We start from the raw sequence: 144,179 nt of genomic DNA on the forward strand, positions 1-144,179 counted from the left end.
GCATCGTGGGCGTTACAGTATATATAGGCCGGAGCCTCCGCGCTTGCTTGCTAGGGTTGCTCTATTCACACACTCTCATCCTCTCCAGATCTAAACAAGATAACGGTGGTAACACTGTCTTTCTCCCTTCAAAAAACACTGTCTTTCTATCCTCACCGCTGGTTACAGATCCGGGCGTATCCCCCTCCGCCGGTGAAGGGGAGGAGGGGCAGCGTTTAGGCCGTCGTCGACAGCGAGGGAGGAGACCCACTGCTGGCCGCACCGTTATCTCTGGCCGAGCGCCGGCACGGGAGGTCCTCCGATCCCTTCGTCGTTGCCCTAGTGTGGGCGGATCCGGCCTCCCGCCGCCCACCTATCCACATCCCGACGACCTTCGAAACCGCCTTAGCTCTACTTCCCCAGCTCGCTACGTCGCTGCGTGTGCATCATTTTCTGCCTCTCAGCCCCTCTCGATCGGATGGTCCAACGTCACCTATTTTTTTTCTTCTACTGTTAGAGGTAAAGCTACTTCATGGAGTCGAATCTTGTACTTGGTTGAAACAAGAAATAAAGTGGGGGTGGGGGAATTTAGTATGTACATCGGACTTGGTACAAACAGGAAGGAAAAGGGGTGAAAGTAGTACAGACTGGTCATCCAACCGGTCTCTTGGTCGAAAAGGGAAATATCGGGGTAACGCTGTACACAATGGTATGACCAGGACTAGATTTGCTATCCACACATAGGAGTAGGTGGCTAGAGCGAACAAAAATGGGACCAACCCAGATATGTTTCTTGGATGTTTGTTTCTCGGGGCAACAAACTCTGAATCACCACTTTATGCCCCTGTTTAGGTACATGGTGCTGGACTGCTGGTGCACCCACTATCCCATGCCCTTATACCAAATATTTAGTTGTTCTTAATCTAATGCCCCTGGTAAAATGAAGCCATGCCACTGTTATAAGCCATGACAACTTTAGCCAAATGTTTTTGCCTGTAATTGTTTGAGACTCTGACTGTTTCCATTGTAGCTTTTTGTGCAAACAGGGATATCCATTTCACCGGGTTGCTGTTGTGACCTTTTGGTGCACTTCACAAAACACTTCTTAAAAGAAGTGACTTTTGTGTTGTTTAACTGGAATGTCAGAATGGAACAGTTGATTCATTTCGGTGGAACTGCACAAAGGGAGAGATGTGTTCCAATCCTTATCATCCATATTGGCGCCATAACCTTCCTTTAGGTAAGAATGATATTTAATGCATGTGTTCATCTCTATTTTGCGACTCCCATGAGAAAATAATGCTATTGTTTACTAGTAAACTTGTACTCCCTCACTGACAAAACCAATTCAGAAATAGAAGGCCAATCATGTACTTGGTTTCACCAACTGGTGAGGAGAAAGAGAAACAGAGCATGAAGAGGAAGAAGAAGAAGAATAAACAGTGCCAAGGTGATCTTGTTGAAGCCAGAGGCCTCAGTCGAGGCCATTCAAGGGCTCCGGCAACGTCTACCTTACATGTGAGATGATCCTCCAGGGAGCCCTTCCACTTCTGCTGTCTCTCCTGCAAGGTCACTTAATTAATTAGGAGTACTTAAGTACCACTAATTTATTGCTGCCTAATTTTCCTATCGGAGTTAAACAAATCTTTAGTAGCACCTTATGCTGAATCATGTACGTGTGTATGCTTGTCTATGGAGGTGAATCATGTGGTGGAGCAGGCAGGGAATATTATTAGTGTCATGACATAATAGTGCTATTGTTTTGCATGTCAATTTATTGCCATTGGTTTAATGAGGCAATGTTTTGCGTATTGTCCATCATGAATTGGATGCTACTGTTAGAGTAATATGCTAATGTCTTTCTATCCTTTCTCACCAAGCTAATGAAGGTTTCACCTTGTTCCTACTTGTGCAAACAGGGATCATGTTGTGCCAATCATACATTTTAGTGGAACTACACAAGACAATACAATGAACTGTATCCCAGCCAGTGCTTTAACTCTGCTGGAAGTTCTTGATAATCTTTCGATATAATCTCAGCACTTGTAAATAAGAGTGATTTCAACCATACATTTGAAGTGCACAAAAATATACACTATTGAGTGATTCCAGTGAGTGATTTATCATCTCTTATGGGACTACATGAATAAGCTTTTTTCCTCAGGTTTGTACCGGCCTAAGGCCTTCATCCATATTAGTTTGCTGTCATCTCTATTTGTATCATGCTGCTGTCATGAGAAACTCCGTTATCTTTGCACGTTAAAGTTTTGCAACCTATGATACATGGCAATGCTTTGAGTGTTGAGCTAATTGGCACTGATTAAATAAACAAATACCTCTCTTTAAGCAAGACTACTATGTTGCTAACTTTACCCATTAAGATAATGAGGGTGATTCTATTTGTTAGTGTATGTTTCATCAACTAGTCCCACTATTACAGTAATATCACTCTCTCAATATATGTGCCAACAGGGATGCTCGATTTTGGTGGAACTGCACAAAAACTTTGGGTGCTTCATTGCCTCGACAGCTTCCTTCCTTTCCTGTCAGTCGCTAATCTGGGCTTGCACTCTTCCTTTGCTGTCAGTCGCTTGGCTTATCTTGGCTTCCAGTCAAAGGAAATAGTAATTGATATGCTACCTCACACAGGTTGGTACTGGTCTTTATCCTGATTATTGTGCTTGTCATATGTATTGGTAATTTGGTATTGTGCTACTGTTTGCCGATTTCATAAAGGAGTAACTTGGAGCCTGAACTCGCAGGTAAATCATTACATTGGGTGCTTTCAGTAGAACTGCACAAAAAGATCAGATGGACAGGTACTTATGCTGCTGCTATGTACTCCAAAGTTCAATCAGACAAGCATCGATGTTGACAAGAAAAAGTGCCTATATTCATTCGAGTATCAACCAGCGTCAACCAGTTGTCAAACTCCAAGTATTAGGAGAGTGAACGCCAAAAATATTGCTTGGCGCATAGCCCAGAAAAACGCAGTCCAGTCTTTGGTCCCAACTTGTGCCTTTTGGTTATCGGCACATATGGTAGCGAACTGTATGGCATGGAGTCTAAAGATTCCAGACAAGTTGGTTGACGCGTATATTCATCTGGCACTTAATTAGTCTGCACGCCAGGGATGCTCCATTTTAGTTGAACTGCACAAAAAATTGGGTGGTTCATTTTCTCAACCGCCTCCTTTCTTGTCTGCAATGTAGAATTTTGGCGAGCTACAGGACCAAGATGAGCCAGTAAACTAGTTGGGTGAAAGTAGTGGCCAAGTTGCTCAAACCTCCCACGGCACGGGGCCACTATTTGAGGATAAACCTACAAGCAAAGTTCAGATTGTCTGTGCTGCATCTTATGTACTCGAAAGTTTACTCGTACAAGCATTAATTTTAGCAAGAAGTACCTCCGACTGAACACCATTTACCAGTCTGTACCCTAGGTAATTAAAGTTTGTCCATGGATGATATTGGTTGTGATCTCAATCATTTGGATGCATAAACATACTGAACATGTGTATATCGGAATCTTTTTGTGAATTATCTATGAATATTGTCGTGTGATCTATCAATCATTTGGATGCATAGACATGCTGAACTTGTGTATATATTAATCTTTTGAGTTGTTGATTGTGTATGTTCGCTATGAATATGAACGTGTCCTGTGAACCTGAGTTTGATACGAATGTTTACCTTTTCTGTTGTACTTGTGTGTGAACTTGTTAGTATGCCTACTGTGGGATTTGTGACGTGTGGGTGTCAACGGCACACCTTCTTCCCGAGAAGAATTGCACCTGCGTTGTTAGGGTAGCAACGGCGCATCAGCTCTTTTTAATCTTTTTGCTCTGTCTTCCCCCCTCCCCCGCTCAACCCCTGCCGTAATGTTTTTGGCCTCAAAACAAACATAGTACTGCCTTGTTTTTGGGGCTTGATGAAAAATCGAGTGCTGGTTTCTATAGGTTGGCCCGCCCAGCAAATGGCTGCTGGTCCACCATGGACTAGGAGGCTAAAAATACAAGTTGTATGGTGCAGAGGCAAGTAAAAAAATGCCATCGAGAGCCATCCACTGAAGAAAAAAAATCGCTCCTGATGTGCTTCTTCAGTCACGCCGCCGGCCCCCTCTTTAATCTAGTTCGCTCGGGGATATAGCTGGTATCATTTTTTTCCAGACGGCGAACAAGTATCAGCTAGGCCTAGGTTTTGTTTTTTAACATGCGTAGCCCACGACATACGGAGACAGTGGTTTCAACTTATTTTTTGAGGTCCATACCGGCCTATGGGCTTTTTCTTAAAGATCGGCAGCCCAATGTATTTTTATTAATAAAACGTAGATCTCTGTTCTATTTATCTATATATAAGAATAATAATGATGTCTCCAATTTATGTTTTCCCTTCTAACCACATTATATGTATTTATATTATTACTATTATCGTATATTTTATAGAGACTTATATATACATTATAAAAACATCCCACGTGTTATTAACTTATAAAAGTAAATGTTTAACAGAAGTTGGGAAGGAAAATCCTGGTTGTTTTTTACTCACAGGCAAGGAAAATCCTGGTGATTACGTACAAAAGCTTGCAAAGATTTTAAGGACCAATGTAATAATAACGCGCTCATTTTTATTTTGAGCAATAACTCGCTAATTTGTTTAATTTTATATATAAAAAATGTGTCGCTCTGGTTTATTTTTTGATATTAATTGCTCCTTCTAACCTAACATTATATATAGAACGAGCCCAGCTAATTCGTGTATTTCAAGAAAGTGCAAATGGGCTGGGATTTCATAGAAAATATAAATGGGCCGCATTGACGCGAAATTATTTGTTCACCCAGCCCAGCAAATGGACAAAACATGGGTTAAATATATGCCACATTTTTGCAGGCTGACGTGTGGGCCAATACGTCAAAGCCTACGCAGGGCGTTGTCAACTTGGTCAAGAAATGATTATGACATCCACAGCCATTGGATTTATATCCAACGGCCGGCATGCACCTTCAATCTCTCGTCTTCTTCCTCCAGCATCGCCGGGACCGCCTGGTCCGGCCTCCAGCTGCTAGCGGCTCTGCTTAGAACGCATCGCTGCGAAGCGCTACCCCACCGCCGGCCAGGCTATCCCTCCACCCCTCCACACATCCTGTTATTCTCCACCGACTGCAGCCCCACGCCACACCAGAACTAGTTATAACCCTTCTCCTCGTCTCAATCTGTGACTCCACTGTCGCGTCTTCCCATCTTCGGGTTGTTCCCGTTCGGGGCCTCGCCGTCGTTCGCCGCCTCGCTGTGCTTGGTGTGGCATGGTCAACAAACGAGAGTCATCGGAAGAGGACTGTACGTGGAGAGCCTGACGGGTGGAACCCACGAGGTCCATGGTCGCACGCAAGGAAAGTTCCTCCTTATTAAGCTGAAAAAAATGTTTCTTCCCCCTGACAGCTGGGACCCACCGGCTGTATCTTCGCACGGAAGGAAGTGCCTCCTTGTTATGCGAAAAAAATTATTCCTCCCGTTGACAGCTGGGACCCGTCAGATTTGGTGGCTGACTTGTGGGCCTACTAAGCGGACGTGTACGCGGGGCTTTGTCAACTTAATCAACAAATGATTCTAGCAGCTGGACCGTTGGATGTTAATCCAACAGCCGTGCTCCTTCTTCAACCTCTGTTCTTGCTCCTGTCTCCCGTGGGCGGCACCGCGGCAGTGCTGCCGCGCACCCGAACCAGTCAAGTTTCCCACTCCTCTCCATCTGCGACTCCACTGCCGCTTCTTCCCCATCTCCGGGTCGTTCCAGTCTAGGGCCTCGCCGTCGTCCACCGGCCTTGGTGCGCTCGGCACGGTGTGGTCAACGTGGTCAACAACCGAGAGTCATCGGAAGATGACTGTACGTGAGAGGCTGACAGTGGGGAAGCACCACGCCCATGGACGCATGCATGCAACTGCATCCTTTTTACCCTGAAAAATAATGTTTTCTCCCCCTGACTGTTGGGACCCACCAGCTACATCTTCGCACGCAAGGAAGTGCGTCCATATTACGGGCAAAAAAATGATTCGCCCCCTGACTGCTGGGACCCATCAGCTACATGTTCGCACGCAAGGAAGTGCGTCCATATTACGGGCAAAAAAAATGATTCGCCCCCTGACTGCTGGGACCCACCAGCTACATCTTCGCACGCAAGGAAGTGCCTGACAGTCGGGACCCACAAGAGAACAGCACAAGATCGGCTAACACCTGGGACGTAGCTGCTCGAGCAGTATTTTTTCTTTTTGTTATTGTTGAGACGGAGCAGGGTTTCAACTGGGCTGTGGCCCGTCTAGCCCAGGCTTATATTTTATGTTCACCATATGACCAGCCCAGCTATTTTTTCTTTGTGAAAATGAGCCCAGTTTATTTTTTCTGAAGAATACCCAATCCAGGCCTACTTATTTTTCTACGCCCTGATGGGCTGCAACTCTTTCAAGACGCCTGCAAATCTTGAAAGTAATATGAAATGGGTTGTAAATATAAAAATAGATGACAAATTGGTAATTACTTTATAATTTCTGAATTTTTTTCACATTTTCATACTCCTATTTCACTGGGCTTTAACCTAATTTAAATATATCTTCAAAGTACTTTAAATCTGGCTTGACATTTCGGTATTAAAAATAGTTTGGAACCCATAGAAATATGCGAAATTTCGTTTAAATTTTTAACCCTAGCCCTGGCCAACAAAAAAACGGACTGCAATAAATTGCATAAGAAGTTGCAATGAGCTATATATAAATTATTAAAAAAATAGGAAATGGTCTGACTTGTGGGCCTATTAAGTTGACGCGTATGCAAGATTTTTTTACTTATTATATACGTCAACAAACGATTCTAGCTCGAGTGACCGTACGATGTCCATCCAACGGCCGTAGTGCTTCTTCAACCTCTGGTCTTCTTGCTCCAGCCGCCCAAAGCAGCGCCGGTCGTGCCGCGTGCTCCTGCCTCCCGTGGCCGGCTGTGATGCCGCGGAGGCCTCACCGCCCCCTACTACTCCCACCGCTGGCCAGGCCATCCGCCTCTACTCACCCACACCCCCTGTTATTCTGCGGCGACGGCAGCCTCACATCGCAGCTGAACCAGTGAAGCCTCGTACTCCTCTCCGCGTGGGCATCCACTGGCGCGTCTTCCCCAGGTCCACGTCGTCCCCTTCCTAGGCCTCGCCGTCGTCCACCGCCGTGGTGCTCTCGGCGCGGCGTGGTCAACATGGTCAAGGAACGACTTCCATCAGAAGAGTATTGTACGTGGAGAGGCTGACAGCTGGGTCCACGGCCGCAGCAAGGAAGTGCCTCCTTATTACACGGAAAATAATGATTCCTCCACCTGACAGCAGGGACCCACCGAACAGGCCACCGTATTTCGCGAAAAAAACATTTCCCCCCTGACTGTTGGGACCCACCAGCTACATCTTCGCACGCAAGGAAGTGCGTCCATATTACAGGCAAAAAAACGATTCGCCCCCTGACTGCTGAGACCCACCAGCTACATCTTCGCACGCAAGAAAGTGTCTGACAGTCGGGACCCACCTGGTCGAAGGGTACATAGCGTTGTCATTCTGGTCGCGAACGTGTACGCACATACTGGTCGATCGGTCTGTCTGCAGGCTGCAGCGATGAACCATGGCCGTGCAAGGAAGGGCACGTGTCGTAGTAGAGGCGCGCATGTAGCGTGTACACGTACAGCGGCCAGGGTGCAAGAAAGTAAATACGGCCACGTACGTACATACGGGCGGGGTCTCGAACACCTACTCGCGCATACGTACGGCCAGGGCTCGTGTACATGGCTGGGTCAGAACGGAGAAACTGCGTCGTCGTCGTGTTCATGGGGAGGCAACGGAATGCGTCTTGTTCATCAGGAGGCAACGGAACGCGTGTTGTTCATCGGGAGCCAACCGGCTTGGACGGAACAGCCAATGGAAACGAGGCCTGGCGTACCGCAGAATGGAGGAAACGGCCTTGTGTTCGACCGGCCATGGTGGAAACGGGATCCTGTTCATCGGGAGGGGTCTAGCATACCGCAAAACGGAGGAAACAGACTTCTGTTGGACCTCCTACGGTCGAAACGGTGTCCTGTTGATCGGGAGGGGTGCATCGTACCGCAAAACAGAGGAAACGGACTTGTGTTGGAGCGCTACGGTCGAAACGGGGGTCCTGTTCATCGGGAGGGGTGTGGCGTACCACAAAACGGGACTCCATGGGATACTGTTCATCTCCACCGTCGACCTCCTCCAGCCTCCACGGGCTCCTGTTCATCCACCGTTGACCTCCTCCAGCCTCCACCTGCGACTGTTCATCCACGGGCTCCTATTCATCCAGCCTCCACCGCACGCTCCTCCACCGGCTACTGTTCAACCAGCGCTCTCCATGGGGTCCTGTTCAACCACCCCTCCACGGGTTACTGTTCATCCAGCCCTCCACTGGCTACTGTTCAACCAGCCCTCCACGGGGTCATCCTGCTCATCCAGCCCTCCACGGGGTCCTGTTCATCCACCCACACCCAGCGGCAACAGCCTCTACTACCACGGGGTCATGTTCATCCAACCCCCCACCGGGAACTGTTCATCCAAACCCCCCAACAATGCTCACTGTTCATCCAGAGGCAGCATCGATCGGCTCCAGTTAGCAGCAGTAGTGAAGGAATCACTCGGGTTCAATTCACAGCAAGGGATCGATCGATCGCTCGGGTTCAGTGACGCGTAGCCTGCAGTGCAATCACTCGGGTTCAGTTAGAGCCCAACGCCTCACACACACGCGCGTACGTACGAGAGAAATGCACATCGCTCGGCCCCGACCACCCACCGTAACCGGGAACTCCCCGATATTTTCCTCGCCCTCGCTTCTACCATGGTTTTTTCCGTCATGGACGGCCCAAAGAATGTCATGCAGCTGCGTCTCCGGCCCGCCCAGGATGAAAAGCCCATTTTTGTCATGATTTTTTGTCATAGAAGTAGGACCCCACCACATCTATGATGATACCAGGTTTTGTCACAATTATCATCATAGAAGTGTCATAAGTATGACAGAAAAAAAAATCGTTCGGCCCAAAAGTCACAGATGTGTCTTTTTTTTGTAGTGATGATATCATCCACATAAATTTGGCACACAAATAATTCACCATTAACTCTTTTAGTAAAAAGTGTAGAATCAATTTTTCCAATCGCAAAGCCTTTTTCAATAAGGAACTTGGTCAAGCATTTATACCACGCTCTAGGAGCTTGTTTTAGACCATAAAGAGCTTTGTGGAGTTTGTAAGCATGGTCCGATTTCTTAGGATTAACAAAGCCGGGAGGTTGTTTAACATAAACTTCCTCCTCAATTTCACCATTTAGAAAAGCACTTTTAATGTCCATTTGATACAAAGTAATGCCATGATGATTGGCATAAGCAAGTAATATGCGTATGGACTCAAGTATAGCAACGGGGGCATATGTCTCACCATAGTCCATACGTACGACTTGAGTGTAGCCTTGAGCGAGGAGACGGCCCTTGTTCCGTACAACTTGTCCATCTTCATCTTGCTTATTCCGAAACACCCATTTGGTTCCAATGACATTTTGATTGTTGTCCGACTTTTCTACCAATGTCCACACTTGGTTCCTCTTGAAGTTGTGTAGCTCTTCGTGCATGGCGTTCACCCAATCCGGATCATCAAGCGCTTCTTCAACCTTCATAGGTTCAATACTAGAGATGAACAAATAATGTTCACAAAAATTAGCCAAACGAGTTTTAGAGCGAGTAATTCTCCCGGTTTGGATATCGTCAAAGATTTGTTCGACGGATGGTCTCTTGAGACTCTTGCTCTAACTCGTGGGAGCTTTTGTTGGGGTCATGAAACATTCTCTTCATCATCTTGTTCTTCCTCTTGGCCTTCTTAATTGTCGTTGGCGTTTATGTTCTTTTGTGGAGGTGGAGAAGGAGGTCGATGAGGTTCATCTTGTTGTACTTCCTCGTTTCCCTCGTCTTGATGTGTTCCACTCGTGGATGCCTTCATGTCGACTCGTGGTTCACCTTGTCGTGAGGTAGAAGCTTCCACTTGGACGGACGAGGTACTCTCCTTCACCTCCGTTGGATGAATCTTGCCGATAGACAAGTCTTGGATTGCTTCCGAAGGGTCTTTCTCTCCTACATCAATTGGCAATTGCTCTACTTGCGAGCCGTTAGATTCATCAAACTTCACATCTACTGTCTCTTCAACCTTTTGGGTGAAATTGTTGTAGACAAGGTAAGTGTGAGAGTTTGACCCATAACCGAGTAGGAAACCTTCATGAGATTTAGGAGCAAATTTTGAACGCCGATGCTTATCAAGAATATAGCACTTTGAGCTGAATACTCGAAAGTATCCAACTTGGGGTTTGTTACCGGTGAGGAGCTCGTATGCCGTCTTGCCGAGTAGCTTGTGAAGATATAGACGATTTGTTGCATGACAAGTTGTCTCAACCGCTTCCGCCCAAAAGTGTTTTGGCGTCTTGTACTCATCAAGCATCGTTCTCGCCATCTCAATAAGAGTCCGATTCTTCCTCTCAACAACTCCATTTTGTTGAGGCGTGTACGTAGCCGATAACTCATGTGAAATCCCTTCTTCGTCAAGAAAGGTGTCCACATTTGCGTTCTTGAACTCCGTTCCGTTGTCGCTGCGAACCTTCTTGATCTTCACTTCAAATTGATTTTGGGCCTTCCTAGCGAAGTTCTTGAAGATCTTTTGGACCTGCGATTTATCATCAAGAAAGAACACCCACGTAAATCTTGAAAAATCATCGACTATGACTAAACCAAACGAATTTCCACCGAGACTTTTATAGGCGTTTGGACCAAAAAGATCCATATGAAGCAGCTCTAGCGGTCTTCTTGTGGTCATGATGTTTTTCATGGGGTGGCTTCCTCCAACCTGTTTTCCTGCTTGACAAGCACTACACAATCTATCCTTGTCAAATATAACGTCTTTCACTGCAAGGATATGATCACCTTTAATAAGCTTATCAAGATTCCGCATGCCCACATGACCTAACCTTCTATGCCACAACCAACCTTTAGAAGATTTAGCAATTAAGCAAGTTCTTGGTTGAGCCTTTTTAGTGAAATCAACAATGTATAGATCACCTCTACGTATACCGGTAAAGACCATATTATGGTTATCTCTTCGAAACACTTGGTAATCTACTTCAGTAAATAGTACATTGAATCCAAAGTCAGCTAATCTAGATATGGAAAGTAAATTATAGCCAAGAGATTCAACGAGCATAACATTTTGGATGGAGCTATCATGTGAGATGGCCACCTTACCAAGGCCAACCACCTTACCCTTTGAGTTATCACCAAAAGTGACATATTTTCGAGGCCGTTGTTTTCATCAAGCTCACAAAACATATCCTTGTCTCCAGTCATGTGATCGATACATCCACTATCAAGAACCCATTCCTTTCCTCCAGCCATGTAGACGCGAAGATTTGCCATAAGACCAAAGTGTCTCATAGACTCATCGAGATCAAAGTCACTATCATCATCCTCATCATAGTATCCATGTTCAACATCGTCTTGTGATTGATCATCACCTAGAGAGAGTGATTCATTAGATTTATGATCATGACAGTGTTCATCTTTATGAATTCTAATGACCTTCGAGATGATGTTACTAATGATTCCAACATCTCCTTTGGCACACATGAGGTCACGAAGCTCAAATAAACAATCACCAAACTTAGGATCATTGGGATTCATCTTATTTAAAGCAATTGACTTTTGAAGAATCACATCCAGATTTTTCAAGGAATAGTTTGGAAATCGTTCCTCAAGAAATCTCCATATGGTGTAGGCACATTCAAGAGTAGGCAAGCGAACAATCAAATTTCTAGGCAATCCTCTAATGACAAGGTTGATAGTTCTAAGATTGTGAATCATGTCAAGAGACTCATCGGGGGTAGGATGCAAAGGATCAACAAGGGGCGCACAAGGGCTAGTAATGTACTTGTTCAAGTGATATTCATTGAAAATATCAAGCATCTCAGTTTTCCAAGCATTAAAGAACTCCCCATCAAGCATAGGCACTATACGTCTAAAACTCCCCATCGTGGACTCATCCATCTTCCTCCAATGGTGATTAAACCAAAGACATAGAGACCAATACTCTGATACCAATTGAAAGGATCGATAAGAGGTGTCTAGAGGGGGGGTGATTAGACCCTCAACAAAGAAAAGTAGCAGTTTTTAAGTTCTTCAAGTTAAGGTGGAGTTTTAGCACAAGTTTAAGCATTCACAATACATTTCAAGCAAGCATGGCAAGAGTATATGAGCAGAGGAAAGTAAAGCATGCAAGTTGTAAGAAAGTAAAGGGATGGGATTGGAGCATGCAAATGCAATTGGAGACACGGAGATTTTTGGCATGGTTCCGATAGGTGGTGCTATCGTATATCCACGTTGATGGAGACTTCAACCCACGAAGGGTAACGGTTGTGCGAGTCCACGGAGGGCTCCACCACGAAAGGTCCACGAAGAAGCAACCTTGTCTATCCCACCATGGTCATCGCCCACGAAGGACTTGCCTCACTTGGGTAGATCTTCATGAAGTAGGCGATCTCCTTGCCCTTACAAACTCCTTGGTCCAACTCCACAATCTTGACGGAGGCTCCTAAGTGACACCTAACAAATCTAGGAGACACCACTCTCCAAAAGGTAATAGATGGTGTGTTGATGATGAACTCCTTGCTCTTGTGCTTCAAATGATAGTCTCCCCAACACTCAACTCTCTCTCACAGATTTGACTATGGTGGAAAGATGATTTGAGTGGAAAGCAACTTGGGGAAGGCTAGAGATCAAGATTCTTGTGGTTGGATTGGAATGTCTTGGTCTCAACACATGAGTAGGTGGTTCTCTCTCAGAAAATGAATGCTGGAAGTGTAGGCACATTCTGATGGATCTCTCACCTATGGAGAGGAGGGTGGAGGGGTATATATAGCCTCCACACGAAAGTGTTGGAAATATGTCCTAGAGGCAATAATAAAATGGTTATTATTGTATTTCCTTGTTCATGATAATTGTCTATTGTTCATGCTATAATTGTATTAACTGGAAACCGTAATACATGTGTGAATACATAGACCACAACGTGTCCCTAGTAAGCCTCTAGTTGACTAGCTCGTTGATCAATAGATGGTTATGGTTTCCTGACCATGGACATTGGATGTCATTGATAACGGGATCACATCATTAGGAGAATGATGTGATGGACAATACCCAATCCTAAGCATAGCACAAGATCGTGTAGTTCGTTTGCTAGAGCTTTTCTAATGTCAAGTATCATTTCCTTAGACCATGAGATTGTGCAACTCCCGGATACCGTAGGAGTGCTTTGGGTGTATCAAACGTCACAACGTAACTGGGTGACTATAAAGGTGCACTACAGGTATCTCCGAAAGTGTCTGTTGGGTTGGCACGAATCGAGACTGGGATTTGTCACTCCGTATGACGGAGAGGTATCTCTGGGCCCACTCGGTAATGCATCATCATAATGAGCTCAATGTTACCAAGTGTTTGGTCACGGGATCATGCATTACGGTACGAGTAAAGTGACTTGCCGGTAACGAGATTGAACAAGGTATTGGGATACCGACGATCGAATCTCGGGCAAGTAACGTACCGATTGACAAAGGGAATTTTATACGGGATTGATTGAATCCCCGACATCGTGGTTCATCCGATGAGATCATCGTGGAACATGTGGGAGCCAATATGGGTATCCAGATCCCGCTATTGGTTATTGGCCGGAGAGGTGTCTCGGTCATGTCTGCATGGTTCCCGAACCCGTAGGGTCTACACACTTAAGGTTCAGTGACGCTAGAGTTGTTATGGGAAATAGTATGTGGTTACCAAAGGTTGTTCGGAGTCCCGGATGAGATCCCGGACATGACGAGGAGCTCCGGAATGGTCCGGAGGTGAAGATCGGTATATTGGACGAAGGGTATTGGAGTCCGGAATTGTTCCGGGGGTACCAGGCTATGGCCAGCATGTCCGAAAGGGGTTTCGGAGGCCCCGGCAAGCGTTGGGTGGCCTTATGGGCCAAGGGGAAGGGGCAAACTAGCCCACTAAGGGGCTGTGCGCCCCTCCCAGCCCCTCTCACGTAATGTGGAGAGGTGGGGGCGCCTCCCCTAGGGCAGCCACCCCTCCCGGCTTGGGGGGCAAGTTTCCTAGGGGTGGGGGCGCCCAAACCCATCTAGGGTTTCCCCTGTGGCCGCCGCCCCTCCCCTAGGGAACCCTAGGGCGCCTCCTCCACCCCCCTTCCCCCTATATATAGTGAGGGAGAGAGAGGGCAGCCGTACCCCCTTGCCTGGCGCAGCCCTCTCCTCCTCCAACTCATCCTGCTCCTCCGTAGTGCTTAGCGAAGCTCTGCCGGAGAACCACGAGCTCCATCGCCACCATGCCGTCGTGCTGCTGGAGTTCTCCCTCAACTTCTCCTCTCCCCTTGCTGGATCAAGAAGGAGGAGACGTCCCCGGGCTGTACGTGTGTTGAACGCGGAGGTGCCGTCCGTTCAGCGCTAGATCGGATCTTCCGTGATTTGAATCGCCGCGAGTACGACTCCATCAACCGCGCTTCCGCTTAGCGATCTTCAAGGGTATGAAGATGCACTCCCTCTCTCTCGTTGCTAGCATCTCCTAGATTGATCTTGGTGACACGTAGGAAAATTTTGAATTATTGCTACGTTACCCAACAGAAAGAGCCAACTCGGTCAGACCGAATAGGCGAACTCGGTGAGACCAATTCAGTTCAAAATGTGAACGTTAGGATTTTCGATGGGACCGATGTGCTAGGGTTAGGGTACAAACTCAACTCGGTTTGACCTATTACACAAACTCGGTGAGACCGATTTTGGTAATAAGCAAACAGAGAGTTGGTCAAGCAAATTCGATGGGGCCGAATGCATATCTCGGTAAGACCAAAATAATTGCAATAGGCAACAGAGAGTTTGCAAGCCCATCTCGGTGAGACCGAGATCCCATCGGTGAGACCGAACTGATTAGGGTTTCTGGCTATGGCTATGTCAAGTGAACTCAGTGGCGCCGGATGAATCAAATTGGTGGGGCCGAGTTTGACTTTAGGTTTAGGACATATTTGGAATTGAGAAAGTGGTTGAGGGCTTTGGAGCATATCACTAAGCACTTTGAGCAAGTAGACCATTAAGCCACACCTCATCCCCTTTTAATAGTATTGGCTTTCCTATGGACTCAATGTGATCTTGGATCACTAAAATAGAAATGAAGAGTCTTGAGATTTTGCCAATATTTGTCCTTAGCATTTAGAAGGGGTACCACATCCTCTTGTCCATGCCACGCCTTTGCTGAACTTTCTGAAATATACTAGATGAAACTATTAGTCCAACAAGAGATATGTTGACATTAATTACCAAAATCACCCAGGGAGCACTTGTGCTTTCAGTACCTCATGTTTTTGCACATTTGAAACATACAAGACCATGAGGAGGTTTGAACTAAACGGGAAATAAGAAGCTAAGAGTATTTCTCCATCATCATAGGAGCAAATCCCAGCCTCAAGCTATCTAGTCCTTTGTCATGTTTTTCCAATGCACTTGAAAGTTGTCGTTATGATCTCCCTGTTACGGTTGACGTTTGACGAACCGCGCACCGTATGACATAAAGGTATTCGATACTTTCATGGTCTAAGAAACTATGCAAATGTTGACATCTTGAGAGATATGCTCATAACTAAATAACAAATGTGATCTCGAAGTATATCAATTTGTTGAGTATGTTCAACTCATGTGTTCTTTCAACAATGTGTCATCGAAGTTGTCGACATCATGGTTATCTATGCCCATGATAAGAAAATAGAATCATCATGTAACACTTGAGCTAACCTTAGAGACGGGACTAGGAATATATTTACCGTTTATTATTCCACACATGTACATGGGTTTTCTATGAGCCTAGTGGTTATTATAGACTCAAGAACCATTGAAATTATAACACATAAAATAAATTTTAATAATGAACATGAAAAATAAATAATAACATTTATGTCTGTCTCTGGGCATACTTCCTTCACATTCTTCTTCTTGAAGCTAGTAGTCTCGGAGACTTTGTTCTTTCCCTTGAACATGTGGGCATTTTTCTTCACAACATTGACAACAGAATGACCCTCTGCTCCTTTAGCTCGTGTGTCATCTGCCCCCGCCTTCTCTTCAACATCCAGAGATCTAATGAGACTCTCAACGCATCTATTGTCTTTGGTGTTTTGAAGAAGTGGCAAAGATCCTCCATGAACGAGGAAGCTTAGCACCGCTCCTGTTAACAAACATGTTGGGCAACACACACTTGAGGAGCTCGAGTTCCTTTGTCATTGACTGCAGCTCATGAGCTTGTTCGACCATGGAACGGTTTTCAACCATTTTATAGTCATTGAAGTGCTCCATAGCACACAGTTCACCATCGGCATCGATGGTGCCGAATTTTGATTCAAATGCATCCCACAATTCTTTGGCATTTTGCATATGTAAATATGCATCAACGAGCCTGTCACCAAGCACACTTATGACGACACCCACAAACATTATGATGTCCTCTGAGAATGTTTTCTCTTGTTCAGGAGTAAGCGGTCCAGTTGGAGTGCCAGCCGAAACTCATTACACGTTCATAGCGGCGAGCCACAAAATGGTTTTGGTCCGCCATATCTTAAAGTGACTCATAAACGGGTTCAGTTTTAGCGTAACAGCAAATCCAGTCAACAAAAAATTGCCTAAACACATAAGGTTTTTGAATTGTTAGGTTTGAGCAGATTTTGTTTAAGCTTAATCCAAATTAGCGTCATCGTAAGATTACAGACATGGCAAATCTCATAAGATAGACTAGAAACATCCAGCACATACATGTATGGATCAATGGCACATGTCAAAAGAGAGTGGTAGTACATACGAGGGGACCAGAAACTTACCCACTTACCATGTAATTTAAATGGGCTTTTGAGATTTCAGATTTTTAACTGGGTCGAGGTACAGGATTTAGTGGACCAAAGCCCATAAAATCTAACATCCTCTTCTGCGCTCATGTCAACTTCTGTGAACCAAGTTTGCATTATCGTTGGGTCCGGGATGCCACTTTTGGTTTGGCTAATCCCATTACCAAATTGTATCCCACATAATGTGGTTTTTGATGAATAAAACTTGCCCCCCCCCCCTAAAAAAAGCTGATTCGCCTTGCTTCTCTCGTAGGATTTGCAAAGTGATGTTGGTGTGTTTGGTGCTGGTGGTGATTAGGTGCTGTTTTTTCTTCGAAATGGCAGTTATCCTCATTCATTAAGAAGAAAAGAGGTTCTCAGTTAATTAGGGAAAACCGAGCGAAAACCAAATTGCCAAGTTAATTATGGAGAATTGGACGAAAACCATCACAACTGCTTAGCGGCACACATAAGAAATTACACGCACACCACTCCAAAGAGGGCCCCGGCGAGACACAAGCGTCATCGTCATCACTCCTCCCCTAGAGGCATCATCGTCATGCCTAAACTCTTAGCAAGTGACTCCGACTTCGTTGTCGGAGACCGTTGACTCAACCCACCCCGCACCGGACGCGTGAAGCTGCATGGAGATTTGCGTCAAAACTCAACCACGTGTGGCCAGTCAACACAGCTTCGACTCTGGCGGAGAACTCCGAATTACAAATCCAGTCCGCGGAAGATCACCGAACGGGCCACCTGCAGCCAATCATCATATACCACACGGCCCCGCCGCCGCAGCTTCGACTCCACAGTAACAAACAAATCGAGGCAATACCACATACATGTTGGAGAAGAGCCGACTACCGCAACCACTGTCGCGTCGCCGACATCGCTCCCACCATCATCGTTGCCACAGAAGCTTGGACGCCACCACCGCCACAAACCACCGGTCCTGCTTGTCGATGTCGAGCTCCGAGACGAGCCCCCCAAGAGGGAAAACAACACACCAAAGTGCCTCCATCGCCCGATCACAAGATCAAGGGTTTCCCATGGAAAGGCCGCGATGGCAGGAGGGTTGTGGCAGCAAATCCACAACGCCTCCAGGGAGGTCTACGATGGCCATAGCCGCCGCCAACACTGGTCACCGCACAAGACCGAGACAGTGTCTTCACCCCAGCTCCCACACCACATCGGCCGCACATCATCCCCCACTCGGCGCCGGCAAGCCCACCAACCGCCACCACGGTTTTAGTGTGTGTTTTTGTGTCCCCTGATATGGTATGGTCAAAGATGTTAATTGATGCTGCTCTCCATTTCCAAAATGTTGCGAACAATTCCCTTAGAGAAAGTGTTGTAAACAATTGAACTAAAATAATGTACTGTATCAAAACAATTTATCTACACGCTTGCCGCACAGCGCTTGTGCCATCACTTTCCAGGTCTCGAAGTGGACAGCTCACAGCTCCATCCAGAACGCAATATGCTAACAACGCAAGGTGTTGCTAGCATAGTGAAGCTTTGCTGTTTCTGCCGTGCCGCGGCGACTTGGATGCTCACAGTACTCCCTCCGTCCCGAAATTCTCGTCTTAGCTTAGTCTAAATATCACGGTTCTCTTTAAGCCGGTCTGAGTTCTGATCTGAAGCGTGCCGTTAACGGTCGTCGTCAGGCCAGGTACGTTCTGGGCCAGCTCCTTGCTGCTTCTAGCAATTCAGTTCTGAATGTGAGCGTGCCGTTTACAGTTACAGCAGATACCTTGCTGCCTCTGCACTCTTCTTGTGAATTTAATCATCATGTTATCTTAGAAGAAGAGAAAAAGACTGCCTGCTCGCTGTGCAGACCCGACAAGGACCTGCATGCTGATTTATTTTCTAACCAGGGACTGGCATGGAAAAACAGTTCGTATGCAAGCCAGGGACCAAGATTTAATTTGAAGAATTGGCAGGGGCCGCGCGAACGCGTACCCCCTCTACCACAAATTATGACGTTCACTCTCCCACTTGGGGAGATGATGGGCCAACGCGCCCACCAAGTGCAATGTGGGCCATTGACCCAGGCCACGGGCCTTGTTGATCGCCCGTCGACCCCGTCCAGGTAAGTATGGAACAACGTCGCACCTCGCGTTCCTCTTATAGCAAGCTCTCCCTCTGGACGCTCCTCGGCTGGGCGAGGTGGGACTAAAAACTGAAGCGCACAGCAGCTGCAGCGCAACAGCGTGACGGGAGCCGGTCACGCGAGGTGCGCGGTTTAGCTTCAGTGGGCTCGCGTTTGCTCTATTGAGGAAGGACGAGAGATGGACCCTGAGCCGAAAGAGCCGTAGCAGCTTTGTGCCCTTGCTGTGCCATCGTGTTGGCCTCTCTAAAAAAAAACAATGAACCATGTCAATTCTTTATTCACTAAGAAAAAAGAAACGGGGTCATGACAGATTGATAATTCAACACAAATACTCAGGGGAAATATAAATAAATTCACTGCACCTAAAATGTTCTTCTTTCCTTTCTTTTGGAAGATTTTTCTCTCACTTTTCTGCGTGGAAGAGTTTTAGTTGTTTGGGTAAAAAGGATTTTTGGTTGTTAGTGGTAGTTTAGGTGTGTGCTGGTGTTTTTCTTCATAGAGCTAAAGCTCCCATGTTCAAACAAGATATATGTAGTAAGCACCCCTAAAAAAGGATATATATAGTAAGCCCAAGGTAATTCTATTTTGGGTCAAACATATAATATGACTTACTCAGATGGTGTATTCTTCGTTTTTCTGTGAATCCGCAATTCTTAGATATCCTTTCGTTGATAGAAGAAGTTAGAATAGGTACAAGAGAGGATACAATAACATGGCATGAACGCAAAAAGGCGTGAGCATGATGCCCGGAGCAGAGGACGTGAGATGCTCGGCCCACACAAAGAAAATAACATAACTAAACTCGCCTAGCCCGGACTAAAGCTATGGAAGGCGATGAGCTAGAACTTAGAGAACCTAGATGTCACAACCATCACTAGGCCATCCGCCGCGCGACCATGAATCTGAACCCGAAAGGATCAACGTACCCCACCCAAATGTCTTAAGATCGGCAAGTGGGCCATAGGACCTCATTGGGTCGAAGGTGGAAGCCATGAAGCACTGAATAAGTCGTGTAATGCTCCCCGGATGCCTGCGCCTAGAGAAGCAGCCGAACCAGACACGATGACCAACATCTCCAAATCCAAGACCGGAGACGCCACGATTGAACAAAACAATGCCTTCAACAAGGTGAACGATGCCAAGACATCTTTGTCGTCTGATATGCAGAACCGGATATAGGATTTTCCTCGACGCTCGAAAAGGGTCACATATAAAGGCCATGTCAGCGCCTCCGGGAAGGGGAAGAGACTCGCGGGTGTCGCCACTGCCAACATCGGCAAGTCGAGCAGGGATTTCACCTTGGCCTGAGTTCGAGCAATCCCAAAGCCGCCATATTTGGATCTGAAGAAAATGAGGTCAGATCTCTGGTCGAAAACAACCATAATAGGAAGGGGAGTCACGCTCCCCGTCGAAGGGTGGCATCCAGCACCGTCGGACACGTGAGCAATAAATCTGGCAAAAGGACGGGGTCTGGGAGTGGACGAGGTTGTGGAGGCGATAGGGCAGAGACAGCTGACACAGGAGATGTGACGACGGTCGACAACGCAGACGAGTCAGGATCTCGAGGGGAACACGGATCCGGGGCCAGGATGCTGGCAAGCCAAAGGAGCTGGAGGGACATAACTCCCAGAGCACGCTGGGGCGGAGTCACATCTGCAAAATGACGCGTCGGCCAGCCATGGACAACGGAGGACCTGCCGCCATGAACGCCGCCTGTCGCTTTCAGCACTGCCATGACCACGCCACCAGGCCAGTCGTCTTTCAACTATTTATGCTTTATTTGTTCATGCCCTTTATCTCAAGAACCATATATCATATCTTTGATCTTCATGTTTGAACTTTCAATCGATTACCAGATATTGTTCTGTTCAAATTTGACTATGAACGTTGAGTCAAAATGTCAAATTGCATAAGTTGTGGTTTTGAAATTAGTATCAAGTATGTATATCGGAAATAATATTGTTTGCATTTTTCTGTTGATGGTACATACATTTGTTATCCATTTCTATGCTTGTTTATGAGATAATAGAAGAAGAAAACAGAATTCACAGGAAGAGTTTAGGAGAATTGAGAAAAGTAAAGTTGCACTAAATGAAAAACACTTATTCCAGAACGGAGGGAGTAGGTGTCAGTTAACTTCCCTTAAATTTTATGGTCATCCGTAAAAGTGGTTTTACAAGAAGTTTTTTTAGGGGAGCTCTTGAAGTTGCTCTAACGACATACCCAGCGATAACTTGGCCGATGATCAACTGGTACCGAACGGCGCATTTGCCTTGGAGAGGCAAAGCGATGAGGGAGGAACAAGGAAGTAAAATGGATCAGAACAGATTCAGAGTGTAAGCTTACGTGACAGGCCTTATGGCAATGCTTACAAGCTAACGGAGAACCTAATAATATGTATCCCAATTCTTCCAGATGTCTGTTGGAGATCTGGGCTCACAAGATGGCAGAGACAATGAAAAAGAAATCAGGCTCCTGGCACAATTTATTTGGGTACATGCACATGTTATGTATCCAAAATGTTTCGACAGTTGGTCTCAATACCAGTGTCAAAGTATGTTTCTGTCAGTGTCCTGTTTTTGTTATGTAACTGGACACACAATTCAGGATCCTTACAACAACAAACAAAAAAACTGCCGCTAAACTCTATTGGATCAGTAGCTATACATGCTGAAACAACTTGGACATATGCTCAACACCTTTTCATTTAAACAGTTGGAGTTGGTTGGGTAGAGGTCCCTGAGGGTATTGGTGGTAGGTTCTGCTACGACGAACACCCATCTATGCCCTTGGGTGGCAACTGATCCAAGAAGCAACTGGGGCGAGCGAGTAAACTGATATGTGCACATGTTTTCTCCTCAACCATCAAATGTACACCTGGTCACTCAAGTGTACAATAAATACACCTATAAACTATGGAATTGGCAGATGTTCAGGCCAGCAACAAAGCCATCCTTCTGCCCATCTGATCAATATTATTGTGGTGTTTTAGCCAATCACCTGCGAATTGGATATGAAAAAAGTTAAGGCCTAGTCTGGTGAGTGCAACGTGCATTTAGCAATCCAGGTTTGAGCTCTCACCTGCTTCACCAAAGGAAGTGCATTAGTTTCCCATTCTGTTGACCATTTGGAAGATGACCCTGTACTCAAGGCACCACCGTTCAGAGATTTCAAGGTGTCACATTCCTCTGGAAATCCCTTAAAGAGCATCTGCATGATTTTTCAGTTGCAGTACAAGTTAATGTCTCTTATAATGTTTAAAACAAAGACATGATGAAAAGTACTCATACTAACTTTTAAAATGCACTGAGACAATGACCCAAGTAGTCATATAATGAGATGAAATAGTAATAAAAGATAAAGACTAAAAGTGGTCCTCACCATAAGTTCGTCTGCAAGCTCCGAAGATGTTGAGAAAAGAAGTCCATTTCTGTTTACTTTCACAAGCTCCTCGATGCTGCACAAAGAAAAAGAAAGCCAGAGGCTTATAATATAGAGCAACCAAAAGGCCAATGCCAAAACATGACAATTCAAACATCTAGAAACATGGGTTACCAGGAGAATGAAGCAGCACAAACTGGTAATCCACATCCAAACATATCAACCACCTATAAACAACCATTCAAGTTACAATGCAGAAAATAAAAAATTTCCTACATCCTTGAAGCAAGCAGATGATGTGACTAACCTTCATAGGTAGATCAAGCCCCGACGAGGATGTATGCAACGATACGCCTAGATCAGCTGATCCTGTATTTTCTCAAACACTCAGCATCTATGCTACAGTATCAAATTATTTTGGCAAGTGACTAGCATACCTAGCAATAGAGGATAGTCCTCCGATGCAAGCCACATAGTCCGGAAGGCAACACGTCTCAGTTTTAACCTTTTTATCTGTTCCTCATATTTCTTTCTATCAGGCCCTTTACCTTCAGCGTCAACATTTATTAACATCAGAGCAATGATTAAAAATTAGTGATTCAAGCAGATATAGCAGAAGGCATGATACCTGTGATAATGAAAAGCAATCTCGGGTAATCAAATTGCTTCCCGCTCTTGATATCAATCCAAAGCTGCCCCTCATCCATTGAATCCTCTTCACCTAATGTTGCAGCAACACGTCTATCATACATCAGTGCTGCTTCCAGAAGTATACTGAAATCTTCATCTGGTGTCCTGGGATGCAGGTGGCAAAGATTTATAAGTTTATCCGCATTGTTAACTGTCTGCTCAATAATCACGTGAGATGAACATAAAGAGTTCCGCAACAGAGACCACTCAGTCCAAGAGAACGTACCAGCTTGTGCTGCTCATAACAAGTGCAGGTCTATTAGGCTTAAAAAAAACTCCACCATCAATCTTGCTAGTAAGCACAGTAGTGCTCTTGTCTTCCACTTCTTTTTCTTTGTTGTAACAGAAAACCAAATAAAATAAATCAAACTGGAATATGCTTATACCATGAAAAGTTGAAAACTATTCCAGTTGATTGGAAAATAGCATTACCAACAGAGATGCAATCAGCACTGCCCATAGCACTACAAATGGAAGTACCCAACCTGCAGAACAACTACTTCATGTGTTAAGGTCACATATACTGATATGCAGTACTGCAAGTAGCTAGGGAAGAACTGACAACGGATGTTCACCTCATATTTCTCCGTCAAGGAAGCAGGATGAAAAAATTCAGGAGAATGATCATAAAGAACTGTTGCTCTGAAAATTGTGGTTAGGTTAGTACAAACTGCAGCATGCGAAACAGCCTTTTTACAAAAAGAAGTTGAAGTTCAATCTAATTACTTGATTCCCCAATTTTGAGAAAGCTCGTGTTGCATTGCTTTTGTAACACAAAAGGCACCATCAGCCATCCGCCCAAAGTGCTTCTCGAACCTAGAATACAGGAAAACATCACTAATTAAAATACATGACCAGTAAGATATAGAATCAGTCTAGCAGTTACGCAAACATGGTTGGAGGGGTTACCAGAAATAAATTTTGACTATTACGTTACTTCTGCCATGAGACAATCCAAGCAAAGTATATCCAAAGTTATGCCAATCCACAATAAATTTAGCACCTCTTAGCCAGCTAACCACTTTTACAGCAGCCAATGCTGGAACGGAGGGTGGATTCTGTTGGACAAAAGATGGTCAAATGACACGAATCAGGTCTCCCATCGTTACTGTGATTAGGTTGCAAAAAGCGCTAGGCGTAAGCGAGGTGGTTGGCCATCGCCTAATGCCTAGGCGAATCTTAAGCGTGGCCTAGGCGGTCATGCAGTTTTTACTACCATGGACGTACTTTGGGTATTATATGTGCATAGACATTTTTTGTATAACATGTAAATGAGTAAAATATCAGATACTGCCATTGGAATATGGCCCATTTGGTCCGTCAATGTAATATGGTATGATTTTGCACTGGAATAAACATCTCCTTGCTTTCACTGCCTACACTACTGCTTATGCCCTAGGCGAGGCGTTTGGCCGTCGACTAGCGCTTAAGCGTGCCTAAGCGCCTCCTAGGCGCCGCCTTTTCCAATCTGTGAAACACGATAACTAAATCTTGACATTTTTTATTACCAAAAAAAATTTAAAAATATCAATCAAAAGGGACTCAAGGTGATTAAAAACTTAACAGAATGAGACTAAAGCATACCCTTCATGTAATTCTGAACCACATATGCAAATAAGAAAGCTGTATGTAATATTACCTGAACAATGAAGACATCAGGGCGAGGAATCTTAAAGCAGAGAAACCAAATCAGCATGATAAACTGGATGGCAGCTTTAAGTAGCAGTGCCAGGGCCCCAGATATCTTTGAAACTCCTGATAACTGCACTGATTTCTGAAGATACAACCTTGAAGTCAACTGTAGCATGAGAAAATATATGGAGTATAATAGAATGGCTCAAATAACCAATACCATCTCATGGATGTGAATCGACGGATTCTCTCTCAGTGATAAATGGGGATCACTTCCTGCTCATAGACATAAAATAGGACACAAGGTCAGATCTCGAAAAAAGTAACACTGAAATCTGATGCAATTTTGGCTTGTATGCCGTCCCTTAAGCTGTAGGAGTAGTGGTATTTAGGGTATAAATAGCCTCATACTACAGTTCGGGAGTAAAATTCAACAGCACGATGAAAGTGTAAGGAACAGAATACCTCCGTTTGCAACAATGTCCACTTCCATACCAGCCTGTTGAGAAAAATAACGAACAACTAAGTGCGAGATACTATAACACAATGCTCTCAACAGCAAGGAACATGTGCCAGCCTAAAGCCTTCCTAAAGGTACCAACCAGCTTCCAAAGATTGCTTCCCCTTGTTGAAAAGGGAAAAATACACGGACATGGTAGATAGTACGCCCCTCTAATCCAACCCAATCAATCAAAACTAACACGGGACTGTGGATTTGGGAGAGAAGTGCCTTACCTGGCTGGCGAGGGAGAGGGAGTGGTACTGCATCCGGGGACTGCGGCCGATGTCGCCCAGCACAACCACCGCCGCGCGTTTCCTCCTTTCTGCCTCCCCCGCCATCGTCGTCGATCCTGCGCACGCGCAGAGGGAGGGAGAAATAGCGGCTCTAGGTATGCAGGTGGAGGGGGTGAGGGAGCGGCGGCCGGCGGCGATGGGGACGGAGCGGCGCTGCTCTGTTAACCCAGGGGGCGGAGCCGAAGAACGGCGCAAGCCCTGAACTACGGCTGAGTCCAACACTCATCTTTATGAACACACATGCAGACCCTATTTCTATGAGCGTTTTAGAAAAACGGAGCCGGCATATCATTTTGAGATCGATGAAGTCACCATAGACGCCTCGTAGTCGACGGGAAAGTCTCCTTCCACTGAATGTCCATCGCTGAAAATCCTAAAATAAATCCAGAAATAATGCGAGCACCAGGACTTAAACCCTGATGGCATGGGATATTGTACTTTTAACCATCCAATCACATGTTCGTTCGCGCGAGTCTTGCTTTTTTTAAGGGTAACGATAAGTCTTGCTTTTTTTAGAACTAAACACACTTTTTATTCAACAATGTTCACGGGATACAATGAAGATATGTTGGGTTTAACAGCCATACATGACGCCCATAATCGGGACCGAAAGCATGCTTATCGAGGCTATGGGCCTTGAGATTGGTAGCTCCCTCGAAGATGAAGGTACAATGGTTAAAAGATTTAGATGTCGCTGTTATCTCCATAACGGTGCTCGCATACACACCACCAGTTTACCGATTGATATCATGGACCACACCTTGACAGTCAGAAGCGATGATCACATGCGATAATGATAAGTCCAAAGCAAGTGCTAGTGCCTCTCAGCATTGCCAATGCCTTCAATGCCGTGGGGTGTGTAATACCTGGTATCTTGATGACAAAGGAGGTCAAGAATAGACCTGAAAAGTCTCTACAGACCACGCTAAAAAAACCCTCATTATGGTTCCTTGACACGACTTCATCGACTCTGATCTTCGCTACACCAGAAGGCGGTGGGGGAGAAGACCTAGGGACTAGGAAATGAAAAGCAGGCATCTTACGAGGGGCGATGCAAAAATGCCCAACCGGCATGCAAGACCCTGTCGACGTGGTTGTGGTCAAAGCACCACGCAGGCAGGCCAGTCGAATTTAGGACTCGGGTGAATCACTTAAAAGAAATATAACTTGGATGTGCATTTTGAAGAAACAATGGGATAAGTTATTTTCAAGACGGAGAATGGAGAGAGTATTTGGTTGAGAAAGTCCTGCGGAGGGAGTGTTTCTTTAGATGGGAATGGGGATGGGAATGTGTGGCTTACAGTACTAGACGGCAGGAGTGAGAAAAACGAAAATCACCGAAAAGAGGAAGAAAAAGAAACCGCCGCGATCCCCGGCCCTCGCAGCCGCTCGCCACCGCTCGCCACCGCCGCAATGCCGGGCGGCCGCTCCCGCGCAACGCCCCCCCGGGCCGGGGCCCCGCCCTTCAAAGCGTCGCCCTCCTCCCGCGGCCCCTCGCTAGTGTCGCCACCCCTACCCCCCGTCCCCGCACCCCCCTCCCCCCCACCTCGCTGGCCCACATGACCGCCGCCGCGGCGCTCGTTCTGGCCGTGGCCGTGGCCGCCGCGCTCCTCGCGGGCGCGGCGGAGGCGTCCAGGCCCAAGTGGAACTTGACGAAGAAGGGGACGACCGTCACCTACGACAAGTACTCCCTCATGATCGACGGCAGGCGGGAGCTCTTCTTCTCCGGCGCCATCCACTACCCGCGCAGCCCCCCGCAGATGTGGCCCAGGCTGCTCAAGATCGCCAAGGAAGGCGGCCTCAACACCATCGAGACCTACGTCTTCTGGAACGCCCACGAGCCCGAGCCCGGCAAGGTACCTACTCTACGCACGCACACCCTCCGCCGCCGCCGCAAAACAAAACACATGCAGCTCACCCGTTGCATGCACCGCAGTTCAATTTCGAAGGCAGGAACGACATGATCAAGTTCCTCAAGCTGATCCAGAGCTTCGGCATGTACGCCATCGTGCGCATCGGCCCATTCATCCAGGGAGAATGGAATCACGGGTCTGTTAATCTGCCAAAATATGTTTCACTTTCAGTTTTAACTGTAATAATGTGGCCAGTTTTATGGTCTGCAATGCAATGCAATGCAATCCTGGTGTGTATGCTCGTCTCATGTGGCTGCTTCTGTTTGTTTGTTTTCCCTTCAGTGCATTGCCCTATTGGCTCAGGGAGATTCCACACATAATATTCCGCGCCAACAACGAGCCTTACAAGGTAATGGCAATCAATCACTCACACGGTTGCAAGAGCCTGGTAGGTGTATGTGCACTTGTGCCAATAGTTTTAGACAGATGACCGCCGGTGTTTTGTAATGCAGAGAGAAATGGAGAAGTTTGTGAAATTCATAGTGCAAATGTTGAAGGATGAGAATATGTTCGCATCTCAAGGAGGGCACGTTATCCTAGCCCAGGTCAGTTAAATTCTACCTGTATATATGATGATGTTATACCTACATCTGTTTATTGCATGCCCGTGATTATAATCATGCGCCGTGCAAATTTCACAGATCGAGAATGAGTACGGAAATATTAAAAAGGATCATATAACTGAAGGTGACAAGTACCTTGAATGGGCTGGTGAAATGGCCCTTAGCACCAACATTGGAGTCCCATGGATAATGTGCAAGCAATCTACGGCTCCTGGTGTAGTGGTAACTCTTTTACCAAACATGTGGTGAACATCTTAAGGCATGCTATTATAAATGGTAAAAACACATCAATTTTTTTAATCAAGGCCCCATTTGAGAAGGGAACTGAGATCCTGTAAAAGTTGAACCGCTTTTCTGGAAACCCTGCACCCCAAACAGGCTGTAAATTTGAACAACTATCGTAAATGAGAATGTTTGATCCAGAGTGTATTCCCTTGTCTCGATCTCTTAATATGTGCCTCGCTCTCACTAGATTCCTACCTGCAACGGAAGGCACTGTGGGGACACATGGGTAATGAAAGACGAAAATAAACCCCACCTTTGGACTGAGAACTGGACTGCACAGTAAGTTCAAGTTTTTCATACTCAACATTCTACTTGTTTTCCAAAATTGGTATGTCATTGATGCTTATGGAAAGGAAGATGTTGCACCCGTCAACTTTTGATCATCCAAACATATTAACTGCATTTGCGTACACTTTATGTGAAATTACCATTACAGTGATACCACCATACTGAACATGTGGGGACACATGGTTCAGGCAGGCGTAAGCCCGCTGTTGACGCGTCAAAAAAGAAAAAGAAATTACCATTATAATGTTGAGAGTGGATCACGCAAAATATTTTCAACTTATTCCTCTAAAGATGATACTGCCATACTATGATATCTTATGTGTCATTAACCAAATATTTAGAACATATTTCCCTTGCAGTGATACCACCATACTGAACATTTTGGTAGTGGAAATCAGGAGAGACATGCTATCTATCACCAAGTAATTTTTTTACATTAATATTAAGAGCAACTTCTTGGAATACACAGGTTCAGAGCATTCGGTAATGATTTAGCTCAGCGTTCAGCAGAGGACATTGCATATTCCGTGTTACGTTTTTTTGCCAAGGGTGGGACATTGGTAAATTACTACATGGTATGCTTATCCATTTGCATTTTTGCAATGATATGCATTCAAATCGCCACAGAGAAAATACTAGAACTTTTCATGGAGTTGCATGGTAACTTGTTTTGAACAGTATTATGGTGGAACAAATTTTGGAAGGACGGGTGCTTCCTATGTGTTGACTGGATATTACGATGAAGGTCCCGTTGATGAATACGGTTAGATTGGCTCAATTGTACATTTCAAGCTTTCCTGGTTCCATCTGTTGCCTCGATTGTGTCTAACAATCAGTTATTCGGTCAATGTACTGTTTTGACTAAAATTCGGTCAATGTACTCATCCAGGTATGCCGAAGGCGCCCAAATATGGGCATCTCAGGGACCTGCACAATGTAATTAAGTCATACAGCAGAGCTTTCCTTGAGGGGAAACAATCATTCGAGCTATTGGGTCAGGGGTATGAGGTTGGGAACAACTGCTTCCATCATTTCTGCACGAAAAAACTTGAGATGTTTTGTGTGACAGTGTTGTGTTATTGAACAGTCAATTTTCTTCTGGTCTGATTAGTTTCCTGCACGTGCAGGCACGCAACTTCGAGATTCCTGAGGAAAAGCTATGCTTGGCTTTCATCTCCAACAACAATACAGGGGAGGACGGAACTGTGAATTTCCGAGGGGACAAGTACTACATTCCGAGCCGCTCAGTTTCCATCCTTGCAGACTGCAAGCATGTGGTGTACAACACAAAGAGAGTATGTGCACCGTATATATGCACTTGCGTCTAATTAGTAAGGACATTGCTTCAGTGGTAAGTAATAAAGAGCATACATTCCAGCTGACTTGTGTTATGCATATGTTATGCTAGGTGTTTGTTCAACATAGTGAAAGGTCATTCCATAAAGCCGACAAGGCGACCAAGAACAATGTTTGGGAGATGTTCTCAGAGGTGATTCCGAGGTATAAGCAAACTAATATCAGGAACAAGGAACCCTTGGAGCAGTATAACCAGACCAAAGACCAAAGTGACTATTTGTGGTACACCACAAGGTGTTGTTTCTTAATTTCATCACACCTTCATTTCAGCTCAGTATTATGAGCATTTATACTTTATATTTTCCCACAGGTAGCAAAATGGTGAATTCACTATTTGTGTTTGTTTACAACAACCGTGCAGCTTTCGCTTGGAGGCAGATGATTTGCCCATCAGGGGTGACATCCGGCCTGTGCTTGCAGTCAAAAGCAGTTCACATGCATTGGTAGCATTTGTCAATGATGCCTTTGCAGGTAACATGTCCAACTCTGTAATAATCTTGTTTAGCCAAAAGCAGATACCAATTGCAAGCACTAACAATTGTACTAAAAAGAGACCTCATAACCACCATCAATGCAGGGAATGGTCATGGAACCAAGAAAGAGAAGGGTTTCACGTTTGACAGACCCATTAATCTAAGATTAGGTGTCAACCATCTCGCGCTACTGTCATCATCCATGGGAATGAAGGTAATAATATCTAAGTGTTTCAGGCCCTAGCTGGCTAGCTAGGTGGTGGTCAGTTGCACACAATTTATGATGGAATCCTGATCAGTCATAGTTCAATTTGCACATTTTGCTCTTGTTTGCAGGACAGTGGTGGTGAACTCGTTGAACTAAAGGGTGGCATTCAGGATTGCACAATACAGGGACTCAACACGGGAACCTTAGATTTGCAAGTCAATGGCTGGGGCCATAAGGTACATGCTATTGCGCTTGGTATTTGAGAAAAGGATACACTTTCGCTCCTCAAGGGCATAATGCACTGATATACTAAGAAATGTTCACCTCCATGCTTGTTTTAACCAGGCCAAATTGGAGGGTGAGGAGAAGGAGATTTACACGGAGAAAGGCATGGGCGCTGTTAAGTGGGTACCGGCCACGAGTGGACAGGCTGTCACCTGGTACAAGGTACGTAAGCCGGGCCACGAAAAGGATCATCATACATTCAGTCTCTTCAATATAATCTTTGTTTCCAACTCTCAGTGTCACTGTCTGTTTCATGTCATGTCAGAGATACTTTGACGAGCCAGACGGGGATGATCCTGTTGTCCTTGACATGACTTCTATGTGCAAGGGCATGATATTCGTGAACGGCGAAGGCATGGGTCGCTACTGGACGTCATTCATAACTCCTGGCAAAGTCGCTTCCCAGGCAGTGTACGCAAGTTCTGCGCTGCTGAACAACCCATTCCTTTATTGGCCTACAATGTATTTTCACTCTTCAACTTATTAATTTTCCTTTTAGGTACCATATTCCACGGCCATTTTTGAAATCCAAGAACAACCTATTGGTTGTATTTGAGGAGGAGCTTGGCAAGCCGGAAGGCATACTCATCCAGACAGTGAGGAGAGATGACATCTGCGTGTTCATCTCGGAGCACAACCCTGCACAGATAAAGCCATGGGACGAGCATGGAGGCCAGATCAAGCTCATAGCCGAAGACCACAACACTCGGGGATTCTTGAACTGCCCCCCGAAGAAGACCATCCAGGAGGTAGTCTTTGCCAGCTTCGGCAACCCGGTGGGGTCATGCGGCAACTTCACTGTAGGCACCTGTCACGTTCCCAATGCGAAGGATATCGTCGCGAAGGTACATGCATTCCCCCCCTTAACAATGCGCATCATTTGTAATACTGTAGCTTATCCTGGATCACATTTTGTTTTTTCCTGCCTATGGTTGGCGGTTGATCTCTGGAGTATATGCACAGGAATGCCTCGGCAAGAAGGGGTGCGTGCTGCCGGTGCTGCACACGTTTTACGGTGCGGACATCAACTGCCCCACGACGACGGCCACACTGGCGGTGCAAGTGAGGTGCCACAAAAAGGGCGATCCAGAATAAATAGAGAGATCGACACCTTCTCTGGGCTCCTGCACTCACTGTCTCTTCATCCCGTTTGGTTTCGAACTTGCGTCGATGCATTGTGTGTCGCTTGTTGTGATTATAGCTTCGTTGCTTGATCTGGATCATAGGGAATCGATACGTAAATGTGAATGAAACTGCTGGGCGCCGATCGGCTCGAAGATGTATTTTCCTTTCCTCACCTCTTTCTTCTTTTGTTGCTGTTCTGTGCTGTTTCATGTTAACCATCACAGTAGGTGCTGAATAACCACGAGGATAGTTTAGCGAACTCCAAATTTGGTGCAAAAGAACAGTTGTGCTGACCGAGTGGATAGAATAATTCAATGACGATGTCCTGTAAATGTTTTATCATGTTTGTGGGGCATCCTCAAGCCTTCTGCTGCTTGATTTGTACGTACATCTCATCTTGACAAGAGTGACAAGTTTATATTGCCAAATTTCTGATGCAGCTGTATGTAAGTGTTGTATTTGTTAAACAATTTGTAATGCATATCTCTTGTTCCATTATCACAATGATAGTGGTCGCCGATCCTCTTTTGGACCGTATGGACATTTTTTGTAATGCAAATTCGTCTACATTCTATACTCAAGTGAAATTTCAAGCTCAAACTCGATGTATTTGTGAGTTATGAAAACATCAACAGATTCAAACATGGAAAGGGGTTTTTTCTGGTTCTATTGTTTATTTATCTGTTGATTGTTTTTCATGCTCACGAATGTGATTGATTAGCATTTGTAGAAATCAACTTCTCAACATATTGATTTTTTTTATTATCATCTGAAACTTTCTAAACTTGGTTTTTTAGTTTTCAGTTTTTTCGCCATGAGTGTGGTTTTCAACGAATATTTTCCAGCTGATTGAACATTCAAAATTCCCTTCGAAGCCTATAGATTCTAGAACTCCCATTGCATAAACCTTTCTGTTTTGAACTCCCCCTGCTTGATGTAAATATTACGCAGTTGTAAGTCCATGTGGCTCTTCCCAATGGGAGATGAAACTCTAGCTTGTTTTGAAGTAATGGTTTAGGGCATCTCCAAGGCGGACCTACAACTGCCTGCATCCATCCGGACCGCGCTGTCAGGACCACGGAAGCCATCCGACGCAGGCTTGTATCGGTCCGTGGAGCGGCCCGGACATGATTTCTCTCGCAAACCGGAGACAAACATGGGGGGAAGGGGCTCTGCGGGAGTGCGGACGGATCCACGCTCGCTTCTGACCATCATGGCCCACCAAAGACCCCTCCTGAAAGCACAAGTGCTCCCTGGGTGATTTTGGTAATTAATGTCAACATATCTCTTGTTGAACTAATACTTTTATCTAGTATATTTTAGATAAGTCCAACAGTGGAGTGGCATGGACAAGAGGATGTGGAACCCCTTCAAGATGATAAGGACAAAGGATTGGCTCAAGCTCAAAGCTCAGGACTCTACATTTTCTATTTTAGTGATCCAAGATCACATTGAGTCCATAGGAAAAGCCAATACTATTAAAAGGGGATGAGGTGTTGCTTAATGGCTTGCTTGCTCAAAGTGCTTAGTGATATGCTCCAAAGCCCTCAACCACTTTCTCACATCCACATATGTCCCAAACCAAAAGTCAAACTCGGCCCCACCGAAACTTCTCATCCGGCGCCACCGAGTTCATTTGACATAGCCACTGCCAGAAACCCTAATCAATTCGGTCTCACCGATGGGATCTCGGTCTCACCGAGATGGCCTTGCAAACTCTGTTGCCTATTGCATTAATTTCGGCCTCACCAAAATATGAAATCGGTACCACCGAGTTTGCTTGCCAACTCTCTGTTGTGCTTATTACCCAAATCGGTCCCACCGAGTTTTTGTAATCGGTCCAACCGAGATAAGGCTTTACCCTAACCCTAGCACATCGGTCCCACCGAGTTGATCATGTCGGTCCCACCGAAAATCCTAACGTTCACATTTTGAACTAAATCGGTCTGACCGAGTTCTTTGATTCGGTCCCACCGAGTTTGGTGATTTGTGTGTAACGGTTAGATTTTGTGTGGAGGCTATATATACCCCTCCACCCACTCTTCATTCGTGGAGAGAGCCATCAGAACATGCCTACACTTCCAACATACATTTTCTAAGAGAGAACCACCTACACTTGTGTTGAGGTCAAGATATTCCATTCCAACCACATAAATCTTGATTTCTAACCTTCCCCAAGTTGCTTTCCACTCAAATCATCTTTCCACCAAATCCAATCCTATGAGAGTGAGTTGAGTGTTGAGGAGACTATCATTTGAAGCACAAGAGCAAGGAGTTCATCATCAACACACCATCTATTACCTCTTGGAGAGTGGTGTCTCCTAGATTGGTTAGGTGTCACTTGGGAGCCTCCGTCAAGATTGTGGAGTTGAACCAAGGAGTTTGTACGGGCAAGGAGATCGCCTACTTCATGAAGATCTACCCTAGTGAGGCAAGTCCTTCGTGGGCGATGGCCATGGTGGGATAGACAAGGTTGCTTCTTCGTGGACCCTTCGTGGGTGGAGCCCTCCGTGGACTTGCGCAACCGTTAGTCTTCGTGGGTTGAAGTCTCCATCAACGTGGATGTACGATAGCACCACCTATCGGAATCACGTCAAAAATCTGCGTGTCTCCAATTGCGTTTGCACACTTCAATCCCATCCCTTTACATTCTTGCAACTTGCATGATTTACTTTCCGCTACTCATATACTCTTGTCACGCTTGCTTGATATGTATTGTGAATGTTTGAACTTGTGCTAAAACTCCACTTCAACTTAAAGAATTTAAAAACTGCAACTTTTCTTACTAAGAGTCTATTCACCCCCCTCTAGACACCTCTTCTCGATCCTTTCACCTCCCCTCTCCCGTGTGTTTTTGGGCTGCGCCACTCCAGAGTGTCAGCGGCTGCATTCATGCCCGGCCAGAGCGGACGCGACCGCTCACTGGCGACGACATTGAAGCGGCGCGCCGTCCGAGAGTGCCGCCCGCAGCACTTCGCGGTGCAGGCGACTACCGCACACTCAAACGACACGACGGTTGCCCGTCTGTCTGTTTGTCACCCACATTGATGGCACGCGGTTGCCGAGGTGTCTCCTCCGGCGCGAGCCGTCGGTTCCTCTCCCACCCACCATTGCTATAAAAACCGGTGCCCCGGCCATAGCCCCAGTCACCCACCTCTGATCCCTCTCCGCAACACTCCCACCACGGATTCGTCCCCCGCCAAAGCTCTCTGGGACGGGCTTACGTTGGACCAGAAGAAGGACATGGCCGCCATTGCTACCGGCTGACTGGCCGGCAGGCACTCAGAGGACGACGACGTCCCAATGGAGGACGCTACGGTCGACGCACCGGCGCCACCCTCACTGGTGCATTGCACCATGACCATCGGCGAGGCTCGTGCCTATTACATGGACATGGTGCGGGAGAGGAGCGGGATGAGCAGTTTCGGGAGGCACAGGGCGACGCCGCCTACAACACTACCTCCTGCAGGAGCACGTGCAGACGGAGGAGCAGCTCGCCGCTCGCAGGGCTGTCACGCCAGACTTGGACCTGGCGGAGCAGGAGGCGCTGCTCGAGTCCTGCTGTTCCGCCCGTGAGATCCGCCTCGCCTGCTGGCGGTACCGCCAGCGGGTGGCGGAGGTGGCAGCCGCCTACAAGAAGAGTGACGACGCAAGCGAGGCGGTGTTCTGCGAGACCAACGACGAGGCGGAGGACATCGCCGAGTCCACGGCCCGCCACGACGACCACGAAGCCGGCACGTCCATGGGCGCCCCGGCAACGAGGTCGCCGCCGCTCGGGTCCCAGGAAGGCCACCGCTCCTCCCCTCCCGTCGACGCCAAGCTTGGTGGGCTGAACATTGTCAGCCGATTAGCCGCTTGGCGTCGATGGAGAGGCGGACAGCTTCATTTCCCGTGGCTCAGGACGCTGAGGTTACAGAGGCAGAGCCGGAGAGCGCCGAGGCGAAGCTGGAAAAGGCGAAACTTCAGTTCTCTTGGCTCATGGCCGGACATGAGGAGCGGGCGTCGACGACCATTTAGACCTAGCCGGACGAGCTCCGCTTAGTTGATGTAAATGTAATGAAATCCGTTATGTTTATATGAAATCCGCCCGTGTTTATATCAGTTCGCGCGATTTAAACGAATTTCGGCCGGTTGGTTCGAGTTGTTGTCAAAATCTATGCGGCTAGCGTTGAATGGCGTCCTCCCGCACCCGTGTCCGCAGACGGATGCGGGAGCAAATTTGTGGGTTGCTGTTGAAGATGCCCTTAGATGAGCAACTTGTCGCACCGAGAAAGAGAAAAGGAGTTCAAGATTCCTTCCACATATAATTTCTTTTGAGATATTTTGTAACTTATTGACGTTTTTTTTTTTAATTTCCCACCGACGGTCGCGTTGTCAAAATTTGAATTGCAATGCTTTGCTTCTTGTATTCAACCTGACGCAATGGAAGGCAAAGGCAAAAAAAAAAAGGATTCATTATTTTTCAGAAAAATGGGGCGTTGCGAGAATCGAACTCGCGACCTCTCGCACCCAAAGCGAGAATCATACCACTAGACCAAACGCCCTTGTATGACAACTTAGACATAACAAACTATATATTCCTAACAGGCGTTGCCATTTGCTTTTCCCTCCAAAACTACCCCCCAAATTCTTAGGTTTCCCGCCTCCCTCGCCGCCGGTAAATCGCGTTTCTCTCTCTCTCTCTCTGCGGCACACACAGATTCCAATTGTTCCACTCTACGCACCTCGCCGCAGTCATGGCGGACGCCGGCGACGACCTGGACCTGCTCCTGTCGCTGGACGAGGACGGCGACCAGGCCGTCCTCGAGACCCCTCCGTCCTCCCCCTCGCGCCCCGCCGCCGCCGCCGCCACCGGCTACGGCGCCTTCACGCCCCCGAGGGCCGTGGCGCGCCCGGGCGGCACCGACATGTCCGTCTTCCGCGACGCCGTCAAGGACTACATCGAGGCCGTCCCGGCCTCCACCTCCGGCTCGGGCCCCAGCCGCCCCAAGCTCCCCAAATCCAACCAAACCCTCGTCGACACCTACTCCGGCCTCCGCATCAAGCACATGGCCGTCTCGCCGCTCGAGATCGCCAACCGCTTCGCCGACATCCGATTCGTCCGCATCTCCGCGTTCAAGTACGGACCCCCCGCCCTTCTCTCTCGTAGAAATGGACATTTGTACTCGGAAACTCATCGATTTGAGGGGGCAGGAGCCTGGCCGGCGGGGACTTCTTCTCCGGCTGCTGGGCGACCGCCGGCGTGGTGCTGGACAAGGGCACGAAGCGGGTGAGCGCGCAGGGGAAGGACTACAGCATCTGGAAGATGGGCGCGCTGGACGACTCCGAGGTGTCGGTGTTCCTCTTCGGGGACGCCCACACCCACTACTCCGGCGGCGCCGTCGGCGACGTCTTCGCGCTGTTCAACGGCAACGTCCGCATGGACAAGGGGGTACTATGCTTGCTCACATTTTTCTTTCCTATCTTGGGTGGATCAATTGATGCCTTGAGGGTGATGCTGAATTGATTCATTGTTGGTGGACGATGTTCTTGCAGGGGCAAGGGTTCTCGGTGAGCGTTGGCTCGGTGGGGCAGATGATGAAGATGGGCGTCTCGGCGGATTTCAGCATCTGCAAAGGGACGAGGAAAGATGGGATGGCCTGCACCATGGCCACAAACAAGTATGTACCTCTTCCTGAATGATGAGATTGTCTCTGAAAAACTGTCGTTGCACACTGCCAATAATAAGATCCAGGAAGATGTAAAACTAGAAACTACCGAGTACTGTCTGTACTTGGACACTGAGGAAATCCTGCGGTCATCTCCTCTGAGATATTAACACTTGTCTCGAGTGCGATATGTGCTAAGACTGAAAAAAGAAATGAAGCCCATTTAGACACACCGTTGCCTCCTATGGACTGATGCTCAGACCCTGGTCAAGGTGTGACGGTCATGGCAGCCATATCATAGATTAGTGGTGCGCACATTGTCTCTGAAAAACTGTAGTTGCACATTGCCTATAAGATCCAGGAATAAGTAGAAATTAGAAACTACTGAATACCGACTCTACTTGAACACTCAGGAAATTCTGTGGTCATCTTCTCTGAGATATTAACACTTATCTGGAGTGTGATATGTGCTGAGACTGAAAAAAATGAAGCCCATTTAGACACACTGTTGCCTCCTACGGACTATGCTCTGACCCTGGTCAAGGTGTAAGGGTCATGGCAACCATATCATAGATTAGCGGTATTCACATTGTCTTTGCATTTTTAGAGAGCATGGCAACCATACCATAATTTTCAACAGTGGAAGTAAATTGTAATTGAATTCACATGGTGCTATGCATTTTTAGAGAGCCAATTTCACAGCATTTCATTTACACATTGCCAAAAGAACAGATGTACATGTGGTTTAGATAAATGCTGTTTCTCACCCTGAACATGGCCTGTTCCTTTTCAGGCGCAAGGGACCATACTGCAAATATCATTCATCGGTATGAGATATTAATAACTCCCTATTTTGCATCTGAGGCAGATAGGCATGCAATGTTGATTAATTATGTGTGTTTCCTATTGGCAGAACACATCAGCACAGAAATATTCTACTGGCAGAGTGGAGCTTAAGGGTGGGTAAGTGAATCCCAAAAAGAACAATCATAGCTTCTCTTGTGTTCCAGAATGGTTCCTCATCCACCATTCCACATGATTCTTTACATTTTTTTTTATTCTTCAGAAACTTCCAGTTTGCTTCCAAACTTCGTTCCAATGGGATTTACATGGTCAAGCCTCCCTCAGAACGATCCGATCCGAGAAATCCATCACGACCACTGAAAGTAATGTCAGTCGATGGTTTAAAAAGGGCTTTAAGGTATTTGCAGTACTTTCATTTGTTCACCTTTTCAGTTTATATCCTCCGACGAATATAAACTTCTACTGTGAACAAAATGATGGCGTGGACTGTGAAATAAGCAAATAATATTAGTTAGTTCTGTATACCATTGTACTGTCCAAATGTGAGGTCAAGAGGATCCTCTAGCATATGTTGACAGACTAATGACTGAAAGTGTATCAGCCCTTGTAATAGCATGAAGTGAAGGTGCTTGTCATGCTAAACTGGTTATTTCCTAATTTTGACTCTTCTTGCAGTAATGCGGATAAAGTGACCACTAAGAACAACTCTCAGGGTATAAGGTTCCTCTCCCATGTCACAGGTAAAAAAACACATTCCCCACATTTCATTTGTAGCTGTAGTAGTTTGATGCAAGTTTCATCTACACACTGCAACTGCCTTAGATCAACTTTAATAAAAATGATTGTGTTCATCACATTGATGCAGAGGCCGGGGGTTCCGACCTCCCTTTCGATAAAGAAAAAAAACCTACACACTGCAAAATTTGCCGCTGTCACCTCGCAATGGAAACTGATCTACCTTCTGCATTGACCAGGCGGCACGGAACCGAATCTCGTGAGCAACAGTACTTCGACAGTTGTACAGAAGCCGATGTCGACCTGGAGCACCCTCTCGGAGAAGCTGAGCTCGGGCAGAAGGTGAGCCGCAGCATGCCCCTGGGTTTGTAGCCTTCACCGCTCCATGGAGCAATTCTTTTCAACCGAACGACCTTGATTTACGTGCAGGCCGGCATCTTCTGGCACCAAGGTAGGAGCGCCCAAACCGGCCTCGCAGAAGCAGGAACAAGAGGCCAAAAGGAGAAAGGTGAACAACCCTTCGGGGAACACGATCGAGCTGGACCTAGGCAGCTCGGACGACGACGAGATCAACATAGTGCTGCGACGCTAGCTGATGGCCTAGCTTGGCTGTCTCCATGGCCAAGCGGCTTGCTGCTTTCTTTTCAAGAGGCTGTAAATGTACACCAGAAGGAGCACACAAGGAAGGCCTACGGGATTGCCGCCGCGCCCTTCCACAGCGACAGCATAGGGAGTAGTCGAGGCCGAGGCGCCTATGCATGTTCTATACTTGATTCCCTGTTTAAGGTTTGGGAATTCTGAAATACCAGGGGCGAATGTTTTCTGTTGCCTGTAATTGGACGTTGGACGAGATGATATGGATTCAGATTCAGTGCCTTGCGTGACCTTGTCAAAGGCTGACGACTGTACGGTGAGATAACCAAAGCCGTAGACCCAGCCTCGGCAGTTCAGCATGTAAAAGGCAACAGAGTTGCATATTTACTCCTGGAATCAAAATGCAACCCCACAACAACAAAGTATGCCCAGTGTATTATAGCAAATCAGTACTAGGGAGTACAAGCGATGACTTGGAGAAACATAAGACGTTGCAGAAACGCTCTAAACTTGGCGACATCTTTTATGATAAAACGCTCTAAACTTGGCGACATCTTTTGTGATAAAACGCTCTAAACTTGGCGACATCTTTTGTGATATCGTACGTACATCGACGGTGAATCATAAAACAGAAGCAAGCAAGGAAGAAAAAATGCTGACCTGTGAAAGCGACTTGGTGGTCATTGCAAAAAATATTAATAACAAGACGGCTTTGGTGGAGCTGGAAGATAATGCTACCTGCTAATGATGCCCATTAGTCACCAACCCCACTTTCCTCTATATTGAATCCCCAATCAGGAGAACTGGATGAACAGATATTGATAGAAACACTTGAACTTCTCCGTATCTTTTGCAATGTTGTATATATTGTATGCACGATGGGGAGCGAACAATCCGGAGCCGCCATTATTAAAGTTGCAGAGCAACAACCTGCGGCACAAATAGTTAAGACACGACGGTGCTTAGCAGCCGCAGCGTGACCTAACCCCTGACGCCACAGTGCCCTGCTAGCACTATAAATTAAGGTGGAAGGTGTAATCTTCCCCAGTTCACTCAACAATCTAATCCAGTACAGTGGCTGAGCACTCGAGTGCAGAGCCGATTAGCCTTCCGGTTCCGGAACCTGCAATGGCTGCTGCTCCGGCGACGACGGCGGTGGTGGTGCCGCGGATGAAGCTGGGCTCGCAGGGGCTGGAGGTGTCGGCGCTGGGGCTTGGCTGCATGGGCATGTCCGCCTACTACGGGCCGCCCAAGCCCGAGCCCGACATGGTCGCGCTCATCCACCACGCCGTCGCCGCCGGCGTCACCCTCCTCGACACCTCCGACATCTACGGCCCGCACACCAACGAGCTCCTCCTCGGCAAGGCGCTGCAGGGAGGGGTGAGGGGCAAGGTGCAGCTGGCGACCAAGTTCGGCATCCTCGCTGGCGCCGACGGCGCGCGGGCGATCCGCGGCGACCCGGCGTACGTGCGCGCGGCGTGCGAGGGAAGCCTCGAGCGCCTCGGCGTAGAATGCATCGACCTCTACTACCAGCACCGCGTCGACGTCAGCGTGCCCATCGAGGTCACGGTGAGTGAGTCAACCTCAGTTCAACCCTATCCCGTTGAGTAGTCAAACCAACGCGCGTTGACCAAATGCACCAAACTGAGACCCGACGGTGGAAAAGTCAAATCTCGTAAATTTTAATCAAGTTTATGGAGAAAATCATTTACATCTGGAATGTCAAACACATTAGATTCGTCATAAGATGCAGTTTCATATTCCATATATTTAGTATTGTAGATATAAATAGTTTTCTCTACAAATTTGGTTAAACTTTATACTCTTCGAAAAATCTATACACACTACATTATGGAACAGAGGAAGTACAACACTATCCATGAGAGAAATTTACACACTTGCCATCCATAGATGGGTGAACTCAAGAAACTGGTTGAAGAGGGGAAGATAAACTACATTGGGTTGTCCGAAGCATCGGCGTCGACTATCCGAAGAGCGCACGCGGTTCATCCCATAACCGCCGTCCAGCTAGAGTGGTCGTTGTGGTCGAGAGATGTCGAGAAAGACATAATCCCTACTTGCAGGTACGTACATTTTCATGCACAATCATGACATCTCAAGATCATTTTTGGTTTCCCAACCGTATGAATTTTGTTCCTGCTCATAATCTCAGGGAACTTGGCATTGGAATTGTGGCGTACAGCCCGTTGGGCAGAGGGTTCTTCTCTAGTGGGCCAAAGCTGGTCGACACGCTGTCTGAACAAGACTTTCGCAAGGTTTGTTATAAGCATGTCTGCCTACTTCGCTCTCTCGTGTATTTGAGAGACCCTTCTCTTTGTACAAGAAATCTTGATTTTGAGACTATTACTTCTATTCTAAGCTTCTAAGCCAACAATGCTTAACACATTTATTCAGGACTTACCAAGATTCCAAGCTGAAAACCTTGAGAAGAACACCATGGTATTTGAGCGGGTTAGCACGATGGCGGCGAGGAAGGGGTGCACGGCGTCGCAGCTTGCACTTGCCTGGGTTCACCATCAGGGGAATGATGTGTGCCCCATACCAGGAACCACAAAGGTCGACAACTTCAACCAGAATGTGGCGGCGCTGTCCGTGAAGCTCGCCCCAGAGGAGATGGCCGAGCTTGAGTCCTACGCGTCGGCGGATGTTGCGGGTGATCGCTACCATGATTTCCTGAACACTTGGCAGGATTCTGAGACCCCTCCCATGTCATCCTGGAAGGCCGAGTGACAACTTTCCGTGGGAACTGGAATAAAAGAGTTGCTTGTTTCTTAATTTCTCGTGCCAATGGAAGGGGTGTGTGTGTGTGTGTGTGTTGGCTTGATTACTCATGTTGTATCCCGAGAAGTACTGTGATCCGGTGTAGGAATGGACTCTGGAAATAATGTACGGAGTACCATGTGTTGTGGTCGTGAGTAAGTTACGTCCATCTGTTAAAAAGGGCCCAGGGACAACGGCGAGGCAAGTCCGAATGCAAAATAACTCCCAACACATATGGCTCCTTTATCCGAACCATCCAGTTGCTCCGAGATTGTTGAATATATTGGTATTTTTGCTTGTATTCTCTCATCCACTTCACCTTTTTTTCAAGGACACACCATGGAGAGATGTACCAGTAACATAGAAGAAGAGTGAAGATGGTTGATACAACTGATACAATGCCCAAGAGCACGCCACACCCACCGCAATTACAACGACACACAACTCATCTTGTCCAACTCAAGCCATGAAGAGGCATGATGCCAAACACCTCGGAAGCATGAACAAAACTCCATGCCCGACTGACTCAATGCACCCTTCACGCTTGGCGCCTAGGAGATCGACAGATGGACACTAAGAAACAATCGGACTTGAGGAAGATGTCGTCCAAGAGGTACCGGCGACGAGGATGCAGATAACACCCGAAGGCCCCAAGCTACGTGAGCCCGCCAAGTCAACAACACTAGCTTGCACTCCGGTAAACACCACAACCAACCATGCAGTCCTTCCAAGAAGGGTCGCCGCTGCACTGCCACCATCGTCGGCTCCGACGAACCGGTCCTACGATTTCCCCTTGTGCCCGAGGGGACATCCAAGACCAAGACAATGCCTCCAAAGAGGAGAACACCCACAAGCGTCACCATTATCTGCAACTGCTACCGCGTAGGGATTTCTCCCCAACCATGTCGGCCAAGAACCGTTAAAGAAAAGCAGGTTGGGTTGCGGGGAAGCAAGGCGCTGGCTTGGAGCACCACCGAGGAGAGGAGAGCCACACCTGTTGCCGTAGTGATGGTCACCACCAGATCCACCACCGCACATCGGAAGAGGCCGCCCACAGAAGATCTGCATCAGTGGGGTGAGTTTTTGATTTGGGCGTATTGAGAGTACATGATATGTTCTTGGTGTGACCAAGAAGGTTGAGGAAACTGATATCTAACAACGCTATTGCCATATTCTTGTCAGTGGCTAAAACATGAACCATGTGATCATAGTTTTCAAGTGTCAAAGTTTCTCGATAAACCCAAAATGTTTATCTCCTTCTGTCTGAATCAGAATAAAGGTAGATAGCTCGTAGAGTCAAAGCATTTTGTGCTTTCAATGACCGCCTTCACCAAACTAAAAAAACAAGAATCTGTTGGTGAAAACTATAAGCCCTTCAAAATTCAGTTGGAGGAACCCATACACCGATCAAAACACAAGATATTCTTCATGTTCATCTCCGATGAGATGACAAGGAACTTCGTTGTTGTAATTATCATGTTCCTATCAAAGGTTATCATTATCATGGTGCTACCTGCACATTAATATTGTCCTGTGATGGCAAATATAGACCAAGATATTACACTAGCATAGAAGAACGCACCAACAATGTAAATGAGCGTGGTTGATCATGCGGTGCAACATGATTTCTAGCCGGTCTCACGACAATACTACTCTCACCCTCGCAAAAAAAGACAAGACTACTATCAAAATAATTTAGTTGGGTTTTCTGAAACAGAGGGACATAAATTTAAATCAGCCATCAACATAAAAAGATGGGAACATGTAACCATTGGAACATGCAGAAACAAAATTTAAGGGCAACTCCAATGCGAATCACCAAACACCGGAGCGTCCACCATCCAACCGTGGTCATCAAATGTCAGCCGCTAATTTTTTCACTATGCCTAGAGTACTGAATGATAAATAGCACATATCTTCTTTGATAATTGAAAGATAAATATTCCAATGCAACAATAATTCAAATATAAATATTACAATTCAAACATAAAGTTTTGAAATAAAATAGTTTTGATGTGAATTCAACTTATTATTCTTACATATTCTCAACTAGATCATTCTAAAGCTGCTCATGAGTTCCAAGATAGCGAATTTGCTGATGTGTTTGGTGAAAATCCTCAAACGTCGTTGGATTATGCTTCGGAAGTTGGATAGGATCATCTGTCTCTTGAAATTCCAGAGCTTGGCGAACTCCCTCACTCTCATCCCCCACAATCATGTTGTCCAAGATCACGCAAGTTGTCATCATCTCCCACAATGTCTCTAGATCCCATAGTTTAGCAGGTCCGCGAACAACTGCATAACAGATTTGGAGCACTCCAAATGCCCCCACATCCTTTCTAGCACCTTCTTGTTTTGGGGTAAGTGAACCTTTTTGTTACCCGGCTCAGAAATGGTAATGACGAAGGTCGCCCACGGAGGATAGATACCATCACAAAGATAGTACCTCATGTTGTAATCATGACCATTGATGGTATGGTTGCACACATGAGCTTTGCCTGCACACAACTGCAAACAATGGAGACCGCCGCATCACGTTGATGTTATTGTGAGACTCAGGCATGCCAAATAAAGAGTGTCAAATCCAGAAGTCTTGCGACGCAACTGCTTCAGGAATGATGGTGGGCTTTCTGCAATGGCCTTAGTATTGCCCTGTTGGGGAACGTAGTAATTTCAAAAAATGTAACATCCCAAAATTCTAAATTTTGGAATGTTATAATAAACAGATAGATTGGATTGATTGTTTAATTGATTGACTGAAAGTGAGTGGAATTCGAAATCTTTTGAAAGTTAAATGAGAGGGAATAAAAGGACTTTCCCAAACTTTCATTTTGCTTTTATGATCTCCATGAATTCAAATTCTTTTCACCACAAAACCCTGGAGAGAAGATGACATGACTTCTTCCATTTATTTAAATGACAAGGGGTGTTGAAAATATTTGAATTTCATTTGAAAATATTTCCCATTTCAGAAACTTTATGCAACTCAATGATTTTCACGAGAGAAGATAAAATGACTTCTTCAAAAAAATATGAAATATGAGTTGGGAGTTTCAAAGGTCAAATTCAAAGTCCTTTTGGAAATCATTTTAGTTTGGAGTTATTTGAGTCTTATTCAAATTATTTTTCTCCAAAATAACAATATACAGAAAATAGGGTAACATGATTCCCTACATCAGAAAATTGGAGAAAAATAAATTTGAAATCATTTTGGTATTTTTAAAATGATTTTTATTGGATTTTATTAAGGCAGTAGCACTGTTTGATTTATTAAAACTTTGTGTGGACTTTATTTGACTTTACAAAAATGTTCATGCTGTAGGAAATCTTTTTCTGCAAATTGTGATATATAATATGCCTATATAAAGTTTTACTTTTATTTTCTTTATTCAGTTTTCCCTTTCCTGTCTCTATTTATAAAAAAAGACTACATGCGCGTACTCTGTGACTATATGTCGCCCTCATGCGCAGTATAGTAGCTTTTGGCGCCCCATTGTTTTTTTTCTGTTAAATAGGCCAGGCCCAGCCGGCCATATTCCTCCCCATATTTCTTTTCTATAGTTTTTTTTTCTTTCTTTTCTTTCTTTTTCAATTGCTAAAAAAAAAACTGCCGCGCGGCCGGCCGAACCGCTAAGGCCTTTAGGCCCATGCGAGGCGCTCCCTTTATATCTTTTCGTCTATGTTTAGTCCCACATTGCCTAGCCTTTAACCCCTAAACCTCTTTTTCACCTATAAATATAGACCCATAGAGCCTCCAAAAATTATCCATTGCGGGTTAAATCAATATTTTGGTTTGACTAGCTAAAAATATATTTTTCCTCTTCGGCGGGACTTTTGGAAGTTGTCTCCACACTCTGAAGTCGTCTTTTTTATACCTTATAAAGGTATACTTATTCGTTCTCTGTATTTATACGTTAGATCTAGGATTCTTTTATCCGTAGCTATTTTTTTTCTTGTGCAAAACAGCTTGGCCCTGATTTTTCAAATAGCCATAACTTTTTACTCGTTCATCCAAATTAGATGAAACCATCGCCTATAGTTTCGTCTTGTTTTCACCTATCCAGTTAACCTGTCACGTCAACTTTTTGAAATTTTCAAATTTCGAAATTTGTTCAAATTCATATTCAAACTTCTTTTGTTCATAACTTCAGTTCCGTAACTCCGTTTGAGTTGATTCTTTTTGCAAAGCGAAGCTCTTGACCTAAACTTTCTGATAAGGCCAAATTCACATAATTTTGGTACTGTTAGAAATTGTTTTATGTTGCAAGAGTTATTTGCTTGGTTTTGATGTTTTCCGAAGTGTCTTCTTCGTTCTTCTCGATCTTTTGAGTGATTGCTTATGTGTGGTTACTATTGCTTGCTTACGATAGATTGACCGGAGTGTGACGAGTAGATCTATCCAGAGTATTGAGTGCGAATCATCTTCATCAACATTGCAGGCAAGTTCACACTTTGATCATATCCCTTTTATACCCAGTTTTTATGCATTAGATTTCAATCCTCAAACATTGCATGAGTAGGATTGATAACATGTGGGTATTGGGAAGTAGTTGATGAGGTAGGAACCTATTGCCCTGCATTCAAACCTTGGGAATTACTTCTACGTTGCTATTATATTGCCATGCTACGCTCGTAGACGTGGATTGGGTTTGAGTGATATTCATGACAGATGTGAGATTGTTAATAATGGTTTACTTAAGGTGGCAACTAAAATTCACATCTGGGTGGATTGAGGTACCTGGGTATTCCAGGATTGCCTGTTTTTCTTTTGGACCGCCACCCAGGCTCAAAGGGATCATGAGATTATTCATGCTAGAAACTTCCGTGTGCAGCCGCAAGCTATTATGGGCTCTAGCATAGTTGACTAAGTTGTGTGAACTCTTACAGTGGTAGACTAGCAGATGTAGGGGAAAGTAGGTGTAACTGTCTACCCATACGTAAGGTGCAAACACTTCTGAAAGACTGTGTCTCGGTCATACGTTACTCAAACACCATGTAGTGCGAGTAATCCAACGGAGGAGATCGAGTCTTGTGGGGAAAAGTGCGCAAACCTCTGCAGAGTGTACAAACTAATCATGATTAGCCGTGTCCCCGGTTATGGACATCTTGAGTATCTAGTTCTTGGATTATCCCGTTGATCTCATCATGTTATTTTAATTAATATTGTTGGGTTAATGATGATACTTAATTGGGATTGAGATGCTGTCAACCATCTCAATGTTTCACAACCACCATGATAGTTAACTAAAATTTATTCCTTTGTAGTAGGGAAAAATTGGCTTTTCGCAAAAACATTATAACCATAGAGCTTTTCCACCAGCCATATATGCATGTAGTGATAGCCTTTGTTCATCATTTCTCTATGGTGTGAATTTGCCAGCATATTCCATGTGCTGACCCGTTTTCGGGCTGCAACGTTTCATGTTGCAGGATTCTTACAACGAGTAAGTGATACATTAGGGTTACGATTTCTACACTCAACTTTGCCGTTGGTGTTGATGGGAATCCACAACCTTGTTACTTCCGCTATTTGGATTGAGGTAATAGTATTTACGTTACTTTATACATGTGATTTACCTCTGTTATAAATCCTCGAGTACTGTGTGTGTCAGCATACCGATCCAGGGATGACACTTAAGCACAGAGACTTGATCCATTCGGGTCGGGTCGCTACAAAAAATTTCCTACGCACACACAGGATCATGGTGATGCATAGCAACGAGAGGGGAGAGTGTTGTCCATGTACCCTCGTAGACCGAAAGCGGAAGCGTTAGCACAACGCGGTTGATGTAGTCGTACGTCTTCACGATCCGACCGATCAAGTACCGAACGCACGTCACCTCCGAGTTCAGCACACGTTCAGCCTGATGACATCCCTCGAACTCCCATCCAGCCGAGTGTTGAGGGAGAGTTTCGTCAGCACGACGGCGTGGTGACGATGATGATGTTCTACCGACGCAGGGCTTCGCCTAAGCACCGCTACAGTATTATCAAGGTGGACTATGGTGGAGGGGGGCACCGCACACGGCTGAAAGATCAAACGATCAATTGTTGTGTCTATGGGGTGCCCCCTGCCCCCGTATACAAAGGAGCAAGGGGGGAGGTGCGGCCGGCCAGGAGGAGGCGCGCCAGGAGGAGTCCTACTCCCGGACTCCCTCCCTTCCTTGTTGGACTAGGAGAGGAGAGGGAATGAGAGAGGGGGAAAGGAAAGGAAAGGGGGGGGGGCGCCGCCCCCCTCCTTGTCCAATTCGGACTTGGGGGGGGGGATGCCCCTTGGCCGCCTCTCCTCTTCCACCAATTGGGCCCATGAGGCCCAATAGCCTCGGGGGGGGGGGGTCCGGTAACCCCCCGGTACTCCGGTATATATCCAATAACCCCCGGAACCATTCTGGTGTCCGAATATAGTCATCCAATACATCAATCTTCATGTCTCGACCATTTCGAGACTCCTCGTCATGTCCGTGATCACATCCGGGACTCCAAACAACCTTCGGTACATCAAAACATATAAACTCATAATATAACTATCATCGAAACGTTAAGCGTGCGGACCCTACGGGTTCGAGAACTATGTAGACATGACCGAGACACGTCTCCGGTCAATAACCAATACCGGAACCTGGATGCTCATATTGGCTCCCACATATTCTACGAAGATCTTTATCGGTCAGACCGCATAACAACATACGTTGTTTCCTTTGTCATCGGTATGTTACTTGCCCGAGATTCGATCGTCGGTATCTCGATACCTAGTTCAATCTCGTTACCGGCAAGTCTCTTTACTCGTTCCGTAATACATCATCCCACAACTAACTCATTAGTTGCAATGCTTGCAAGGCTTAAGTGATGTGCATTACCGAGAGGGCCCAAAGATACCTCTCCGACAATCGGAGTGACAAATCCTAATCTTGAAATACGCCAACCCAACAAGTACCTTTGGAGACACCTGTAGAGCACCTTTATAATCACCCAGTTACGTTGTGACGTTTGGTAGCACACAAAGTGTTCCTCCGGTAAACGGGAGTTGCATAATCTCATAGTCATAGGAACATGTATAAGTCATGAAGAAAACAATAGCAACATACTAAACGATCGAGTGCTAAGCTAACGGAATGGGTCAAGTCAATCACATCATTCTCCTAATGATGTGATCCCGTTAATCAAATGACAACTCATGTCTATGGCTAGGAAACATAACCATCTTTGATCAACGAGCTAGTCAAGTAGAGGCATACTAGTGACACTCTGTTTGTCTGTGTATTCACACATGTATCATGTTTCCGGTTAATACAATTCTAGCATGAATAAACATTTATCATGATATAAGGAAATAAATAATAACTTTATTATTGCCTCTAGGGCATATTTCCTTCAGTCTCCCACTTGCACTAGAGTCAATAATCTAGTTCACATCGCTATGTGATTTAACATCAATGGTTCACATCTTTATGTGGTTAACACCCATAGTTCACATCGACATGTGACCAACACCCAAAGGGTTTACTAGAGTCAGTAATCTAGTTCACATCGCTATGTGATTAACACCCAAAGAGTACTAAGGTGTGATCATGTTTTGCTTGTGAGATAATTTTAGTCAACGGGTCTGTCACATTCAGATCCGTAAGTATTTTGCAAATTTCTATGTTTACAATCTCTGCACGGAGCTACTTTTGCTAATTGCTCCCACTTTTCAATATGTATCTGGATTGTGACTTAGAGTCATCCAGATCGGTGTCAAAGCTTGCATCGACGTAACTCTTTACGACGAAGTCCTTATCACCTCCATAACCGAGAAATATATCCTTATTCCGCTAAGGATAATTTTGACCGCTGTCCAGTGATCTACTCCTAGATCACTATTGTACTCCCTTGCCAAACTTATGGTGAGGTGCACAATAGGTCTGGTACTCAGCATAGCATACTTGATAGAACCTATGACTGAGGCATATGGAATGACTCTTCATTCTCTTTCTATTTTTCTGCCGTGGTCAGGTTTTGAGTCTTTACTCAACTTCACACCTTGTAACACAGGCAATAACTCTTTCTTTGACTGTTCCATTTTGAACTATTTCAAAATCCTGTCAAGGTATGTACTCATTGAAAAAAAACTCATCAAGCGTCTTGATCTATCTCTATAGATCTTGATGCTCAACATGTAAGCAGCTTCACTGAGGTCTTTCTTTGAAAAACTCCTTTCAAACACTCCTTTATGCTTTGCAGAATAATTCTACATTATTTCTGATCAACAATATGTCATTCACATATACTTATCAGAAATGCTGTAGTGCTCCCACTCACTTTCTTGTAAATACAGGCTTCACAGCCAGTCTGTATAAAACTATATGCTTTGATCAACTTATCAAAGCGTATATTCCAACTCCGAGATGCTTGCACCAGTCCATAGATGGATCGCTGGAGCTTGCATATTTCGTTAGCACTTTTAGGATTGACAAAACCTTCTGGTTGCATCATATACAACTCTTCTTTAATAAATCCATTAAAGAATGCAGTTTTGTTTATCCATTTGCCAGATTTCATAAAATGCAGCAATTGCTAACATGATTCGGACAGACTTAAGCATAGATACGAGTGAGAAACTCTCATCGTAGTCAACACCTTGAACTTGTCGAAAACCTTTTGGGACAATTCTAGCTTTGTAGATAGTAACGCTACTATCAGCGCCCGTCTTCCTCTTGAAGATCCATTTAATCTCAATGGCTCGCGATCATTCGGCAAGTCAATCAAAGTCCATACTTTGTTCTCATACATGGATGCCATCTCAGATTTCATGGCCTCAAGCCATTTTGCGGAATCTGGGCTCATCATCGCTTCCTCATAGTTCGTAGGTTCGTCATGGTCAAGTAACATGACCTCCAGAACAGGATTACCGTACCACTCTGGTGCGGATCTTACTCTGGTTGACCTACGAGGTTCGGTAGTAACTTGATCTGAAGTTCCATGATCATCATCATTAACTTCCTCACTAATTGGTGTAGGCATCGCAGAAACCGGTTTCTGCGATGAACTACTTTCCAATAAGGGAGCAGGTACAATTACCTCATCAAGTTCTACTTTCCTCCCACTCACTTCTTTCGAGAGAAACTCCTTCTCCAGAAAGATTCCGAATTTAGCAACAAAAGTCTTGCCTTCGGATCTGTGATAGAAGGTGTACCCAACAGTCTCCTTTGGGTATCCTATGAAGACACATTTCTCCGATTTGGGTTTGAGCTTATCAGGTTGAAACTTTTTCACATAAGCATTGCAACCTCAAACTTTAAAAAACGACAGCTTAGGTTTCTTTGCCAAACCATAGTTCATACGGTGTCGTCTCAATGGATTTAGATGGTGCCCTATTTAACGTGAATGTAGCTGTCTCTAATGCATAACCCTAAAACGATAGTGGTAGATCGGTAAGAGACATCATTACACTGTGGTGTTCCAGGTGGCGTGAGTAGTGAAACTATTTCACATTTTTTTAACTGAAGGCCAAACTCGTAACTCAAATATTTTACCTCTGCGATGATATCGTAGAAACTTTTATTTTTGTTACGATGATTCTCCACTTCACTCTAAAATTCTTTGAACTTTTCAAATGTTTCAGACTTGTGTTTCATCAAGTAGATATACCCATATCTGCTCAAATCATCTGTGAATGTCAGAAAATAATGATACCCGCCGCAAGCCTTAATATTCATCGGACCACATACATCAGTGTGTATGATTTCCAACAAATCTGTTGCTTGCTCCATTGTTCCGGAGAACGGCGTTTTAGTCATCTTGCCCAAGAGGCATGGTTCACAAGCATCAAGTGATTCATAATCAAGTGATTCCAAAATCCCATTAGCATGGAGTTTCTTCATGCGCTTTACACCAATATGACCTAAACGGCAGTGCCACAAATAAGTTGCACTATCATTATTAACTTTCATCTTTTGGCTTCATTATTATGAATATGTGTATCACTACGATCGAGATTCAACAAATCATTTTATTGGGTGTATGACCATATAAGGTTTTATTCATGTAAACAGAACAACAATTATTCTCTAATTTAAATGAATAACCGTATTGCAACAAACATGATCAAATCATATTCATGCTCAACGCAAACACCAAATAACACTTATTTAGTTTCAACACTAATCCCGAAAGTATAGGGAGTGTGCGATGATGATCATATCAATCTTGGAACCACTTCCAACACACATCGTCACCTCGCCTTTTACTAGTTTCTGTTTATTCTACAACTCCTGTTTCGAGTTACTACTCTTAGCAACTGAACCAGTATCAAATGCCGAGGGGTTGCTATAAACACTAATAAAGTACACATCAACAACATGTATATCCAATATACCTTTGTTCACTTTGCCATCCTTCTTATCCACCAAATACTTGGGCTAGTTCCGCTTCCAGTGACCAGTCCCTTTGCAGTAGAAGCACTTAGTCTCAGGCTTAGGACCAGACTTGGGCTTCTTCACTTGAGCAGCAACTTGCTTGCCGTTCTTCTTGAAGTTCCCCTTCTTCCCTTTGCCCTTTTCTTGAAACTAGTGGTCTCGTCAACCATCAACACTTGATTTCTACCTTCGTCGATCTCAGCATCACGAAGAGCTTGGGAATTGTTTCTGTTATCCCTTGCATATTATAGTTCACCACGAAGTTCTACTAACTTGGTGATGGTGACTAGAGAATTCTGTCAATCACTATCTTATCTGGAAGATTAACTCCCACTTTATTCAAGCGATTGTAGTACCCGGACAATCTGAGCACATGCTCACTGCTTGAGCTATTCTCCTCCATCTTTTAGCTGTAGAACTTGTTGGAGACTTCATATCTCTCAACTTGGGTATTTGCTTGAAATATTAACTTCAACTCCTGGAACATCTCATATGGTCCATGACGTTCAAAACATCTTTGAAGTCCCGATTCTAAGACGTTAACTATGGTGCACTAAACTATCAAGTAGTCATCATATTGAGCTAGCCAAACGTTCATAACGTCTGCATCTGCTCCTGCAATAGGTCTGTCACCTAGCGGTGCATCAAGGACATAATTCTTTTGTGCAGCAATGAGGATAAACCTCAGATCACGGACCCAGTCCGCATCATTGCTACTATCATCTTTCAACTTAGTTTTCTCTAGGAACATATATAAAACATAGGGAAGCAACAACGCGAGCTATTGATCTACAACATAGATATGCTAATACTACCAGGACTAAGTTCATGATAAATTAAAGTTCAATTAATCATATTACTTAAATACTCCCACTTATATAGACATCCCTCTAATCCTCTAAGTGATCACGTGATCCATATCAACTAAACCATGTCCGATCATCACGTGAGATGGAGTAGTTTCAACGGTGAACATCACTATGTTGATCATATCTACTATATGATTCACGCTCGACCTTTCAGTCTCCGTGTTCTGAGGCCATATCTGTTATATGCTAGGCTCGTCGAGCTTAACCTGAGTATTCCGCGTGTGCAACTGTTTTGCACCCGTTGTATTTGAACGTAGAGCCTATCACACCCGATCATCACGTGGTGTCTCAGCACGAAGAACTTTCGCAACGGTGCATACTCAGGGAGAACACTTATACTTTGATAACTTAGTGAGGGATCATCTTATAATGCTACCGTCAATCAAAGCAAGATAATATGCATAAAAGATAAACATCACATGCAATCAATATAAGTGATATGATATGGCCATCATCATCTTGTGCTTGTGATCTCCATCTCCGAAGCACCGTCATGATCACCATCATCACCGGCGCGACACGTTGATCTTCATCGTAGCATCGTTGTCGTCTCGCCAATCTTATGCTTCTACGACTATCGCTACCGCTTAGTGATAAAGTAAAGCATTACAGGGCGATTGCATTGCATACAATAAAGCGACAACCATATGGCTCCTGCCAGTTGCCGATAACTCGGTTACAAAACATGATCATCTCATACAATAAAATTTAGCATCATGTCTTGACCATATCACATCACAACATGCCCTGCAAAAACAAGTTAGACGTCCTCTACTTTGTTGTTGCAAATTTTACGTGGCTGCTACGGGCTTAGCAAGAACCGTTCTTACCTACGCATCAAAACCACAACGATAGTTTGTCAAGTTGGTGCTGTTTTAACCTTCGCAAGGACCGGGCGTAGCCACACTCGGTTCAACTAAAGTTGGAGAAACTGACACCCATCAGCCACCTGTGTGCAAAGCACGTCGGTAGAACCAGTCTCGCGTAAGCGTATGCGTAATGTCGGTCCGGGCCGCTTCATCCAACAATATCGCCGAACTGAAGTATGACATGCTGGTAAGCAGTATGACTTATATCGTTCACAACTCACTTGTGTTCTACTCGTGCATATAACATCAACGCATAAAACCAGGCTCGGATGCCACTGTTGGGGAACGTAGTAATTTCAAAAAAATTCCTACGCACACACAGGATCATGGTGATGCATAGCAACGAGAGGGGAGAGTGTTGTCCACGTACCTTCGTAAACCGAAAGCGGAAGCGTTAGCACAACGCGGTTGATGTAGTCATACGTCTTCACGATCCGACCGATCAAGTACCGAACGCACGTCACCTCCGAGTTCAGCACACGTTCAGCCCGATGACGTCCCTCGAACTCCGATCCAGCCAAGTGTTGAGGGAGAGTTTCGTCAGCACGACGGCGTGGTGACAATGATGATGTTCTATCGACGCAGGGCTTCGCCTAAGCACCGCTACAGTATTACCGAGGTGGACTATGGTGGAGGGGGCACCGCACACGGCTAAAAGATCAAACGATCAATTGTTGTGTCTATGGGGTGCCCCCTGCCCCCGTATATAAAGGAGCAAGGGGGGGAGGTGCGGCCGGTCAGGAGGAGGCGCGCCAGGAGGAGTCCTACTCCCACCGGGAGTAGGACTCCCTCCCTTCCTTGTTGGACTAGGAGAGGAGAGGGAAGGAGAGAGGGGGAAAGGAAAGGGGGGGCGCCGCCCCCCTCCTTGTCCAATTCGGACTTTGGGGGGGGGGGGGAGGGGCGCGCGGCTGCCCCTTGGCTGCCTCTCCTCTTCCACCAATTGGGCCCATGAGGCCCAATAGCCTCCGGGGGGGTTCCGGTAACCCCCGGTACTCCGGTATATATATCCGATAACCCCCGGAACCATTCCGGTGTCCGAATATAGTCATCCAATACATCAATCTTCATGTCTCGACCATTTCGAGACTCCTCGTCATGTCCGTGATCACATCCAGGACTCCGAACAACCTTCGGTACATCAAAACATATAAACTCATAATATAACTATCATCGAAACGTTAAGCGTGCGGACCCTACGGGTTCGAGAACTATGTAGACATGACCGAGACACGTCTCCGGTCAATAACCAATACCGGAACCTGGATGCTCATATTGGCTCCCACATATTCTACGAAGATCTTTATCGGTCAGACCGCATAACAACATACGTTGTTCCCTTTGTCATCGGTATGTTACTTGCCCGAGATTCGATCGTCGGTATCTCAATACCTAGTTCAATCTCGTTACCGGCAAGTCTCTTTACTCGTTCCGTAATACATCATCCCACAACTAACTCATTAGTTGCAATGCTTGCAAGGCTTAAGTGATGTGCATTACCGAGAGGGCCCAGAGATACCTCTCCGACAATTGGAGTGACAAATCCTAATCTCGAAATACGCCAACCCAACAAGTACCTTTGGATACACCTGTAGAGCACCTTTATAATCACCCAGTTACGTTGTGACATTTGGTAGCACACAAAGTGTTCCTCCGGTAAACGGGAGTTGCATAATCTCATAGTCATAGGAACATGTATAAGTCATGAAGAAAGCAATAGCAACATACTAAACGATCGAGTGCTAAGCTAACGGAATGGGTCAAGTCAATCACATCATTCTCCTAATGATGTGCTCCCGTTAATCAAATGACAACTCATGTCTATGGCTAGGAAACATAACCATCTTTGATCAACGAGCTAGTCAAGTAGAGGCATACTAGTGACACTCTGTTTGTCTATGTATTCACACATGTATCATGTTTCCGGTTAATACAATTCTAGCATGAATAATAAACATTTATCATGATATAAGGAAATAAATAATAACTTTTTTATTGCCTCTAGGGCATATTTCCTTCATTCCCATGTTGAGCATATGGTCGTCTCTTCCATTTTCGGTGTATGCAATACAAGAATCTGAGAATGCCTAGAAACCCTCTTGATTCTCCAAGTGCCATGAGCTTTGTTGTATTTGCGGCATTTGGTTCTGTAAGTACTTTGGTCCAAACATCATGACCACTGTAGTAGCAAATCTTACCATGCATTAGATGTAGGAGATATGCCCTAGAGGCAATAATAAATGATATTATTTATCTCCGAGTTCATAATTATGTTTATGTTCCATGCTATAACTGCTATGGTTCTCGAGTCTGCAATAACCACGAGGCTCGGAGGAAGACTCATATGCACGTGTGGAATAATAAACGGTAAAATGTATTCCTAGTCTGGCCTCTAAGACTAGCTCAAGTGTTGCATGATGGTTATGTTTTCCTGATCATGGGCATGTCTATGTCAGCAACCTTGAGGGCATAATGTTAAGAGAACATTTGTGTTGAATCGACCCGGCATGATGTTATGCTATAAGATTCATTCGTCACAAGTTTATTGGTACATAACACAGAGATGGTTAACGTTTGCATGATTCCTTAGACCATGAGAGTATCGAGTTTCTTCATGCTTGCTTCATGAACTTTGGGGTTTGTTAAACGTCATCCGTAAATGGGTGGCTATTACGGCGGCTTACGGGTTCATGGAAAAGTGTGTCAAGTAACTTGATAGCTCAAGATTGGGATTTGCTCCTCCGACGATGGAGAGATATCTCTGGGCCCTCTCGGTGTTACGGTATCCATCATCGTCTGGCCAGACACTTTGTGATTTGATCACGGGGATGCCGGAACACGATAACGAGAAAAGAGAACAATACTGGTAACGAGGTAACTAGCATAGTGGACAAGTTGTTGATCCACGGGAATGCCAACATGTCTCACCTCGGGTATTTGTAACATATCGCGAAGCAACAGGAATAGCACACGACAACTGGAGGTTCACTCGAATATTTATTCGTGTGGGTATAGGGGTCAATATGGGTGTCCACGGCTCCGATGTTGATCATTGATCGGAAGGGGTTCCGGGTCATGTCTATACTTCACCGAACCTATAGGGTCACACACTTAAGGGTCATCTATCTGCTGAATACTAGACAGGGAGTCTGAGAGAAAATCACCGAAAAAGTTTCGGACACCGAAAAGTTTCGGACAGCGGAATCGTACCGCAGAGAGAGGTCATCGGATAAGTTTCGATGATACCGAAAAGTTGTTTCGGGATACACCATTAAGTCAAATTGGTTTCGGCACATGCCTGATAATTCTTGGAGGATGCCAGAATCATTCTGGAAGCTTTTTGGAATTTTCTGAGATAAAAACCGGAAATGTTCTGGAGCTGCCGGAGCCACTTCATATGCGTTTCGCAGATGAAAATCACTAAAACCGGAATTGTTTCGGAACGCGTTGAAAATCATTTTAGTGGGTACTGGAAATGTTCTTATCCCACATAAATATTTTCAGTTCGATCAGACGCTGAAAAATGTCGTCGTGAATAGTGAAAATCAGCTTTATGGTTACTTTATGGAAAGCCACCTTTTGGGGCTTTGCTCCAAAAGATCTTGGGGATGACATGGATGGATAGGAGCCATTTTTTGGGCCCCTCATGAGGGTGTGGCCGGCCACATGGGGTATCCCCCCTTGGGGACCCTCTTGTTCCTTGGTTTCACTCCTAGGTCCTTGTGGAAGGACTTCATTCATGTGCATTTTGGGTTTTTTGTGAAACTACCCTACCCCCTTGGGATTTCCTATAAATAGAGGTGGAGGGGCAGCCCTCCACACTCATCCCTTGCTCTCATACACATGCCATGCATTATCTGGCTTCTTCTCTCCCTCCCACGAAAAGAGTTTCGTAGGGCCGTAAGGCTGTCTGGGTTCCGGCAGGAACTAGTTCTGGACGGCGAAGCCCTGCCGGATAGATGACACCGTATGTGTGCAACTCTGTAGAGAGATCGTAGTTTCGGTCTTAGTTCGTGAGTGCCTCCCGAAGGGCTGTCCGCGTGACCGTCCGAGTTTCGAAGGTCCTCCCGAAGGGCTGTCCGAGTGACCGTTCGAGTTTCGAAGGTCCTCCCGAAGGGCTGTCCGCGACACCGTCCGGGGGGCTGTTCGACCGCCTCCTGGAGGGCTGTCTGAGGAGCAGATGAGGGTATACATCCTCGCGGTTGGGAGGTTGTAAATCCTAGCTGCGGGGATCTGCACCGCCGATCGTCATCGACTCTACTTCCCGCTGCGCTACGAGTCGGTAACGAAAAAGATCAAACCATGTATGCAGTCTCCATAGTGGTCCTGGGCTGGTGCGTAGGTCGGAAAATTTTTGTTTTCTGCTGCGTTCCCCTACATTAGAGGCATGTGCTTTTAGCCATTCAAAGGTACTCATTCCACGAATCTACGACCGTGCGATAGGCAAGCATCCTCAAATCAGGCGTGCACTTCTGATAACCAGACAACCCAATGTTTCCAACAACACCCCTCTTCAGCTCGATGTAATCAACATAGACCCTCGCACCTTGCTATATGCGTTCAAACACATGTTCTCGCATATAAAATCGGCGGCAGAAATAGGGTTCAAACAACACATCGGTGGCAAAGGAGTCACCGTACAACATAATATGGCCTTGTGCCATCTGTCAATTCAACACTTGATGTCCCTTTGTTGAACCATTGTAGTTGAGAACGTGCTCTGCCACACATTCCGCATCTTCAAGAATCACCCTCATCATCGATATTTCATCATCATCTTCATCCTCGTCTGACGAAGATGAATCCGTGAACTTGACGTAGTACCCCTCATTTGAGTCCATTGTGTTTTCTTCAAAGTAAATAACAAGAACACCAAAAAAATTGGCAATAACATTTGACCGAACACTTGTCGGGCGTAGTATCCACCATGAGTAGTGTTGGCAAGGGCAGAGGATACCTAGGCCGTGGTTGATTTCAGGGTGGAAAGGAGGCGTAGGCAAAGCCGGCGGCGTCTGGATGGAGAGGGAGAGGTCCGACGAGGCTTGGATGGTGTCCTGGTGGTACAACAACGATGCCGGAGTTAGGTAGCATGGATACATAGCATATGAGGATGGACGGAACAAGGAAAAATACAGACTCCCGCGTTATCGGAATCATGTGTTACGAACATCTGGACGCCCACAAACATCACCTCAATTTGGTGTCAGTTTAGGGGATTTCAGACCGGTCCTGACCAATTTGATGACCCTAGTTGGATGACCAAAAGTGAGTTTCCGATCTGGACTTTTGCGAGTGATTAGGTGATCTATGTTAGAGTTTCCCTGAGATGCTAGGGTTGACATATTGAATATGGTGACGTGCAAATTGCACTGCGCACCACCGAACAAGGCAGAAGGAAAGCTTATGAGCACATGGAGAGGTAGCCCCCGAGATGCCAGGGTTGAACACAAACCAATGGTGGCAGCTCACCTAAAGCGTCGCAACATCATAACAACATGAATTCGCTACTCAAACTTGGAGCACATGCAGAGGAAGAATCTCAACGCATCATAGGCATGCAAAACGATATACTAGAACTAGCATTAGTTGCCAAATAACCAACAACCAGCACCAAACTCATAATAACCAAGTTCAAGAGTGTAGCAAAATACACCAACATAAAAATAACGAAGTCAGCCAAATGGTAAACCTCCCAGATCGACTGGAACCAGACCAATGTACTTACGGCTTAATACTAGCATAGTTTTGAAGCACAAACGGTTAACGACTGCTCTCAGGCATCAACAAAGCCGGGTTTCCTTCCTTGCTGGTCATTTGCATTATGAGATAGTTGTTTCTTTAGTTATACCCCCTTGACCTTCATTCGAAGGCCCACTGGTTCTTCCTTCGGAGTTCATCCACTTCCTCTTTGGTGAGGTCGTTCTTGATGTTTAAGGTCTTACGGATCTCCTCTGGAGTCATCTTCTTTATCATGACAGCGACCTTCTGGCAGGTAAGATCCATCAGCCCCTTGATGTCCAGGTAGTTCGCAGCCTATCAAGGCAAATATAAGCATGATGGCCAGGTATCATACTTACACAAAAGAGACTAAACATATAAGAAACAGGAGCAACATAAACAAGATATATTTGCATCACTCACATAGTGAGGGAGCAGAACTTCATACTTAAACAAAATAGTAGCAAAAAATGCAAATGATGAGCTTGAAAAGTTCATATTAAGCAAAACAGTAGCAATACAACATAATGAGGGAGCACAATTTCATACTTAAGCAAGATAATACAATACATATAGTACACTCTCAAGGTGAGTTGTCTTACATGATACTGAAACAATACCATACAAGCTATGCACACAAATGGATTCCAATATTGCCAATACAGTGCAGATGAATTACCCCAACAACATGGATAACCCAAAAGAGCTATGTACAACAACAAACCTACCAGCTAGGAGCAGTAAAGAAATACATATTATATTACTTGCAAAAGCATATAATTAAACAATGAGAAACATATACTATAGAGCTATAAACACCAATAGATCACTAATAGTAGCATTCTCATATGTGCTAAATAAAGACACCACAAAGCATCAAAGAAAGCTCACATGCCCTACAATCTGATGGGATAAAGGTACTGAATAGTTGAACACAGATGCATCCTAGGATAGCATTCTTGACTGATGATGCAACAAGAATCGAATATAGATGAAATCAAAGCAGTCCGATAAACCATCACAAAGCAACAACCAAACCATGTTGATATCTTACAGTCTTGCTGACCATTTCTATAGATAATCTGCCTTTCTAATAATGAAATGCAAGTCAGATAGTTCAGATTTCCAGCAAAGGACGAAATGCAGACGGTCAAATATTATCACAGTACTCTTCTCAAGTAAAGATAAGACTAGAGTAATGCAAATTAACTCAGGAAACAGAAATCAGCAATGCGTAGAAAGCTAGGATGCATTTAACTAAGCACAATACTGAAGTTTTTTTTGCGGAAAAGCACAATACTGAAGTTATATAAATGCAACTTACAGTGGTACAACACTTAAAATATTAGCATATCTAAGTAAACATATTAGCAAATAAGGCAATACACTTTCACCAATATCATCGAATAGCTCTTCATATAATAGTTGTTCCCTCCTATTGAGATTACAAACACTTAGGATCGCACAACCATGTAAATATGATGGCAATTAACCCATAAATTAGAAAACATTAAAAAAATATAAAGGTCGACAACAGTCCCCCTTTTATTTATTAAAAAAATTAATGAACCATTCGAATATTTTCCAGAGTACCTGCAACGAACATACAATACATATCATATATCAGAGTACCTGCAACGAGTCCACACTACTACCCAGTTCCTGACCCAACAATGCCATGAGACCCTAAAATCACAAGCACACGAAGCACAAATCCGGGGTACCAATACCAACTGTTGAAAATCACAACAAAACTGCTTCTAAATAGCAGGAACAAGAACCCTTGACGAGTACTAACTAGAAGGAGCACGGCTGGGAGGGTTGGATGGAAATCTCACCAAGATGAGGTCGAAGAGGACGCGTTGTTCGACTTCGACGAACTCCTTGTCGAAGGTCTTGAGGTCCCACTCGGAGGCCTTGGCGGTGGAGTCTGTGGGTTCAGCTCCGCGCTTCTGGACGTGCTGCTTGCAGTACTTGATGACCATGGTAAGGATCTCGGCTTTGACGTTGGGGAGGGGGATGATGTTGTTGGCGCAGTCATCCTCGACCATGTGCTTGATGGTCTGTGACTCGATAGCCACCGTCTCCTCCACCAAAAACTCCACGCCGTCGGAGCTCCTCAACATGAGCTTCTTCTCCGGTGTCGCCGCCGCCGCGTACGCCATTGATCTGGTCGCGGGGGAGACTAGGGTGGCTAGGTGGTACGAGGCGAGAAACCTTAGGAGAGAAGGCAAAGGGGGAGTTTGGGGGTGGAGGGGAGGGGAGGAACTTTTATTTTTGGATCGCGAAGGGGAAAGGTGGATTTTCTTTTATGGAATGGATAGGGTCTAAAATTATTACCATTATCATTTAGGGAAACACCGAAGATTCGCCCGGTCGCATAGATCCCTCCCATACGCCATGCTACACCCACCAATGCAAGGGCGCCACGCTACACCCACCAATGCCAGGGCGCCACGCATCCTTGCAGGCCCATGCACATCCCTTCTCTCTTGCTTATCTTCTTTTCCCTCTCGTCGGACTCCTCTCCCCGATGCACACTCCGCTCCTCTCCCCCGATGCTCACCGCTAATGTCGTGTTGTCTCTCCTCTTCCCCGATGCTCGCCGCCATGGCCACCTCCTCCTCCACCCCTCCCCCCGCGGGCATGGCCAGTGAGCTTTTTCCCCACCAGTCCACAAATGTTGCAACCGACGTGCTTGTCGCTGGAACTCACGTGGTTGCGCGCAACATTTCACGGTCATGGCTGCGAGCTCTTGTCCGAGGGGGCATAATTTTTGTTGACAAGATGCAACCGCGTGTTTCAATGAACATTCTTTTTCTGGAACCAACAACGCAATTTCCTGGAACGGACTACCCATTTTGCTCGAACGCGAGGTAGACGGCCACGACCAGCATATTTTTTGTTGGAACCAGAGTTGTAGCCAGCAACACCATCATCGTTTGTTTACAACCGTACCTAGCAAAAGCTACATCCGGATTCACGCAGAGCCGCAACCCTTTTCACGTGGGAGTTGCAACCGCCGACGACATAGGCGTCGATGTTACAAATGCAGAGGAGCTTAGGCGATGGTGACCACGAGCTACACGTTTTGCTGAACCCCGCGAATATGGATGTTGTAGTTGGCCATGAATAAAGGTACTATCGACATTTTTTTTTGCTACTGCCAATGAATTAGTTGGTACATCTATTTACAACTTAGCTGCAACCCCCCAGCGGCGAGACGACGGTTTTTGCTACAACCGTGTGGGATTTTGCTAGTACCGTCGACGGTTTTTGCTACATCCATTCTTCACGACGACGAGATGCCGTGGTGGGTTGATGTCAATCCCGGCAATGAGATCCAGCGTGGGCCGGGGGCGGATGCCACAATCAGTCGCCGGTAAGCCCAAACCTCGACTGGCAAGGCGTGATGGCGACCGCACGGTGCCACAATCGTAGAGCCGGTGAGTTGCAACAACGACTCTTTTTTGGCTGGAACCGGTGACCGTGGGGAGCCCGACGGTAGCCATCACGTGAGCTCCTCTGCAATGGCTTCTCCTGCTGCTCCGGCGACGACGGCGGTGGTGGCGGTGCCGCGGATGAAGCTGGGCTCGCAGGGGCTGGAGGTGGCGGCGCTGGGGCTGGGCTGCATGGGTATGTCCGCCTACTACGGGCCGCCCAAGCCCGAGCCCGACATGGTCGCGCTCATCCACCACGCCGTCGCCGCGGGCGTCACCCTCCTCGATACCTCCGACATCTACGGCCCGGACACCAACGAGCTCCTCCTCGGCAAGGCGCTGCAGGGCGAGGTGAGGGGCAAGGTGCAGCTGGCGACCAAATTCGGCATCCTCGTCGGCGCCGACGGCGCGCGGGCGACCCGGCGTACGTGCGCGCAGCGTGCGAGGGCAGCCTCCGGCGCCTCGGCGTGGAATGCATCGACCTCTACTACCAGCACCGCGTCGACGTCAGCGTGCCCATCGAGGTCACGGTGAGCGAGTCAACCTCAGTTCAACCCACTGAAAAAAATAGCGCGCTATAGCGTCGCTAATAGCACGCTATAGCGTATGGAGAATTGCCTCGCTAAATATATCAGTGTACAACGTCTCGCTAATAGCACACTGTAGCGCGATATAGCACGCTAATAGCATATTTTGAGGTCGCCGCTATTTTGCTGTAGCGCGCTATTTTTTTCATTGGTTCAACCCAATCGCGTTGACTAGTCAAACCAACGAGCTGGTGACGTCAATAGAGGAAAATTTACACACTTGGCCTCCACCAGATGGTCGAACTCAAAAAACTGGTTGAAGAGGGGAAGATAAAGTACATCGGGCTATTCGAAGCATCGGTGTCGACCATCCGAAGAGCGCACGTAGTTCATCCCATAACCGCCGTCCAACTAGAGTGGTCGCTGTGGTCAAGAGATGTCGAGAAAGACATAATCCCCCTACCTGCAGGTACGTACATTTTCATGCTCAATCATGACATGTCAAGGTCATTTTTGGTTTCCCAATCGTATATTTTGTCCCTGCTCACAATCTCAGGGAACTTGACATTGGAATTGTGATGTACAGCCCGTTGTGCAAAGGCTTCTTCTCTAGTGGGCCAAAGTTGGTCGACATGCTGTCTGAACAAGACTTCCGCAAGGTTTGTTATAAGCATGTCTGCCTACTTCGCTCTCGTGTATTTGACAAATCCTTCTCTTTGTACAAGAAATCTTGATTTTGAGACTATTACTTCTGTTCTAAGTTTCTAACCCAACAATGCTCAACACATTTATTCAGGACTTACCAAGATTCCAAGCTGAAAACCTTGAGAAGAACACCATGGTGTTTGAGCGGGTTAGTGCGATGGCAGCGAGGAAGGGGTGCACGATGTCGAGCTCGCACTTGCATGGGTTCACCACCAGGGGAACGATGTGTGTCCGATACTAGGAACCACAAAGGTCGACAACTTCAACCAGAATGTGGCGGCGCTATCCGTGAAGCTCGCCCCAGAGGAGATGGCCGAGCTTGAGTCCTACGCGTCGGCGGATGTTGCGGGCGATCGCTACCATGATTTCCTGAACACTTGGAAGGATTCTGAGACCCCTCTCATGTCATCCTGGAAGGCTAAGTGACAACTTTTCATGGGAACCGGAATAAAGAGTTCACTGTTTCTTATTTCTTCTACCACTCGAAGGTGTGTGTGTGTGTGTGTGTTTGCTTGATTAATCATGTTGTATCCCGGGAAGCACTGTGATCCCATGTATGAATGGACTCTGGAAATGATGTACGCAGTACCATCTGTTGTGGTCGTGAGCAAGTTAATTACGTCCATTTGTTAAAAAGGGCCCTGGGACAACGGGGAGGCAAGTCCGAATACAAAATAACTCCCAACTCATATGGCCCCTTTATCCGAACCACCCAGTTGCTCCGAGATTGTTGAAGATATTGGTATTTCTGCTTGTAGTCTCTCATCCACTTCACCTTTTTTTCAAGGATACACCATGGCGAGATGTACCAGTAACATAGAAGAAGAGTGAAGATGGTTGATACAACTGATACTAATGCCCAACATCACAACACACCTACCACAATTACAACTACACACAACTCATCTTGTCCAACTCAAGCCATGAAGAGGCATGATGCCATACACCTCGGAAGCATGAGCAAAACTCTTGGCTCGACTGACTCAATGCACCCTTCACACTCGACACCTTGGAGATCGGCAGATGGACACTTAGAAACAATCGGACTTGAGGAAGATGTCATCCAAGAGGGACCGACGACGAGGATGCACATAGCGCCCCGAAGGCCCATGCCCACATCAGCAACCAACTCATAGCACCATGCCTCCCCAAGCTCCGTGAGCCCACCAAGGCAAAAACACCAGCTTGCACTCCGGTAAACACCACAACCACCCACGCAGTGCTTCCAAGGAGACATCCAAGACCAAGACAATGCCTCCAAAGAGGAGAACACCCACACGCATCACCATTATCTGCAACTGCTATCGCGTAGGGATTTCTCCCCAGCCATGACCGCCAAGAACCGTTAGAGAAAAGCAGGTTGGGTTGCGGGGAAGCAAGGCGCTGGCTTGGAGCACCACCGAGGAGAGGAGAGCCACACCTGTTGCCGTAGTGATGGCTGCCACCAGATCCACCACCGCACATCGGAAGAGGCGGCCCATAGAAGATCCGCATCAGTGGGGTGAGTTTTTGATTTGGGCGTATTGAGAGTACATGACATGTTCTTGGTGTGACCAAGAAGGTTGAGGAAACTGTAACAACGCTATTGCCGTATTGTTGTCAGTGGCTAAAACATGAACCATGTGATCATAGTTTTCAAGTGTCAAAGTTTCTTGATAAACTCAAAATATTTATCTCCTTCCGTCTGAATCGGAATAAAGCTAGGTAGCTCGTAGAGTCAAAGAGTTTTGTGCTTTCAATGACCGCCTTCACAAAACTAAAAAAAACAGGAATCTGTTAGTGAAAACTATAAGCCCAGTTGGAGGAACACATACACCGATCAAAACACAAGATATTCTTCCTGTTCATCTCCGATGAGATGACAAGGGACTTAGTTGCTGTAATTATCATGGTCCTATACTCCTATCAAAGGTTGTCATTATCATGGTGCTACATGTTGTCTTGTGTTGGCAAATATAGACCGAGATATTACACTAGCATAGAAGAACGCACCAACAATGTAAATGAGTGTGGTTGATCATGCGGTGCAACATGGTCTGTAGCCGGTCTCATGACAATACTACTCCCACCCTCGCAAAAAAGGGCAAGACTACTATCAAAATAGTTTAGTTGGGTTTTCTGAAACAGAGGGACATAAATTTAAATCAACCATCAACATAAAAGATGGGAACATGTAACCACTGGAACATGTAGAAACAAAATTTAAGGGCAACTCCAACGCGAATCACCAAACATCGAAGCGTCGACCATCCAACCATGGTCATCAAATGTCAGCCCGCTATTTTTTTCACTATGCCTAGAGTAATGAATGATAAATAGCACAATTCTTCTTTGATAATTGGAAGATAAATATTCCAATGCAATAATAATTCAAATATAAATATTACAATTCAAACATAAAGTTTTGAAATAAAATAGTTTCGATGTGAATTCAACTTATTCTTACATATTCTCAACTAGATCATTCTAAAGCTGCTCATGAGTTCCAAGATAGCGAATCTGCTGATGTGTTTGGGAAAAATCCTCAAACGTCGTTGGATTATGCTTCGGAAGTTGGATAGGACCATCTGTCTCTTCAAATTCCAGAGCTTGGCAAACTCCCTTACTCTCACCCCCGCAATCTTGTTGTCCAAGATCACACAAGTTGTCATCATCTCCCACAATGTCTCTAGATCCCATAGTTTAGCAGGTCCGCGAACAACTGCATAACAGGTTTGGAGCACTCCAAATGCCCTGCCCACATCCTTTCTAGCACCTTCTTGTTTTGGGGTAAGTGAATTTTTTTATTACCCGTCTCAGAAATGGTAATGACGAAGGTCGCCCACGGATGATAGATACTATCACAAAGATAGTACCTCATGTTGTAATCATGACCATTGATGGTATGGTTGCACACAGGAGCTTTTCCCACACACAACTACAAACAATGGAGACCGCCGCATCACGTTGATGTTATTGTGAGACTCAGGCATGCCAAATAAAGAGTGTCAAATCCAGAAGTCTTGCGACACAACTGCTTCAGGAATGATGGTGGGCTTTTTGCAATTGCCTTAGTATTGCCCCTGTTGAGCATATGATGGACTCTTTCATCTTCGGTGCATGCAATACAAGAATCCGAGAATACCTAGAAACCTTCTTGATTCTCCAAGTGCCATGAGCTTTGTTGTATTTGCGGCATTTGATTCTCTCAAGTACTTTGGTCCAAACATCATGACCACTGCAGTAGCAAATCTTACCATGCATTCGAGGCATGTGCTTTCACCCATTCGAAGGTACTCATCCCACGAATCTACGATCGTGCGATAGGCAAGCATCTCATAGCAAGCGTGCACTTCTTATAACCAGAGAACCCAATGTTTCCAATGACATCCCTCTTCAGCTTGATGTAATCAACATGGACCCTGACACCTTGCTATATGCGTTCGAACACATGTTCTCGCATCTAAAATCGGCGGCAGAAATAGGGTTCGAAGAATACATCGGGGGCAAAGGAGTCACCGTACAACATAATACGGCCTCGTGCCATCTGTCAATTCAACACTCGATGTCCCTTTGTTGAACCATTGTAGTTGAGAACCTGCTCTGCCACACATTCCGCATCTTTAGGAATCACCCTCATCATCGATATTTCATCATCATCATCTTCTTCTTCTTCATCCTTGTCTGACAAAGACGAATCAGTGAACTCGACGTAGTACTCCTCATCTGAATCCATTGTGTTTTCTTCAAAGTAAACAACAAGAACGCCAAAAAAGTTGGAAACAACATTTGGCCGAACACTTGTCGGGCGTAGTATCCTCCATGAGTAGAGGGCGGAGGATACCTGGGCCGTGGTTGATTTCAGGGTGGAATGGAGGCGTATGCAAAGCCGGGCAGCATCTGGATGGAGAGGGGGAGGTCCGACGGGGCTTGGATGGTGTCCTCGTGGTACAACAGTGATGCCGGAGTCAGGTAGCATGGATACATAACATATGAGGATGGACGGAACAAGGAAAAATACAGACTCCTGCATTATCGGAGTCATGTGTTACGGACATCTGGATGCCCACAAACATCACCTCAATTTGGTGTCAGTTTGGGGGATTTCAGACCGGTCCTGACCAATTTGATGACCCTAGTTGGATGGCCAAAAGTGAGTGTCTGATCTGGACTTTTGCGGGCAATTTGGTGATCTGTGTTAGAGTTGCCCTGAGATGACAGGGTTGACATATTGAATAGGATGACATGCAAATTGCACTGGATACCACCGAACAAGGCAGAAGGAAAGCCTGTGAGCACATGGAGAGGTAGCTCCCGGGATGCCAGGGTTGAACAGAAACCTATGGTGGCAGCTCACCTGGAGCATCACAACATCATAACAACATGACTTCGCTACTCAAACTTGAAGCACATGCAGAGGAAGAATCTCAACGCATCATAGGCATGCAAAACGATATATTAGAACTAGCATTAGTTGCAGAATAACCAACAACCAGCACCAAACTCATAATAACCAAGTTCAAGAGAGCAACAAAAGACCACCAACATAAAGATAACGGAGTGAGCCATATGGTAAACCTCCCAGATCGACTGGAACCAGACCAATGTACTTCCGACTTACTACTAGCATAGTTTCGAACCACAAACAGTTAACGGCTACTGCGAGGCATTAACAAAGCCGGGTTTCCTTCCTTGCTAGTCATTCGCATTACAAGATAGTTGTTTCTTTAGTTTACCCCTCAATCTTCACTTGAAGGCCCACTGGTTCTTCATCCGGAGTTCATCCACTTCCTCTTTGGTGAGGTCGTTCTTGATGATGAAGGTCTTGCGGATCTCCTCTGGAGTCATCCCCTTTATCATGTCAGCGACCTTCTGGCAGGTCAGATCCAGCAAGCCCTTGATGTCCAGGTAGTTCGCAGCCTATCAAGGCAAATATAAGCATGATGGTCAGGTATCATACTTACACAAAAGAGACTAAACAAATAAGAAACAGTAGCAACATAAACAAGATATAGTTGCATCACCCACATAGTGAGGGAGCAGAACTTCGTACTTAAATAAAATAGTAGCAAAAAATGCAAATGATGAGTGTGCAAAAGTTCATATTAAGCAAAATAGTAGCAATACAACATGATGAGGGAGCGAAATTTCATACTTAAGCAAGATAATATCAATACACATAGTACAATCTGAAGGTGAGTTGTCTTACATGATACTGAAACAATACTATACAAGTTTTGCACATAAATGGATTCCAATATTGCCAATGCAGTGCAGATGAATTACCCCAGCAACATGGATAACCCAAAACAGCTATGTACAACAACATACCTACCAGCTAGGAGCAGTAAAGAAATACATATTATATTACTTGCAAAAGCATATAATTAAAAAATGAGAAACATATACTATAGAGCTATAAACACCAATAGATCACTAACAGTAGCATTCTCATTTGTGCAAAATATTATCCGGAATAAAGACACCACAAAGCATCAAAGAAAGCTCACATGCCTTACATTCTGATGGGATAAAGGTACTGAATAGTTGAACACAGATGCATCCTAGGATAGCATTCTTGACTGATGATGCAACAAGCATCGAATAGATATGACATCAAAGAAGTCCGACAAGCCATCACAAAGCAACAACCAAACCATGTTGATGTCTTACAGTCTTGCTGACCATTTCTATAGATAATCTACCTATCTAATAAGGAAATGCAAGTCAGATAGTTCAGATTTACAGCAAAGGACGAAATGCAGATAGTCAAATGTTATCACAATACTCTTCTCAAGTAAATATAATAGACTAGAGTAATGCAAATTAACTCAGGAGACATAAATCAACAATGTGTAGAAAGCTAGGGTGCATTTAACTAAGCACAATACTGATTTTGTTGTTGTAGAAAAGCACAATATTGAAGTTATATAAATGCAACTTACAGTGGTACAACACTAAAAAGATTAGCATATCTAAGTAAACACATTAGCAAATAAGGCAACACACTTCATCAATATCATCAAATAGCTCTTCATATAATAGTTGTTCCACCCTATTGTGATTACAAACACTTAGGATCGCACAACCATGTAAATATGATGGCAATTAACCCAGAAATTAGAAAATGTAAAAATATATAAAGGTCGACAACATTCCCCCTTTTATTTATTAAACAATTAATGAACCATTCCAATATTTTGCAGAATACCTGTAATGAACATACAATACATCTAATATATCAGAGTACCTGCAACGAGTCTATAGTACTCCCCCATTTACTTATACAAGGACACTATAGAAAATGCACTTTGCATCTATACAAGGCCACCAACAGTAATCGAGACAAAAGTTAATGATAATTTCTTGAACTAGCAACCTATTTAAAACATGCATGCATGCAATCATAAATGATAGTACAATCAGCTTCCTACCCTTTCCTTGCATGTATTTGGTATATTAATGATCCAGTATACGAAGAGAAAAGCTGATTTACAAAGAAGACATTAAATTTTACCTTGGTACTTGTAATATGAGTTTGTGGCCTTGTATATAAAAATGGAGGGAGTACTACCTAGTTCCTAACCCAACAATGCCATGAGACCCTAAAATCATGAGCACACGAAGCACAAATCTGGGGTACCAATACCAACCATTCAAAATCACAACAAAACCGCCTCTAAATAGTAGGAACACGAGCCCTTGACGAGTACTAACTAGAAGGAGCACGACGGGGAGGGTTGGATGGAAATCTCCCCAAGATGAGGTCGAAGAGGATGCGTTGCTCGACGTCGATGAAATCCTTGTCGAAGGTCTTGAGGTCCCGCTCGGAGGCCTTGGCGGTGGAGTCTGTGGCTTCGGCTCTGTGCTTCTGGACGTGCTGCTTGCAGTACTTGATGACCATGGCAATGATCTCGGCTTTGACGTTGGGGAGGGGGATGATGTTGTTGGCGCAGTCATCCTCGACCATGTGCTTGATGGTCTGTGACTCCATCGCCACCGTCTCCTCCACCACAAACTCCTCGCCGTCGGAGCTCCTCAGCGTGAGCTTCTTCTCCGGTGTCACCGCCGCCACGTCCGCCATTGATCCGATCGCCGGGGAGACTGGGGTGGCTAGGTGGTACGAGGCAAGAAACCTTAGGAGAGAAGGCGAAGGGGGAGTTTGGGGGTGGAGGGGAGGGGAGGTGCTTTTATTTTTGGATCGCGAAGGGGAAGGTGGATTTTCTTTTATGGAATGGAAAGGGTCTAAAGTTATTACCATTATCATTTAGGGAAACGCCGAAGCTTCTCCCGATCGCGTAGCTCGCTCCCATGCGCCACGCTACACCCACCAATGCTAGGGCGCCATGCTACACCCGCAAATGCCAGGGTGCCACGCGTCCCTGCAGGCCCATGCACATCCCTTCTCTCCTGCTTATCTTCTTTTTCCCTCTTGTCGGACTCCTCTCCCCGATGCACGCTCTGCTCCTCTCCCTCGATGCTCGCCGCCAATGTCGTGCTCTCTCTCCTCTTCCCCGATGCTCGCAGCCATGGCCACCTCCTCCTCCAGCCTCCCCCGCGGGCACGACCAGCGAGCTTTTTCCCCACCAGTCCACAAATGTTGCAACCAATGTGCTCGTCGCTGGAACTCACGTGGCTGCGTGCAACATTCCACGGCCATGGCTGCGAGCTCTTGTTCAGGGGGCATATTTTTTGTTAACAGGATGCAACCGCGTGTTGCCACGAACATTCTTTTGCTAGAACCAGCAACACAATTTCCTGGAACTGACTACGCATAACGCGAGGTTGACGGCCACGGCCGGCATATTTTTTGTTGAAACCAGAGTTGTAGCCAGCAACACCGTCATACACGCATACCCGGCAAAAGCTATACATCCACGTTCACGCAGAGCTGCAACCCTTTTCACGTGGGAGTTGCAACCACCAACGCCATAGGTGTCGATGTTACAAGTGCAGAGGAGCTTAGGCGACGGTGACCACGAGCTACACATTTTGCTGAAACCAGCGAATATGGATGTTGTAGTTGGCAATGAATAAAGCTACTACCGACAACTTTTCTTGCTACTGCCGATGAATTAGTTGGTACATCTATTTACAACTTAGTTGCAACCCCCGATGGCGAGACGACGGGTTTTGCTGCAACCGTGTGGGTTTTTGGTAGTACCGTTGATGGTTTTTGCTACATCCATTCTTCACGACGACGAGATGCCGGTGGTGGGTTGATGTGAATCCCGAGGACAAGATCCAGCGTGGGCCGGGGTGAATGCTGCAATCGATCGCCGGTGAGCCGAAACCTCGACCGGCAAGGCGTGATGGCGACCACACGGTGCCACAATCATAGAGCTAGTGAGTTGCAACGGCGACTCTTTTTTGGCTGGAACAGGTGACCGCGGGGAGTGCGACGGTCACCATGGCGAGGGCGGCAGAAACCTTGTATCCGTTTGCTACGACCAACAATGAAAATTGTTGCCACGACGTCGGCCATGGTTTTTGCGACCAACATGGGGTTGTTCCTGGTGGGAGACGACAAGCACGACGACTAATGAGCGAGCGGTGGTGGCCGGTAGTAGTAGGACGAGCGCGGGAGTGGTGGCACGGGGTGCGGAGGGAGTGCTGACAAGTTCGCTGCGGGGGAGGGAGGGGCGTGAGGGGGGGGGGGGGGTTCAGCCGTGCGGGAGGAAAAAGAAGAAAGAGATGGTGTGCCCTACTCTCTCAAATCAGATGGCTGCTAGATGACAGACCAAAATTTGGGTGGCCGCCTGGTGCCTAGCACTGCCCTATTATTTAGGGGGGAAGGGGGTTGAGAATTTGGTCACACTAGTTTGGTTCACATCATCAGATAGGGAGACACTTAAAAGATGCTTTCTTCATCCGAATTTATTGTGTCAGTCATTCAAACTAATGGACCAATGCAAAATGTCTAGGCTAAAGACGCGTGATTTAGGTGTATGGTAATAGCCAATGAAATTAACTTGGAGTAATTGCATGCAGCCGATTGCACGCTATGTATTTGCCTCCAACTAGTCAAGCGCACATACAACGCTAGCCCGTAATTATAGCATGCATATGTTTCCATTTTTGTTCTTGTATGCCAATCGAGCGCACATCCAGTGGAGGGTATCAAGGAAAAGTAAAAAAAGGTAGACACATTGTTGGTCACAATCACACAACTTTGTCAAAAAAGTCCCTGGCATTATCTTTGACGGTGTTGTTGGCGAGTCGTTGTGTCCACATGGATACCTTGGTGAGGCCCAAAGTTATTACATACAACTGGTTGTATTGTATGTTTTGTGAATGCGTATGTCCAACACTAGTCTGCAATTATAGTGCAGTTGTTACCATCTTCATTTTTGCATGCCAATCGAGCGCACACCCATCGAAGGGGCTAGAAATAGTAAAGGGATGACCACATTGTGTGTGACACAACTCTGCCCTGTGACTAGTTTGGATTTTTCCAAAAAGGTCCCTAGCAATATTTTGGAGGCGTATGGTTCTGAAGTCATATGCTTACAGCGGCTTTATATGCGCTTTCTGGAATGGACCTATATGGTTTTGAAATAGTATCGCATATGGGGCATTACATGTTCGTATCAGAGCAGGACCAACTGTAGGATTCCTTACTGTGGCACCCCGGCTCAGAGAGACCGAAACACCCTGTATTCCAGACCGGAGATGAAGTCTTCTGGAATACGACACTGCTTGGCCTAGAACAAATCGACTTTTATTACAAATACTAAGGATACAAGGGTTCGAGTAGTACAAAGGATTACATCGGCTTGACGATCCTACGCCTGCTCAGGTAGTCCTATGCTAGCAGCGGAACAACTCGTGGAAGCGGAACAACTTCTAGCAGCGGAACAATGACGACGGTGATGAACTCCACTCCGCAGGGACTCCGGCTGGAACAAATCCTAGCGCACAAACTCGGGGATCCTCGACAGGCAATCAATCACAGCATGACCTGCAATCTGGCATGACATGCTAGGTGAGTACTTTGAATGTACTTGCAAGCTCACAGCAGCCAAAGCAATCAAGACAAACAACAACATGACATTTACAGGTTGATTATCAATGATGAGCATGATATTGCTGATAACCCACAAGTATAGGGGATAGTTTGTAGCCTTTTTCGATAAGTAAGGGTGTCGAACCCAACAGGAGATGAAGGTAGAACAAATATTCCCTCAAGTTCTATCGACCACCGATACAACTCTACGCACACTTAACGTTCGATTTACCTAGAACAAGTGTGAAACTATTTTGTAGGTGATAGGATAAGTTTTGAAAGGATAAAAATAGAAGTACTTAGCAAGAATAAAACTACGAATAATTTGCAAGATAATAAAAGTTAGTTGTTTAGTAGAAAGTTTGTAACACAAGGGAAAGTTATTTGTCCCTGGGCAATCGATAACTAGACAGGTAATCACTATTTCAATTTTACATGAGGGAGAGGCACGAGCTAACATACTTTCCGTACTTGGATCATATGCACTTATGATTGGAACTCTAGCAAGCATTCGCAACTACCAAAGATCATTAAGGTAAAACCCAACCATAGCATTAAGTATCAAGTCTGATAACCCACAAGTATAGGGGATCGCAATAGTTTTCGAGGGTAGTGTATTCAACCCAAATTTATTGATTCGACACAAGGGGAGCCAAAGAATATTTGCAAGTATTAGCAGTTGAGATGTCAATTCAATCACAGCTGGAGATTAAATATCTACAGCAAAGTGATCAGTAGCACAGTAGTATGATAGTTTGATAGCGAGAGGAATGGTAGTAGCAACAATAGTGACAGTAACAACAGTAGCAATAATTTTGTAGCAGTTGTAACAGTGGTAACAACAGTGGTAACTTAGAAAGAACAATAAGTGAAAAGCTCGTAGGCATTGGGTCGGTGATTTCGTTGGATGATATTCATCATATAACAGTTATAACCTAGGGCGACACATGCTAGCTCCCGTTCGTCAATATAGTAGGCATGTATTCCGTAAATATTCATATGTGCTTATGGAAAAGAACTTGCATGACATCTTTGATGTCTACTACGCAACTTCATTCTTGTAGACTCGTGTTGGGCCTCCAAGTGCAGAGTTTTGTAGGACAGTAGCAATTTTCCTTCAAGTGGATGACCTAAGGTTTATCAATCCGTGGGAGGTGTAGGATGAAGATGGTCTCTCTCGAACAACCCTGCAACCAAATACAAGAAATCTCTTGTGTCCCCAACACACCCAATACAATGGCAAATTGTATAGGTGCACTAGTTCGGCGAAGAGATGGTGATAAAAGTGTATTATTGATGGTAGAAATATATTTTTATAATCTGAATAAATAAAAACAGCAAGGTAGCAATTGATAAAAGTGAGCACAAACGGTATTGCAATGCTTGAAAATGAGGCCTAGGGTCTGTACTTTCGCTAGTGCAATCTCCCAACAGTGCTAATATAATTGGATCACATAACCATCCCTCAACGTGCAACGAAGAATCACTCCAAAGTTCTTATCTAGTGGAGAACATAAGAAGAAATTGTTTGTAGGGTACGAAACCACCTCAAAGCTATTCTTCCCGTTCGATCTATTCAAGAGTTCGTACTAAAATAACACAAAGCTATTCTTTCCATTCGATCTATCCTAGAGTTCGTACTAAAATAACACCAAATAATTTCAGATTCATAATACTCAATCCAACACAAAGAACCTCAAAGAGTGCCCCAAGATTTTTACCGGAGAAACAAAAGACGAGAACGTGCATCAACCCATATGCATAGATTACCCATATGTCACCGCGGGAATCCGCGAGTTGAATGCCAAAACACATATCAAGTGAATCTATATGATACCCCATTGTCACCATGAGTACTCATATGCAAAACATATATCAAGTGCTCTCAAATCCATAAAAGTATTCAATCCGATAACAAGGAAATCTCAAAGGGAAAAACTCAATTAATCACAACAAGATAGAGAGGGGAAAACACCATATGATCCGACTATATTAATAAAGCCCGCGATTCATCAAGATCGTGACATCTCAAGAACACGAGAGAGAGAGAGAGAGAGAGAGAGAGAGAGATTAAACACATAGCTACTGGTACAACCCCTCAGCCCCGAGGGTGGAATACTCCCTCCTCATCGTGGTGGCCACCAGGATGATGAAGATGGCCACCGGAGATGATTCCCCCCTCTGGTAGGGTGCCGGAACGGTGTCTAGATTGGTTTTCGGTGGCTACAGAGCCTTGCGGCGGCAGAACTTCTGATCTAGGTTAACCCCGAGGGTTTGGAATATTTGGGAATTTATAGGTCACAGAGGGGGTGTGGGAGGCCACCGAGGTGGGCACAACCCACCTGGGCGCGCTTGGGCCCCCAGGCGTGCCTTGGTGGGTTGTGCCCCCCTCGGGGCACCCCCCCCCCCAGGTGCAGCTCTGGCCCATTGGAAGTGTTCTGGTCCATAAAAAATCCTTAAAAAGTTTCGCGGTGTTTGGACTCAGTTTGATATTGATTTCCTGCGATGTAAAAAACATGCAGAAAACAACAACTGACACTTGGCACTATGTCAATAGGTTAGTACAAAAAATGATATAAAATGACTATAAAATGATTATAAAACATCCAAGAATGATAATAGAACAGCATGGAACAATAAAAAATTATAGATACGTTGGAGACATAGCAGCATCCCTAAGCTTAATTCCTGCTCGTCCTCGAGTAGGTAAATGATAAAAACAGAATTTTTGATGTGGAATGCTGCCTAACATGTCATCTCGTATTCGTTTCTTTATAGCATGGACATTTGGACTTTTATATGGTTCAAAGCAATAGTCTAGTTTTGACATGAGGACTACTCAAGCATACCAACAAGCAACAACGTCTTTCAAAATATCAACGCTGAAATAAGTTATCCCTAACCCATCATGCTCAATCATTGATCTATTCATGAAACACACTCGCATATTAGCTACACCCAATGCTCAAGTATGATCATAGTGCCCCCTAGTTGGTGCTTTATAAGAGAAGATGGAGACTCAGAATAAAAATTGCATAAAGTAAAAGAAAGGCCCTTCGCAGAGGGAAGTAGGGATTTGTAGAGGTGCCAGAGCTCAAAGTGAAAATTGAGAGATAAAAACATTTTGAGAGGCATACTTTTCCCACCAACGAAAACGACTTAGAGCTCCCAACACTTTCCATGCTAGATATATCATAGGCGGTTCCGAAACAGAAAATAAAGTTTATTCCTTTTTCAACCATACTTTCACTTTCCATGGCTAACCGTATCCACGGGTGCCCTCCATACCAACACTTTCCAAGGAATTTATTATTTGACAACATAAAGTAAATTCATTTATCATTTCGGGACTGGGCATCCCTAATACCTTTGCCTTACTCTCGTGCAATGACAAGTGAATAAACACTCATCGTGAGAATAACACATCTAGCATGGAAAATATTAACCACCCCTCACCGCCTCACGAGCGGTACAAGCACACAAAAGAGAAATTTATTTTGAACATTAGAGATGGCACATACAAATTTGCTTAGAATGGCAAAAGAATACCGCATATAGGTAGGTATAGTGGACTCATGTGGCAAAACTAGTTTAAAGGATTTTGGATACACAAGTAGTGATCATACTTAGTGCAAAATGAAGGCTAGCAAAAGATTGAGAAGCGACCAATCAAGAAACGAATAATCTCATAAGCGAGCATTAAGCATAATTAACACCAAATAATGCACCACAAGTAGGATGTAATTTCATTGCATGACTATTGACTTACTACACCACAACACTGATGTGAGGACAGGTAAACTGCCGGGAGAAGTCACTTTAAAGGGCAAATAAACTGCCGAGACAGTGTTTCTCCCGGCAGATAGAACTGCCACGAGAACGGCTGCCGGGGATTACTTGTCCCGACAGATAGACTTCTCCCGGCAGTTTATCTGCCCTGGCTCACGTATTTGCCGGCAGTCTATTTTCTCCCGACAGATTAGTCAAGCACATGAAACTAGAGTTGCCGGCAGTTCAATTGCCTGCACAAGCATGTTTACCCGGCAATTATTATGCCAACACCTTGATTTCACCACCAATTGGTTCTAGGCATCCCTAATGCAACATCCAATCAGTATATACGTTTAGGTAATCAGGACATGTCCCACGATTTGTACATGCACTACAATCAAACTAACATATAGGCCTCATCATAAACAGTAAAGTATATCCAATAAATATAACGACCATATATAAGCCGGTTGTGCCAAAAAAGAAGTACATATATGTTTACAGTGTGTCACACAATCAAAATAAAGTAGTGCCACAAAAGGAGAAGTACATATGTTTTTAGATGTGCCACACAGCCAAAATGAGCTTAACAACCATCAAAATGAGCAGAGCAAGTCTCCAGGTTCAACAAACAAGACATACGACACTATCATTCCACCAACTTAATTGTAGGTCTTCCAAATCTTCAGCAACTTGAAGATCTTCCATACCTCGATCAACTTTTGTACCTCTAGGAAGCCTGCAATAGATCGGCAGATGTTACACACAACAGTTGCACTCAGAACTTAAGAAAGATGTTACAACAATCACATATAACAGCCGCATGCCCACATACAAAAGCGGCATATGTTCTGAAATATAGAGAAACAAGTAACATCTCTAGAGTAATCTCTACTACAGTACGAACATGTCCTGGACATCAACACGTCCATTTTTTATCATCTTGATAGTAGCAAGCTTATCTTACTTCTCATCCTAATATAGTGTGCAAAGTCTCTACAAATATTAACAAAAACTAGTAGGTGTACCTTGTATTTTAAACACTTGCCTACAGCAGAAGTGAGGCTATAGACTCATGGTATGTAATTGGGTGCTTTGGTTGTAATATGGTCATCTATATTTGATCTGATAATGGTAGTGTGTCTGCCGCATAAGGGGCCAAGAACATAATGAATGTTTAGTTTCTCTGCATTTAGCAAGTTAATTAAGAATCTGTATTAAGTCAAAGTGATTGTGAAGTTGTATGCCTGCCAGTAGATGTACCTGATATTGTTGCAAGTACAAGTGTGTGAAATGAAAGCATTAGGTATTTTAAATTAAAGAGAAAAATAGAGACATTTGTTCCAGATCTCAGGTATTTAAAACTGGCCAACTTCATACTGCACATAGCTAATATTACTGTACCAAAGTAAAGCGCGAACAGAATTTATGACCATTTTGATTTTTTTTCTGCATTTTCAAACACAATCACGAGGCCATGATCACACCCTAAACATTACACAAGTGCATTTTCAAGCTACTGTACTGTACAAGTACATATGCAAATTTACAGCTGTAGCTTCAAGTAGGATCAGTAAATTCAGGATACAAGTTACTGTAATAAGCAAAGTGGTATAAGCAGGTTACATACACAAAGTTACTGTACTAGCCAGCGAATCAAGTTAGCGTTATTTGGGCCTACTTTTCTTTCTAAGTCTCTGTATCTACTACGCTGCCCACAATATAAAAAACTGTAATAAGCAAAGTGGTATAAGCAGGTTACATACACAAAGTTACTGTACTAGCCAGCGAATCAAGTTAGCGTTATATGGGCTTACTTTTCCTTCTAATTCTCTGTAACTACTACACTGCCCACAGTATAAAAAATCTAGGACAAGTTTCTATATTGGTTGACTATCCTACATCTCCCACAACAAGTTGAATTAGCCTAAAAAATTAGACCATGGCTTTGTACAAATAAACAAACAAGCTGATTTATGCACCAGTTTAGGACCTGTGATGAATGGAACATGAATCAAATTAAAGTTATGAGCTGCGCCATGTATGGCATGGGTCGCATATACTTGCATGTTTAAGTATGTTATTACACACTAGATTACATATAAATACAAGTGAGTGAGCATGGAATCTAACGAAAATCATTTCTCTACATGGCAGAGTCTTCCGTGTACATGAAAGGAAGTGGATCCAGTTGCAGTTTATATCATATCCTGAAATACTTCATGTGACTTGAAGAAAGAACATATTTTCAGTAGTGAAAAGACAATTATATTTGTAATGGATGAAAATAAGATCAGCTGCCACACCCTTTGCTCCCAAGTCCTACCATCAATCCATAAAAGCATGGTTTTTGAAAATGGAGCTGACATAACTAAGGTAAAGTTCACTTGTGTTCATCTCTCACTTGTGTTAACCAATATGATGACTCAGTGTCTGCAATCCTATTGTTTCTAATTAATAGTGTTTGAAAGTCAGATTATATGTGTGAAGAGAGCATTACCACTCACTGAAAATTTAGTGAACAAGCTGCGGTTTCTTTATTTCCCTTGCAAGATTGTTGTTTCCTTCTCTCTTTTTTCCAGAGTGTTGTTTCAGGTTCTTTGTTAGGACTGCAGATTCTTTCTTTTTTCAAGCAGCATAGCTTCATTCTCATTCTCCTTTTGCAGGCCTTCTACTCCCTTCTTACTTTGCTGTGGCAAAACAGAGAAACATATAAAAATGTTATATGATGAATATTTGCTTAAAAACAATGTGGCCAGAGGTAGGCACAAGATGCAAAGTGTCAGCTCTCCAAGCTCACGAACAGGCAAAAATTCAGAGGGTATCGACGCTCGTTCTCCATGGTAGCAGGAACCAAAAATCCACCCAAAAAGTTGGGGGGAAACTCACATCAGACCAAACAAATCTAACAACCTCATCTCAACATACAAAATTGACAGCATCCAAAGGGATCTGCCCTCTAGGAGACAGGAGGAGGGACAGGGGAGAGGAGGTGTGACGGATCTGAGCAGCATCTTGGTAAGGAAAAACTCGTCTGCATCAGGTTTCCAACATGACGGATCTGAGCAGCATCTTGTGCCAGCGTAGTGAGGAGCATGCACCACACTCACCGTCGGCGTGGAGGGAACCATGGTGGGAAGCCTGCCCGTGCTCGTCAGCGCAGAGGGACGTGGAGATGAGGAGCGCGGCGGCGTGGTTGTGGGGGGACGACCCTGAGATGTAGAGGAGCCAGGAAGAACCGCTTCCTCTCGCCCTTGCCGTCGCCGTGCTCGCAACGCGATGGACGAGACACGGTTTTCGTCGCAAGATCTGGTGCTGGAGATGAAGGCGACATCGACCTGACGCACCGGCGCCGTCGTCCATTCCTGGCGGCGGTGCCGAAGGGAGGGAGGCGACGCCAACCTCGATGCACTGGATCCATCGATCCCAGTGAGGGTCGCATAGGTTGGTGTGGGGGGGGGGGGGGGGGGGGGCGGTGGAAGGAGCGGTCGACGGAGGAGGGGGTCGGCGGCGGCGTTGGTCGGGACGAAGGCTAGAGCCTGGGAGGAGGGTTCGATTTGGGGAAGAACTTTTTTTTAGGATAGGGGAAGAATTTGTGGGGGCGGTAGATATTTTTTGGTCACGCGCGCTTCAGCCTGCCTGCGCGCGTTTGGCCCAATTATGTCGGTCTCGCACCATAGAGAGGCCCGGCAGACAGTGGGCCGAGATTCACTTGTGCCGGCAGTTAGGGAGCCGTGGATGGTAGAAATCACCACCGGCAGTCCATATGCCCTAGCTATTCGTCTTCTCCCGGCAGTTTATCTACCGTCTAGTATTTCTGCCGGCAGTAGCATGATTCCCGGCAGACTATTTGCCCTTGATTAGGTATTTCTCCCGGCAGTTAATTGCCCCCAATATTTCGTGCTTGCATAGGGAATCACAAACCTTAACACCAAGATTCTTACTAAAGCATAGTTACTCATCAACATGACTCACATATCACATCATCATATCTCAAAACTATTACAAGGAATCAAGTTTATTTTGTCCAATGATCTTCATGAAAGCTTTTTTATATCCTTCTTGGATATTTATCACTTTGGAACTAATTTTCATGTGTTGCTTTTGATAAGCTCAAACAAATATGAGTGAAGATCATGAGCATAATATTTCTTTCTCTCAAATTAACTTAAGTGAAGCAAGAGAGAATTTCTTCAAAAATACTAAAGCACACCATGCTCAAAAAGATATAAGTGAAGCACTAGAGCAATTCCATGGAAAAGAGCTTCTTTGACGGGATGTGAGTGCCGCTTACCTAGCCTCCCTGGCAACTATTTAAGGACTCTATTTTATTTAAAACTTTCAGATCTAAGTATTTTATTAAAACAGCAACCAAAACAAAATAAAATGACATTCTAAGAGTAACACACATCATGTGAAGAAGCAAAAATTTAGGCTCAACCGATACTAGCCGATAATTGTTGAAGAAGAAAGGTGGGATGCCTACGGGGGCATCCCTAAGCAATAATAAAGTTATTATTTATTTCCTTATTTCATGATAAATGTTTATTATTCATGCTAGAATTGTATTAACCGGAAACATAATACATGTGTGAGTACATAGACAAACAGAGTGTCACTAGTTTCTTACAAGTGCTATGTAATTGCTTTACTTTTATCGCTATGCGATAGCAATAGTTGCAAAAGCAATAGCTGGTGAGACGACCATGTGACGACACGTTGATAAAAGATCAAGATGATGGAGATCATAGTGTCATGCCCGTAACAATGGAGGTCATGACAGAACTTTGGAGATGGAGATCAAAAGCACAAGATGATGATGGCCATATCATGTCACATATTATGATTGCATGTGATGTTTATCTTTTATACATCTTATTTTGCTTAGTTCGGCGGTAGCTTTATAAGATGATCCCTTACTAAATTTCAAGGTAAAAGTGTTCTCCCCGAGTATGCACCGTTGCCAAAGTTCGTCGTGCCGAGACACCACGTGATGATCGGGTGTGATAAGCTCTACGTTCATCTGCAACAGGTGCAAGCCAGTTTTGCACATGCAGAAATACTCGGGTTAAACTTGACGACCCTAGCATATGCAGATATGGCCTTAGAACACTGGAGACCGAAAGGTCGAGTGTGAATCATATAGTAGATATGATCAACATAGTGATGTTCACCATTGAAAACTACTCCATCTCACGTGATGATCGGACATGGTTTAGTTGATATGGATCACGTGATCACTTAGATGATTAGAGGGATGTCTATCTAAGTGGGAGTTCTGAAGTAATATGATTAATTAAACTTTAATTTATCATGAACTTAGTCCTGATAGTATTTTGCAAATAATGTTGTAGATCAATAGCTCGCGTTGTTGCTTCCATATGTTTTATATATGTTCCTAGAGAAAACTAAGTTGAAAGATGATAGTAGCAATGATGCGGACTGTGTCCGTGATCCGAGGTTTATCCTCATTGCTGCACAGAAGAATTATGTCCTTGATGCACCGCTAGGTGACAGACCTATTGCAGGAGCAGATGCAGACGTTATGAACGTTTGGCTAGCTCAATATGATGACTACTTGATAGTTTAGTGCACCATGCTTAACGGCTTAGAACCGGGACTTCAAAGACGTTTTGAACGTCATGGACCATATGAGATGTTCCAGGAGTTGAAGTTAATATTTCAAGCAAATACCCGAGTTGAGAGATATGAAGTCTCCAACAAGTTCTATAGCTAAAAGATGGAGGAGAATAGCTCAAGCAGTGAGCATGTGCTCAGATTGTCTGGGTACTACAATGACTTGAATCAAGTGGGAGTTAATCTTCCAGATAAAATAGTGTTTGACAGAATTCTCTAGTCACCATCACCAAGTTAGTAGAACTTCGTGATGAACTATAGTATGCAAGGGATGACGAAAACGATTCCCGAGCTTTTCATGATGATGAAATCGATGAAGGTAGAAATCAAGAAAGAGCATCAAGTGTTGATGATTAACAAGACCACTAGTTTCAAGAAAAGGGATAGAAAGGGAACTTCATGTAGAAAGGCAAGCAAGTTTTCACTTTCGTGAAGAAGCCCAAAGCTAGACTAAAGCCTGAAACTGAGTGCTTCTACTGCAAAGGAAATGGTCACTGGAAGCGGAAATGCCCTGAACATTTGGTGGATAAGAAGGATGGCAAAGTGAACAAGGGTATATTTGATATACAGGTTATTTATGTGTACCTTACTAGTGTTTATAGTAGCCCCTGGGTATTTGATACTTGTTTGTTGCTAAAAATTAGTAACTCGAAACAGGAGTTACGGAATAAACAGAGACTAGTTGAGGGTGAAGTGACGATGTGTGTTGGAAGTGGTTCCAAGATTGATATGATCATCATCACACACTCCCTATACTTTCGGGATTAGTGTTAAACCTAAATAAATGTTATTTGACGTTTGCGTTGAGCATGAATATGATTTGATCATGTTTATTGCGATACGGTTATTCATTTAAAGTCAGAGAATAATTGTTGTTCTGTTTACATGAATAAAACCTTCGATGGTCATACACCCAATGATAATAGTTTGTTGGATCTCGATCGTAGTGATACACATATTCATAATATTGAAGCCAAAAGATGTAAAGTTAATAATGATAGTGCAACTTATTTGTGGCACTGCCGTTTAGGTCATATTGGTGTAAAGCGCATGAAGAAAATCCATGCTGATGGGCTTTTGGAATCACTTGATTATGAATCAGTTGATGCTTGCGAACCATGCCTCATGGGCAAGATGACTAAGACTCCGTTCTCCGGAACAATGGAGCGAGCAACAGACTTGTTGGAAATAATACATACTGATGTATGCAGTCCGATGAGTGTTGAGGCCCGCGGCAAGTATCGTTATTTTCTAACCTTCGCACATGATTTGAGCAGATATGGGTATATCTACTTGATGAAACATAAATCTGAAACATTTGAAAAGTTCAAATAATTTCAGAGCGAAGTGGAAAATCATCGTAACAAGAAAATAAAGTTTCTTCGATCTGATCGTGGAGGAGAATATTTGAGTTACGAGTTTGGTCTTCATTTGAAACAATGCGGAATAGTTTCGCAACTCACGCCACCTGGAGCACCACAGCATAATGGTGTGTCCGAATGTCATAACCATACTTTATTGGATATAGTGCAATCTATGATGTTTCTTACCGATTTACCACTATCGTTTTGGGGTTATGCATTAGAGACAACTGCATTCATGATTAAAAAGGGCACCATCTAAATTCGTTGAGACGACACCGTATGAACTGTGGTTTGGCAAGAAACCAAAGTTGTCGTTTCTTAAAGTTTGGGGTTGTGATGCTTATGAGAAAAAGTTTCATCCTGATAAGCTCAAACCCAAATCGGAGAAATGTGTCTTCATAGGATACCCAAAGGAGACAGTTGGGTAGACCTTCTATCACAGATCCGAAGGCAAGATATTCATTGCTAGGAATGGATCCTTTCTAGAGAAGGAGTTTCTCTCGAAAGAAGTGAGTGGGAGGAAAGTAGAACTTGATGAGGTAACTGTACCTGCTCCCTTATTGGAAAGTAGTTCATCACAGAAATTTGTTCCTGTGACTCCTACACCAATTAGTGAGGAAGCTAATGATGATGATCATGTAACTTCAGATCAAGTTACTACCGAACCTCGTAGGTAAACCAAAGTGAGATCCGCACCAGAGTGGTACGGTAATCCTGTTCTGGAGGTCATGTTACTTGACCATGACAAACCTACGAACTATGAGGAAACGATGATGAGCCTAGATTCCGCGAAATGGCTTGAGGCCATGAAATCTGAGATGGGATCCATGTATGAGAACAAAGTGTGGACTTTGGTTGACTTGCCCGATGATCGGCAAGCCATAGAAAATAAATGGATCTTCAAGAGGAAGACGGACGCTGATAGTAGTGTTACTATCTACAAAGCTAGACTTGTTGAAAAAGGTTTTTAACAAAGTTCAAGGTGTTGACTACGATGAGATTTTCTCACTCGTAGCGATGCTTAAGTCTGTCCGAATCATGTTAGCAAATTGCCACATTTTATGAAATCTGGCAAATGGATGTCAAAACTATGTTCCTTAATGGATTTCTTAAAGAAGAGTTGTATATGATGCAACCAGATGGTTATGTCGATCCTAAAGGTGTTAACAAAATGTGCAAGCTCCAGCGATCCATCTATGGACTGGTGCAAGCATCTCGGAGTTGGAATATACGCTTTGATGAGTTGATCAAAGCATATAGTTTTATACAGACTTGCGTGAAGCCTGTATTTACAAGAAAGTGAGTGGGAGCACTACAACATTTCTGATAAATATATGTGAATTGTTGATCGGAAATAATGTAGAATTTTCTGGAAAGCATAAAGGAGTATTTGAAAGGAGTTTTTCAAAGAAAGACCTCGGTGAAGCTCCTTACATATTGAGCATCAAGATCTATAGAGATAGATCAAGACGCTTGATAAGTTTTTTCAATGAGTACATACCTTGACAAGATTTTGAAATAGTTCAAAATGGAACAGTCAAAGAAAGAGTTCTTGCCTGTGTTAGAAGGTGTGAAATTGAGTAAAACTCAAAGCCCGACCACAGCAGAAGATAGAAAGAGAATGAAAGGCATTCCCTATGCCTCAGCCATAGGTTCTATAAAGTATGCCATGCTGTGTTCCAGATATATTGTACACCCTACCACTGAGTTTGGCAAGGGAGTACAATAGTGATCTAGGAGTAGATCACTGGACAGCGGTCAAAATTATCCTTAGTGGAATAAGGATATGTTTCTCGATTATTGAGGTGACAAAAGGTTCGTCGTAAAGTGTTACGTCGATGCAAGTTTTTGACACTGATCCAGATGACTCTAAGTCTCAATCTGGATACATATTGAAAGTGGGAGCTATTAGCTAGAGTAGCTCCGTGCAGAGCATTGTAGACATAGAAATTTGCAAAATACTTACGGATCTGAATTTCGGCAGACCTGTTGACTAAACTTCTCTCACAAGCAAAACATGATCACACCTTAGTATTCTTTGGGTGTTAATCACATAGCGATGTGAACTAGATTATTGACTCTAGTAAACCCTTTGGGTGTTGGTCACATGACGATGTGAACTACGGGTGTTAATCACATGGTGATGTGAACTATTGATGTTAAATCACATGGCGATGTGATCTAGATTATTGACTCTAGTGCAAGTGGGAGACTGAAGGAAATATGCCCTAGAGGCAATAATAAAGTTATTATTTATTTCCTTATTTCATGGTAAATGTTTATTATTCATGCTAGAATTGTATTAACCGGAAACATAATGAAGGAAATATGCCCTAGAGGCAATAATAAAATATTATTTATTTCCTTATATCATGATAAATGTTTATTATTCATGCTAGAATTGTATTAACCGGAAACATAATACATGTGTGAATACATAGACAATCAGAGTGTCACTAGTATGCCTCTACTTGACTAGCTCGTTAATCAAAGATGGTTATGTTTCCTAGCCATAGACATGAGTTGTCATTTGATTAACGGGATCACCTCATTAGGAGAATGACGTGATTGACTTGACCCATTCCGTTAGCTTAGCACTCGATCGTTTAGTATGTTGCTATTGCTTTCTTCATGACTTATACATGTTCCTATGACTATGAGATTATGCAACTCCTGTTTACCGGAGGAACACTTTGTGTGCTACCAAACGTCACAACGTAAATGGGTGATTATAAAGGTGCTCTACAGGTGTATCCAAAGGTACTTGTTGGGTTGGCGTATTTCGAGATTAGGATTTGTCACTCCAATTGTCGGAGAGGTATCTCTGGGCCCACTCGGTAATGCACATCACTATAAGCCTTGCAAGCATTGTGACTAATGAGTTAGTTGCGGGATGATGTGTTACGGAACGAGTAAAGAGACTTGCCGGTAACGAGATTGAACTAGGTATCGAGATACCGACGATCAAATCTCGGGCAAGTAACATACCGGTGACAAAGGGAACAACGTATGTTGTTATGCTGTCTGACCGATAAAGATCTTCGTAGAATATGTGGGAGCCAATATGGGCATCCAGGTCCCGCTATTGGTTATTGACCGGAGACGTGTCTCGGTCATGTCTACATAGTTCTCGAACCCGTAGGGTCCGCACGCTTAACGTTACGATGACAGTTTTATTGAGTTTTGATGTACCGAAGGAGTTCGGAGTCCCGGATGAGATCGAGGATATGACGAGGAGTCTCGAAATGGTCGAGACGTAAAAATCGATATATTGGACGACTATATTCGGACTTCGGAAAGGTTCCGAGTGATTCGGGTATTTTTCGGAGTACCGGAGAGTTACGGGAATTCATATTGGGCCTTTATGGGCCATACGGGAAAGGAGAGAAAGGCCTCAAAAGGTGGCCGCGCCCCTCCCCATGATCTGGTCCGAATTGGACTAGGGAAGGGGGGCGCCCCCTTCCTTCTTTCTCCTTCCCCTTCCCTTCTCCTACTCCCACAAGGAAAGGAGGAGTCCTACTCCCGGTGGGAGTAAGACTCCCCCCTTTGGCGCGCCTCTTCCCTTGGCCGGCTGCCTCCTCCTTGCTCCTTTATATACGGGGGCAGGGGGGCACCCCATAGACACAACAATTGATCTATTGATCTCTTAGCCGTGTACGGTGCCCCCTCCACCATATTACACCTCGATAATACCGTTGCGGAGCTTAGGTGAAGCCCTGCGTCGGTGGAACATCATCATCGTTACCACGCCGTCGTGCTTACGAAACTCTTCCTCAACACTCGGCTGGATCGGAGTTCGAGGGACGTCATCGAGCTGAACGTGTGTAGAACTCGGAGGTGCTGTGCGTTCGGTCGGATCGTGAAGACGTACGACTACATCAACCGCGTTGTGATAACGCTTCCGCTATCGGTCTACGAGGGTACGTGGATAACACTCTCCCCTCTCGTTGCTATGCATCACCATGATCTTGCGTGTGCGTAGGAAATTTTTGAAATTACTACGTTCCCCAACACATAATACATGTGTGAGTACATAGACAAACAGAGTGTCACTAGTATGCCTCTACTTGACTAGTTCGTTGATCAAAGATGGTTATGTTTCCTAGCCATAGACATGAGTTGTCATTTGATTAACATGGTCACATCATTAGGAGAACGATGTGATTGACTTGACCCATTCTGTTAGCTTAACACTTGATCGTTTAATATGTTGCTATTGCTTTCTTCATGACTTATACATGTTCCTATGACTATGAGATTATGCAACTCCCGTTTACCGGAAGAACACTTTGTGTGCTACCAAACGTCACAACGTGACTGGGTGATTATAAAGGTGCTCTACAGGTGTCTCCGAAGGTGCTTGTTGAGTTGGCGTATTTCGAGATTAGGATTTGTCACTCCGATTGTCGGAGAGGTATCTCTGGGCCCTCTCGGTAATGCACATCACTATAAGCCTTGCAAGCAATGTGACTAATGAGTTAGTTGCGGGATGATGCATTACAGAACGAGTAAAGAGACTTGCGGTAACGAGATTGAACTAGGTATTGAGATACCAACGATCGAATCTCGGGCAAGTAACATACCGATGACAAAGGGAACAACGTATGTTGTTATGCGGTTTGACCGATAAAGATCTTCATAGAATATGTGGGAGCCAATATGAGCATCCAGGTTCCGCTATTGGTTATTGACCGGAGACATGTCTCGGTCATGTCTACATAGTTCTCAAACCGGTAGGGTCCGCACGCTTAACGTTCAGTGACGATTTGTATTATGAGTTTATGTGATTTGATGTACTGAAGGTAGTTCGGAGTCCCGGATGAGATCGGTGACATGACGAGGAGTCTCGAAATGGTCGAGACGTAAAGATCGATATATTGGACGACTATATTCGGACATCGGAAAGGTTCCGAGTGGTTCGGGTATTTTTCGGAGTACCGGGGAGTTACGGGAATACGGGGGAAGAAGTATATGGGCCTTATTGGGCTTTAGGGGAGAGAGAGAGGCAGGCCGCGCCCCCCCCAATGACTAGTCCGAATTGGACTAGGGGGAGGGGCGGCGCCCCCTCCTTCCTTCTCTTCCCTCTTCCCCTTCCTTGTCTCCTACTCCTACTACTTGGAAGGGGAGGAGTCCTACTCCCGGTGGGAGTAGGACTCCTCCAGGGCGCGCCATAGGGGCCGGCCCTCTCCCCTCCTCCACTCCTTTATATACGTGGCCAGGGGGCACCCCATAGACAACAATTGATCATTGATCTTTTAGCCGTGTGCGGTGCCCCCCTCCACCACAATCCACCTCGGTCATATCATAGCGGTGCTTAGGCGAAGCCCTGCGTCGGTAGCATCATCATCACCGTCGTGCTGACGGAACTCTCCCGCAAAGCTCTGCTGGATCGGAGTTCGAGGAACGTCATCAAGCTGAATGTGTGCAGAACTCGGAGGTGCCGTGCGTTCGGTACTTGGATCGGTCGGATCGTGAAGACGTACGACTACATCAACCGCGTTGTCATAACGCTTCCGCTTTTCGGTCTAAGAGGGTACGTGGACATACTCTCCCCTCTCGTTGCTATGCATCACCATGATCCTGTGTGTGCGTAGGAATTTTTTTGAAATTACTACGTTCCCCAACAAGAAATATATTTTTATAATCTGAATAAATAAAAACAGCAAGGTAGCAAGTGATAAAAGTGAGCACAAACGGTATTGCAATGCTTGAAAATGAGGCCTAGGGTCCGTACTTTCGCTAGTGCAATCTCTCAACAGTGCTAATATAATTGGATCACATAACCATCCCTCAGCGTGCAACAAAGAATCACTCCAAAGTTCTTATCTAGCGGAGAACATAAGAAGAAATTGTTGTTGGGGAACGTAGTAATTCAAAAAAATTCCTACGATCACGCAAGATCTATCTAGGAGAAGCATAGCAACGAGAAGGGAGAGTGTGTCCACGTACCCTCGTAGACCGAAAGCGGAAGCGTTTAGTAACACAGTTGATGTAGTCGAACGTCTTCACGATCCAAGCGATCCAAGTACCGAACGTACGGCACCTCCGTGTTCAGCACACGTTCAGCACGATGACGTCCCTCGAGCTCTTGATCAAGTTGAGGACGATGGAGAGTTCCGTCAGCACGATGGTGTAACGCCCCGGATCCGATGCGCCAGGTGTCACCCAGTTATTCGCTGTCGTTGCCATGTCATTTGCTTGCGTGTTGCATTTTGCCATGTCATCATCTGCATTTCATATCATGTCATCATGTGCATCGCATTTGCATACGTGTTCGTCTCATGCATCCGAGCATTTTCCCCGTTGTCCGTTTTGCAATCCGGCACTCCGTTGTCACCCGGCGCCCCCTTTTGCCTCTTCTCGTGTGCGGGTGTCAAACTTTCTCGAAATGGACCGAGGCTTGTCAAGTGGCCCTAGTATATCACCCGGAGACCACCGGTCAAGTTTCGTTCCATTTGGAGGTCGTTTGGTACTCCGACGGTTAACCGGGCAGCCGCGAAGTCCGTTTGGGTGTTGCAGCAAACCCCCCTTCAAACAGCTCCAAACACCTCTAAGTCTCCGCCATGCTCTCGGTCATTCGATCACGATCGCGTGGGCGAAAACCGCACCCCGTTTGGACTCTCCTAACTCCCTCTACCTATATATACTCATCTCTCCCGAATTACGAACGCAGATGAAACCCTACCCATCTTCCTCCTCGCGCCGCCGGACACATCCACCCCGTCGGACATGTCCGCCGTCCACGTCGCCCCGGCCAACCAGGAAGCGCCACGTCATCGCCGCCGCCTCCCTCCTCCACTCAGGCGCCGCCACCTGTCCCGCCGCGCCGCCAGCCACCGCGCGGGCCCACAGGGCCCGAACCAGGCCCGCGAGGCCCGAGCCGCCCTGTGCCTCCGCCCGGCCGCCTCCCGCCGCCGCCCGCCGGAGTTCCGCCCCGCCGCCGTGCGCCGCCGCCGCCTCGCTCCCGCGCCACCACCGCCTCGCCCCCACCTCGCCGGCGCCTGCCTCTGCCCCGCCGCCGCTCTGCCATGCGCCGCCGCCCGCGTCGCCCCGCCGGCGCCGCCCGCGCCCGATGTGGCCTCCCTCCGGCGCCGCCCCCTCTTCCCCGCCGGCCACCGCGCCTCCCCCGGCGCTCCTCCTTCTCCGCGCCGCCGTCGGCAACCGCCACCGGCGAGCTCCTCGAGCCCCTCCTCGATCCGATCTGAACGGAGCCCGTACGTTGACTTTTTCCCTCACCCCCGAAAATATTCCTAAGTCCCCAGTTTTTATTAATATGTGTGCATGTTCAACTGTGTGTAACTTCATGCATGTAGCTCCGATTCGCGCGTGTAATATGTCAAATTGTTCGTCTCGTGATGCTCTACATTTTGTTAAATTGAACCATATTCATTTGAGTCCATCTTGATGCCCTAATCGTCGTTGCAAGAGTGCTAGTTGCTGTTATTCTCTGGTTCTTGACAGAACTTGGAGATTTGTCATTTTTGTATCATTAAATCTGTGCATCTTTTGGGCATGAGCTCTACATGTGTTTTGAAGTATGCCATGCCATCTTTCCAAGGGTATATGCCATGTATTTTTGTGATCTCTGTGGTGACTAGCACAAGCATGCAAAGTAGGCCCCGTAATATTTCTGATTTCAGAGACTTGGTGATTTCTCTAAGTCTTTGTCTGCTGTTATTTTGTTGCCATGTAAACTTGATGCTACAGAGAGATCCATACATATTTTGGAGATGTTAAGTAAGGATGTTTTGTAGCTATAGTTGTAATTCATCCATTACTGCAATTGTTTGCAATTTTGGAGTGCCATAGCATGACTCAATCTTGCTCTACTTTTGCTATAAAATATTTCTGGCAGATTCTTAACATGATATTCATTTTTGCCAAGCTTGTTATAGTTGATCCATACATGCTATGCTTATACTCTTGCCATGGTTAGCTTCATAAACATTCCATCTTGCTGTAGGTATGCTTGGTTTGTCATGAATTGCTCTGTAGTGAGTGCATCAAGCTCACAAAGTGGCCTACATATTATTGTTTCTGCCATGCTCTGTTTTCTGCTAAGTCTGAAACCTGATAACGAAACTTGCTATGTTTACATGCTTGCCATCATATCTTCTGGTCCTTTTTGGCTTATGTTCAGTAAGAGAGTTTTGTCATATGCATCTAGTAGAATACTGCCATGCCTTGTTTTGCTATGTTAAGTTCCTGTAGCATGTTGATTTCGTGCTCTGAACATTGCTACCTGATGCTGTTTCTGTCATGTCCAGTAATTTCTGCCAAGTCTGTGAACCTGTTATTATTTGCAATCTTGCCATGTCCTTTTGAGCATGTTCTAGTGATTTCTGGAGATAGCTCAGTGTTCATGTTTTGTTGTGCTTTACCTGTACATCATGTCTATGCCTTTTGTTTTCATGTTGAGTTGCTGTAGCATATTGTTTTTGATGCTTGCCATATGCCTAGTTGCTGTTTTGGCCAGATTGTTGCTATGTCTTGTTTGGAGTGTATGTGTTGCACCGTTGCTCCGTTTTGAGCATGCTCTATATGAAACTTGCTTAGTTTTGCATGTAGTCTCATATTATCATGTTGCATCCTTGTTTTGAGGTGTTTGCTTGATGTTTGTATGCATTTTGCATCAATGTCATGTTTTACTTGTTTTGCTCATATCTTCTAGGCCGTAGCTCCGAATCTAATGAACTTTATATGTAACTTGACTAGAATTTTGTGTAGATCATCATGGTGCTCTTAACTTGCTGTTTAACAACTTCAACTTAATGCTTGTTCAGTTCTGGACCAATTTTGAAATTTGCATATGAGGACTTACCGGAATTGTTATATGTTGTTTCCGGCCTCATTTAAACTTGCCTTGATGTGTTGTTCTTGTATGCATCATCCCTTGTCATGAGTAGCTCCATATAGCCTTGCCATGCATCATTCTTGGTTGAGCATCATGCCTTGTTCATGTGTGGTGTGTTTACCTTGTTGTGTGCTTCTTCTCGATAGTTCCCGTGTCGTTGCGATCGTGAGGATTCGTTCGTCTTCGTGGCTTCATCTTCTTCATGGATTCGTTCTTCTTCCTAGCGGGATTTCAGGCAAGATGACCGTCACCTTGGATCTCATTACTATCATTGCTATGCTAGTTGCTTCGTTCTATCGCTTTGCTGCGCTACCTATTCACTTGTTCCTCAAGCCTCCCATTTTGCCATGAACCTCTAACCTTTGTCACCCTTCCTAGCAAACCGTTGTTTGGCTATGTTACCGCTTTGCTCAGCCCCTCTTATAGCGTTGCTAGCTGCAGGTGAAGATGAAGATTGCTCCATGTTGGATTATGTTTATGTTGGGATATCACAATATCTCTTATATATTATTTAATGCACCTATATACTTGGTAAAGGGTGGAAGGCTCGGCCTTATGCCTGGTGTTTTGTTCCACTCTTGCCGCCCGAGTTTCCGTCATACCGGTGTTATGTTCCCGGATTTTGCGTTCCTTACACGGTTGGGTGATTTATGGGACCCCCTTGACAGTTCGCCTTGAATAAAACTCTTCCAGCAAGGCCCAACCTTGGTTTTACCATTTGCCCAGCCTATTTCTTTTCCCTAGGGAGTCGCTCTCTCGAGGGTCATCTTATTTTACCCCCCCGGGCCAATGCTTGTCTAAGTGTTGGTCCGAACTAGAGCCACTTGCAGCGCCACCTCGGGGAAACTTGAGGTCTGGTTTTAGTTGTACGTAGTGCTCATCCGGTGTTGCCCTGAGACCGAGATATGTGCAGCTCCTATCAGGATGTCGGCGCATCGGGCGGCTTTGCTGGTTTTGTTTTACCATTGTTGAAATGTCTTGTAACCGGGATTCCGAGACTGATCGGGTCTTCCCGGGAGAAGGAATATCCTTCGTTGACCGTGAGAGCTTATAATGGGCTAAGTTGGGACACCCCTGCAGGGTATTATCTTTCGAAAGCCGTGCCCGCGGTTATGTGGCAGATGGGAATTTGTTAATATCCGGTAGTAGATAACTTGACACTTGACCTTAATTACAACGCATCAACCGCGTGTGTAGCCATGATGGTCTCTTCTCGGCGGAGTCCGGGAAGTGAACACGGTTTCTGGGTTATGTTTGACGTAAGTAGGAGTTCAGGATCACTTCTTGATCATTGCTAGTTTCACGACCGTTCCTTTGCTTCTCTTCTCGCTCTTATTTGCGAAGTTAGCCACCATACATGCTTAGCCGCTGCTGCAACCACACCACTTTACCCCTTCCTTTCCCATTAAGCTTTGCTAGTCTTGATACCCATGGTAATGGGATTGCTGAGTCCTCGTGGCTCACAGATTACTACACCACCAGTTGCAGGTACAGGTTGTGCGATGATCATGACGCGAGAGCGATGTTTACTTGTTTGGAGTTCTTCTTCTGCTTCTTCTTCGATCAGGGGATAGGTTCCAGGTCGGCAGCCTGGGCTAGCAGGGTGGATGTCGTTTGAGTTTCTGTTTATGTTTCATCCATAGTTGGATGTTGATCTCATGTATGATGTATTGATGTATTCTTGCGGCACTTGTATGCCTTGTATGTATCCCCAAATATTATGTAATGTTGATGTAATGATATCCACCTTGCAAAAGCGTTTCAATATGCGGTTCTATCCTTGGTGGGGCCTTCGAGTCTCTTTAGGATAGTATCGCATATTGGGCGTGATAGATGGCGTGGCGACGATGATGATAAAGTTATCGGCGTAGGGCTTTGCCTAAGCACTACGACGATATGACCGAGGTGTTAAACTGTGGAGGGGGGCACCACACACAGCTAAGAGATTGTCTGTTGTGCTTTGGGGTGCCCCCTGCCCACGTATATAAAGGAGGGGGAGGAGGAGGCCGGCCAAGGGGGAGGCGCGCCAAGGAGGGAGTCCTACTGGGACTCCAAACCTAGTAGGATTCGCCCCCGCTTTCCTTCCAACGGAGAGGGGGAAAGGGGAAAGGAGGGAGAGGGAGAAGGAAAGAGGGGGGCCACGCCCCCTCCCCTTGTCCAATTCAGATTGGGGCAAGGGGGGCGCGCCCCACCTCCTGTGGCCTGCCTCCTCTCCTCCATTATGGCCTATTAGGCCCAATTACTTTCCCGGGGGGTTCCGATAGCCTCCCGGTACTCCGATAAATCCCCAAACCTTATCGAAACCATTCCGATGTCCATATATAACCTTCCAATATATCAATCTTTGCCTCTCGACCATTTCGAGACTCCACGTCATGTTCGTGATCTCATTCGGGACTCCAAACAAACTTCGGTCATCAAATCACATAACTCATAATACAAATCGTCATCGAACGTTAAGCGTGCGGACCCTACGGGTTCGAGAACTATGTAGACATGACCAAGACACATCTCCGGTCAATAACCAATAGCGGAACCTGGATGCTCATATTGGCTCCTACATATTCTACGAAGATCTTTATCGGTCAAACTGCATAACAACATATGTCATTCCCTTTGTCATCGGTATGTTACTTGCCCGAGATTCGATCGTCGTTATCTTCATACCTAGTTCAATCTCGTTACCGGCAAGTCTCTTTACTCGTTCCGTAATGCATCATCCCGTAACTAACTCATTTGTCACATTGCTTGCAAGGCTTATAGTGATGTGCATTACCGAGACGGCCCAGAGATACCTCTCCGATACACGGAGTGACAAATCCTAATCTCGATCTATGCCAACCCAACAAAAACCTTCGGAGACATCTGTAGAGCATCTTTATAATCACCCAGTTACGTTGTGACGTTTGATAGCACACAAGGTGTTCCTCCGGTATTCGGGAGTTGCATAATCTCATAGTCAGAGGAAGATGTATAAGTCATGAAGAAAGCAATAGCAATAAAACTAAACGATCATAATGCTAAGCTAACAGATGGGTCTTGTCCATCACATCATTCTCTAATGATGTGATCCCGTTCATCAAATGACAACACATGTCTATGGTTAGGAAACTTAACCATCTTTGATTAACGAGCTAGTCAAGTAGGGGCATACTAGGGACACTCTGTTTTGTCTATGTATTCACACATGTAGTAAGTTTCCGGTTAATACAATTCTAGCATGAATAATAAACATTTATCATGATATAAGGAAATATAAATAACAACTTTATTATTGCCTCTAGGGCATATTTCCTTCAGTCTCCCACTTGCACCAGAGTCAGTAATCTAGATTACATAGTAATGATTCTAACACCCATGGAGTCTTGGTGCCGATCATGTTTTGCTCGTGGAAGAGGCTTAGTCAATGGGTCTGCAACATTCAGATCCGTACGTATCTTGCAAATCTCTATGTCTCCCTCCTTGACTAGATCGTGGATGGAATTGAAGCGTCTCTTGCTGTGTTTGGTTCTCTTGTGAAATCTGGATTCCTTCGCCAAGGCAATTGATCTAGTATTGGCACAAAAGATTTTCATTGGACCTGATGCACTAGGTATTACACCTAGATCAGATATGAACTCCTTCATCCAGACTCCTCCATTTGCTGCTTCCGAAGCAGCTATGTACTCCGCTTCACACGTAGATCCCGCTACGACACTCTGCTTGGAACTGCACCAACTTACAGCTCCACCATTCAATATAAATACGTATCCGGTTTGTGACTTAGAGTCATCCGGATCAGTGTCAAAGCTTGCATCGACGTAACCATTTACGACGAGCTCTTTATCACCTCCATAAACGAGAAACATATCCTTAGTCCTTTTCAGGTATTTCAGGATGTTCTTGACCGTTGTCCAGTGATCCACTCCTGGATTACTTTGGTACCTCCCTGCTATACTTATAGCAAGGCACACATCAGGTCTGGTACACAGCATTTCATACATGATAGAACCTATGGCTGAGGCATAGGGAATGACTTTCATTTTCTCTCTATCTTCTGCAGTGGTCGGGCATTGAGTCTGACTCAACTTCACACCTTGTAACACACGCAAGAACCCTTTCTTTGACTGGTCCATTTTGAACTTCTTCAAAACTTTATCAAGGTATGTGCTTTGTGAAAGTCCAATTAAGCATCTTGATCTATCTCTATAGATCTTGATGCCCAATATATAAGCAGCTTCACCGAGGTCTTTCATTGAAAAATTCTTATTCAAGTATCCTTTTATGCTATCTAGAAATTCTGTATTATTTCCAATCAACAATATGTCATCCACATATAATATTAGAAATGCTACAGAGCTCCCACTCACTTTCTTGTAAATACAGGCTTCTCCAAAAGTCTGTATAAAACCATATGCTTTGATCACACTATCAAAGCGTATATTCCAACTCCGAGAGGCTTGCACCAGTCCATAAATGGATCGCTGGAGCTTGCACACTTTGTTAGTACCTTTAGGATCGACAAAACCTTCTAGTTGCATCATATACAACTCTTCTTTAAGATATCCATTAAGGAATGCAGTTTTGACATCCATTTGCCAAATTTCATAATCATAAAATGAGGCAATTGCTAACATGATTCGGACAGACTTAAGCATCGCTACGAGTGAGAAAATCTCATCGTAGTCAACACCTTGAACTTTGTCAAAAACCTTTTTCAACAAGTCTAGCTTTGTAGATAGTAACACTACTATCAGCGTCCGTCTTCCTCTTGAAGATCCATTTATTTTCTATGGCTTGCCGATCATCGGGCAAGTCAACCAAAGTCCACACTTTGTTCTCATACATGGATCCCATCTCAGATTTCATGGCCTCAAGCCATTTCGCGGAATCTAGGCTCATCATCGTTTCCTCATAGTTCGTAGGTTTGTCATGGTCAAGTAACATGACCTCCAGAACAGGATTACCGTACCACTCTGGTGCGGATCTCACTTTGGTTTACCTACGAGGTTCGGTAGTAACTTGATCTGAAGTTACATGATCATCATCATTAGCTTCCTCACTAATTGGTGTAGGAGTCACAGGAACAAATTTCTGTGATGAACTACTTTCCAATAAGGGAGCGGGTACAGTTACCTCATCAAGTTCTACTTTCCTCCCACTCACTTCTTTCGAGAGAAACTCCTTCTCTAGAAAGGATCCATTCCTAGCAATGAATATCTTGCCTTCGGATCTGTGATAGAAGGTCTACCCAACTGTCTCCTTTGGGTATCCTATGAAGACACATTTCTCCGATTTGGGTTTGAGCTTATCAGGATGAAACTTTTTCTCATAAGCATCACAACCCCAAACTTTAAGAAACGACAACTTTGGTTTCTTGCCAAACCACAGTTCATACGGTGTCGTCTCAACGGATTTAGATGGTGCCCTTTTTAATCATGAATGCAGCTGTCTCTAATGCATAACCCCAAAACGATAGTGGTAAATCGGTAAGAAACATCATAGATTGCTTATAAATAGACCACTCATCAAGGGTGCATGACCATAAAAGATATTACTCCTATAAATGGAACAACCATTATTCTCCGATTTAAATGAATAACCGTCTCGCATCAAACAAGATCCATATAATGTTCATGCTCAACGCTGGCACCAAATAACAATTATTCAGGTCTAAAACTAATCCCGACGGTAGATGTAGAGGTAGTGTGCCGACGGCGATCGCATCGACTTTGGAACCATTACCCACACGCATCGTCACCTCGTCCTTAGCGAATCTTCTTTTAATCCGTGGCCCCTGTTTCGAGTTGCAAATATGAGCAACATAACCAGTATCAAATACCCAGGCGCTACTACGAGCATTAGTAAGGTACACATCAATAACATGTATATCAAATATACCTTTCACTTTGCTATCCTTCTTATCCCCCAAATACTTGGGGCAGTTCCGCTTCCAGTGACCAGTCCCTTTGTAGTAGAAGCTCTCAGTCTCAGGCTTAGGTCCAGACTTGGGCTTCTTCCCTTGAGCAGCAACTGGCTTGTTGTTCTTCTTGAAGTTCCCCTTCTTCCCTTTGCCCTTTTCTTGAAACTAGTGGTCTAGTTAACCATCAACACTTGATGCTCCTTCTTGATTTCTACCTTCGCAGCCTTTAGCATTGCGAAGAGCTTGGGAATTGTCTTTTCCGCCCCTTGCATATTATTGTTCATCATGAAGCCTTTATAGCTTGGTGGCAGTGATTGAAGAACTCTGTCAATGACACTATCATGAGGAAGATTAACTCCCAGCTGAGTCAAGTGGTTGTGGTACCCAGACATTCTGAGTATGTGCTCACTAACAGAACCGTTCTCCTCCATCTTGCAGCTATAGAACTTGTTGGAGACCTCATATCTCTCAACTCGGGCATTTGCTTGAAATATTAACTTCAACTCCTGGAACATCTCATATGCTCCATGACGTTCAAAACGTCTTTGAAGTCCCGATTCTAAGCCGTAAAGCATGGCACGCTGAACTATAGAGTAGTCATCAGCTTTGCTCTGCGAGACATTCATAACATCTGGAGTTGCTCCTGCAGCGGATCTTGCACCTAGCGGTGCTTCCAGGACGTAATTCTTCTGTGCAGCAATGAGGATAAACCTCAAGTTACGGACCCAGTCTGTGTAATTGCTACCATCATATTTCAGCTTAGCTTTCTCTAGGAACGCATTAAAATTCAAGGGAACGGTAGCACGGGCCATCGATCTACAACAACATAGACATGCAAAAACTATCAGGTACTAAGTTCATGATAAATTAAAGTTCAATTAATCATATTACTTAAGAACTCCCACTTAGATAGAGATTCCTCTAGTCATCAAAATGATCACGTGATCCATATCAACTAAACCATGTACGATCATCACGTGAGATGGAGTAGTTTTCAATGCTGAACATCCCTACGTTGATCATATCTACTATATGATTCACGTTCGACATTTCGGTGTCAGTGTTCCGAGGCCATATCTGCATATGCTAGGCTCATCAAGTTTAACCCGAGTATTCTGCATGTGCAAAACTGGCTTGCACCCGTTGTATGTGAACGTAGAGCTTATCACACTCGATCATCACATGGTGTCTCGGCACAACGAACTGTAGCAACGGTGCATACTCAGGGAGAACACTTATACCTTGAAATTTAGTGAGGGATGAGGGAGTCTTGGACTAAGGGGTCCTTGGGCGTCCGGCCTGTTATCCATGGGCCGGACTGATGGGCTGTGAAGACATGAAGGACAAAGACTCCACCCGTGTCCGGATTGGACTCTCCTTGGCGTAGAAGGCAAGCTTGGCGATCAACTATGAAGAGTCCTTCTTATGTAACCGACTCTATGTAACCCTAGATTCCTCCGGTGTCTATATAAACCGGAGGGTGTAGTCCGGAAAGGATACACTCATTACCATAGTCGTACAGGCTAGACTTCTAGGGTTTAGCCATTACGATATTTTGGTAGATCAACTCTTGTAATACTCATATTCATCAAGATCAATCAACCAGGAAGTAGGGTATTACCTCCATAGAGAGGGCCCGAACCTGGGTAAACATCGTGTCCCCTGTCTCCTGTAACCATCGATCCTAGATGCACAGTTTGGGACCCCCTACCCGAGATCCGCCGGTTTTGACACCGACATTGGTGCTTTCATTGAGAGTTCCACTGTGCCGTTGACGAAAGGTTCGATGGCTCGCCTTGTCCTTAAAGACAACATCACCTCCGGGGGAGTCCTGGCCCCAGGCCAAACCCTCCGGCTGGGCGGCTTTACCATGATCGCCCGTTCGGCCGTTGAGCTGACGATGACCTCTCGGGCCATCGAAAACCCCCTTCGAATCAACTCCGAGCACTCCAAGCAGATGGATCTGGCGGAGTTCTCGTCCTTGAACGAGCTCCTAGATCGCATCGCCGCTTTGGGAATCGCCACAGATTATGATGGATCGGGCTTAAAACCGATCAAGGAGAAATCAAAACTCCACCGGTCACCCACCAGATAGTGGTAGTCGAAGAGCAGGACGGTGAGTCTTCTTCTATATCGAAGATGGAATATGTTCGGATCACCGATCAGGAAGAACCGGATACTCACCAGTGAAAGGACGCGACCAGCCCTCCGAACATAGAATCGGACGGCAGTCCTAAACAATCAGAAGATACTCCGGTGCCCGGACTGTTGAGTCTGGAAGGTCTTCGGACTCCGGACAATCGGTCGGGTCAGGGTTCGGATTTAATTCCACCCACCCACCCAGACATAGACGCTCTTATGAGCATAAAACAGCAGTATCAGGAAACGGTCCACCACTTCTGGGCCAGATTCCTCCTTATCAAAAACAAGGTAAAAGATTGCCGCGACGAGGACGCGATATCAGCATTCTGCAACAATTGCGCAAACGAAGGAATTCTCAACGCCATCAATCGTCGCCACATACCGAAGTTCGCTGAATTAGCAACTATCGTACAGAAGTACAGCGCAATGGAAAGCGCCTGGAAAACTCAGGCAGCTTGCTGGGAACCGTCGGTCCCAACTCAACTCCTCTTACAGGCGAAGAGGGCACACCCCCGTGGTACGCCCAGTCCAATAGTCAAGAAACATAAACCCATCACGCGACACGGCACCGTTCTGGAGGGATGGCACGATGGCCCATGCAAAATACACACGACACTCGATGCCGTGGCAACCCACAGCCTTAGGGCATGTAGGATACTCCGGCAGGTAGCCAAGAGCGGCGAGGACATCCTTCTCAAGAACACCCCAGAGCAGCACCCTCCAGAGAACGACGACACCAGAGTATTGACGGTCTTCGAGACATTCGCTTCAAACAACAAGCGCAAAAGGGCACTTCGCGACCTCGCCAAAGTCTGCCAAATCGCTGCAATAAACCCTTGGAACGACACGGCTATAACATTTAATGCCATGGACGAACCGAGGTACAGGACAGTCCGAGTACCAGCCGCATTAGTCCTCAGTCCCATCGTGGACGGGTTTCGACTGACTAAGGTCCTCATGGACGGCGGCAGCGGACTAAACCTCATTTATGAGGATACACTCCATAAAATGGAAATAGACAGGAGCCGCATCAAGCAAAGTAGCACAACCTTCCGAGGAATCATTCCCAGTCGGGAGGCGCGGTGCGCGGGAAAAATCACACTGGACGTAGTATTCGGCACGCCGGAGAATTATCGGTCTGAAGAAATCACTTTCCAAGTGGCCCCTTTCAGCAGCGGATACCACGCCTTGTTGGGGCGGGATACTTTCACACGCTTCCAAGCTATACCTCATTACGGGTATATGAAGCTCAAAATGCCCGGACCAAACGGTATAATCACTCTCATCAGCGATCCGGACATAGCACTCCGCGCTGAAAACAAAACCGCATCCTTGGCCCTTGAGGCACCATCCGAAGCCCTCGCGGCCGAAGAATTAACCGCGCTGCGCTCCACGGTGGGCAGGGACGATGTGATCCTCGACAAACGCCCCAAATCCACCTCCTTCAAACCAGTAGAAGAAATAGTCAAATTTCAGGTCCACCCAACGGACCCCAAGAAGACAGCATCCATCGGAGTGCAACTGAACCCAACAGTCGACGCCGCATTATGAGAGTTCCTACGCGAAAACTGGGACATATTTGCCTGGCACCCTTCAGATATGCCAGGGATCCCATGCAAGCTGGCCGAACATAGCCTCAATATATTAAAGGGATTCAAACCGGTCAAGCAAACACTGCGACGCTTTTCTGAACCCAAGCGACAAGCCATGGGGGAGGAGCTGGCCAAGCTTATCGAAGCCGGATTCATTAGAGAAATCAAACATCCGAACTGGCTGGCAAACCTGGTGATGGTACCAAAGAAGGACAAATCCTGGCGCCTGTGTGCCGATTTCAAAGACCCCAACAAGGCTTGCCCTAAGGATCCCTTCCCCCTCCCCCGCATTGATCAAATCATTGACGCCACCACAGGACACGACTCACTGTGTTTCCTCGATGCATATTCCGGATACCATCAAATCAAAATGAAGGAGTCCGATCAAGCTGCAACAACATTTATTACCCCATATGGGCCATTCTGCTTCAACACCATGCCCTTTGGGCTCAAGAACACCGATGCCACATACCAACGCATGATCCAAACATGCCTGGAGAAGCAGATCGGCAAGACAGTTGAAGCTTACGTGGATGACATCGTCATCAAAACTAGGCACGTCGAAACACTAATAGACGACTTACGTCTTACATTCGACAACCTCCGTGCGTATGACATTAAGCTCAACCCGGAAAAATGCGTCTTCGGTGTCCCTGCTGGAAAACTGCTGGGCTTCATCGTTTCCAATAGAGGAATAGAAGCAAATCCCGCTAAAATCCGAGCTCTGTCACAGTTGGCTATGCCAACAGACCGCAAACAAGTCCAAAAACTAGCTGGTTGCGTGGCAGCGTTAAGTCGCTTTATCTCCAGATTAGGAGAAAAGGCACTACCACTTTATCGCCTTTTACGGCACACCGATAACTTCGAATGGACAGACGCGGCAACTGCCGGACTGGAGGAAATAAAGGCCCTCCTAGCAAGCAACCCAATCCTGGCCGCACCAAACGCTGGCGAACCCATGTTGCTATACATATCGGCAACACATCAGGTGGTGAGCGCCGTGCTCGTCATCGAACGAGAGCAGGACGGACACAAATTCCCACTTCAAAAACCAGTATACTACGTATCTACTGTTCTCACACCATGCAAATCCCGGTACCCCCATTATCAAAAGATAGCATACGCGGTCTTCATGGCATCCCGAAAGCTACGACACTACTTCCAGGAGTGTTCAATCACGGTGGCCTCTGAAGTACCACTGAATGACATAATAAACAACCGTGATGCCACGGGCCGGATTGCCAAATGGGCTATCGAGCTACTTCCATTCGACATAACATACAAGCCCCGTCGAGCCATCAAATCCCAAGTACTGGCTGACTTCGTCGCCGAATGGACAGAGGCCGAACTCCCTAAAGAGTACGGCACATATTCCAATTGGGTTATGTATTTTGACGGCTCCAAAATGTTGGCGGGGCTGGGAGCGGGCGTCGTGTTAACGTCCCCCACTGGAGATGTCGTCCAGTATGTACTCCAAATATTATACACAGACTCCAACAACGCAGCCGAATACGAGGCCTTATTGCATGGTCTTCGGATGGCCGTATCCATGGGCATACAACGCCTGGAGGTGCGCGGGGACTCAAACCTCGCAATATCTCAAAGAAACGGAGACTTTGATGCCAAAGATCCAAAGATGGCAGCTTATCGTAATGCCGTCTTAAAAATGTCGGCTCGGTTCGAGGGGCTTGAATTTCATCACGTCGCCCGAGAAATTAACCAGGCGGCTGACGTCCTTGCTCGCATTGGCGCTAAGTGTGACCCCGTCCCACCAAACATCTTCCTGGAAAGGCTTTTTAAGCCATCCGTGGTGTGGCAAGGGGAGGGCGGCAACAACAGTCCAGATTATGAACACACCGATATCATCGGGGGCTCAGCCACCGAAATTACACCGTCGGCCCATCTCATTATGGCAGTCATTGCCCCATGGATCGAACCCTTCTTGGCCTACATTGATAGGAAGGAGCTTCCTGAAGAGCAAAATGAGGCCCGCCGCATTGTCCGGCGCTCGAAGGCCTACAAGGTTCACGACGGAGAGCTCTACAAGAAAAGTACTACCGGAATACTTCAAAGATGTATCTCTGAGGAGGAGGGGCGGCAGCTTTTGGCAGAAATTCATGCTGGTCTAGGCGGACACCACGCCGTAGCCCGGGCCCTTGTTAGCAAGGCCTTCCGTACAGGGTTTTATTGGCCGACGGCCCGAGCAAACGCCCAGGACCTTGTCCAACGCTGCGTCGGGTGCCAACTCTTCGCCAACCAAAGCCATATGCCCCCAACTGCCTTACAGACTATCCCCATCACTTGGCCTTTCGCGGTCTGGGGACTGGATATGGTTGGACCCCTTAAAGGGGGAAGCCATAAGAAAAAATATCAGCTGGTTATGGTGGACAAATTCACTAAATGGATAGAGGCTAAACCGGTCAAAACGGCCGAGTCCGGCCCCGTGATAGACTTCATATCCGGTGTTGTGCACCGTTATGGTGTCCCAGACAACATCATCACTGACGACGGCTCTAATTTCACAGCCGACGAGGTAAAAACCTGGTGTACTAACCTGGGCATTAAACTCGATTACGCCTCCATCTACCACCCGCAAACCAACGGTCAAGTCGAACGAGCCAATAGTCTTATTATGAGCGACATCAAGCCCAGACTAGTGCGGTCTTTGAAAGAATCAGACAAGCACTGGGTTGAGGAGCTCGACTCCGTACTCTGGGGGCTGCGGACCACGCCCAACCGTACTACCGGATACACACCTTTTTTATGGTGTATGGCGCAGAGGCCGTGTTGCCCTGCGATATTATTCACGACTCACCTCGAGTGCGTATATACGAAGAGAGAGAAGCCGAGCTTGATCGGCATGACGGCCTAGATGCCCTGGAGGAGGAGCGCAATGTCGCAAAAGCCCGTTCAACATTTTACCAACAGCAGGCTCAAAGATATCAAAGCAGAGAAGTACGGGCCAAGACCTACAACGTTGGCGAACTCGTTCTACGCCTGCCGGAGAAGAAAAAGGACAAACTCAAGCCCAAATGGGAGGGTACCTTCATAATTGACGAAGTTCTCACCGGAGGAGTGTACCGTCTTCGTGATGCGTCAGACAATCGCCTCGAGCCGAACCCCTGGAACGCGGCCAGACTCCGAAGATTCTATGCCTAGCGCCGAACTCCTTGTTCGTCTCCTTCTCCCCTGTAGTTTCCATTATTTTTGCTCTCTTTTCTGATTTTTTTTCTCGCTTTAAAGCTTTGGTACGGCTAGACCGCACACCCCTGACACATACATCTTTAAATATGTATGTCCATTATACCTGGGGGCTTCTTGGACAGAAGCTTTTTTCCTTGAGCGTCAAGCTCCTCACATATGAGTTTTTCCATATGTACCTTTTCTTCGCCACTATATGCATCGATATGACTTAAGTTTTGGCCAAGCTGGGTTGCCTGGCTCCTGTGCTTATGTCCTATGTTCCCGTTAGTTCGGCTAGGGCATAAAGGGAGCACCTCTGTGATTGTTACTGCCGGGTCATCCGGATGTGTACCTCAGACTGGGTGAAGCCGAAAGCTAGCGTTCTTAAGGGAATATTCGGTCGGTGAATTAAAGATGTTTTTCGCACTCACTCCATTGTGAACCCCCGGAAGCTATACACACTGTGATTTTCACATCACAATTCGAACATGTATACTAATGCATGCACACCCAGGGAAAGGAACCCTTAACGGAACTATTCTCTCTGGAAGATGTTTCTTACAATCTCAATGTAATATAACATAACTAGCCGGATACAACTTGTCTGTTCAAGCAACTATGACCCCTACGCCTAGTTTTCCATGCATACCCCGGTCTATTCGGCCGCGATGGTATTCAGAAACACTCCGCACCCTCGGGTCTGGAGATTGAAGCGAAAAGGTCTGCCATGACAAATGCTATACAATTCAGCTAGAGTTGCATAGGTCAAGGAAAGTACATAGTCACTTGGACTCAAACACTTCCTCCTCTATACCGTCCAACAGGCGGTCTAACTTACAATCCTGTTGGGAATATTTGGCGGCCACCTCTACTTGGTCATATACTAAACTAACGGGAATTTCTTCCCCATTTGACCCTAGTGGTCCAACCCGGGCCATGTGATTAAGATCCAGCTTGGTATATCGCGTTTTCACCATGGCCCAGGCCTCTCGCGCACCTTCTCGGCAGGCTGATATCTTCCATAGTCGGACACGCCGCCGCGCTCCTTTGAATAGCTCTACAAGCTCCTCCATACTTCCTGGAGGGGAGGCAGATGGCCATAGGGCCTTGGCAACACTCCGCGTTGCCAGCCGAGCCTGCTCGTGCACTTGCGACAGCCTTTGCAGCAGATCACTTGATGATCCGGACACCTCCTCATCGGGACGGCCCGTCAATATACCTGCAATCATAATTGTATCAGTTCCATTTATCTCCGAACTACATTCAAAATAGTTCAGACACATACTGAATATACCGCCCCGCAACTTCCTATTCTCCTTCACGGAGTCGGCTAGCTGGGCTCGCACATCTTTCAACTCTTCGCCCAAGGCGGTGTTGGAATCCTGTAGCTTGTTTTTCTCCCCTCTGACCCGGGTCAGCACACGCTCGCCTGCGGCGCATATCCTTTTCGCCTGTTTTCCCCCCTCTTGGGCGACCTTCAACCTCTCCTCAAGTTGATCAGGCGATCCTATTATGCAATCAGCAACAATATTAGTACAGTTGGTATACAATTATCGTTCCTCGATGGAGGGGAATGTTACCAGAAGACGCCTTCTTGAAGTTTTCCAGTTCGGTGGTAGCAGCATGTAGCTGCGCCCAACACTGCTCCAGCTCTTGGGCTAGCAGGCCATTCTTCTCTGTAAGGACTGGTTATACAACGATCCCTAAATCAGTTGTACCAACTGCTTTCGGTCTCGGGGGCTACAGGCATACGGTTATCCTTTTTTGGGACAAAGGAAACTTACTTGCACATCTGTCAAATATTGCTTCGTGGCTTTTCTAAGCCCATCTCGAGCAGCTCGGATGTATGCGTCACCCGAGCTGAAGGCATTGAACGCCTCTTCCGAGAACTTGGGGTCTCTTAAGACAGCCCTGCAGCGCCGATGATTCATGGCGCTTTCTACTTCCGAATTGGTGATGGACATATCTTTCGAACCCTTGGCCGAAGGACAGTCCGGCGTTGTTCCCACACCAGCCCCCGTCTCTCCGGCAGGATCTAAATCCCGGTTGTCGGGAGCACGACAGGCCGGGCCCTCGGACACAGTTCGGCGAACCTTTTTCCTGTAACAAGTCAAACGCATAAGTCACAGTTGGGTGCGGTCGCTGAAAAACATATTTATAAATCCATACCTCTTCGATGAAGGCCTGGCGGTGTCTTCACCGGCCTTCCTCTTTGAAGGCCTGCCCGGCGTGGGAACCGATTTCTTTGGAATTGACAAACGCCTCCCCCGTGGAGCACGAGACAGTGCGGTGGGTGAGGCAGAATAGGAGCACTCTTTTAGAGGAGGTGTCTCTTGATTACTTACGTGGGAAGCTGGAAGAAGACCAGGATAATCGGCGACGATGGCCACTTCCATGCCATCATAGCTCACCTGGTAAAACACCCCTTCCGCGAGTACCACGAATATATCCGGGTCTTCTTCGAACCCAGGATCAAGCTCCCGGTCGTGGTTCTCCGGCTGTGGGGCAGGGCTATTAAGCCCCTCGGTTACCTTCCGCCAGTGCTGTTTCAAATAGACGGATCCAGAATTCATTAAAGATGGCTGAGAAAGCGGAGTGAATAAAAGCAAAGGGGTTGGGACTTACCCAGCTGGGAGGGTTGTACATGGAGTACCCGTCTCTGCGATTGATGCGGAGAAATTCTTCTTCCTTCCCTTTAAACAGCTCAGTCAGTATCTTGGCTAGAGCGGCGGGGGTGTCTGGACCTTTCCGACCACAACGAGAGGCAGCATCCTCCCCATTGTAGTGCCACATTGGGAGCCCTCTGTATTGAAGTGGTTGAACCCCTCGCACGATGGAGGTCGCCATTACCTCTACTATTGTAAAACCAGACTGGACAAGCATCCTTATCTTGCCCAGGAGCTGACGAACCTCCGCACTGTCCTCCTCTTCAAGACTTTGGGGACGCCAGCTGTGACGTTTCTTCAATGGAACATTTGCAAATTCTGGGAGACCCTTGTGAACTGGGTCGGGAAGAGCGATGTCTTCTATATAGAACCATTCGGAAGGCCATTCTCTAGATGCCTTCCTTGGTGTACCGGACAGGTATCTGGTACCGGCGACGCGCCATACTTCGGCTTCGCCCACTTCAAATATTGACCCCTGGTGATTGCGCGAGACAAGGCAGAACAACTTTCTCCATAATTCGAAATGGGCCTCGATGCCCAGGAACAGTTCGCACAAAGCGACGTATCCCACAATATATAGAATGGAGGCAGGAGTAAAATTATGCAGCTGAAGGCCATAGTATTCCAGAAGCCCCCGGAGGAATGGATGGATTGGAAACCCAACGCCCCTTAGCAAATAAGGGACGAAACAAACTCGCTCCCCCCGGATGGATTGGGAAAATCCTCCGCTTGGGTCTCACCGTTAAGGGAGGCTAGCCCTGCTCGAACAGGGACCAGATCTGGAGGGGGAAGAAATCCCTGCATTTGCAGCTTCTCTAATTGGCCGTGGGCCACTGAGCACCTCTCCCACTCACCTCTCTCTGAGTCAAAGGAGGAACCGGGAATGCTAGCCATGTTGGAATGGTTTCTCCTAGTGGACTTTGGGGATTTTTCTCCACGGGATGTTGAATGGATCTAAGATCCGATCTCTTTAAATAGGCGCACTTCCTTGCCTGGACGGGGTGCTATTTGCAAAAATACCCTGACCTCCCGCATTCGCTTGACATGTGGAAGACAAAGTTATTTGACGCGCAGAAGCCAAGGGGAGCGACATTGATCAACGGCCGAATACAGTACTTGGAGGTCATCGGAGGAGGAACCCGCCTTGCAAAGCCGAAGACAACTTGTGTGCCGAACACTTCGTTATTGAAGACTGGTTCGGGGGCTACTGAGGGAGTCCTGGACTAAGGGGTCCTCGGGCGTCCGGCCTGTTATCCATGGGCCGGACTGATGGGCTGTGAAGACATGAAGGCCGAAGACTCCACCCGTGTCCGGATTGGACTCTCCTTGGCGTAGAAGTCAAGCTTGGTGATCAACTATGAAGATTCCTTCTTATGTAACTGACTCTATGTAACCCTAGATTCCACCGGTGTCTATATAAACCGGAGGGTGTAGTCCGGAAAGGATATACTCATTACCATAGTCATACATGCTAGACTTCTATGGTTTAGCCATTACGATCTCGTGGTAGATCAACTCTTGTAATACTCATATTCATCAAGATCAATCAAGTAGGAAGTAGGGTATTACCTCCATAGAGAGGGCCCGAACCTGGGTAAACATCGTGTCCCCTGTCTCCTGTAACCATCGATCCTAGACGCATAGTTCGGGACCCCCTACCCAAGATCCGCCGGTTTTGACACCGACAAGGGATCATCTTATAATGCTACCGCCATACTAAGCAAAATAAGATGCATAAAGAATAAACATCACATGCAATCAAAATATGTGACATGATATGGCCATCATCATCTTGTGCCTTTGATCTCCATCTCCAAAGCACTGTCATGATCTCCATCGTCACCGGCTTGACACCTTGATCTCCATCGTAGCATCGTTGTCGTCTCGACAACTATTGCTTCTACGACTATCGCTACCGCTTAGTGATAAAGTAAAGCAATTACATGGCGGTTGCATTTCATGCAATAAAGCGACAACCATAAGGCTCCCGCCAGTTGCCGATAACTTTTACAAAACATGATCATCTCATACAACAATTTATATCTCATCACGTCTTGACCATATCACATCACAACATGCCCTGCAAAAACAAGTTAGACGTCCTCTACTTTGTAGTTGCAAGTTTTACGTGGCTGCTACGGGCTTCTAGCAAGAACCGTTCTTACCTACGCATCAAAACCACAACGATTTTTCGTCAAGTGTGCTATTTTAACCTTCAACAAGGACCATCTGTAGTCAAACTCGATTCAACTAAAGTTGGAGAAACAAACACCCGCCAGCCACCTGTGTGCGAAGCACGTCGGTAGAACCAATCTCATGAACGCGGTCATGTAATGTTGGTCCGGGCCGCTTCATCCAACAATACTGCCGAATCAAAGTAAGACGTTGGTGGTAAGCAGTATGACTATTATCGCCCACAATTATTTGTGTTCTACTCGTGCATATCATCTACGAATAGACCTGGCTCGGATGCCACTATTAGGGAACGTATTAATTCAAAAAAATTGCTACGATCACGCAAGATCTATCTAGGAGAAGCATAGCAACGAGACGGGAGAGTGTGTCAACGTACACTCGTAGACCGAAAGCGGAAGCGTTTAGTAACGCAGTTGATGTAGTCGAACGTCTTCACGATCCAACCGATCGAAGTACCGAACGTACGACACCTCCGTGTTCAGCACACGTTTAGCATGATGACGTCCCTCGAGCTCTTTATCCAGTTGAGGACGAGTGAGAGTTCCGTCAACACGACGGCGTGACGACGGTGATGATGAAGTTATCGGCGCAGGGCTTCGCCTAAGCACTACGACAATATGACCGAGGTGTTACACTGTGGAGGGGGGCACCGCACACGGATAATAGATTGTCTGTTGTGCTTTGGAGTGCCCCCTGCCCACGTATATAAAGGAGGGGGAGGAGGAGGCCGGCCAAGGGGGAGGCGCGCCAAGGAGGGGAGTCCTACTAGGACTCCAAACCTAGTAGGATTCGGGCCCCCCTTTCCTTCCAACGGAGAGGGGGAAAGGGGAAAGGAGGGAGAGGGAGAAGGAAAGAGGGGGCCGCGCCCCCTCCCCTTGTCCAATTCGGATTGGGGCAAGGGGGGCGCGCCCCACCTCCTGTGGCCTGCCTCCTCTCCTCCATTATGGCCCATTAGGCCCAATAACTTTCCCGGGGGGTTTTGATATCCTCCCAGTACTCCGATAAATCCCCGAACCTTATCGGAACTATTCCGATGTCCATATATAACCTTCCAATATATCAATCTTTACCTCTCGACAATTTCGAGACTCCTCTTCATGTCCGTGATCTCATCCGGGACTCCAAACAAACTTCGGTCATCAAATCACATAACTCATAATACAAATCGTCATCGAACGTTAAGCGTGCGGACCCTACGGGTTCGAGAACTATGTAGACATGACCGGGACACATCTCCGGTCAATAACCAATAGCGGAACCTAGATGCTCATATTGGCTCCTACATATTCTACGAAGATCTTTATCGGTCAAACCGCATAACAACATATGTCATTCCCTTTGTCATCGGTATGTTACTTGCCCGAGATTCGATCGTCGGTATCTTCATACCTAGTTCAATCTCGTTACCGGCAAGTCTCTTTACTCGTTCCGTAATGCATCATCCCGTAACTAACTCATTAGTCACATTGCTTGCAAGGCTTATAGTGAGTTGCATTACCGAGAGGGCCCAGAGATACCTCTCCGATACACTGAGTGACAAATCCTAATCTCGATCTATGTCAACCCAACAAACACCTTCGGAGACACCTGTAGAGCATCTTTATAATCACCCAGTTACGTTGTGAAGTTTGATAGCACACAAGGTGTTCCTCCGGTATTCGGGAATTGCATAATCTCATAGTCAGAGGAACATTTTTAAATCATGAAGAAAGCAATAGCAATAAAACTAAACGATCATAATGCTAAGCTAACGGATGGGTCTTGTGAAGGAAATATGCCCTAGAGGCAATAATAAAGTTATTATTTATTTCCTTATATCATGATAAATGTTTATTATTCATGCTAGAATTGTATTAACCGGAAACATAATACTTGTGTGAATACATAGACAAACAGAATGTCACTAGTATGCCTCTACTTGACTAGCTCGTTGGTCAAAGATGGTTATGTTTCCTAGCCATAGACATGAGTGTCATTTGATTAACGGGATCACATCATTAGGAGAATGATGTGATTGGCTTGACCCATTCCGTTAGCTTAGCACTCGATCGTTTAGTATGTTGCTATTGCTTTCTTCATGACTTATACATGTTCCTATGACTATGAGATTATGCAACTCCCGTTTACCAGAGGAACACTTTGTGTGCTACGAAACGTCACAACGTAACTGGGTGATTATAAAGGTGCTCTACAGGTGTCTCCGAAGGTACTTGTTGGGTTGGCGTATTTCGAGATTAGGATTTGTCACTCCGATTGTCGGAGAGGTATCTCTGGGCCCTCTCGGTAATGCATATCACTTAAGCCTTGCAAGCATTGCAAGTAATGAGTTATTTGTGGGATGATGTATTACGGAACGAGTAAAGAGACTTGTCGGTAACGAGATTGAACTAGGTATTGAGATACCGACGATCGAATCTCGGGCAAGTAACATACCGATGACAAAGGGAACAACGTATGTTGTTATGCGGTCTGACCGATAAAGATCTTCGTAGAATATGTGGGAGCCAATATGAGAATCCAGGTTCCGCTATTGGTTATTGATCGGAGACGTGTCTCGGTCATGTCTACATAGTTCTCGAACCCATAGGGTCCGCACGCTTAACGTTTCGATGACAGTTATATTATGAGTTTATATGTTTTGATGTACCGAAGGTTGTTCGGAGTCCCGGATGTGATCACGGACATGACGAGGAGTCTCGAAATGGTCGAGACATGAAGATTGATATATTGGAAGCCTATATTTGGATATCGGAAGTGTTCCGGGTGAAATCGGGATTTTACTGGAGTACCGAGGGGTTACCGGAACCCCCCGGGGGCTTAATGGGCCATAGTGGGCCTTTGTGGAGAAGAGGAGAGGCGGCCAGGGCAGGGCCGCACGCCCCTCCCCCCTAGTCCGAATAGGACAAGGAGAGGGGGGCGGCGCCCCCCCTTTCCTTCCTCTCCTCCACCTCTTTCCCCTCCACTCCTAATCCAACTAGGAAAAGGGAGGGAGTCCTACTCCCGGTGGGAGTAGGACTCCACCTGGCGCACCCCTCCTGGCCGGCCGCACCTCCCCCCTTGCTCCTTTATATACGGGGGCAGGGGGCAACCTAGAGACACAAGAATTGATCGTTTGATCTTTTAGCCGTGTGCGGTGCCCCCCTCCACCATAGTCCACCTCGATAATACTGTAGCAGTGCTTAGGCGAATCCCTGCGTCGGTAGAACATCATCATCGTCACCACACCGTCGTGCTGACGAAACTCTCCCTCAACACTCGGTTGGATCGGAGTTCGAGGGACGTCATCGGGCTGAACGTGTGCTGAACTCGGAGGTGCCGTGCGTTCGGTACTTGATCGGTCGGATCGTGAAGACGTACGACTACATCAATCGCGTTGTGCTAACGCTTCCGCTTTCGGTCTACGAGGGTACATGGACAACACTCTCCCCTCTCGTTGCTATGCATCACCATGATCTTGCGTGTGCGTAGGAATTTTTTTGAAATTACTATGTTCCCCAACAGTGGCATCCGAGCCAGGTTTTATGCGTAGATGTCATATGCACGAGTAGAACACAAGTGAGTTGTGGGCGATATAAGTCATACTGCTTACCAGCATGTCATACTTTGGTTCGGCGGTATTGTTGGATGAAGCGGCCCGGACCGACATTACGCGTACGCTTACGCGAGACTGGTTCTACCGACGTGCTTTGCACACAGGTGGCTGGCGGGTGTCAGTTTCTGCAACTTTAGTTGAACCGAGTGTGGCTACGCCCGGTCCTTGCGAAGGTTAAAACAGCACCAACTTGACAAACTATCATTGTGGTTTTGATGCGTAGGTAAGAACGGTTCTTGCTAAGCCCGTAGCAGCCACGTAAAATTTGCAACAACAAAGTAGAGGACGTCTAACTTGTTTTTGCAGGGCATGTTGTGATGTGATATGGTCAAGACATGATGCTAAATTTTATTATATGAGATGATCATGTTTTGTAACCGAGTTATCGGCAACTGGCAGGAGCCATATGGTTGTCGCTTTATTGTATGCAATGCAATCGCCCTGTAATGCTTTACTTTATCACTAAGCGGTAGCGATAGTCGTAGAAGCATAAGATTAGCGAGACGACAACGATGCTACGATGAAGATCAAGGTGTCGCGCCAGTGACGATGGTGATCATGGCGGTGCTTCGGAGATGGAGATCACAAGAACAAGATGATGATGGCCATATCATATCACTTATATTGATTGCATGTGATGTTTATCTTTTATGCATCTTATCTTGCTTTGATTGACGGTAGCATTATAAGATGATCCCTCACTAAATTATCAAAGTATAAGTGTTCTCCCTGAGTATGCACCGTTGCGAAAGTTCTTCGTGCTGAGACACCACGTGATGATCGGGTGTGATAGGCTCTACGTTCAAATACAACGGGTGCAAAACAGTTGCACACGCGGAATACTCAGGTTAAGCTTGACGAGCCTAGCATATAACAGATATGGCCTCGGAACACGGAGACCGAAAGGTCGAGCGTGAATCATATAGTAGATATGATCAACATAGTGATGTTCACCGTTGAAACTACTCCATCTCACGTGATGATCGGACATGGTTTAGTTGATATGGATCACGTGATCACTTAGAGGATTAGAGGGATGTCTATCTAAGTGGGAGTTCTTAAGTAATATGATTAATTGAACTTAAATTTATCATGAACTTAGTACCTGATAGTATCTTGCTTGTCTATGTTGATTGTAGATAGATGGCCCGTGTTGTTGTTCCGTTGAATTTTAATGCGTTCCTTGAGAAAGCAAAGTTGAAAGATGATGGTAGCAATTACACAGAAGAATTACGTCCTAGAAGCACCGCTGGGTGCTAGGCCTGTTTCTGATGCAACTGACGACGTTAAGAACGTCTGGCAGAGCAAAGCTGATGACTACTCAATAGTTCAATGTGCCATGCTTTACGGCTCAGAACTGGGACTTCGACGACGTTTTGAACGTCATGGAGCATATGAGATGTTCCAGGAGTTGAAGTTAATATTTCAAGCACATGCCCGGATTGAGAGATATGAAGTCTCCAATAAGTTCTACAGCTGCAAGATGGAGGAGAATAGTTCTGTCAGTGAGCATATACTCAAGATGTCTGGGTACTGCAATCACTTGATTCAACTGGGAGTTAATCTTCCGGATGATAGTGTCATTGACAGAATTCTCCAATCACTGCCACCAAGCTACAAGAGCTTCTTGATGAACTATAACATGCAAGGGATGGATAAGACGATTCTCGAGCTCTTCGCAATGCTAAAGGCTGCGGAGGTAGAAATCAAAAAGGAGCATCAAGTGTTGATGGTCAATAAGACCACCAGTTTCAAGAAAAAGGGAAAAGGGAAGAAGAAGGGGAACTTCAAGAAGAACAAAAAGCAAGTTGCTGTTCAGGAGAAGAAACCCAAGTCTGGACCTAAGCCTGAGACTGAGTGCTTCTACTGCAAGCAGACTGGTCACTGGAAGCGGAACTGGCCCAAGTATTTGGCGGATAAGAAGGATGGCAAGGTGAACAAAGGTATATATGATATACATGTTATTGATGTGTACCTTACTAATGCTCGCAGTAGCACCTGGGTATTTGATACTGGTTCTGTTGCTAATATTTGCAACTCGAAACAGGGGCTACGGATTAAGCGAAGATTGGCTAAGGACAAGGTGACGATGCGCGTGGGAAATGGTTCCAAAGTCGATGTGATCACGGTCGGCATGCTACCTCTACATCTACCTTCGGGATTAGTTTCAGACCTAAATAATTGTTATTTGGTGCCAGCGTTAAGCATGAACATTATATCTGGATCTTGTTTGATGCGAGATGGTTATTCATTTAAATCAGAGAATAATGGTTGTTCTATTTATATGAGTAATATCTTTTATGGTCATGCACCCTTTAAGAGTGGTCTATTTTTGTTGAATCTCGATAGTAGTGATACACATATTCATAATATTGAAGCCAAAAGATGTAGAGTTGATAATGATAGTGCAACTTATTTGTGGCACTGCCGTTTAGGTCATATCGGTGTAAAGCGCATGAAAAAACTCCATACTGATGGACTTTTGGAACCACTTGATTATGAATCACTTGGTACTTGCGAACCGCGCCTCATGGGCAAGATGACTAAAACGCCGTTCTCCGGAACTATGGAGAGAGCAACAGATTTGTTGGAAATCATACATACAGATGTATGTGGTCCGATGAATGTTGAGGCTCGTGGCGGATATTGTTATTTTCTCACTTTCACAGATGATTTAAGCAGATATGGGTATATCTACTTAATGAAACATAAGTCTGAAACATTTGAAAAGTTCAAAGAATTTCAGAGTGAAGTTGAAAATCATCGTAACAAGAAAATAAAGTTTCTACAATCTGATCGTGGAGGAGAATTTTTGAGTTATGAGTTTGGTCTTCATTTGAAACAATGCGGAATAGTTTCGCAACTCACGCCACCCGGAACACCACAGCGTAATGGTGTGTCCGAACGTCGTAATCGTACTCTACTAGATATGGTGCGATCTATGATGTCTCTTACTGATTTACCGCTATCGTTTTGGGGTTTTGCTTTAGAGACGACCGCATTCACGTTAAATAGGGCACCATCAAAATCCGTTGAGACGACGCATTATGAACTATGGTTTGGCAAGAAACTAAAGTTGTCGTTTCTTAAAGTTTGGAGCTGCGATGCTTATGTGAAAAAACTTCAACCTGATAAGCTCGAACCCAAATCGGAGAAATGTGTCTTCATAGGATACCCAAAGGAGACTGTTGGGTACACCTTCTATCACAGATCCGAAGGCAAGACTTTTGTTGCTAAATTCGGAATCTTTCTGGAGAAGGAGTTTCTCTCGAAAGAAGTGAGTGGGAGGAAAGTAGAACTTGATGAGGTAATTGTACCTGCTCCCTTATTGGAAAGTAGTTCATCGCAGAAACTGGTTTCTGCGACACCTACACCAATTAGTGAGGAAGTTAATGATGATGATCATGGAACTTCAGATCAAGTTGTTACTGAACCTCGTAGGTCAACCAGAGTAAGATCCGCACCAGAGTGGTACGGTAATCATGTTCTGGAGGTTATGCTACTAGACCATGACGAACCTACGAACTATGAAGAAGCGATGGTGAGCCCAGATTCCGGAAATGGCTTGAGGCCATGAAATCTGAGATGGGATCCATGTATGAGAACAAAGTGTGGACTTTGGTTGACTTGCCCGATGATCGGCAAGCAATTGAGAATAAATGGATCTTCAAGAAGAAGACTGACGCTGACGGTAATGTTACTGTCTATAAAGCTCGACTTGTTGCAAAAGGTTTTCGACAAGTTCAAGGGAATGACTACGATGAGACCTTCTCACCCGTAGCGATGCTTAAGTCTGTCCGAATCATGTTAGCAATTGCCGCATTTTATGATTATGAAATTTGGCAAATGGATGTCAAAACTGCATTCCTGAATGGATTTCTGGAAGAAGAGTTGTATATGATGCAACCAGAAGGTTTTGTCGATCCAAAGGGAGCTAACAAAGTGTGCAAACTCCAGCGATCCATTTATGGACTGGTGCAAGCCTCTCGGAGTTGGAATAAACGCTTTGATAGTGTGATCAAAGCATTTGGTTTTGTACAGACTTTTGGAGAAGCTTGTATTTACAAGAAAGTGAGTGGGAGCTCTGTAGAATTTCTAATATTATATGTGGATGACATATTGCTGATTGGAAATGATATAGAATTTCTGAATAGCATAAAGGGATACTTGAATAAGAGTTTTTCAATGAAAGACCTCGGTGAAGCTGAGTATATATTGGGCATCAAGATCTATAGAGATAGATCAAGACACTTAATTGGACTTTCACAAAGCACATACCTTGACAAAGTTTTGAAGAAGTTCAAAATGGATCAAGCAAAGAAAGGGTTCTTGCCTGTGTTACAAGGTGTGAAGTTGAGTAAGACTCAATGCCCGACCACTGCAGAAGATAGAGAGAAAATGAAAGATGTTCCCTATGCTTCAGCCATAGGCTCTATCATGTATGCAATGCTGTGTACCAGACCTGATGTGTGCCTTGCTATAAGTCTAGCAGGGAGGTACCAAAGTAATCCAGGAGTGGATCACTGGACAGTGGTCAAGAACATCCTGAAATACCCGAAAAGGATTAAGGATATGTTTCTCGTTTATGGAGGTGACAAAGAGCTCATCGTAAATGGTTACGTTGATGCAAGCTTTGACACTGATCCGGACGATTCTAAATCGCAAACCGGATACGTGTTTACATTAAACGGTGGAGCTGTCAGTTGGTGCAGTTCTAAAAAAAGCATCGTGGCGGGATCTACGTGCGAAGCGGAGTACATAGCTGCTTCGGAAGCAGCAAATGAAGGAGTCTGGATGAAGGAGTTCATATCTGATCTAGGTGTCATACCTAGTGCATCGGGCCCAATGAAAATCTTTTGTGACAATACTGGTGCAATTGCCTTGGTGAAGGAATCCAGATTTCACAAGAGAACCAAGCACATCAAGAGACGCTTCAATTCCATCCGGGATTTAGTCCAGGTGGGAGACATAGAAATTTGCAAGATACATACGGATCTGAATGTTGCAGACCTGTTGACTAAGCCTCATCCACGAGCAAAACATGATCAGCACCAAGGCTCCATGGGTGTTAGAATCATTACTGTGTAATCTAGATTATTGACTCTAGTGCAAGTGGGAGACTGAAGGAAATATGCCCTAGAGGCAATAATAAAGTTACTATTTATTTCCTTATATCATGATAAATGTTTATTATTCATGCTAGAATTATATTAACCGGAAACATAATACTTGTGTGAATACATAGACAAACAGCGTGTCACTAGTATGCCTCTACTTGACTAGCTCGTAGATCAAAGATGGTTATGTTTCCTAGCCATAGACATGAGTTGTCATTTGATTAACGGGATCACATCATTAGGAGAATGATGTGATTGACTTGACCCATTCCGTTAGCTTAGCACTCGATCGTTTAGTATGTTGTTATTGATTTCTTCATGACTTATACATGTTCCTATGACTATGAGATTATGCAACTCCCGTTTACCGGAGAAACACTTTGTGTGCTACCAAACGTCACAACGTAACTGGGTGATTATAAAGGTGCTCTACAGGTGTCTCCGAAGGTACTTGTTGGGTTGGCGTATTTCGAGATTAGGATTTGTCACTCCGATTGTCGGAGAGGTATCTCTGGGCCCTCTTGGTAATGCACATCACTTAAGCCTTGCAAGAATTGCAACTAATGAGTTAGTTGTGGGATGAGGTATTACGGAACGAGTAAAGAGACTTGCCGGTAACGAGATTGAACTAGGTATTGAGATACTGACGATCGAATCTCGGGCAAGTAACATACCGATGACAAAGGGAACAACGCATGTTGTAACTGATAAAGATCTTCGTAGAATATGTCGGAGCCAATATGAGCATCCAGGTTCCGCTATTGGTTATTGACCGGAGACATGTCTCGGTCATGTATGCATAGTTCTCGAACCCGTAGGGTCCGCACGCTTAACGTTTCGATGACAGTTATATTATGAGTTTATATGTTTTGATGTACCGAAGGTTGTTCGGAGTCCCGGATGTGATCACGGACATGACGAGGAGTCTCGAAATGGTCGAGACATGAAGATTGATATATTGGAAGCCTATATTTGGATATCGGAAGTGTTCCGGGTGGAATCAGGATTTTACCGGAGTACTGAGGAGTTACCGGAACCCCCCGGGGGCATAATGGGCCATAGTGGGCCTTTGTGGAGAAGAGGAGAGGCGGCCAGGGCAGGGCCGCGCGCCCCTCCCCCCTAGTTCGAATAGGACAAGGAGAGGGGAGCGGCGCCCCCCTTTCCTTCCTCTCCTCCACCTCTTTCCCCTTCACTCCTAATCCAACTAGGAAAAGGGAGGGAGTCCTACTCCCGGTGGGAGTAGGACTCCACCTGGCGCGCCCCTCCTGGCCGGCCGCACCTCCCCCCTTGCTCCTTTATATACGGGGGCAAGGGGCACCCTAGAGACACAACAATTGATCGTTTGATCTTTTAGCCGTGTGCGGTGCCCCCCTCCACCATAGTCCACCTCGATAATACTATAGCGGTGCTTAGGCGAAGCCCTGCGTCGGTAGAACATCATCATCGTCACCACACCGTCGTGCTGACGAAACTCTCCCTCAACACTCGGCTGGATCGGAGTTTGAGGGACGTCATCGGGCTGAACGTGTGCTGAACTCGGAGGTGTCGTGCGTTTGGTACTTGATCGGTCGGATCGTGAAGACGTATGACTACATCAACCGCGTTGTGCTAACGCTTCCGCTTTCGGTCTACGAGGGTACGTGGACAACACTCTCCCCTCTCGTTGCTATGCATCACCATGATCTCGCGTGTGCGTAGGATTTTTTTTGAAATTACTACGTTCCCCAACATCTTGTCCATCACATCATTCTCTAATGATGTGATCCCGTTAATCAAATGACAACACATGTCTATGGTTAGGAAACTTAACCATCTTTGATTAACGATCTAGTCAAGTAGAGGCATACTAGGGACACTCTGTTTTGTCTATGTATTCACACATGTACTAAGTTTCCGGTTAATAAATTCTAGCATGAATAATAAACATTTATCATGATATAAGGAAATATAAATAAAAACTTTATTATTTCCTCTAGGGCATATTTCCTTCAATTGTTTGTAGGGTACGAAACCACCTCAAAGCTATTCTTTTCGTTCGATCTATTCAAGAGTTCATACTAAAATAACACAAAGCTATTCTTTCCGTTCGATCTATCCTAGTGTTCGTACTAGAGTAACACCAAATAATTTCAGATTCATAATACTCAATCCAACACAAAGAACTTCAAAGAGTGCCCCAAGATTTCTACCGGAGAAACAAAAGACGAGAACGTGCATCAACCCCTATGCATAGATTACCTCAATGTCACCGTGGGAATCCGCGAGTTGAATGCCAAATCACATATCAAGTGAATCAATATGATACCCCATTGTCACCATGAGTATTTCATATGCAAGACATATATCAAGTGCTCTCAAATCCATAAAAAGTATTCAATCCGATAACAACGAACTCTCAAAGGGAAAAACTCAATTCATCACAACAAGATAGAGAGGGGAAAACACCATATGATCCGACTATATTAACAAAGCCCGCGATACATCAAGATTGTGACATCTCAAGAACACGAGAGAGAGAGATTAAACACATAGCTACTGGTACAAACCCTCAGCCCCGAGGGTGGACTACTCCCTTCTCATCGTGGTGGCCGCCGGGATGATGAAGATGTCCACCGGAGATGATTCCCCCTCCGGCAGGGTGCCGGAACAGGGTCTAGATTGGTTTTCGGTGGCTACAGAGCCTTGAGGCGGTGGAACTTCTGATCTAGGTTAACCCCGAGGGTTTTTGGAATATTTGGGAATTTATAGGGCAAAGAGGGGGTGCGGGAGGCCACCGAGGTGGGCACAACCCACCTGGGCGCGCCTGGGCCCCCCAGGCGAACCCTGGTGGGTTGTGCCCCCCTCGAGGCACCCCCAGGTGCAGCTCTGGCCCATTGGAAGTGTTCTGGTCCATCAAAAATCCTCAAAAGGTTTCGCGGTGTTTGGACTCAGTTTGATATTGATTTCCTGCGATGTAAAAAACATGCGGAAAACAACAACTGGCACTTGGCACTATGTCAATAGGTTAGTACCAAAAAATGATATAAAATGACTATAAAATGATTATAAAACATCCAAGAATGATAATATAACAGCATGGAACCATAAAAAATTATAGATACGTTGGAGACGTATCAATCTTTTGTCCTACCCTCCCGTGGCAGCGGTGTCCATAAGGAAACTAAGGGATATTAAGCCCTCCTTTTAATAGAGAACCGGAACAAAGCATTAACACATAGTGAATACATGAACTCCTCTAATTACGGTAGTCACCGGAAATAATCCCGATTTTTGTCACCTTGGGGTATGAAGATCATAACATGTAATAGGTGCATAACTTGCAAGATCAGACCAAGAACATAGATATAATGGTGAAAACATAAACGGTTCAGATCTGAAATCATGGCACTCAGGCCCTAGTGAATAGCATTAAGCATAGTAAAGGCATAGCAACCTGAATCTCAGAACATAGTGGATACTAGGGATCAAGCCCTAACAAAACTAACTCGATTACATGATGAATCACATCCAACCCATCACCGTCCAGCAAGCCTACAAAGAAATTACTCACTCCCGGTGGTGAGCATCATGAAATTGGTGGTGAAGGATGGTTGGTGATGACGAAGGCGGAAGATGAAACAAGCTCCAGATCAGGCCTCCCAATGAAGAACAGGAGGTGGCGGTGGCTACGTATCGTAAAACACGATGAAACTTTCTCTCCTATTTTTTCTCCAAAAATAGGAATTTATAGAGTTGGAATTGGGGTCAGTGGAGCCTCATGGGCCCCACTACCCACCATGGCGCGCCAGAGGGGGGTGGCGCACCCTGGTGTCTAGTGGGCAGCTAGCCACCCCCCTCCAGTGGGTCTTGGTTCCAGTATTTTTTATTTATTCCAAAATAATTCTCCAAAAAGTTTCGTCCAATTCCGAGAACTTTTATTTTTGCACAAAAACAACACCATGGTAGTTTTCCTGAAAACAGCGTCAGTCCGGGTTAGTTTCACTCAAATCGTGCAAATTAGAGTCCAAAACAAGAGCAAAAGAGTTAGGTTAAATAGATACGATGGAGACGTATCAACTCCCCCAAGCTTAGCCCATTGCTTGTCCTCAAGCAATTCAGTTGACAAACTGAAAGTGATAAACAAAAACTTTTACAAACTATTTTGTTCTTGTGTCCATATATGTGCTTAAATAGCACCCATGTTTTCAGCAAAGATCATGACTAACCATGCAAACAATAACTCTTAGAAATTATATTCACTCATATCAATGGCATAATCAACTAGTGAGCAATAATAAAATATCTCAAATGCCAACACTTTGTCAAAACAATCATGATATAATATGACAATAATGGTATCTCGCTGTCCCTTTCTGAGACCGCAAAACATAAATGCAGAGCACCTCCAAAGTTCAAGAAGCTACTAAACATTGTAATTCATGATAGAAGAGATCCGGTCATCATGCATTCAACATTAACTAAACACAATGCATGAGGATGACAATAGTGCTCTCAGGACTGGTGCTTGTTTGAGAAGGTGATGACTCAACATAAAAGTAAATAACATGAAAGTAAATAGATAGGCCCTTCGCAAAGGGAAGCATGGATTTGCAGAGGTGCCAGAGCTTGAAGCTTAAATCAGAGATAAATATAATTTTGGGAGGTATACCCTTCCTGTCAACGTTACGATCAAGAGTTTTCAATATCTTCCATGCTAAGCAAATTAGCGGTGGTTCCCAAGCGATAAAAGTAAAGTTTACCCCCCCTCCACCAACAAACACAAGCCATGGCTAGCCGAATCCTCGGGTGCCCTCCATACCAACAACAGTCCGGGGGAGTTTTGTTTAATTATTTGCAATTTTTGAACATGGTACTGGGCATCCTGATCACCAGCCCCTCTCGTGCAAGGACGAGTGAATAAACACTCATCATGAGAATAACCCGCTTAGCATGGAAGATAATGACCACCCCCTGTCGCTTCATGAGCGGTCAAGACACACAAAACAGATGTTCATTTGAATTTTTAGAGGTGGCACATGCAAATTTACTTGGAACGACAGGGTAATACCGCATATAGGTAGATATGGTGGACTCATCTAGAATAACTTTGGTTTAAGGATTTTTGATGCACAAGTAGTATTCCCGCTTAGTACAGGCGAAGGCTAGCAAACAGGTTGAGAAGCGACCAGCTAGAGAGCAAAAACGGTCATGAACATGCATTATGAATAATTAACATTGAATACTAGCATGACTAGGATATAAACACCATGAACATAAATATTGTGGAGGCTATGATGGTTTTGAATCAACTACATGCGTGAATTTGTGCCAAGTCAAGCCACTTGAAACATTCAGAGGAGGATACCATATCATCATACTACATCACAGCCATTTTAATGCATGTTGACATCTAAGATAAATCATTATCCACTCGTAGCTACTTAAGCATGGCATGAGCAACTATAATCTCTGATTGTCGTTGCGAACATGTTCAATCATAATGTGCTGAATCATGGATAAAGAGTTAAACATATTTACAAAAACAAAAAGGAATTTGAGTTCATACCCGCTTTTCCCTACCACAGTCACTTCATCAAGTATCGTCATTATTGCCTTTCACTTGCACGACCGAATGATATGAAAATAATAATAGTGGAAGAGTAACATGGACTAAGCTGGTATCTGCAACATTTTATTCAGAGAGAAGACAAAACAATATGGGCTCTTTGTTAGATCAACAATAATGCATATGAGAGCCACTCAACATTTTCATCGTGGTCTTCTCCTGAGTACGACTCAACAACAAAAGCAAAGAATTTCAGAGAAACACACTGAAATATTTTTGAGTTTTTTATTTTTCTTGAAGAAAGCAAATTAAAGAAAAAAATGAAAATGAGAAAAACTATTTACACGGGAAAGTTCCCAACAAGCAAAAGAAATGAGAAATCTTTTTGGGTTTTCTTTTAATACTACAACTAAATTAAACTAGAAAGAAAAACCGAAAAGAGCAAGAAATATTTTTGGGTTTTCTCAAAGTTTTTCAAACACACAAGAAGAAAGCGAGAAAATAAAACTAACATGGATAATACAATGAAAAAGTATTAACACCGACAACTAGAATGAAGTGTGTGAACATGAATATAATGTCGGTGGAAATACGTACTCCCCTAAGCTTAGGCTTTTGGCCTAGCTTGGTAATCACCACCCACGACCTGGATAATAATCAGAGTGATTGCTTGTGGAGGCTCTTGGTGCGGCCTCCTCAGCCTGACGAGCAGCCACTACTGTCGTGTTGTACTCGCGCGCCTCTCCCTCATAGATGTAGTATCTTCCTTTATTCTCATAATCAAAGATAGCAGGTGCAGGCAAAATAACAGGTACAATGTTTTTTTATTGAACATAAAGTTATAGTTGTAGTTGTTGCCTTATATTTAATCTAGCAAGCCCTAGTATGGAATTTTGCATGCATCACATAATTCTTCTAAGGGAACACTAAAAGTTTTGTCATAAAGGCAAAATGAGACTCTAAATTCACGAGGATGATATTTAAACTTTTTGGTGAATGATTCAGTAAGATGATAATGCTGAGTGCACTTATCTACGATGAAGGGAGCGAGCTCGGTGTTGTGAACATACTGATCAAATTCTTCCTTAATACCTGCTCCTACCATGAACTCATCGCACGGACATAGGCACGATTTGGTATCAGCATCTTGCATCGAGCTTGCACTTGGCTCAACATAAGACTGTCGTATCGAGCTCCCACTCCATGATGCCTCCGAGGACCCCCTCCTCGAAGAACTCCTCCTAAATAGGTGCATTTTTGTATGAACAAATTTCTAAAAAATTTGAGCCACAAAATGATGTCAACAAAACTTCGCAAGATTGATAGTAACTACTAATATGGATGCCTAGAGGCCATATCAAGCATTCAAACTACTTGGAACTCAAAGAATTCAACATGCAGGCTCATTTACTACAGCACCAAGAGTAGCTATTTATTCAAAATATAAACCACTAGAACAAAAACTAATTGGAGCAATGGAGGAGTCACATACCAACTAGCAACCCCCCGAAACAGTTTCGGAAACAGAGCTCCGAGCAAAGAGATCGAAATTCGTGGGTCTGAGAGCAAGAACACGAGAGACAGACAGAGAGAGAGAGATGGTGTGATTTTTTCTGGAGGTAGGTGACGAAGTGAGCTAAAGGGATAAGTGAGGGGGCCTTGTGGGGCCCACTACCCACCAGGGCGCGCCAGGTGGGTGTGGTGTGTCCTGGTGCCTAGTGGGCACCTGGGGCAGCCCCCCGTGGTGTTTTCAGTGCCAGAAATTCTTAAATATTCAAAAAAATTGTGTCAAAATTTCAGGTCATTCTGAGCACTTCCATTTTTGGGCACTTTTTTTTGCATGGAAAATTCAGAAAATGAGATAAACATGGCATTTTATTGTATTTGACTAAAAATAACAAATAAAAAGTGTGTACAGAAGGTTGTGCCTACTAAATTCATCGACCACATGCCACTGAAAAATTATCCATTAATAAGGTTGATCAAGTCTTATTAACAAGCACTTCCGATTAGCATGAACCCGAAAATCTTTCGTAAAATACTAAGTTACCTCAACGGGGAAAAGCATCTCCCCAACAATAAGTGTTTCATATTTCTTTTTGACAGTAGGTAGAGGGAGTTGAAAACTTCCAATAGTAATTGTCGGAGATTTTTCAATAACATTAATGCCATTCACTTGAAATTGTTTCTTCGAGAAGTGCACCGTATGCTCATTACCATTGATATGAAAAGTGACTTTGCTTTTATTACAATCAATAACAACCCCTGCAGTATTCAAAAAAGGTCTACCAAGGATAATCGACATGTTGTCGTCCTCGGGCATCTCAAGTATAACAAAGTCTGTTAAGATAATAACATTTGCAACAACAACGGGCACATCCTCACAAATACCGATAGGTATGGCAGTTGGATTGTGAGCTATTTGCAATTATATTTTAGTGGGTGTGAGTTTATTCAAATCAAGTCTTTTGTATAAAGATAAAGACATAACACTAACACCAGCTCCTAAATCACATAAAGCAGTTTTGACAGAAGTTCTTTTGATGGAACATGGTATAGTTGGTATTCCTGGATCTCCTAGTTTTTTAGGCACTCCATCCTTAAAAGAATAATTAACAAGCATGGTGGAGATTTCAGCTTTAGGTATTTTCCTTTTATTAGTGACAATATCTTTCATATATTTAACATAAGGGGCCATCTTTAAAATACCAGTCAAACGAGTACGCAAAAAGACTGGCCTAAGCATTTCAGCAAAGCATTCAAATTCTTCCTCATCTTTTTTCTTAGATGGTTCAGGTGGAAAGGGCATGGGTTTATGAAACCATGGCTCTCTTTCTTTACCATGTTTTCTAGCAACAAAGTCTCTCTTATCATATCGTTTATTTTTAGGTGGTGGGTTATCAAGATCAACAACACGTTCTATTTCAACATCATTATCTAGTTCTTTATCATTGTCTGGTTGAGCATCTTCATGAACATCGTCATTGTAATTTTCATTATCACTAGGTGAATGTTCATTACCAGATTGAGTTTCAGCATCAGAAATAGAAACATCATTATCATCAGAAGGTTTTTCCACCTCGGGTTCCTAGAATTATGCAAAGTCCTATCATTTTTCATTTTTCTTTTTCTTTTTAGAAGGACTAGGTGCATATACATTAGTTCTTGGAGAGTCTTGTTCAATTCTTTTAGGGTGTCCCTCAATATAAAGAGGCTCCTGAGTCATTCTACCTCCTCTAGTCATTACTCTAACAACATGATCATTCATATTATTATTCATTTCATTGAATACCTCACTTTGAGATTTAGCAACTTGTTCTAACTAAGTTTGAACCATAGAAGCATATTTTCCTACTCCTCTAACATCATTAGTGATTCTAAATAACAAGTCACTCAAGCGAGCAATCATATCAGAATTTTGCTTTAATTGTTTCATAACATAGGCATTGAAATGATCTTGCTTCATAACGTAATTGCCAAATTCATATAAGCATTGACTAGGAGGTTTGTTATAAGGGATGTCACCTTCATCAAACTTTAAAAGAGAATTTACCTCCACCACCTGTGGTGGTGTGTCAAGACCATGTATTTCTTCAATAGGTGGTAAATTCTTAACATCTTCAGCTCTAATACCCTTTTCCTTCATACATTTCTTTCCCTCTTGCATATCTTCAGGACTGGGAAATAAAATACCCCTCTTCTTCGGAGTGGGTTTAGGCGGTGGTTCAGGAAGTGTCCAATCATCATAGTTCTTAAATATATTGTTCAATAATTCCTCAACTTGTTCAACAGTTTGTTCCCTGAAAACACAACCCGCACAACTATCTAGGTGGTCCCTAGAAGCATCGGTTAGTCCATTATAGAAGATATCAAGTATTTCATTTTCCTTGAGAGGGTGATCAGGCAAAGCATTAAGTAATTGGAGAAGCCTCCCCCAAGCTTGTGGGAGACTCTCTTCTTCAATTTGCACAAAGTTAAATATTTCCTGTAAGGCAGCTTGTTTCTTATGAGCAGGATTTTTTCCCCAGAGAAGTAATAAATCATATCCCGGGGATTACGCACACAACCAGGAGCAAGAGTATTGTACCATAACTTAGCATCACCCTTTAATGAGAAAGGAAATAACTTAAGGATATAGTAATAGCAAATTTTTTTCTTCATGAGCAAATAGGGTGGCTATATCATTTAATTTAGTAAGATGTGCCACAACAGTTTCAGTTTCATGGCTATGGAAAGGATCAGATTCAACCAAAGTAATTAACTCTGGTCGACAAAAAATTCATAATCCTTATCAGTAATAGATATAGGTGAAGTAGCAAACTTAGGATCATATTTCATTCTAGCATTCAGAGATTTCTTTCAACCTGCACAATAATTTCTTAAGATCATCTCTATCCTTACAAGCAAGAAAATCCCTAACAACCTCTCCATCCAAAACATAACCCTCATGTATCTCAGGCAATTCATATCTAGGAGAGCTAGGTCTAATAGGTATTTCATAATTCTCAGTTTCAAAGACTTCATCACTTTTAGTAATTTCACCAGTTTCAGCATTCTCAATACCTTTAGCTCTAGCAAGTTATTCATCAAGAAATTCACCTAGTGGCACAGTCTTATCAAGCAAGGTACTAGCATCATCAATAGAATCATTCATAGCAGAAGTCGCATCATCAATAACTTGCGACGTATCTGGATTAATAGCATGTGGTGGTGTTGCAAGCTTACTCAAAACAGACGGTGAATCAAGTGCAGATCTAGATGGCAATTCCTTACCTCCCCTCGTCTTTGAGGGAACGATCTTGGTTCTGGTATCTTTCAGATTCTTCATAGTGATCAATAGATATAAATCCCAAGTGACTCAACAAATATAGTTGTGCTCCCCGGCAACGGCGCCCGAAAAAGGTCTTGATAACCCACAATATAGGGGACCGCAACAGTTTTTGAGCGTAGAGTATTCAACCCAAATTTATTGATTTGACACAAGGGGAGCCAAAGAATATTTGCAAGTATTAGCGGTTGAGTTGCCAATTGAACCACACACGGGGATTAAATATCTGCAGCAAAGTGATCAATAGCACAGTAGTATGATAGTTTGATAGCGAGAGCAATGGTAGTAGCAGCAATAGTAACAGTAACAACAGTAGCATTAATTTTGTAGCAGTTGTAACGGTGGTAACAACATTGGTAACTTAGCAAGAACAATAAGTGAAAAGCTCGTAGGCATTGAATCGGTGATTTCGTTGGATGATATTCATCATACAACAGTTATAACCTAGGGTGACATAGAACTAGCTCTCGTTCGTCAATATAATGTAGGCATGTATTCCGTGAATAGTCATATTTGCTTATGGAAAAGAACTTGCATGCCATCTTTTGTCCTACCCTCCCGTGGCAGCGGGGTGATACGTCTCTGTCGTATCTATAATTTTGTATTGTTCCATGCCAATATTATACACCTTTCATATACTTTTGGCAACTTTTTATACTATTTTTGGGACTAACATATTGATCCAGTGCCGAGTGTCAGTTCCTATTTGTTGCATGTTTTTTGTTTCGCAGAAAATCCATATCAAACGGATTCCAAATGCGATAAAAATTGATGGAGATTTTTTTTGGAATATATGTGTTTTTTGGGAAAAAGAATCAATGCCAGACGATGCCCGAGGCGGCGACAAAGCATGGGTTCGCGCCCCAGGGGGTAGGGCGTGCCCTGGGCCGTTGTGGCCACCCCGTAAGGCAGTTGGTGCCCTTCTTTGGCTGCAAGAAAGCTAATATCCGGATAAAAATCGTGTTAAAATTTCAGCCCAATCGGAGTTACGAATCTCCGGGAATTTAAGAAACGATGAAAGGCCAGAATCTGGGAGCGCGGAAACAGAAGAAAACAGAGAGAGATCCAATCTCGGAAGGGCTCCCGCCCCTCCGCCGCCATGGAGGCCATGGACTAGAGGGGAAACCCTTCTCCCATCTAGGGGGAAGGTCAAGGAAGAAGAAGAAGGGGGGGGGCTCTCTCTCCCGGTGGCGCCAGAACGCCGCCGGGGCCATCATCGTGACGGCGATCTACACCAACAACTTTGCCGCCGTCAGCACCAACTCTCCCCCCTCTATGCAGCGGTGTAACACCTCTTCTACCCACTGTAATCTCTACTTAAACATGGTGCTCAATGCTATATATTATTTCCCAATGATGTATGGCTATCCTATGATGTTTGAGTAGACCCTTTTTGTCATATGGGTTGATTGATGATCGTGATTGGTTTGAGTTGCATGTTTTATTATTGGTGCTCTCCGTGTCGCGCAAGCATGACAAACCTAAGTAAGTAGGTTGTTTGCGTATGGGAATAAAGAGGACTTGATACTTTAATGCTATGGTTGGGTTTTACCTTAATGATCTTTAGTAGTTACGGATGTTTGCTAGAGTTCCAATCATAAGTGCATCTGATCTAAGAAGAGAAAGTATGTTAGCTTATGCCTCTCCCTGATATAAAATTGCAATAACGATTACCGGTCTAGTTATCGATTGCCTAGGGACAAATAACTTTCTTGTGACAAAAAGCTCTCTACTAGAACTAACTTAGTTGTTTCTTTATCTAAACAGCCCCTAGTTTTATTTACGTGTTCATTATTATCTTGCAAAGCTATCCTATCACACCTACAAAGTACTTCTAGTTTCATACTTGTTCTAGGTAAAGCGAATGTTAAGCGTGCGTAGAGTTGTATCGGTGGTCTATAGAACTTGAGGGAATATTTGTTCTACCGTTAGCTTCTCGTTGGGTTCGACACTCTTACTTATCGAAAGAGGCAACAACTGACCCCCTATACTTGTGGGTTATCACGGGGTCCATAAGGAAACTAAGGGATATTAAGGCCTCCTTTTTATAGAGAACCGGAACAAAGCATTAACACATAGTGAATACATGAACTCCTCAAATTACGGTAGTCACCGGAAAAAATCCCAATTGTTGTCACCTTGGGGTTTGCGGATCATAACACATAATAGGTGCATATAACTTGCAAGATCGGATCAAGAACATAGATATAATGGTGAAAACATAAACAGTTCAGATCTGAAATCATGGCACTCGGGCCCTACTGACAAGCATTAAGCATAGCAAAGACATAGCAACATCAATCTCAGAACATATTGGATACTAGGGATCAAGCCCTAACAAAACTAACTCAATTACAGGATGAATCTCATCCAACCCATCACCGTCCAGCAAGCCTACAAAGAAATTACTCACTCCCGGCGGTGAGCATCATGAAATTGTTGATGGAGGATGGTTGGTGATGACGAAGACGGAAGATCCCCCTCTCCGGAGCCCCGAACGGGCTCCATATATGGCCTCCCGATGAAGAACAAGAGGTGGCAGCGGCTCGGTATCGTAAAACGCGATGAAACTTCCTCTCCTATTTTTTTTCTAAAAATAGGAATTTATAGAGTTGGAATTAGGGTCAGCGGAGCCTCGTGGCCCCCACTACCCACCAGGGCGTGCCAGAGGGGGGTGGCGCGCCCTGGTGCCTAGTGGGCAGCTGCCCCCCCCCCGCTCTAGTGGGTCTTGGTTCCAGTATTTTTTACTTATTCCAAAATAATTCTCCAAAAAGTTTCGTCCAATTCCGAGAACTTTTATTTCTGCACAAAAACAACACCATGGTAGTTCTGCTGAAAACAGCGTCAGTCCAAGTTAGTTTCACTCAAATCATGCAAATTAGAGTCCAAAACAAGAGCAAAAGCGTTAGGAAAAGTAGATACGATGGAGACGTATCAAAGTCCTCTTTATCCCATACGCAACAACCCCCTTACTCGGGTATAAGCTTCTGTCACTCTCGCCACCCACCATAAGCGAATCATGAATGTATTGCAAGTTTGCAACACACTACATCGGGCATCCCACACGCTTGCATGACATGGAGGGCACCATAGGACAACACCAAAATAAAACATACAACTCAAACAAATCACGATCATTAATCAACCCATAGGAAAAAATGAATCTACTCAAACATCATAGGATGGCAACACATCATTGGATAATAATATATGGCATTAAGCACCATGTTTAAGTAGATATTACAACGGGTAGAAGAGGTGTTACACCGTTGCATAGAGGGGGAGAGAGTTGGTGGTGACGGCGGCGAAGTTGTTGGTGTAGATCGCTGTCACGATGATTGCCCCGGCGGCGTTCCGGCGCCACCGGGAGAGAGGGGGAGAGAGCCCCCCTCCTTCTTCTTCTTCCTTGGCCTCCCCCTAGATGGGAGGAGATTTCCCTCTATGGTCCATGTACGCCATGGCGGCAGAGGGGCAGGAGCCCCTCCGAGATTGGATCTCTCTCTCTGTTCTCTTGTGTTTCACATCCCTGTTTTCTGGCCCTTCACCGTTTCTTAAATTCCCGGAGATCCGTAACTCCGATTGGGATGAAATTTTTAGGGGATTTTCTTCCGGATATTCTATTTCCTGTGGTCAAAGGATACCCCCAACCGACTTATGAGGTGGCCACAAGCCCTAGGGGCGCGCCTACCCCCCAGGGTGCACCTACCCCCTCCCCAGGGCGCGCCCTATGAGCTTGTGGGGCCTGTGGAACACCTCTCATGCTGATTCTTCTTCCCAAAAATCACATATATTCCAGAAAAATCTTTGGAAATTTTTATCACGTTTGGACTTCGTTTGATATGGATATTCTGCCAAACAAAAAACATGCAAGAAATAGGAACTGCCACTGGATCAATATGTTAGTCCCAAAAATAATATAAAATGTTGCCAAAAGTATATGAAAGTTGTAGAATATTGGCGTGAAACAATCAAAAATTATAGATACAACAGAGACGTATCAACTGCTAGAACAATATAAGATGAGGATGGCATGAACATGTTACTCAAGATATCAACATGATTATACTGGAACTAGTATGCAAGGAGGTCGATGTTTAAGGTCTTTCGGATCAACTTACTTTGCTCGGTTACCTCGTAACCACCATAGATATCAACTTACCCTCAGGAACATCACACGATCACCTTAGGATCAACCAAGCTTGGTATTAGAAATACCATAGTGATCATCACCTGACAACAAGGAGCTCGATCTATAACCGTGATCATCGCATGACCCCATACAAATCAACCAACTTCGGTATCACCCGTACCATCTGATCAGCACATGACCACATAAAGATCCACCAACTTCTTTCCTCATCGAACCGGGGTTGTTTATTAGTCAGATTATTATTACTATTGACCCATAGTGTGACCTACTATGAACAGGGCCCATAACCGAGGGCGCGGCTATCGATATATTATACACTCTACAGAGGTTAGTACACTATACCCACACCACGGAATTCATGGCCTCGTGCTCCCATTCAGTTGGACCAACGACATTCCGACCAAACCAATCTATTGCATGACACTCTCCCGGCCACTCCGACAAACTCCCCTTTGGGCTATGTCATGGGTGGCCCCGATGTCACCGCATGACATCCGCCACCTTCGTGGCCGGCCACCGTCATGGCAAAACAAAACAAAACAAAACAAAACCGTCCCAAACGGGAACACCCGAGTATAACACAACTCGGGCACACAAGGTTATTGCCGCCTACCGGGCTAGGGTAGTGCGCACACATAATCTTCCCTAGTTGGAGGCACCGGCGAGAGGCATGGCAATAGGCTGAATTAGGGCCCCCATAAGGCAAGTGTGGCTACACTGATTAACTCGATTCGATGGCACTATGACTCACCCCATAGAGTTGTTCAAGTTCGATTAATGTCCGGTTAAACTTGAGTGGTGATGAGCCGAGCCGTAACAAAATAGCATGCTGAAATGACAATGCATATGAGCATGATGTCAACATGAGCATGGGCAGACAACATAACCATTTAACATTTGGATCGTAGCATCAGCAACAATAAAGCATTTATTCTACGAGATGCAAATGAGCATGGCATAGAGATGATCATGATTGTCTCAAGTATTTTGATAGCAAACCATAATAGTTCATATGAGCATATCATGACCACTAGCCTCGGAAATAATTACAAGAACTTAAGATGACAATGATAACATTAGCAGTTAATCATTTAACTTACTAGATGCAAATGATCATGACAAAATAATGAGCATGGATTCACAAGCATATAACATTTACAAAATAATTAAATGCGCAAACAATTATTCAAATATTCAAGTGAAAACCATGATTATTGCAAGGCCATCATGCAAGTGGTTGTTGTGGCTTGCCTGGGGATGAAGGATCCTTCGGGAAGAGGTGCGATGAACTCGCAGAAAGATTTGCCAAAAATGTTTCTCTCTCGTAAGGGGCTGATTAAGGGCAAGGGAAAAATGGTCATTTCAGAATGTTACAACATAGTGAAAATAATACTAACAGAACGGGCTTGATGAATAGAGAACGTGGGCTTTTGAATCACCTGAATTGGAGTTACCGTCGCAGTGATATGGCCGTTCGTTCGTTAGGCAGAAAACAAATAAAAATCTATTCTTTTCTGCTACTAACGGGCGAACATTCACAAACTAACAGTTTCGGCCAGCGGGGTTAAACAGAAAACGCACTTCGGAAAATGCACTTCCCGCATACTGAAAGCGCACTCCTAGCCGAAGTAGTACCAAAATACGCTTTCCCGAAGAGAAAGCGTATGTCAGCTAATGCACTTCCACTTAACCCACGGGCCAGACCCCTGGGTTGATGACAGGCGGGTCCCACCGTGCTCTCTCTCTCTCCTCCTGGATCCCTTCCTCTTCCTCATGATGAGCAGCAGCAGAGGGCTCGGCTGAGCACGGGCCGGCGCCCGTCCCGGCGCCACCGGCCACCTCCGGCGACGCTTCGGCCACCAGAGTGACCAGGGCGACGGGCCGCTGCCGCCTGGAGGGCCTATTCCCACCAGGAAGCAGCAAAGGGAGCGGGGCTCCGACTCCCACGGTGGACGGCAATGACTGAGGTGATGGGCTGACAGCTATGGTGCCATAGGTGAGGGGTTGGGGGTACGGGGAAGTTTGTCGGGCTCCGGGTGGTCCTCTAGTGAGGTTAGAAGGGAGGGGGAGCTCGGGTAGCTCCAATTTGAGCGGAGCCGAGCGGCGGTCATGGCGGCCATGGGCGAGGAGGAGGGGATCTGGAGCTCATTGGAGAGGGCTGAGGGGGCTAGAGGAGGGTGGTGAGGCTGTTGGTGGTCTCTGGAGGCCTCGGGGTCGGCTTAAATAGATGGGGCAAGGTCGTGGCCGACCGGCCATGGTGGAGCAGACGCGGTCTGCTCCCGGATGCGGTCGCCGCAATAGGTCGGGCAAGAGAGAGGAGGGGGTGAGGGGTCCAGAGCAAAGGTGTGGCCATGGGGAAGCTATTGTACATGGCTACGTGGCGAGGGCTCGAGGAAACGAACGAGGCCGAGGGCCCCAATGCACAGAGCGTGTGCATTAGCATGCCAGCCGCGTGGTCACTACGTGACCGTGGCAATGCCACGCACTCTGGTCGTCCAAATGGGCTACACGTCAAAATAAACTATGGTGAGCAGTTCTACGAAGGAAAACTACTAGAAACAACGAGAAATAACTGGATAGATTATTGTGAGATATTCATCAGAACAGGACTGAAAAGGATGACTAAGTAGCAGAAGATGAATATCAAGCGTAAACACAAACGGACAATCTTCAGCTTAGCGAGCGATAACACAGAACAAAAGATGATCCCGACACGGATGGAATAGTATGAGAAGAATGAACATACAAAGTCCCGAAGAACAACACATGAGAAATAACTCAACCAAAAGGAAGTTATTGGAAGTAATGCACGATGAGAAAAAACTAGTGGTTCAAAAGGGCTATAGAGTATTTGATAGACCACTTCACTCCTACAAAAGAGCTACGTTGGGTTGGAGGGACTTGTGATTGAACACAGGTGCAAACCTCTCTCCATCCTATTCTCCTCAACGTGAAGTTTCTCGAACTTTAGTTGACTTCACTCGTGGTAGATTCTTCTCAGCAATCTCCAAAACCATCTACAGACTTTTTCTTCGGTGACCACAATTTGTCTCAATCACTTAGGTAAACGCCTAACTATCTAGAGAGTATGCAACTCTCAAGAGTCATAAGCTCAAGGACTCTCGACTTAGATCTACGTAATTCTCAACCACTATCTAAGTTTTGGCTCTTGGATTTTCTCTGAGAAGAATTCGCTCAAATCTCTCAGAGAGGGGTTCTCAAACAAACTTGTCAAATCATTCGAAGCATCCATGCACAACGGTTGGAGCGGAGATTCTATTTATAGCTGGAGCAATCCCAAGGGTGAAATGACCAATCAGGACCTGCAACCCAACCAATGGCTAACCAACATGTTTCCAACTCGAATTTCAAACTCACATGACAAATTTACTTAAGGAACAAGTAAAGCTGACTCCACTGCTAGAGCATTTCTCTCGAAGCTTAGAAGAACTTCGTCTGGCTTACGATGAATAACTCATCATACATAGAGATTTCTCTCAACTCACTTGGGATATATCTCAGTTAAGCATCAACACAGACATAAGTCTTGAAACACTCAAACACCACTTAATAGTACGGTGGTCCTATGACTCAACTGAAGAAATGGAAACTACGAAAGAAAACTACGTCTTCATTCCTTTCCATTGTTATCATTTCTCTTAGAATTCACTCTGTAGCAATTGCATCAGCTTAGCAATATTTTTGAGGGGTCGTCTCCGACATGCAATCTTCTCGGTAGAAAACTCCTTCAAACTTTACATACTTCTCTGCTATGCAGAAAACTCTCATAGAAGTTTATAACAAACTTCTCATAAATCCAGGGACCATATATCTCTATGTGCGCTAGCAAACACATTGACCCCTCACTGTTTTTCCAACAATCTCCAAAATACTCAAGGGGCACTAGATTGCACCAACAATCTCCCCTTTTTGGATGATTATTAACAAAACAGTTAAGCATCGGAGAGTAGATTTGTATTGTAAGAGGTAACATGCGGAAAGTTAATAACTTGGAATGTAAATAACTCGAAGATACAAAATACACCGCCCCTAAACGTATGCAATATATGAAATATTTTCTCTTGATAAACCTACATATATTAAGATAGAAATGATGGAGAGATATTTGATATTGTAAGTGCATTAAGTGCCCGCTTAGTGGTTTTGGAGTATTGAAGACAAAGGGGTTGAGGGACTAATGTGTTTACGAGTGTACATGGGAGTTATAGTCCCTGAAGATTTGGTTTAACCCATGGAAGACGACCCCTAAAAATGAATTTCTTCAAGTCAAGAACTGGGTGATGAAATTGCTACGGCCTTTGAAGAATTTGACGTGAAGACTTTGAAGCTTGAAGACTTTTGTTTTTGTAGTTTCTTTCTTCTTATTTTGAGTCATAGGAAAAATCGTACTATTAAAGGGGGTATAGGTGAATCATAGTTCACATTTCCAAAGTGATACTCAAACCTATACATACACAAGCCGCTTCGAGTGAAGCATTTATAAATCTTTGGAACAGCTGATGAATTTGCTAGCTACAGTGATGAAGTTCAGCTGGTCGCTGACGAATTTGGTCATGCTCAGGAGTTAGGATTTCGCCAGTGTGATCTGCCTATCGTGAGGAAATCGAGTGCCCTAACACAGTAGAGAATTCAATCTTCTGACCGTTGCTGCGCCACATGCCAGTTGTCGAGTGGATCCTTATCCTGACAACGATCATGTCCAAGAAGGGCATTTATGATATTTCATGTCATGTTTCCCTGGCTATAAATAGCCGCCCCACAACCACTTGTTGGTTGGCTGTTCTGAGAGAACTTGACACTTGTCATTTGAGAGCAACCCATCTTCTGACGACTTTGAGAGAACACTAAGTGAGGACAAAGCCACCAGAGCCAAAGTGATTGAGCATCCCTGAAGAGATTGATCTGTATGATCCAACGCCTGTTACTTTTGAAGACTGTCATTCTTCCAGACGGTTAGGCATCATGTTCTGAGCACCCAAGAGTCATTGTGGTGTACCGGTGAACAAGTCTGTGAAGGTTTTGGAAGTCTACCTTTAAGACTTACCATGAGTGATTGGGCGAGGTCTAGTGAACTTGGCTCCTGAGGAATACGGTGAGGACTGTGTGTCATTTGAGTTCGTCTCAGCCGCCTCAACCAAACTTATAGTTGATATAGCAACTAGAACTGGTCTACCAAATTGTTGTGTCTTCATCGAGCCTACCCGGCTTCAAATTCATCATCCCTACCTTTATTTTATTCCACCACTGAAGAATTTATGATCTACCCTCTGAAGAATTTGAACTGGAGACTTTCATCATGTTGTCTTTCATTTCCTCAGTTCAACTTCTTCATGCTTGTATGCTTATATGATTGCATGTTCTTTATCAATATGTATCTTGTATGCATGCTTTCCACTTCTGTGATGAACTAGTAGCCTCATGCTTCTATTTCTTCACTCTGATCTTCGTCAAATTCTTCAGAGTTTGCAAATTTCTAAAAACCTCCCATTCACCCCCCCTTCTGGGAGTAAACTGGCGCTTTCAATTGGTATCAGAGCAAGGTACTTCCTTGTTCTGTGTGATTTTGGTTTAACCACCTGGAGTTTTAGTTATGTTGACCGCAGGTATGATCAAGGTATCCACTGTGTGCCCTATCTTCAATGGCATGAACTATCCCAAGTGGAAGGCCATGATACGGAAGTGTCTCCTATCGATGAACAACGAGATGTGGACCATCAGTGAGATAGGACTGACTGACCTCTACAAGATGGCACATGCTGATGACATTCGCAAGTATACCCAGGTGGATGCTTGGGCAAAGGATCATCTGCTCTAGCTTATCCAGAGATGAGTTCAGGCGCATCAACCATCTCTCCAATGCAAAGCTCATTTGGGACAGGATCTCTGACGTTTATGAAGGGCACCGCACTCATCAATATCACTGGTTCCTCGATTTCAAGGAATCCCTCAAACCCATGCCATTTGATCCAGATTCATCTTCTTCAGCAATGTGCCTCATGGCCCAAGGCACCAACGTACTCAAACGTTCTTCATCTTTCTCAAGTGAAGGTGAATCTGATGAAAACTTGACCCCTAGCTATTCCAAACTTGCTAACATTTCTACTAGGCAACAAACTGCTATGGAAAAATTCAAAATCTGTTAGATAAAAGCGATGATCTTTTGAATGATGAAATGGAACATACTCAGACACCGTCTGACGAACTTGAGCGTCTTCAGTAAAAATATCATGACCTCAAAAGTCATCATCTGGCCCTCTCAGCCGAACACGAGAAGTTGTCCTATGAATTTCTTTAAAGGAAGCAAGAACTCGAGAAGCTGAGAGCGTCTCATGATGATCTTTAGAAAGACAATCATTCATTACTAGCTCAACAGATCAATACCGCTCAGGAAGAATTTGTTGCTCCATGCTTAAAATGTATTGAACGTGAAAATGCAAATTCTTCAGCTGAATGTTCAAATACTTCAACTACTGCTATATCTTCAAAAGTCTCTGTGGTTTCAATCCCCTCATCTGAGGGGACCACAAGTGCTACCAATGAACATGTAGGACTAAAGGAATTGTACGTCACAGGCATGTACAAAAGCCTTAAAGGGCACCATACTCTTTGTGATGTGCTCAAGAAGCAGATTCTAAACAGGAACCCTAGGAAAGAGGGTATTGTTTTTTAGAGAAAGCTTAATGCTGATGGATCTTATTGGAAACCTGAGCAGTATCCCAAAACCACATGGGTTGCTGCAAAAGGACCTCTAGTTGATCCATCCACTCTATCTGGTTACAATTGTGATATCTCACCCTCTTCTGATGAGTCATTTGACTCCAGCTACAAACTGTTCAAAAATCAGAATGGTGAAGTATTTGCTAGATTTGTTGGTACTAACTGCAGGAACGGTCCCCCAGTGAAGAAAATCTGGGTGCTCAAAAGTCTTCTTCACAACCTTCAGATGAATGTCATCATGACACCACCAAAGAAGAAGAGAAACCCCATGGAAGATTCTTCACATGGACCAAAGTCGTCAAATGGACGCAGGCCAACTTATAGTCACACTAATGTTTCTTCACATGGAAACAAACAACGTTCTGGGGAATATGTGCATTATTCTTCAAATCACTATGTGCACAAATCTTCAAAGAATTTCTCAGCATACTCATTTGAGTACTATACTCCTCCTGTGAAGAGAAATGCATATTCATCAGTGCCCAAGTTCTCTATCCATGCTTTGCGCTACATTGATTCTTAGCCACCCATTCAGATGTGGGTGGTTAAGAAGAAGAACTAATCTCTTCTGCAGGGTCGGGTCTTGAGACAGCAATAAATTTGCTAAAGACCTGACATAATGCTTGTTAGGATGCAAGCTAATAATGATGAAATGAATTCGTCATTTCACTCATCCTCTATGCTGCTAGTTATGTTTTGTTGATAAAATTCACTGACGAAGTTGATGATCATATTCTTCAGACTGAAGTATATGAATTTGTAAGTTAGACTAATGCTTCTACAGGATGACACACCAAAAGCTACTGAATGGGTTCTGGACAGTGGTTGCACCAATCATATGACTGGTGACAGGAATCTCCTTACCGATGTTCCCCTTACTCTGTCTCATCTGAAGTATATCACCTACGCTAACAAAGGAAAAAATCAAGGTATTGGGTCTAGGTAAGGTTTCTATCTCAAAGGACCGACACATGGAAAAAGTGATGCTTGTCGAGTCCCTAGGATACAACCTCATGTATATCTCAATGCTTTGTGATCTTGGTATGATTGTCATCTTTGGCAAATATAGATGTATTGTGCTAATGAAATCTGCAAGTGGAAAGTCTTCGAAGGCTTTAGGAGAGGTGATTTGTACATTGTAGATTTCTCACTAGGTTCTCAGCCTGCCACATGTCTACTGGCAAAAGCTTCAGAGTGCTCGCTCTAGCATTGACGACTTGGACATGCTGGCATGAGGAATCTGAGCACACTCGTCAAGAAGAAGCATATCATTGGCGTCGAGGGCATCAAATTCGTCAAAGATCACCTTTGCGGTGCTTGTGAGTCTGGAAAGATGACCAGATCCAAGCACTCTGCGAAGACAATCATGACCACTACTCGTCCCTTTGAATTACTTCATATGGATCTCTTTGGTCCACTCATTATGCCACACTAACCAATCCAGCATCACTCTATGGATTCATCATAGTTGATGACTATTCTTGTTGCACCTGGGTGCATATCATTACCTTCAAGACTGAAGTGCAGCGTGCCTTCAGATGGTTCTCCAATCGGGCCATGAAGAATTATGGTCTCAAGATCAAGCACATCAGAAGCGACAATGGCACCAAGTTCAAGAACATGTTGCTTGATGATTATCTTGATGAACTTGGTATCACTCATGAGCTATCTACTCCATACAGCCCTCAGCAAAATGGGGTTGCAGAACGCAAGAACAGGACACTCATCAAGATGGCCTGCACTATGCTCGATGAATACAAGACATTTCATCGACGGTGGCCTGAAGCA

At 45.1% G+C, this 144,179-nt stretch overlaps 6 protein-coding genes, 1 long non-coding RNA gene, 2 other non-coding genes and 1 pseudogene across 10 annotated transcripts; 4 read left to right on the forward strand and 6 right to left on the reverse strand.

The window, feature by feature from the left end:
* Nucleotides 1-18,881: 18,881 nt before the first annotated feature.
* Nucleotides 18,882-19,041, reverse strand: LOC120965493 (U1 spliceosomal RNA). Its single transcript, XR_005758546.2, has one exon. It is a non-coding gene; the product is annotated as a U1 spliceosomal RNA (small nuclear RNA).
* A 2,469-nt stretch (nt 19,042-21,510) lies between these two features.
* On the reverse strand, nt 21,511-25,756 carry LOC109736324 (UDP-glycosyltransferase TURAN). Its single transcript, XM_020295548.4, has 16 exons — nt 25,493-25,756; nt 25,223-25,256; nt 24,978-25,033; nt 24,765-24,899; nt 24,035-24,183; nt 23,852-23,941; nt 23,701-23,767; nt 23,558-23,621; nt 23,352-23,457; nt 23,064-23,230; nt 22,873-22,983; nt 22,743-22,804; nt 22,610-22,662; nt 22,436-22,511; nt 22,136-22,264; nt 21,511-22,054 (listed from the first exon to the last, which is right to left on the reverse strand). Exons 1-16 carry the CDS (start codon nt 25,595-25,597, stop codon nt 22,043-22,045), a joined length of 1,416 nt encoding a protein of 471 aa, XP_020151137.1. The 5' UTR covers nt 25,598-25,756; the 3' UTR covers nt 21,511-22,042.
* Nucleotides 25,757-26,887: 1,131 nt separating this feature from the next.
* On the forward strand, nt 26,888-32,481 carry LOC109736325 (beta-galactosidase 12). Its single transcript, XM_020295549.4, has 18 exons — nt 26,888-27,408; nt 27,489-27,601; nt 27,748-27,814; nt 27,918-28,010; nt 28,107-28,250; nt 28,501-28,592; nt 29,071-29,176; nt 29,280-29,364; nt 29,491-29,609; nt 29,729-29,896; nt 30,010-30,191; nt 30,319-30,428; nt 30,535-30,644; nt 30,767-30,874; nt 30,984-31,085; nt 31,189-31,334; nt 31,423-31,768; nt 31,887-32,481. The coding sequence occupies exons 1-18, from the start codon at nt 27,112-27,114 to the stop codon at nt 32,016-32,018; spliced, it is 2,520 nt and encodes an 839-aa protein (XP_020151138.1). The 5' UTR covers nt 26,888-27,111; the 3' UTR covers nt 32,019-32,481.
* A 4,039-nt stretch (nt 32,482-36,520) lies between these two features.
* TRNAP-UGG (transfer RNA proline (anticodon UGG)) lies at nt 36,521-36,592 on the reverse strand. The gene has a single exon. It is a non-coding gene; the product is annotated as a tRNA-Pro (tRNA).
* Nucleotides 36,593-36,748: 156 nt separating this feature from the next.
* LOC109736343 (uncharacterized) lies at nt 36,749-40,136 on the forward strand. Its single transcript, XM_020295566.4, has 9 exons — nt 36,749-37,167; nt 37,242-37,479; nt 37,584-37,708; nt 38,490-38,523; nt 38,610-38,659; nt 38,763-38,897; nt 39,176-39,240; nt 39,475-39,577; nt 39,665-40,136. The coding sequence occupies exons 1-9, from the start codon at nt 36,785-36,787 to the stop codon at nt 39,825-39,827; spliced, it is 1,296 nt and encodes a 431-aa protein (XP_020151155.1). The 5' UTR covers nt 36,749-36,784; the 3' UTR covers nt 39,828-40,136.
* Nucleotides 40,137-40,832: 696 nt separating this feature from the next.
* Nucleotides 40,833-42,625, forward strand: LOC109736327 (probable aldo-keto reductase 2). Its single transcript, XM_020295550.4, has 4 exons — nt 40,833-41,398; nt 41,741-41,913; nt 42,003-42,105; nt 42,245-42,625. Exons 1-4 carry the CDS (start codon nt 40,958-40,960, stop codon nt 42,578-42,580), a joined length of 1,053 nt encoding a protein of 350 aa, XP_020151139.1. The 5' UTR covers nt 40,833-40,957; the 3' UTR covers nt 42,581-42,625.
* Nucleotides 42,626-60,351: 17,726 nt separating this feature from the next.
* Nucleotides 60,352-62,622, reverse strand: LOC109736328 (SKP1-like protein 1B). The gene is made up of 2 exons (XM_020295551.3): nt 62,296-62,622; nt 60,352-60,772 (listed from the first exon to the last, which is right to left on the reverse strand). The coding sequence occupies exons 1-2, from the start codon at nt 62,620-62,622 to the stop codon at nt 60,599-60,601; spliced, it is 501 nt and encodes a 166-aa protein (XP_020151140.1). The 3' UTR covers nt 60,352-60,598.
* Nucleotides 62,623-64,005: 1,383 nt separating this feature from the next.
* On the forward strand, nt 64,006-65,555 carry LOC109736329 (probable aldo-keto reductase 2; annotated as a pseudogene).
* Nucleotides 65,556-69,654: 4,099 nt separating this feature from the next.
* On the reverse strand, nt 69,655-76,975 carry LOC109736344 (SKP1-like protein 1A). Of its 2 annotated transcripts, XM_020295567.2 has the most exons (3): nt 76,952-76,975; nt 71,867-72,162; nt 69,655-70,029 (listed from the first exon to the last, which is right to left on the reverse strand). In XM_020295567.2, the coding sequence occupies exons 1-3, from the start codon at nt 76,973-76,975 to the stop codon at nt 69,855-69,857; spliced, it is 495 nt and encodes a 164-aa protein (XP_020151156.1). In that variant the 3' UTR covers nt 69,655-69,854. The 2 variants fall into 2 exon arrangements, with proteins under 2 accessions (XP_020151156.1, XP_045084117.1); XM_045228182.1 differs by lacking the exon at nt 76,952-76,975 and having other exon boundaries at nt 71,867-72,269.
* A 2,332-nt stretch (nt 76,976-79,307) lies between these two features.
* Nucleotides 79,308-82,463, reverse strand: LOC109736330 (uncharacterized). Its single transcript, XR_002226373.4, has 3 exons — nt 81,996-82,463; nt 81,386-81,575; nt 79,308-79,624 (listed from the first exon to the last, which is right to left on the reverse strand). It is a non-coding gene; the product is annotated as an uncharacterized lncRNA (long non-coding RNA).
* Nucleotides 82,464-144,179: the final 61,716 nt, after the last annotated feature.

This window comes from Aegilops tauschii, chromosome 5, assembly GCF_002575655.3.
Source record: "Aegilops tauschii subsp. strangulata cultivar AL8/78 chromosome 5, Aet v6.0, whole genome shotgun sequence".
Classification (NCBI taxonomy): Eukaryota; Viridiplantae; Streptophyta; class Magnoliopsida; order Poales; family Poaceae; genus Aegilops; species Aegilops tauschii.

What these genes read in the sequence shown, in the direction of transcription:
- LOC109736324 (XM_020295548.4), bottom strand. Translation starts at nt 25,597, where the DNA reads ATGGCGGGGGAGGCAGAAAGGAGGAAACGCGCGGCGGTGGTTGTGCTG. An exon ending in CCTTGACGGAGAAATATGAG is followed by an intron (nt 23,622 to 23,700) that starts GTGAACATCCGT and finishes CACATGAAGTAG; the next exon opens with TTGTTCTGCAGGTTGGGTAC. An exon ending in GTTATGAGCAGCACAAGCTG is followed by an intron (nt 23,231 to 23,351) that starts GTACGTTCTCTT and finishes CCTGCATCCCAG; the next exon opens with GACACCAGATGAAGATTTCA.
- LOC109736325 (XM_020295549.4), top strand. Translation starts at nt 27,112, where the DNA reads ATGACCGCCGCCGCGGCGCTCGTTCTGGCCGTGGCCGTGGCCGCCGCG. An exon ending in TGTCAATGATGCCTTTGCAG is followed by an intron (nt 30,429 to 30,534) that starts GTAACATGTCCA and finishes CCATCAATGCAG; the next exon opens with GGAATGGTCATGGAACCAAG. An exon ending in CATCATCCATGGGAATGAAG is followed by an intron (nt 30,645 to 30,766) that starts GTAATAATATCT and finishes TCTTGTTTGCAG; the next exon opens with GACAGTGGTGGTGAACTCGT.
- LOC109736343 (XM_020295566.4), top strand. Translation starts at nt 36,785, where the DNA reads ATGGCGGACGCCGGCGACGACCTGGACCTGCTCCTGTCGCTGGACGAG. An exon ending in GGTTTAAAAAGGGCTTTAAG is followed by an intron (nt 38,898 to 39,175) that starts GTATTTGCAGTA and finishes CTCTTCTTGCAG; the next exon opens with TAATGCGGATAAAGTGACCA. An exon ending in AAGCTGAGCTCGGGCAGAAG is followed by an intron (nt 39,578 to 39,664) that starts GTGAGCCGCAGC and finishes ATTTACGTGCAG; the next exon opens with GCCGGCATCTTCTGGCACCA.
- LOC109736327 (XM_020295550.4), top strand. Translation starts at nt 40,958, where the DNA reads ATGGCTGCTGCTCCGGCGACGACGGCGGTGGTGGTGCCGCGGATGAAG. An exon ending in GCGTGCCCATCGAGGTCACG is followed by an intron (nt 41,399 to 41,740) that starts GTGAGTGAGTCA and finishes TGCCATCCATAG; the next exon opens with ATGGGTGAACTCAAGAAACT. An exon ending in GACATAATCCCTACTTGCAG is followed by an intron (nt 41,914 to 42,002) that starts GTACGTACATTT and finishes TCATAATCTCAG; the next exon opens with GGAACTTGGCATTGGAATTG.
- LOC109736328 (XM_020295551.3), bottom strand. Translation starts at nt 62,622, where the DNA reads ATGGCGTACGCGGCGGCGGCGACACCGGAGAAGAAGCTCATGTTGAGG. An exon ending in TCCTCTTCGACCTCATCTTG is followed by an intron (nt 60,773 to 62,295) that starts GTGAGATTTCCA and finishes TTGCCTTGATAG; the next exon opens with GCTGCGAACTACCTGGACAT.
- LOC109736344 (XM_045228182.1), bottom strand. Translation starts at nt 72,192, where the DNA reads ATGGCGGACGTGGCGGCGGTGACACCGGAGAAGAAGCTCACGCTGAGG. An exon ending in ATCCTCTTCGACCTCATCTT is followed by an intron (nt 70,030 to 71,866) that starts GGGGAGATTTCC and finishes TTTGCCTTGATA; the next exon opens with GGCTGCGAACTACCTGGACA.